General features: G+C 49.0%; 1 protein-coding gene and 1 non-coding gene across 2 annotated transcripts; one reads left to right on the forward strand and one right to left on the reverse strand.

The window, feature by feature from the left end:
• Positions 1–7559: 7559 nt before the first annotated feature.
• Positions 7560–7697, reverse strand: LOC114812543. The gene has a single exon (XR_003760194.1). It is a non-coding gene; the product is annotated as a small nucleolar RNA SNORA7 (small nucleolar RNA).
• A 27774-nt stretch (positions 7698–35471) lies between these two features.
• Positions 35472–119384, forward strand: SMAD6 (SMAD family member 6). Its single transcript, XM_029066762.2, has 4 exons — positions 35472–36131; positions 49814–49870; positions 53813–53890; positions 118434–119384. Exons 1-4 carry the CDS (start codon positions 35492–35494, stop codon positions 118973–118975), a joined length of 1317 nt encoding a protein of 438 aa, XP_028922595.1. The 5' UTR covers positions 35472–35491; the 3' UTR covers positions 118976–119384.
• Positions 119385–121896: the final 2512 nt, after the last annotated feature.

Genomic DNA, 121896 nt, shown 5'->3' on the forward strand with positions numbered 1-121896 from the left:
TTGGAAAAAAAACAACCCCAAAACGTGTTGGTTTGCCAGACGCTTCTTCCCCTGAATTTTAAAACCCGTGTGTATTTCAAAGGAAATGTAATCCATATGTTTCTGATTCATTTACGCTTAACTCATCTAAATGTTGTTTGGTCAGAGCCGTGCGCTCTCCCAGAAGCATCACGAACCACGCTCGTAATCCTCCACTCTTCTTAGAACCGTGAAGTCACATTGGCCCGCCGAGATGGAACGGGGAACGGGAGTCGGGCTTCTCCCCAGCCCCCCAGGCTCCTCATCCCCTCCATCCCGCCTGGATCCCGAGTTGCGGTAGAAGGGGGGTCCCAGAGAAGTAGCATGGCCTAGTGGATAGAGCACGGACCTGGAAGTCAGAGTGACCTGAGTTCTAATCCCACTTGTCCACTGTGTGTCCTTAGGCAAGTCACTTCACTTCTCTATGGCCCAGTTATCTCATCTGTAAAACGAGAATTAAGACTGTGAGCCCCATGTGGGACAGGGACTGTGTCCAACATGATGACCTCGTATCTACCCCAGCGCTTAGGACAGTGCCTGGCACGTAGCAAGTACTTAAATACTACTAAAAAAAAAAAAGCGCCATTTTCATGAATAGAGACGGTTCGATCATTTCCTTTCTTGCCTGCCAACTTTTCCTGTTGGTTTCTCAAATCCCCTGGTTCCCAAACCACAAGGGGGGCTGAGAGCCAGAGCCATACTAGAGCTGATAATCATAATGATAATTACTCTGGGATTTATTCAACTCTTGTTATGTGTCAAGGACTGCGCTAAGCACTGGGAGGTCCAGTGCAGTCCGTTCGGACAAAGTCCATGTCCCACATGGGATTGAAGTCAGGTATGGAATCCCCATTTTACCGATGAGGAAACTGAGACCCAGCGAAGTGAAGTGACCTGTGTCGCTTCACTGTTCTAGGGTCCTCTCCCGAGTGCTTAGTACAGTGCTCTGCACCCAGTAACCACTCAATAAATATGATTGCATGAATGAATGGACCTACCCAAGGTCACGCAGCAGGCAAGTGGTGGAGCCGGGATTAGAACCCAGGTCTCCCAGCTCCCGGGGCCGTGCTTTTTCTGCTAGGTTGTGCTGCTTCTCGCTGCTCTAGCTAAGCAGGCTTGTTCCTGTTGCTCAGTTCGTACCCCTCACAGGTGAATTTTGGGGGTCGCCTCCCCAGGGGGTTGCAGTCTTGACCTCCACACCCAGCAGGAAGCACTTAGGCTTTCAATGCTCCCCTTCCTTTCCCCAGAGCATTAGGAGGAGACAGAAATCCTGACAGATTCTGGATTTCTCTAGAACCCAAAGATTTCCCCCTTCGCTTTAGTCGTAAGGGTACTTAGTGAGCACCCACCCACTGGGCGCAACACACCACACTAAGCACTTGGGAAAAGCAGAACAGAACCCCGACAAGTGTTCCCTGCCCTTGTTGAGTTTACACTTTTGACTGTAAACTCGTTGTGGGAAGGGAATGTATCTGTTTATTGTCATATGGTATTTGCCCAAGTGCTTAGTGCAGTGCTCTGCACATAGTAAGCACTCAAAAATGCTATTGAATACACGCTAATGAAAAAGTATGTACAGATATTGTAAAGGGAAAGAGTTGCTTTGCGCTTCTCAGAGAGAGTCATCAATTTCCCTCAAGGTCATACGGCAAGTCTTTGATGGAGCCGGGAACGGAAAACAGGAACGGGAGAAGAGCAGCACGGCAGAGTGGAGAGAGCCCGGGTCTCGGAATCGGAAGGTCGTGGGTTCTAATCCCGGTTCCGCCTCTTGTCTGCTGCGTGACCTCGGGCAAGTCACTTCACTTCTCTGTGCCTCAGTTACTTCATCTGTAAAACGGGGACTGAGACGGGGAGCCCCACATGAGGCAGGGACTGTGTCCGACCCGATTTTGTTGTATCCACCCTGGATCTTAAAAAAGTGCCTTGCACATAGTAAGTGCTTAACAAATACCATTATTAACATTAATTATTATTTAGTATTAATAATGAATACAATTACTTATTAATAGAATAGTTTATTGTTCCGTCACCCTACACTGCCACTTTGTATGGGCTAGAAACTACACAGCGGTGCTCCCAAGGGGACCCGTGGGCATCTGACCCCCCTTCAGAAATAGAATTATCCAGACGAGAGCAGTGAGACTGATGAAAAGGTGGAAAACTAGGCCCCGCTGGGAAAGGAGACAATATAGCCTGAGGAGAAAGACCTCTGGTTCTGGGAATGAAGAGACCTAGGTTCTAATCCCAATTCTGTCCCTGGCCCTTGTGTGACCATGGGACCTTGGAAAGCCACTTAACCTCTCTGGGCCTCAGTTTTCCCATCTGCAAAATGGGGAGAAGATGCCTTCTCTCCCCTCCTCTTAGATTGCGGGCTCCTTGTGGGGCAGGCGTGAGATTTATTCGTGTTAATAGTCCATCTCCCCTTCTAGACTGTAAGCTTATTGTGGACAGGGAAGGTGTCTATTGGTTTTATTGTACTCTTCCAAGAGCTTAGTACAGTGCTTTGCACACAGTAAGTGCTCAATAATTAGGAATTAATGAATGGGGTCTGATCTAGTTCTCTTGAGCCCGTCAAACGGCAGGGACTATCTCTATCTGTTGCCGACTTGTTCATTCCAAGCGCTTAGTAGAGTGCTCTGCACATAGTAAGCGCTCAATAAATACTATTGAATGAATGAATGAATGAATGAATACCCTGGCACTTAGCACGGTGATTTGTCACCCAGTAAGCGCTGAATAAATACAAATCAAACTGGGATTGTTTCACCTAGAAAAGAAAAGGGACCGAGTGCCATTCTTTAAGCACGAGAAGACGGCTAGAGGCCAGTGACCCGTTATTCTCCACTTCTGCAGGATACCAAATGGGAAGAAATTAGCTTAGAACACAGCAAGAGGGATGAAAGTGAGCAGAAAAAAAAATTCCTAGTTTTCAGGCTTGGGAGACTACGGAATGGATGCGAGAGGAATATTTCCCTGGAGGATTTTAAAAATAGAAACTACTTTCTGTCTCGGATGGGTTACCCTTTATGCCTAGAGGCAGGGGGGTGAATCAATGGGCAATAATAATAATTAATAATAATGATAATGGTATTTGCTAAGTGCTTATTATGTGCCAAGCACTGTTCTAAGTGCTGGGGTAGATACAAGTTAATCAGGTTGGGCACAGTCCCTGTCCCACAGGGGGCTCACAGTCTTTATCCCCATTTTACAGATGAGGTAACTGAGGCCCAGAGAAGTAAAATGGCTTGCCCAAGGTCAAACAGCACATAGGTGCCGGAGACAGGATTAGAACCCAGGTCTTTATGACTCCCAGGCCTGGGCTCTGTCCATTAAACTACAAAACCAGGCTGGTTCTCTTGAGCCTACCAAGTAAACACCAATGGCAGGCTGACTGCAGGCCGAGTTTTCGGCCAAGCTGAATCATTTAAGTCATTTTTTTCTACTCTGTTTTGGTCGTGCCAACCCGGTCCACGGATTTACAATTGTCCAAAGAAAGGGAAGGAAATCAAGGAGCGTTTCCCTTTCTTGGGGATCTGAAATGCCTCCATAAATATACCTCCTGCCATGTCTCTGTCTCATGACAAAAGTGTCGACTTTCTGTCCTGTCCCGTCTCTCCCCAACCCCGCCTCCGTTGACTCCGGTAGCTGTCCGCTTGTTTTGAAAGTGAGTTATCAGCCCACAGTCACTCAAGGGTCATCGGTTCCCACCAGATTGTTGCATCTCAAGGTGGTATTCGGGCCTGGGCAGATTCCAATTTGGTTTGGCCCGCTGAACTGGGCACTCCAAGAGCCTGGCTTGGTGAGCCCGGATGCAGTGCTTGGTAAAGTATGGCACATAGTAAGCACTTAACAATTACCATAATTATCAATTATTACTAGCCCCTGCCCCCCGTACCATCTAACTGTCCCCCGACTCCAACTCACCGTGGCATTTTTCACGCATTCACTCTTTGCCAACCTCAGGCGTGGATTCAAGATAATCAGATTGGACTCAGTCCCTGGCCCTTGTGTGGCTCACAGTTTCCAAGGGAGGGAAAACAGTTATCCTACCCCCATTTTATGGATGAAGAAACTGAGACCCAAAGAGGTTCAGTGACGAGCCCAAGGTCACCCAGCGGGCCCAGGCCAGAGCTGGGGCTAGAACCCAGGTCTCCTGACTCCCAGTTCCTGGCTCTTTCCACTGGGCCCTGGTACCTACTTATCAGTCCCTTGTTTGAGGTACCGGATGCCACAGTGATAAAGGAATCAGGCCCACCCTCCCTCAACCACGACAGAAATAGCCTATTTCTGGACATGGCCACTGTTTTTCCAAATCATCCCAATTAATCAGTGAATCAGAGGTGTTTATTGAGCACTTACTACGTGCGGAGAGCGGTGTACTAAGCACCTGGGAGAGTACTGTATAAATGAGTTGGTAGACCCATTCCCTGCCCACAGTGAGTTTACACTCTAGAGGGACGGACCAAACTGAGGGCTTCTGCCAGAGGAGAATGGGGGTTTGTAGTTGGAGGTGAGGAGGCTGGGGGCTGGAGTGACCCTGGGACCACCCAGAGCTGTGATTGCCCACCCAGTTTCTTCAGGCCGATCTGCAAAATTCATACTGGGCGAAAGTCCGTCGGAGGCCGAGGAGAGGATTATGGGCCTTCCGTAGGCTGGAGCCAATGTTTATGACTAATCTTCAAGCCTTTTTTTATGGTATTTGTTAACAATACAAGAGGGGTTTTTTGCTGCTTTTTAAAAAAATGGTATTCGTTAAATGCTCGCTATGGGCCACACGTTCAACTAAGCACAGGTTAATCAGGTTGGACACAGTCCCTGTTCCACATGGGGCTCAAAGTCTTCATCCCCATTTTACGGAGGAGGTCACTGAGGCCCAGTGAAGTAAAGTGACTTGCCCAAAGTCACACAGGAGACGAGTGGTGAAGCCGGGATGAGAACCCAGGTCCTTCTGACCTCAGGCTCGGGCTCTACCCACCGGACCACACTGACTCCCATGAAAGCCTTGAAGGTCAAAGGCCCGAGCCCCGGGAACTCGAGACCGAGGTGGGGTTAGCGCTGTTGGCTGGAATCAGCGTACAAACCCACCAATCGCCGTCGAAGAAACGAACGTATCTTCAGCTTTGCCTCCCGGCCCCCTCAGCGCCCCCACCAACCCGCCTCCCTCCCAGCCTGCCCCCACCCCAGAGGAAGCCGTTTAATGTGCCTCCAGCAGGATTTTCTATAGTAACAAAAGCAACAGAATCCAGCCTTAGAAAAGTTCATTTCCTTGAACTCCGGAGCCCGCGTCCACGGAGGGCCTCTCGGAGAAGCTGGGAAGATAAAGTCATCCCAAGTAGTTGGATGACCATTTTTGGTTGGAAAACAGGCTTAAAATAGAAGGACAATCTCGAGCAAGGAAGAAACTGTGTTGACAGAACGTAGAGCACATTCTTCAAATGTACTTTTGTGGGGGACTATCTCCGTCTTTAATCTCGGCTCTGTTTCCTGCCGGGCTCCTGGGCCCGGTAGCCTCTCATTGTTCCTGGTGCCTTTGGAAGTGACCTCAGTACGTTCTCAGTGACTGGAGACCCGATGGTCAATGACTAACCCAGCCTGTCTCCATCCCTGGGATATGCGTATTGACTAAATAAATGGCAGGCCCTGACATGGGAATGGAAATAAAAACAGGCGGACAAGTGAAATGATTTAACTCTTCACAGCCAGCGGGCGGGGGCGGGGGAGTTCCCAGCTGGCCGGAGCCAGACCGGTGGGCTGGACGGTGCTTTAGGTCTGGGGGGTCGGTGGAATGTTGGGTTTGGGGAGGGGGTCTCCTCAGTGGGTCTCCTCCTCATCCATTCCCTCCCCTCCGCACACCCTCCCTCTTGTTTATAGGCAAGGAACTTATTAGGGTATTGCTGTATTGTCCTCCCCCAAGCAATTAGTACATTGTTCTGCACATAGTAAGCGCTCAATAAATACAACTGAATGACTATCTTCTCCCTTCCCTGGCACTTCCTCCCCCTGCGTATCCTACAGCTACCGCTCTCCCCATCTTCAAAGCTTTCCTGAAACCTCATCTCTCCCAGGAGACCTTCCCCCATTAATTTCTAATCTCCTCACCTCATGTGCCCCCAACTTCCACTTCACCACTTCTACCCCATCAGGGCATTTAATAAGTAATAATAACCGTGGTCCTTGTTAAGGGCTTACTAGGTGTCAAGTGGTATTTTAAGTGACGAGGTAGATATGAGTCAGGCTGGACCCAGTTCCTGTCCCACACGGGGCTCACAGTCTAAGTAGGAACGAGGAGGATTGAATCCCCATTTTACAGATGGCGTGACTGAGGTGCTGAGAATAATAATGATAATTGTCGAATATGTATTTACTCTGTGCCAGGCACTGTACTGAACGCTGGGATGGATTCAAGCAAATGGGGTTGTACACAGTCCCTGTCCCACATGAGGCTCACAGTGTCATCCCCCATTTTCCAGATGAGGTAACTGAGGTCTAGAGAAGTGAAGTGACTTGGCTCAAGGTTGCACAGCAGACAAGTGATGGAGCCCGCGTGTGAACTCAGGTCCTTCTGACTTCCAGGTCCGTGCACTATCTACTAGGCTAAGCTGCTTCTCACATCCCCCATAGCACTTCTATACAAACCCTTGTACCCTATTTCTTCCTCCTAGCTGTTTCTCCCCCCTCCCGGCCCCACGGCACTTAGGTTCATATCCGTCATTTATTTATTTGCATTGATGTCTATCTCCCAGCCTCTAGACAGTAAGCTCATTGTAGGCGGGGAATGTGTCTGTTTATTGTTGTATTGTACTCTCCCAAGCACTTAGTACAGTGTTCTGCACACAGTAAACTCCCAATAAATACAATTGAATGAATGAATAATTTATTGTAGTGCCTGTCTCCCTCAATAGGTCACCACCTCCTCGAAGGCAGGTATCTTGTCTACTAGGCTGTACTCACCCAAACGTGTAGCAGAGGGCATTCTGCTCAGAGTAGGTGCTCAGTGAATATGACCGATTGATTAATTAGATGCACTTTGGAAAGAGGAGCAGAGTCGAAGCAGTGGATATTCATTCATTCAATTGTATTTATTGAGCACTTACTGTGTGCAGAGCACTGTACTAAGTGCTTGGAAAGTAAAATTCAGCAGTAAAAAGAGACAATCCCTGCCCACAGTGGGCTCACGGTCTAGAAGGGGGGGGACACAGGCATCCAAACAAGTAAACAGGATATGGAACTGGCTCTACACCCTTCATTGGTCCATTTAATCATGTTTATTGAGTGCTTACTGTGTGCAAAGCATTGTACTGAGCTCTTGGGAGAGTCTTCTCTTATGCTGTCGAGTCGTTTCCAACCCGTAGCGACACCATGGACACGTCTCTCCCAGAACGCCTCGCTCTCCATCTGCAAGCGTTCTGGTAGTGTGTCCATAGAGTTTTCTTGGTAAAAATCCGGAAGTGGTTTATAGTTGCCGCCTTCCATGCAGTAAACTTGAGTCTCCACCCTCGAATCTCTCCCGTGCTGCTCCTGCCCAACATGGGTGAATTTGGATTTGTAGCAGATTGCCTTCCACTCGCTAGCCACTGCCCAAGCTAGGGATGGAATGGGTAGGCCTCTGCTTGACTCTCCCTCCCGTAGCCGAGACTGGTAGAGGCCTGGAAATTCTTCAGGTGTGACCCTGAGAGGGATCTTGGGAGAGTACACTACAACAATAAACAGACACATTCCCTGCCCACAACGTGTTGCCCGTCCAGTGGTAGGATAAGGTGGCCACGAATGGCCCTCAAGAATAGCATCATCATCATCATCAGTGGTATTTATTAAGCGCTCACTGCATGTAGAGCACTGGATTAAGTGCTGGGGAGAGTACGATACAACCGAGTTGGCAAGAAGCTTACAGTCTAGAGGGATAGATGTGGATATAATAATGATGGTATTTGTTATGTGCTTACTACGCGCCAGGGGTGAATACAGTCAAATCAGGTTGGACATAGTCCCTGTTCCACGTGGGGCTCACTGTCTAAATGAAGATCTTTCGAACTCATTGTGGATATCACATTGACCTCCCCCCACCCTGCCCCATACACACACACACACACACACACACACAATTGGCAAGACAGAAGAATTCTCAGTTGAATCAAAGTCACTGAATCAAAACCACCACATCAAATTATTTATATTAATGTCTGACTCCCCCTCTAGACAGTAAGCTCACTGTGGGCGGGGATTGTGTTTCTTTTTTGTTATACTGTCCTCTCCCAAGTGTTTAGTACAGCACTTTGCACACAGTAAGCATTCAATAAATATGATTGAAAATCCGCCCCCCTCCCCAATCAAAGAATCACTCAGCTCCAATACACAGCTACCGACAGCAAAATACCAAATTCAATTGGTGCACTCGTTCCAGGAGCCATTCATCATGACACAATTTCACCCGGGAACAAGCGGGAGACCATTCATTCATTCAATCATATCTATTGAGCACTTACTGTGTGCGGAGCACTGTATTAAGCACTTGAGAGCATACAAGACAGCGATAGACACATTCCCTGCCAGGTGTCACACATGTAGTGGAGGAAAGGTGCAGGAGCACTGAATCATAGGTGGTGTTACTCATTACTCTGGGCACACAATGGTACATCATGATGTCACATGTTCCATTTTGTGGAATTAATTCATTCAGTCATTCAGTTGTATTTCTTGAGCACTGTACTAAGGGCTCGGGAGAGGACAATATAACAATAAACAGATACATTTCCTGCCCACAGTGACCTTACATTCTAGAGGCAAAATCCTACTGGACAAGGGATTGACCAGCAGATAACTGGACTATCTGGTGTAAAATGAGATGACTCCAGGATCTGCTCCAGTCTCTGCTTTAGTCTCTGCTTTATGCTATTTGGGATGGTCCTACCTGGGGGAAGGGTTGCATAGTGAGGGTGGGGGTGAGGACAGTAAGAACAGACATTAAAATGGGGACTTCGAGAAGGCCCATTTTGAAATCTGGCCACCAACCTTCTTACAAGAAAAAAGGCCAAGCCAGAATTTTTTACCCAGGACACACCATTCCTCCCCACGGGAGAGGGCTTAGTACAGTGCTCTGCACATAGTAAGCTCTCAATAAATACTACTGAATGAATGCCTACTTGCAAGGCGACTCTATACCCTCTCTACTTAGACAGTGAGCAGTGATCTAGGCAGTAACTGGAAAAGCACCACAAAGCAAAAAACCCCAGAAACTCTCCAAAGCCCCATGCTTTATGAAAATAGTAGGCTGCTTCCTCTCTCCATGGAGAGGCAAGAGAGGAGGAGGACGGGGGTCCGGGGAGAGCATTCTCTCCAACCCCCCTCGCACCCTCGGCCCACACCCCCGACCTGGACCTCCGTGGTTTCCCCAGCCCGGGGATGAGAGGCAGAGTGAATCACTGGCCCGGGCGTCCGAATTCCAGGAGCTGCTTCCCAAAGGACTTGGTCGGAAGGGTCCCGGGGAGGAGAGGGGAGAATGGGAGGATGGAGTGAAGGAGGAGCCCCTGGCTGAGGGCCCGGCTGCCCGGCGGGACCTTGAACCCGCTGGGCCCTCCCGCCTGCCCGCCGCGCCGCAGACATTATATTAATGTCTGTCTCCCCCTCTAGGCTTTAAGCTCGCTGTGGGCAGGGAATGTGTCTGTTATATTGTTATCCCGTACTCTCCCGAGTGCTTAGTGCAATGCTCTGCACACGGTATGCGCTCAATAAATACGGCTGACTGACGGACTGACCTCTAGGGCTCCAGGACAATGAGGAACCTGGAGCACCTTTTCAGATTTCTGAGTGGGTGTTACCTGAGGGAAAAGGAACAACAAGACAGCATGGGGGAGGTGGGGGAAAGTTGGAAAAGGGAAGGATGGGGAAGGAGGGAAGTGTTGAGGGGGGACCCATCCCCTCAGAGCAGCTGAGGTAACAAAGCCTCGATCATTTCCTGGAGGGCCGTGGAAGCCAACAGGCAGTGAAGCTCGCCAAGCTGTTCCTCAGAGCGGTGATTCGTAACCCGCTCCGTCACTTCGGCTTTCTGGCCCCGATAATGTTTTCAAATCCTTCTCTCCCATCACGTGGCTGTGGCTGGGGTGGGACCCCCGCTGCCTGCAGTGCATAAGGTACTCTCCGTTGTGCTCAAAAATGTCTGCTGTGTGACCTTGGGCTAGACGCTTCACTTCTCTGAACCTCAATTACCTCATCTGTAAAATGGGGATTAAGACTGTGAGCCCCACATGGTAGAGGGACTGCCTTATATCTACCCCGGTGCTTAGAACACCGCTTGGGACATAGTAAGCGCTTAACAAATATCACAATTATTATTATTATTATTGTTATCATGTTTTCAATCAACTAGAGTGCTTACCCTGTGCAGAGCACTGTGCTAAGCACTTGGGAGAGTACAATAGAGTAAGTTGCCCCAGCCCTTGCCCTCAGGGAGCTTACAGTCTAGTTGGAAGATAATGATGGTATCTGTTAAGCGCTTACTATGTGCTAAGCACCGTTCTAAGCACTGGGGTAGATATAAGATAATCGGATTGTCCCATGTGGGGCTCACAGTCTTCATCCCCATTTTACAGATGAGATAAATAAACAATGCTTGACACATAGTAAGCGCTTAACAAATATCATCATTATTATTATGAGACACAGAGAAGTTAAGCGGCTTGCCCAAGGTGACACAGCAGACAAGTAGCGGAGGCGGGATTAGAACCCCAAATCCTATGACTCCCAAGCCTGTGCTCTTGCCACTAGACCATGCTGCTCCGTGATCTTTGGACATTTGACATTTGATATTCGCCCCACCCCCAACCCCACAGCACTTATGAATATATCTTTAAATTATATATTATAAAATCACTTATTCATTCCTATTAATGTCTCTCTCTCCCTCTAGACCGTAAGTCCATCCTGGGCAATCAATCAGTCGGTCGTATTTATTGAGCACTTACTATGTGCAGAGTGCTGTACTAAGTGTTTGGGAGAGTACAGTAGAACAATATAACAGACATATTCCCTGCCCACAATGAGTTTATAGCCTAGAGGGGGAGGCAGACATTGATATAAATAAATTACAGATAGGTATTAATAATAAGGTATTTCTTAAGCTCTTCCTATGTGCCAGGCACTGTTCTAAGTGCTGGGGTAGATAAAAAATAATCGGGCTCACAATCGGCCACAGAGGGCTCACAGTCTTCATCCCCATTTTACAGATGAGGGAACTGAGGCCCAGAGAAGTGAAGTGACTTGCATAGGGTCACACAGCAGGCAAGTGGCAGAGCCGGGGTTAGTCCTTCAGGCTCCCAGATCTTTGCTCTATCAACTAGGCTATGTGGCTTCTCAGGTACATAAATGCTGTGGGGCTGGGAAGGTGGGGCAAGCGCATACTAATTCTGTTGTATTGTCTTTTTTCCCAGTGCTTAGTACAGTGCTCTGCACATAAATTGATTGATAGGTGAAAGACTCAGTGGTCTCCGGCTCTGGTTCCTGGGGAGCCATTTCAGGGCATCAGGGAGCCTCACTCTCCGGACAACTGGGGAACACTGACCGTCATTGCCGTGTTGCGTAAAAAAAATCCTTATCACCTTTCTACCCTCTCCTCGTTCCTTGCCTTTTCTTCTGGGTGTGCTCAGAGCAGTGCCAGGAGGCAGGGATATGAAAATAATAATAATTATGGTATGTGTTAAGTGGTTACTAGGTGCCATGCACTGTACTAAGAGCTGGGGTAGAAACGGTCCCCGTCCCACATGGGGCTCCCAGTGTTAATCCCTTTTTCCAGATGAGGGAACTGAAGCCCACAGAAGTGAAGAGACCTGCCTAAGCTCACACGGCAGAAATGTGGCCGAGCCGGTATTAGAACTCCGTTCCTTCTGATTCCCGGGCCCAGGCTGTAGCCGCTAAGCCACGGGGACCTAGGCCGGGCCCGTTGCAGCTGCTAAGCGAGTGAAGCGGCTATCTCTGGTTCTGCCAGCAGAACGGGAGGCAACGGCTGGACATTTGAAAGGGACCAGTTGGAAGTGGCGCCAATGTTAGCAGGATCTGGGGGGGGCGGAGGGGAGGAAGGAGAGGGGCGCGTCACGGCTCGGGATGATGACGACGATGACTGTGGCATTCGTTGAAACCTTACCGTGTGTCAGGTACCGTCCTGAGCACTGGGGTAGATGGAAGATAATCGGGTGGGACACAGTTCCTGCCCCACATGGGGCTCACTGTCTTGCTTGCTGGAAGACACCATCATCAGCTCAGGCACTTTTTGAGGGCCAAGAGGTTGGCAGTCCCAGGTCTACCCTGGCCGGGGTGCCTAGGGGCGGTGGGGAGGGGCTACCCCACTTTGATCTTGATTATAAACTGCAAGGCCAGAGCCTCCTGAACACGGGACTCCCAGTGAGTCTCTGGGTGTATCAGAGCCGGGGGGGGAGTTCCAGCAGAACTTTGTCTCCCCTCCCTTTCTCCCTATTTCTATCGTGATTACGTTGTCCTGTTTTTGTCCGTCTGTCTCCCCCGATTAGACTGTGAGCCCGTCATTGGGCAGGGACTGTCTCTATCTGTTGCCGAATTGTACATTCCAAGAGCTTAGGCCAGTACTCTGCACATAGTAAGCACTCAATAAATACTATGGAATGAATGAATATTGGCTGGGAGTCCACCTCCCATCCAGCCTAACCCTAACCCTCCCCCAACCTTCGGGCCTGGACCTCCCTCAGATGAGCTGCATCTTCTCCAGGAAGTCACATGGGTAGGTGAAGCCCAGGGTAGAGGAAGGCAGGGCAGGGCAGAGTAATAATAATAATGTTGGTATTTGTTAAGTGCCTGTTCTAAGCGCTGGGGTAGATTCAGGGTCATCAGGTTGTCCCACGTGAGGCTCACAGTTAATCCTCATTTTACAGATGAGGTAACTGAGGCACAGAAAAGTGAAGTGACTTGCCCACAGTCACACAGCTGACAAGTGGCAGAGCAGGGATATGAACCCATGGCCTCTGACTTCCAAGCCCGGGCTCTTTCCACTGAGCCACACTGCTTCTCTAGGACAGGGCAGGGCAATTCAGCGAGTCCTTGAGGCTTCAGAGGTCCCGTCCCCGTGGGCGTGGCGTGGAGGGCACCGTTCCAGGGAGGACAGAACCCCAAAAGTTGGTCTGCCCCCATTGTGTTTCCCTGTTTCATATACTCTGAACACTGTGGCAGGCATTGTAACCAGTGGATAACCCAGTAAATACCATTCCTATCTAACATTCCCCCAGCTACCTGTCCTAATTTCTGACAGGCTTTACGATGTCTAACCCAAATCCCTCCGACTGCAGCTCTCTTCGCTGGTTCAAGTTTGGAGGATGAAAAAGACAGTGCGCGTGTTTAATAATAATAACAACAACAATAATAAGAATAATTGCGATATTCATTAAGTGCTAGGCACTGTATTAAGCATTGGGGTAGATACAAGGTAATTGGGTTGAACACGGTCCCTGTCCCACATAGAGCTCACAATCTTAATCCCCTTTTTCCAGATGAGGTAACTGAGGCTCAGAGAAGTGAAGTGACTTGTCTAGTCACACAGCAGACAAGTGGCCCCTTTCTGCCTCCACCTCTCTCCCACCATCCTTCCCGGGGACATTCATCCTCGTGGAGCATTCTTAAAGCTATAAACCAAGGTAGGTTCGCATTCTCCATCCCAACTCTTATTTCCTGCCAACCCCAACTTCCCTTTTTGTGAATTACGCAGGCTGCTTTTTCCCTTTCCTCCTCTCCCGGACCTTCAGGAGAGAAGAGAGCTAAGTCAAACCAGCCCCACTGAGCGATTACAAGTTTGGGGTGGGTTACCGTGGGAAGGAGCAAGAGAGGAAACTATTGACTCCAGTGGGGCTTTGGATTATCCGTGGGTTTCGTTCCACCGCACCCTCCCTGGCCCGGGGTAGTTGAAAATTGGCCCTTTTCCACTTGGCCTAGGGTCTTTCGCCTCTCCCCTAAGGCTCAAAGCTCCGTGGCGTTGTAAAGAGAGTGCCCGGCGGGAGAGAAGACCTGGGCAGTTAGAGTTTCTAGTCCCTCTAGACTGTAAACTCACTGTGGGCAGGGAATGTGTCTGTCTCTTCTTATATTGTACTGTCCCAAGCTCTTAGTACAGTCCTCTGCACACAAAAAGGGCTCAGTAAATACCACTGAATGAATGAATTAGGCCTTCGAGGGCCTCCTTGGATGGAGCCGGGGAACAGAGCGGGTGTGAAGCAATGTGGCCTTGAAAACAGCATGGCGTAGTGGATAGAGCAATGTGGCCTGGGAGTCAGAGAACCTGGTTTCTAATCCCAACTCTTCCGTTTGCCTACTGTGTGACCGTGGGCAAGTCACTCAACGTTTCTGTGCCTCAGCTTCCTCATCTATAAAACGGGAATCGGACAGGGACCGTATCCAACCCGATGATTTTTTTTATGGTATCTGTTAAGCGCTTACTAGGTGCCGAGCACTGTCCTAAGCCCTGGGGTAGTTACAAGCTAATCAGGTGGGGGACAGTCCACGTCCCCCCTGGGACTCCCTGTCTTCATCCCCATTTTCCAGATGAGGTCACTGAGGCCCAGAGAAGCGAAGCGAGTCACCCAAGGTCACACAGCAGACAAGTGGAGGACCCGCGATTAGAACCCAGGTCCTTCTGACTCCCGGGGCCGGTGCTCTCTCCGCTAAGCCATGCTTCTTGGGGTCGATCTCGACTCTACCCCACCCCTTCGTACAGCGCTCGGCATGTAGTAAGCACTTAAGAAACGCCAGAACGGATGAGCGAACGAATGAATGAAAGAACCAGGCTCCAGGCCTCGGGGGCAACGGGCCGCCTAGGGAACAGGGAGCAGCCGCGATGTCAAAACGCAGTCCGCGAGGCGAGCCAAAAACCGGGGCAGCGGAGAGTTGGAATCGGCGTTATCTGCTTCTAAGAGAGTCCAGGACCGGCAGACTGTCTCCACAGGCCGCTGAGTAAATGCTGATAAAGAGGACAAAATCCTGCATGTTTATGATGGGTGGTATCTTGGGGGAGAACACATCCTCACGTGGACTCCAAGTTGCAGTTTCTATCTTCCTCTTGGAATAGAACGTCTGCCTGCGACGATACCATCTAACCCTTAGAGCCAAAACAACGGGAGGGAGGACCGGGGTTGGGGGGTCGGAGAGGGGGCCGCCTCGGGAGAGGAGAGCTGGATCAGCAGCTCACCGTGTTTACTCTTGAACAAACATCCAAGGATCCGGCATCACGGGGAAGGTCGTCGGTAGGAGATGTCCCGGATGGGGGCGGGGTGAGACAAGCAGGAGCCTCAGCACAGTTGGCAGCGGGCGGTGCCCGGTAGCCCATTGTTGTCGGGGAACACTGGGTAGCGGGCGCCCGCCGGGTGCCTGGAGAGTAATAATGATAATGGTGGGATTTGGTAAGCGCTTACTAGGTGCCGGGCACTGTACTGAGAGCTGGGGTAGATACCAGATCATCAGGTCCCCCATGGAACTCACGGTCCAAGTAGGAGGGAAAGTGGGTAGTGAGTCCTCACTGTACAGGTGAGGTCACTGAGGCGCTGAGAAGTGGATAATAATAATAATTGCGGTTCTCGTTAAGCGCTTACTATATGCCAGGCACTATATTAAGCTCTGGGAGAGATGCAAGATAATCGGGACTGTCCCACGTGGGGCTCACGATCTTATTCCATGAAGTGACTTGCCCAAGGTCACGCAGCAGACGAGCGGCGGAACCGGGATTAGAAGCCAGGGCTTTTTGACTCCCGGGCCCGGGCTCTGTCCACTAAGCCGAGCTTCTTCTCTACCTGGATGGGATGGGCCGGGTGGGCAGCGAGGGGATCCAGTGACAGCATTTTGCCAAGTCCCAGCAGGGAGACCCCCTTGACGTCGCACGCATCACACTGGGCACCTAGTGTAGGCGCCGTGGACTTGGGGTGACCCTGGAGCGTTTTTCCTGGGAAGGGGGCTCCCCAAAACCGTCTTTGCTCCAGGGCCTATCCGTCCGTCCATCCATCCGTTTCCCTCCCGCCCCCCGGTCCGCGTAAACTCGGTGTCTGGGGCTGTTCGGTATATTAATAATAATAATTATAATAATAATAATAACATTTGTTAAGCACTCACTATGTGTAGGCACCGTACTAAGCGCTGGGGTAGATACAAGTTAATCAGGTTGGACACGGTTCCTGTCCCACATGGGGCTCACAGTCTTAATTCCCATTTTACAGATGAGGTAACTGAGGCCCAGAGAAGTAGCATGGCACAGTGGATAGGGCAAGTCACTTAACTTCTCTGGCCTCTGTTCCCTCATCCATAAAATGGGGATTAGGACTGTGAGCCCTTACATGGCACAGGTACTGGGTCCAACCTGATTATCTTGCAGCGACCCCACCGCTCCCTTGGTTCTTCCCCACTCTCAGTGCCACAGCGCTTACGTACATATCTGTAATTTATTTATTTCTATTAATGTCTGCCTCCCCGCACTCTAGACTGTAAATTCGTCGTGAGCAGGGAAGGTGTCTGTTTATTGTTGTATTGTCCGCTCCCAAATTCTCAATCCAGTGTTCTGCACACAGTATGCGCTCAGTAAATGTGATGGAATGAATACTGCCCGGTTCCAAAATGAGGAAACAAAATGTTTTCTTTTGACACTATTTAAAGTTCTGAAAAGGAAAAACAACCAAAAAGGAACTTAACCTAGTATCCAGGAACACAAGCTTGGAAGGTCACACTGGTCTCTCTGAAGCGTTTTTCCAACCTTTTCTTTATGAGATCAAGTGTCCAGGTCATAATAACACGAACATAAAGGAGTGTGTGGGGGCTAACACATTCTCCGGCGGCCCCCCGGGCTCAGATCTCAGAGCCACGGGAGTGTGGGAGTCTGAGCCCTGAGCCTTTTAAGTGGAAATTGGGGTGAGCCCCGCAGAGTCAAGGGTCAAGGTTGGGAAACTGAGGAAAGTTTCCCAAAGGGCAACAGGACTCCGGCCTGGACCTTCCCTCCGCCCTCCCCCTCTTTTTTTTAAAACCATTCGTTAAGCATTTTTTTAATGTGTCAGGCACTGTACTAAGCACCGCGGTCTTGTCTTGCCTTTTGCTCTGAAGTCGTTTCCGACCCATAGCGACTCCTTGGACACATCTCTCCCAGAACGCCCCAATTCCACCTGCAATTGTTCCGGTAGTGGATCCGTAGAGTTTTCTTGGTAAAAATCTGGAAGCGGTTTACCACTGCCTCCTTCCGCGCAGTCAACTCGAGCCTCCGCCCTCGACTCTCTCCCGTGTCGCTGCTGCCCGGCATGGGTGACTTTTGACTTGTAGCAGACGGCCTGCCACTCGCCAGTCACTGGCCAAGCTAGGGATGGAACGGGTAGGCCTTTGCTCGACTCTCCCTCCCGTAGCCGAGACTGGTAGAGGACTGGAAACTCTCCAGGTGCCACGCTGAGAGGGTAAGCACTGGGGTAGATACGAGCCTATCAGGTTGGTCACCCTTCACGTTTTACGTGGGGCTCACAATCTTAATCCCCGTTTGAATAATAACAATAATAATAATAACTGCGGTATTTATTAAGCGCCGGGGTGGGTACAAGCAAATCAGGTTAGACACAGTCCCTGTCCCACATGGGGCTCGCAGTCGTAATCCCCATTTTTTAATTTTTTTAATCTCCCTTGATTCTATTTATTCCCCCCGATTCTATTTATTGCTATCGTTCTTGTCTGTCCGTCTCCCCCGATTAGACCGTAAGCCCGTCAAAGGGCAGGGACTGTCTCTAACTGTTACCGATTTGTACATTCCAAGCACTTAGTACAGTGCTCTGCACATAGTAAGCGCTTAACAAATACCAACATTATTATTATAGTAAGCGCTCAATAAATACTATTGAATGAATGAATTTTCCAGGTGAGGTAACTGAGGCCCCGAGAAGAGAAGCGACTCACTCAAGGTCCCCCAGCAGAAAAATGGCAGAGCCAGGATTAGAACCCCGGTCCTCTGACTCCCGGCCCCGGGCTCTAACCATTAGGCCAAGCGGCTTCTCTCCGTATCCTCTAAATGTGGCAGGAAGAGGAGTCGGTGGAGCGGCTGAGGGTCAGACGTAACGCTCGGGGTCCAGGACAACTGTCGGCGTCCATGAGGGGTGGTGGGAAGGGGATGGAAAGGGGTGAGGAGGGGGAGAGGGCAGGGGGGAGGTTAAAGCTCCTTCTGGCTCTGGTACAGGGGGCGGAGTCGGAGATGTCACCGGGGGAACAGAAGAGGAGACACGGAGCCGGCTGCTCAGCTCCACGCTGTCTGCCGATTGCGGTCTCTCGCTTCCCTTCTGCCGTCCACAGATACGGACCGAAGGGGACTCAACCGTCTTGCCGTTACTGAGGAAACTTTCGGCCCAGTGCCAGAGAGAGGACTGGGAGGGGAGGGAGGGGATAATGTGGAGACAGTGGGACTTAGTGGGAAAGAGCAGGGGAGACCTGGAAGACGAGAAGCAGCGTGGCCTAGTGGGTAGAGCACGGGCCCGGGAGTCAGAAGGACCTGGGTTCTAATCCCGGCTCTGCCACCTGGCTGCTGGGTGACCCTGGTCAAGACACCTCATTTCTCTGGGTCTCAGTGACCTCATCTGTAAAATGGGGATTAAGAGTGGGAACCCCACCTGATTCAGGGACCGTGTCTAACCCAATTTGCTTGTCTCTACTCCAGCACTTAGTACAGTACCTGACATACAACGAGTGCTTAATAAATACCACAATTATTATTATAGTCGCAGCTCTGCCACTGGCCTGGCGAGTGACCTCGGACAAGTCACTTAACCTCTCCTGGCCTCGGTTCCCTCATCTGTAAAGAGGGGATAATAATGCCTGCCCCTTTCTACGTCACACAGATGAAGTGAGGAGAAAAAGAGATAATTAAGGTGAAAGCGGTTTGGAAAAATAGACAGAGAAACAAGCAAAAGTGGTATCATTGAGCCTCTCCAACTGATCTGCTCAATGTGCCTCATTCTCGTCTCGCTCGCCATCGACCTCCTGCACACCCTCCCCCATCTAACTGGAAGTCCCTTCCCCTTCAAAGCTGACAAACCACTGCTTGCTCACCCCATCTTAGGCCCTTCTGAAACTGCTTAGTAAGCTCTTGCACGTCATCTAACTTCCCCAGACCTCACTTTCCCCATCCATAAAATGGGAAGCAGCACGGCCCAGTGGGAAGCACACGGGCCTGGGAGTCACAGGACCTGAGTTCTAATCCCGGATCCACCACACATCTGTTGTGTGACCTTGGTCTAGTCACTTCACTTCACCTTGTCTGCTGTGTGGCTTTGGGCAAGTCACTTAACTTCTCTGTGTCTCGATTCCCTCGTCTGTAAAAATGGGGATTAAGATTGGGAGCCCTATGTGAGACAGGGACTGTGTCCAACCCGATTATCTTGTATCTACCCCAGTGCTTAGAACAGTGCCTGCCACATAGTAAGCGCTTAACAAATACCACAATCATTATTATAGCTTGTATCTACCCCAGTGCTGAGCACAGTGCCTGGCACATAGTAAGCACTTAAATAAAATAATAATTATTTTTATTATTATTCTCTTCTCTGGGCCTCAGTTGCCTCATCTGTAAAATGGGGATAAAGATTGTGAGCCCCATGTGGGGCAGGGACTGCGTCCAACCTGATTAGCTTGTGTCCACCCCAGCGCCTAATACAGTGCCTGACATAAGTGCTTAACAAATACCACATTTTAAAAAATGGAGATTAAATACCTGTTCCACCTCCTACTTTAACTGTAAATCCCTTGTGGGATGGGGACTGTGTCTGATCTGATTATCAGATTATCAGAAGCAGCGATGAGAAGCAGCGTGGCCTAGGGGAAAGAGCACGGGCTTGGGAGTCAGAGGTCGTGGATTCTAATCCCGGCCCCATCACTTGTCAACTGTGTGACTTTGGGCAAGTCACTTCACTTCTCTGTGCCTCAGTTCCCTCATCTGTAAACTGGGGATTAAGACTGTGAGACCCACTTGGGACAACCTGATAAATTTGTATCTCCCCCAGCGCTTTGAATGCTAACAAATGCCATCATTATTATTTTTATTATTATTGTTATATTATATCTTCCCCAGCTCTTAGTACAGTTCTTGACACATAGTAAGCGTTCACCAAATACCACAATTATCTCTGTAAGCACCTTGAGGGCAGAATAATATCTTTGACTTCAAGTGTGCTCTTCCAAGCACGTAGCCCAGTACTCTCTATATAGTAGGTGCTCATTCAGTTTCCTTGCTGCTGCTAATGATGATGAACTGGATCCAAGCCCCGACCATCATGGGGAGGGAAGGGGGCTTCTATAATCAGACCCTTCTTTTAATTCTGGGCCAGTTCTAGGCAGAAGCAGCACAGCCTGGTGGATAGAGCCCGGACCTGGGAGTCAGAAGCACCTGGGTTCTCCGTCATTTGTCTGCTGGGTGACTTTGGGCAAGTCATTTCACTTTTTTCTGTGTCTCAGTTGCTTCAACTGTAAAATGGAGATTAAGAACATAAACCCCCACGGGGAACAGGGACAGTGTCCGACCCCATTTGCTTGTATTCACCCCAGCGCTTAGTACAGTGCCTGGCACATAGTAAGTGCTTAACAAATTCCATTAGTAGTATTATTATTATTCTTAAGAGGGTCATGAAGAGGCAGGAGAGAGGTCAGAGGAGAAGCGGCGAGCTGACGAAAGCATTAGGAAGCCCGCTGGTGGTGAAACTTGTTTTTCTTTTCTTTTTTATATGGTATTTGTTAAGCCCTTACTAAGTGCCAGGCACTGTTCTAAGCGCTGGGATTGACATGAGATAGGTTGGACATCCATTCATTCAATAGTATTTATTGAGCGCTTACTATGTGCAGAGCACTGGACTAAGCGCTTGGAATGCACAATTCAGCAACAGACAGAGACCATCCCTGCCCATTGACGGGCTTGCAGTCTAAACGGGGGGACAGGCAGCAAAGCAGAACAGAACAAAAGAAAAACAAGACAACATCATAGAGATAAATAGAATCAAGGGGATGTACACCTCATTAACAAAATAAATAGGGTAATAAATAATATATACAAGTGAGCACAGTGCTGAGGGAAGGGGGAGGGGGGAGGAGCAGAGGGTGGAGGGGGGAGGCGGTCACAGTCCAAGTCCCACATGCGGTTCACAGTCTTATTTCCCATTTTCCAGATGAGGTAAGAGAGGCACTGGCAAGTGCAGTGACTGCCCACGTATCTGTAATGTATTTGTTTATATTAATGTCCGTCTCCCCCTCTAACCGTAAGCTCGTTATGGGCAAGGAATGTGTCTGTTTATTGTTATATTGTACTCTCCCAAGCGCTTAGAACAGCACTCTGCACACAGTAAGCACTCAATAAATATGATTGTATGACCGGCCGACACATCCGTCATTCGTTAATTTATATTCATCTCTGTCCACCCCTCCACACTGTCAGCTCAATGTGTGCAGGGAACATGTCCCCTGACTCTGTTACACTGGACTCTCCCAAGCACTTAGTACAGCACTCTGCAAATGTTAAGTGTGCAATAAATAGCGTTGATTGATTGATTGATTGGATCCGGATGGAGTTAACCTGGAGAAGAGAAAGCTGAGGGACAACTGCACGTAATTGTGGTATTTGTTAAGTGCTTACTATGTGCCAGACACAGTTCTAAGCGTTGGGGTAGATAGAAGGTTGGATTCAGTCCCTGTCCCACATTGGGATCACAGTCTTAATCCCCATTTTACAGATGAGGTAACTGAGGCCCAGAGAAGTGAAGTAATAACAACAATAATAATAATAATGATGGCATTTGTTAAGTGCTTACTATGTGCAAAGCACTGTTCTAAGTGAAATGACTTGCCCAAGGTCACACAGCAAAGTGGCAGACCCGGGATTAGAACCCACATCCTTCTGACTCCCAGGCTTGTGCTCTAACCATTAGGCCACGCTGCTTCAGAGAGGACTGTGTGCCCCTCGTGGAACCTTCCAGAGCAGGAGACTGGAAGGACTGGGGGAGATTGGACCAAGCTGAATTTCTTGCTTTTGCTTTTCTCTCCAAGTGCGCATACACCCTCTGAGACTTCCCTGGGGCCGAATGCCGCCTTAGCTCCAGGGTGAAAGAGGGAAAAAAACGGCTTTCTTCTGCACTGCCGACGTGAAAAACCCTCCGGAACTTCAGATGGATTAAGTTCTCCTTTGTAGTCAGAGGCCTCTGGGGCAAGTTCAGAAACATCTTATGGAGTTCAGAGCATCGTCAGAGGCCCGGAAAAAAAAAAACAGTGAAAGAGCACACCGCTGTCAGTTAATTGCTAAAAATCCTTTAATAACCAACATTATTATAAATTATATGTGCATTATGACCAATACAATTGAGCACTCTGTTTTTCTTGTTCTAAATTAGAGAGGAAAACAATGTCATCTTGTTGAAAAAAGTGAAATGGATGGCACTTTTGGTCAAATTGGCCTTTTTGGGGGGCCCTGCATACTTATCCTTACCATGATAACAGTCTGGAGTTACCATGAAGACTCCATTGTGCTCCATGCAGGGCTGAGAGCAGGGTGATTATCCAGGCTGAAAAAAAAATGTGCATGGCTTGCCAAAACAATGGCAGAAATCGATATCTTTTAATTAAATGAGGTAATAGTCTAGCTGGAGATATTGGTACTGCTGGGAGGGGAGGGAGAGAGAGAGAAGGCGGGAGCGAGAGAGACCCCATTTTGAAACTGAGCAGGAAAGAGACCATTTCCAGGTTCGCTGTCTCTCCCTTTAGAGGGGAAATTTCATGTGGACAGGGAATGGATTTTGCTCTTTAATGGTATTTGTTAAGCGCCGACCATGAGCTAGGCACCGTACTAGGCTCTGGGGTAGACACAAGGTTGGACGCAGTCCTCGTCCCCCGTGGGGCTCAGAGTCTTAATCCCCATTTTACGGATGAGGTGACTCAGAAACCCCCTCGCAGGGTCGCCCCTGGAGAGTTTCCAGTCCTCCGCCAGGCTCCGCGACGGGAGGGAGAGTCAAGCAGAGGCCTACCCGTTCCATTCCTAGCTTGGCCAGTGGCTAGCAAGTGGAAGGCCATCTGCTACCAGTCAAAACTCCCCCGTGCCGGGCAGCGGCGGCACGGGAGAGAGTCGAGGGTGCAGAGTGGAGTTTACAGCCCGGAAGACGGCAACGGTAAACCGCTACCGGATTTTTACCAAGAAAAGCTCTCTGGATCTACTACCAGAACGATTGCAGATGGAGGCGGGGCGTTCTGGGAGAGATGCGTCCGTGGTGTCGCTATGGGTCGGAAACGACTCGACGGTTTAAGACAAGAACTCAGGCACAGAGAAATGAAGTCACCCAGCAGACAAGCGGTGGAGCAGGAATTAGAACCAGGTCCTTCTGACTCCCAGGCCCGCTTCTAGTCACTAGACCGTGCCGCATCTCTAATTTGTACTACTGTTATATTTCCCAAGCATTTAGTGTCATGCCTTGCTTTGAAAAGACGCAGAGTAAATACTGCGACCTCTCTTCCCCTCTTCAAAGCCCTACTGAGAGCTCACCTCCTCCAGGAGGCTTGCCCACACTGAACTCCCCCTTTCCCTTTGCTCTCCCTCCCCTCCCTCCACCCCTCTGCTCTTCCCCCTTCCCCTCCCCTCAGCACTGTGCTCATTTCTATATATTATTTATTACCCTATTTATTTTGTTAATGAGGTGTACATCTCCTTGATTCTATTTATCTTGATGATGTTGTTTTGTTCTGTTTTGCTTTGCTGTCTCCCCCGTTTAGACTGCGAGCCCGTCATTGGGCAGGGATTGTCTCTATCTGTTGCCGAATTGTACATTCCAAGCGCTTAGTACAGTGTTCTGCGCATAAGCGCTCAATAAATACTATTGGATGAATGAATACTGCTACTAATAATAATGATAAAATTAGTAATCGTGATTTTCGTTAAGTGCTTACCAGGTGCCAAGCACTGGACTAAGTGCTGGGGTAGATACAAGATAATCAGGTCCCCCATGGGGCTCACAGTCTAAGTAGGAGAGAGAGCAGGTATTGAATCCCCATTTTACAGATGAGGGAACTGAGGCACAGAGAAGTTAAGTGACTTACCTGAGGCCGCACAGCAGGTGAGTGGAAGAGACGGAATTAGAGCCTAGTGGCTCTGACTCCTACTGCTGAAACACCTCCTCCAGGAGGCCTTCCCAGATCGATCCTCCCTTTTCCTCTGCTCCTCCTCCCTTCCCCATCGCCCCTACTTCCTCCCTCTACTCTATCCCCCTCTGCGCCCACAGCACTTCTGTGCATTTGTACATATTTATTATTCTATTTATTTTAGTAATGATAGACTAAGATAGACCGTGAGCTCGTTGTTGGGTAGAGATCATCACTATCTGTTGCCAAATTGTACTTTCCAAGCTTTTAGTACAGTGCTCTGCCCACAGGAAGCGCTGGGGGAGATACAAGGTAATCAAGTTGTCCCACGTGGGGCTCACAGTCCTAATCCCCATTTTACAGATGATGATGATGATGGTATTTGTTAAGCGCTTACTATGTGTCAAGTACTGTTCTAAGCACTGGGGGGGAAACAAGGTAATCAGGTTGTCCCATGTAGGACTCACAGTCTTAATCCATTTTACAGATGAGGGAACTGAAGCACAGAGAAGTGAAGTGACTTGCCTAAAGTCACACAGCAGTGGCAGAGCCGGGATTAGAACCCATGACCTCCGACTCCCATGCCCGTGCTCTTTCCACTAAGGCACACTGCTCCACCTGCGACTCACCCTGCTTTCAGGGGCGAGGGAGGCAGCGTGGCCCCGTGGATAGAGCACAGACATCGGAGTCAGACGGTTGTGAGTTCAAATACCAGCTGCACCATTTGTCTGCTGAGTGACCCTGGGCAAGTCACTTCACTTCTCTGAGCCTCAATTCCCTCATCTGTAAAATAGGGGTTGAGACCGTGAGCCCCACGTGGAGCAGGGACTGTGTCCAACTCGATATGCTTGTATCCACCCCAGTGCTTAGTACAACTTAACAAATACCGTAACTCACCCTGCCTCGCCTTCCCTCCCCACCCCCCCAAAAAAACCCCACAAAGTTTCAGCTTCGGAGGTTCAGGTTCCCGGAGAACCCTGGGTTCGTCTCTTCCCACACCAGAAAAAGGATGGGAGGATGGGAGGGGAGAGGGTCCCAGCCCGCCCGCAGTCGGTCCCTTGAGAGATCTCAGATCAGAACAGAAAAATGGGAAACGGTGTGTGTCTGTCGAGGATTTCATTAAGCGTGGAAGCAGTCGTCGTTCTTTGGGACTTGAGAGAGGCGGCCTTAAGCCGAGTGAAAGTCTGCCTTCTTGGCTCAGAACTCAACCTCTTCAGACTTACATCAGTATGGACATAAATGTAAACCGGGACCGTTCTCTTCCTGGCCACCTGGGAAATGCCCTAAGCGCGACTCAACCAAGTGTTTAGTACAGTGCCCTGGGCAGTGTAAGCGCTCGATAAATACGATTGATTGAGTGGCTGGGCAAATCATAGAAACCTCTGCTTTTCCTCTAGTCTGTAAGCTCCCCCTTCAAAGCCTTACTGAAGGCCCATCTCCTCCAAGAGGCCTTCCGTGACTAAGCCCTTCCCTTCCTCTTCTCCCACTCCCTTCTGTGTCACTCTGACTCGCTCCATTTTCTCTTCCCCCGCTCCCAGGCCCTCAGCACTCATGTCCATATCTAGAATTTGTTTATTTGTATTTATAATAATAATAATAATGTTGGTATTTGTTAAGCACTTACTATGTGCAGAGCACTCTTCTAAGCGCCGGGGTAGATACAAGGTAATCAGGTTGTCCCACATGAGGCTCACAGTCTTAATCCCCATTTTACAGATGAGGGAACTGAGGCACAGAGAAGTGAAGTGACTTGCCCACAGTCACACAGCTGACGAGTGGCAGAGCCGGGATTCAAACCCACGACCTCTGACTCCCAAGCCCATGCTCTTTCCCCTGAGCCACTCTGCTTTTCCAATTTTATGCCCGCCTCCCCTCTCTAGTCTGTAAGCTCATTGTGAGGACGGAATGTGTCTGCTATTGTTATACCGTACTCTCCCAAGCGCTTAGTACAGCGCTCTTTATAGAGTAAGCTCTCTGTAAATATGATTGAATGAATTAGTGGGCAGGCAACCTGTCTACCAGCTGTTATAGCGTACTCTCCCAACCGCTTAGTACAGTGCTCTGCGGCTAGTAAGTGCTCAATAAATACGATCGATAGATCGGTTGATTTTCCTCCTTTCTCGGTCAGTCCTCAGGCCCGTTCCCTGTGCTTTGGTTCGGGTCTGAGCCGGCAAAGCTTCACACGGTGCCGTAAGCCTCAACCCCTTTAACAGACAAGTGGAGCACTCTCGGTTGTCGCCCTTCCTTTCATTCATTCATTCATTCATTCATTCATTCATTCATTCATTCAATAGTATTTATTGAGCGCTTACTCTGTGCAGATCACTGTATTAAGCGCTTGGAATGTACAATTCGGCAACAGAGAGAGACAATCCCTGCCCAAGGACGGGCTCGCGGTCTAATCCGGGGAGGCAAACGGCAGAGCAAAACAGAACAAAACAAAAACAAGACAACATCATCAAGATGAATAGAATCAAGGGGACGTACACCTCATTAACAAAATTCCGACGGACCCACGTCCGCTGGGGAACCGAGGAAGAAAGGTCAGAGTCTGGAGATTAAGACTATGAGCCTCATGCGGGACAGGGACTGTGTCCAACCCGATTTGTCTGTATCCACTCCAGTGCTTAGTACAGTGCCCAGCACATAGCAAGAGCTCAACAAAGACCGTCATTATTATCTGTAAAAGGGGGATTAAGACTGTGAGCCTTATGTGGGGAAGGAGACTGCATCCAACTGAATTACCTTGTATCTTCCCCAGCACTTAGTACAGTGCTTGGCACATAGTAAGCACTTAACAAATACCACAGTTATTATAGTAAGTGCTTGCCACACACAATTATTATCGTTATTGTTATTCATCAAGCACTTATACTCTGTGCAGAACTCTGTACTAAGTGCTTGAGAAGGTACAAAACAACAATAAAGAGTTACTTTCCACGCCCACAAGGAGCTCACAGTCTCGAGCTCAATAAATACGACTGAATGAATGGAGGGACCAGGCATTATTACTCATATTGTTATTATCATTATTGTCCTCTCAGGGTCGTACCTGGAGAGTTTCCAGTCCTCTACCAGTCTCGGCTACGGAAGGGAGGGTCAAGAGGAGGCCTGTCCATTCCCTTCCTAGCTTGGCCAGCGGCTAGCGATTGGCAGGCCATCGGCTACCAGTCAAAACTCCCCTGTGCTGGGCAACAGAGGCATGGGAGACTCAAGTTGACTGCAAGGAAGGAGGCCATGGTCAAACCCTTCTGGATTTTTAGCAAGAAAACTCTCTGGATCCACAACCAGAACGATGCCAGGTGGAGGTGGGGCATTCTGGGAGAGATGTGTCAATCATCATCATCATCATCATATTTATTGAGCGCTTACCGTGTGCCAAGCACTGTACTAAACGCCTGGGCGAGTCCATGGCGTCGCAGCGTGGCTCAGTGGAAAGAGCCCGGGCTTAGGAGTCAGAGGTCATGGGTTCTAATCCCAGCTCCGCCACCTGTCAGCTGTGTGACTTTGGGCAAGTCACTTCACTTCTCTGCGCCTCAGTTCCCTCATCTGGAAAATGGGGATTAAGACTGTGAGCCCCATGTGGGACAACCTGATTGCCCTGCATCTCTCCCAGCACTTAGAACAGTGCTTAGGGACATAGTAAGCTCTTAACAAATACCAACATTATCATTATTATTATTATTACGGGTCGGAGACGACTCGACGGCATTAGACAATTACCATCGTTCTTATCATCGTTCTTATCAGTAATTGATGTTATGATGATGATGATGACTGTGTCTCTTTTTATTGCTGTGTTGTACTTTCCAAGCGCTTAGCACAGTGCTCTGCACACAGTACGCGTTCAATTAATACGGTTGATTGAATGAATGAATGAATGAATGAATGTTAATGTTGCTGTTCCCAGTCGGTGCCAGGAGGTGGCGCCCTGGGCGTCCGTGGTTGGCGGGCCTCTCCTGCGAGCTCCCTCTAGTGTCAGGAGGCGGCCTTGCAGCGCGGGCCGGGCCTCGGTTTCCCCCCCTCCTCGCGCGCTAGCTCTGAGGGCCCGTCATTCATTCATTCATTCATTCATTCATTCATTCATTCATTCATTCATTCATTCATTCATTCATTCATGTCTATTAAGTGCTTACGGTGTGCAGAGCACTGTCCTAAGCGCTTGGGAGAGTACAATACAACAATAAACAGACACACCAGGCTCCCCAAGGCCCCAGCAGCAGGTCTGAGAGACTCTCCCCAGCCAAGGCAGCGTGGCTCAGTGGCAAGAGCCCAGGCTGGGAAGTCAGAGGTCATAGGTGCGAATCCCGCTCTGCCACTTGTCAGCTGTGTGACGGTGGGCAAGTCACTTCACTTCTCTGGGCCTCAGTTCCCTCATCTGTAAATGGGGATTAAGACCCTGAGCCTCACTTGGGACAACCTGATGACCCTGTATCTCCCCCAGCGCTTAGAACAGTGCTCTGCACATAGTAAGCGCTTAACAAATACCAACATTATTATTATTATGCACATTCAGCCCTTCCTTCCAGCGGACTTAGCGCTTACTGTGTGCGGAGCAGTGGACGAAGCGCTTGGGAGAGGACGCTATAACAATAAGGAGACACATTCCCTACCCCTAAGGAGCTGACAGTCTAGAGGAGCTGACAGTCTAGAGTTATTTATTAATACAAATAAATAAATGACAGGTATGGACATAAATCCTGGGGGGCTTGGGGAGGGATGAATAAAGGGAGCAAGTCAGGGTGAAACAAACACACACACATATACACCCCTCCTCCTCCCCTCCACTGCTCCCAGAAAGAAAAAAATATATATAGTATTTGTTAAGTGCTTACTATGTGCAGAGCATTGTTCTAAGCACTGGGGTAGATACAGGGTAACCAGATTGTCCCATGTGAGGCTCATTTTTTTTTTAATTCCCATTTTTACAGATGAGATAACTGAGGTCCAGAGAAGCTAAGTGATTTGCCCAAGGTCACACAGCAGACAAGTGGCGGAGTGGGGATTAGAACCCATGACCTCTGACTCCCAAGCCCGTGCTCTTTCCACTAAGCCACGCTGCTTCCTTAAGAAAGAAGGGATGGGGTCATTCATTCATTCAGTTGTATTTATTGAGCACTTACTCTGTGCAGAGCACTGTACTAACCGCTTGGGAAAGGACACGTGCAACGATATAAAATATAAATAACATATAGTACAACAGTACAACGAGAAGCAGCATGGCCTAGTGGGAGGAGCACGGGCCTGGCCGTCAGCAGGTCATGGGTTCTAAACCTGCCTCCACCACGTGTCTGCTGTGTGACCTTGGGCAGGACACTTCACTTTTCTGGGCCCTCATCTGTAAAACGGGAATTGAGATGGTGAGCCCTATGTGCGATAGGGACTGCGCGCAACTCAACTGGCCTGCGTCCACCCCTGTCCTTAATAGAGTACAAGAAGCAGTGTGGCTCAGTGGAAAGAGCCCGGGCTTGGGAGTCAGAGGTCGTGGGTTCTAATCCCGACTCCGCCACTTGTCTGCTGTGTGACCTTGGGCAAATCACTTAGCTTCTCTGGGCCTCAGTTATCTCATCTGTCAAATGGGGATGAAAACTGTGAGCCCCATTTGGGACCACCTGATCACCTTGTATCCCCCAGCGCCTATGGTAAGCACTTAAGAAATACCGCCATTTAAAAAAAACTTTTTAGAGTGCCTGTCACCATGGCTCAGTGGAAAGAGCCCGGGCTTGGGAGTCAGAGGTCACGGGTTTGAAACCCAGCTCCGCCACTTAGCACCTGTCTGACTGTGGGCAAGTCACTTCACTGCTCTGTGCCTCAGTGACCTCATCTGGAAAATGGGGATGAAGACTGTGAGCCTCCCGTGGGACAACCTGATGACCCTGTATCTCCCCCAGCGCTTAGAACCGTGCTCTGCACAGAGTAAGCGCTTAACAAATACCATAATTATTATTATTAGAACAGTGCTCTGCACATAGTAAGCGCTTCACAAATGCCAACATTATTATTATAGTAGGCGTTTAACAAATAGCATTATTATGGTGGGACACATTCACTGCTCACAGGGAGCTGATGGATTGAGCGGGGCCACGGGTGGGGTGGCCGCGGGAGGCACACGCGGGCTCAGACCCCCCCCCCCCCTCAGTGTCTCTCTGCGTGTCTCTGTACGTCTCTGTCTGCGAGACACTGTCTCTCCCCCCTCCCCCCTCCCCGGAGGGGCCTGGGAATGGCGCCGAGGCCGGGACCAATGGGAGCGCCGGAATGCGGTTCATTCACCGGCAGGCCTGGGCTGGGGGGGGGGGGGGGGGGCGCGCGCATGTGTGTGGAGTGCGCGCGCCGGGGGGCGTGGCCACCCCGGCGGCGGAGCCAATGGGCTGCCGGGGGGCGGGGCTCGGGGACGGGGCGGGGCGCCGGGATTGGGTGGGCGGCTCCTCTTTCTCCGCCCCGGGGCCAATGGGGTTTTTAGAAGGTTGAACTTTGGCGCGCGCCCCCGGCCCGGGGAGGGGGAGGGGCCCCCGCCCCCCCTCCCCCCCAGCCAGGGCCCGCCTTAACCCTTCCCGCTCCGCACCGCCGCCCACATGTTGCCGAATTGTCCATTCCGAGCGCTGAGTCCAGTGCTCTGCACAGAGTAAGCGCTCAATAAATACTACTGGATGAGTGAATGAATGCTCTGCACCTAGTGAGCGCTCAATAAATACTATTGGACGAATGACTGCGCTGCACCTAGTAAGCGCTCAAGAAATACTATTGGATGAGTGAATGAATGCTTTGCACCTAGTAAGCGCTCAATAAATACTATTGGATGAATGAATGCTCTGCACCTAGTAAGCGCTCAATAAATACTATTGGATGAATGAATGAATGCTCTGCACCTAGTAAACGCTCAAGAAATACTATTGTATGAATGAATTAATGCTCTGCACCTAGTAAGCGCTCAATAAACACTATTGGATGAGTGAATGAATGTTCTGCACCTAGTAAGCGCTCAATAAATACTATTGGATGAATGAATGAATGCTCTGCACCTAGTAAGCGCTCAATAAATACTATTGGATGAATGAATGAATGCTCTGCACCTAGTAAACGCTCAATAAGTACTATTATATGAATGAACGAATGCTCTACACATAGTAATTGCTCAATAAATACGGCTGAATGAATCATCATCATCATGTTGGTATTTGTTAAGCGCTTACTCTGTGCAGAGCACTGTTCTAAGCGCTGGGGTAGATACAGGGTAATCACGTTGTCCCACGTGAGGCTCACAGGTAATCCCCATTTTACAGAGGAGGTCACTGAGGCACAGAGAAGTTAAGTGACTTGCCCACCATCACACAGCTGACAAGAGGTGATCCCCCCTCCCTCAAAGCCTCCTCCAGGAGGCCTTCCCTGACTAAGCCCCCTCTTCTCGTCTCCTCTGCATCACCCCGATTTGCTCCCTTTGCTCTCCCGCCCCCCTCCCCCAGCATTGCTTAGACAGTAGCCCGTCAGTGGGCAGGGATGGTCTCTATCTGTTGCCGAATTGTACATTCCAAACGCTTAGTACAGTGCTCTGCACATAGTAAGCGCTCAACAAATACTATTGAATGAATGAATGAATGCTGTCCAGCTCTGGAATTTCTTTCTGTTGACGTCTGTCCCTCCCCTCCCCATTCTGAACTGTAAGCTCACGGTGGGCAGGGAATGTGCCTGTTTATTGTTGTATTGTCCTCTCCGGAGCGCTTAGTCCAGGGCTGTGCACACAGTAAGCGCCCACTAGATCTGAATGAATGAATGGACGGGGGGACAGGGCCCGGCCTCCTGACCTGCGATGGAGCGCTCGGTCCCTGTGGGCAAAAAGGCAACGCCAAAGGACCGTTGGACAGGACGGATCTTCCCCTCTGCACTGGAAACAAACGAGGAAAGGGGCTGGGAAGAAGGGTTAAGCGCTTAGTACAGTGCTCTGCACACGGTAAGCACTCAATAGCGCTCGGAAGAAGCAGGGTGAGTGGATAGAACCCGGGCCTGGGAGTCAGAAGGTCGTGGGTTCTCATCCCGGCTCCGCCACTTGTCTGCTGGGTGACGTTGGGTAAGTCACTTCACTCCTCTGGGCCTCAGTTTCCTCATCTGGCGAATGGGGATTGAGATTGTGAGCCCCACGTGGGAGAGGGACTGTACCCAACACGGTTTGCTTGCATCTACTCCAGTGCTTAGTACAGTGCTTGGCAAATAGTAAGCACTTCCAATTAATATCACAGTCATTATCATTAATCAGTCGACGGCATTTACTGAGCGCGTACTATAGGCACAGCAGTCGGGTCAATCGTATTTATTGAACACTTACTGTGTGCAGATTACCCTAGTGAGGGCTCGGGAGTCTACAATATAAGAATACAACCGACACATTTCCTCCCAGAGTTGTATACTGAGGGTTTGGGAGAGGAGAGTACCGCTGAATTAGCAGACACGTTCCCTGCCCATTCCAGGCTTAGAGGGGGAGATGGAGAAGCAGTGTGGCCTAATGGACAGAGCCCGGCCTGGGAGTCAGAAGGGCCTGGGTTCTAATCCCGGCTCTCTCACTTGTCTGCTGCATGACCTTGGGCAAGCCACTCCGCTTCTCTGCGCCTCAGTTCCCTCCTCTGGAAAATGGGGATGAAGACCGTGAGCCCCCCGTGGGGCAGGGACTACTACGTCCAACCTGATTCCCTTGTGTCTACCCCAGTGTTTAGAACCCACCGTAAGCACTTAACCAATGCCATAATGAAAAAAGATCCGCCCAAACCTTCTGGGCTCCTTCTCAGCCGAACTCCGTCCCAGGCTCCAGGGTTTGAGGAAGAACACCCTGCTCCTCTTTTCCTCCTCCTCTCCAGGCCCTCCGTTTGCGATCCGGCAGTTTTGCCCAGAGATCCCTTGTAGTAGCCCCCCGCCTCGTCACCCCCAGGATCAGGGACAGCCCCCCTCCCCATGGGCCTTGTCAGCTTCTTGTGGGCAGGGAACGTGTTTGAAAATAGTAACGGTATTTGTTAAACCCTCGCTACATGCCAAGCACTGTTCTAGTGTACTCTCCCAAGTGCTTGGTACAGTGTTTTGCACACAGTAAGCGCTCAGCGTGGCTCAGTGTTAAGAGCACGGGCTTGGGAGTCAGAGGTCGTGGGTTCGAATCCCTGCTCCACCACTTGTCAGCTGTGTGACTTTGGGCAAATCGCTTAACTTTTCTGTGCCTCAATCACCTCATCTGGAAAAGGGGATGGAGACCGGGAGCCCCACGTGGGGCAACCTGATGACCTCGAATCTCCCTCAGCGCTGAGACCAGTGCTTGGCACGTGGTAAGCGCTTCCCCAATCCCATCATTTTTATTATGATTAAAAGTGCATACTTTTCTGTACCTCAGTCACCTCATCTGGAAAAGGGGGATGGAGACCGTGAGCCCCAAGTGGGACAACCTGATGACCTCGAATCTCCCTCAGCGCTGAGACCAGTGCTTGGCACGTGGTAAGCACTTCCCCAATCCCATCATCATTTTTATTATGATTAAAAGTGCATACTTTTCTGTACCTCAGTCACCTCATCTGGAAAAGGGGGATGGAGACCATGAGCCCCAAGTGGGGCAACCTGATGACCTCGAATCTCCCCCAGCGCTGGGAACACCGTAAGGGCTTCCCCAATCCCGTCATCATTATTATTATGATTAAAAGCGCGTACTTCTCCGGGCCTCGGTCACCTCATCTGGAAAACGGGGATGGAGAACGGGAGCCCCACGTGGGACGACTTGATGACCTCGAATCTCCCCCAGCGCTGGGCACACGGTAAGGGCTTCCCCAATCCCATCATTATTTTTATTATGATTAAAAGTGCATACTTTTCTGTACCTCAGTCACCTCATCTGGAAAAGGGGGGATGGAGACCGGGAGCCCCACGTGGGACGACTTGATGACCTCGAATCTCCCCCAGCGCTGGGAACACGGTAAGGGCTTCCCCAATCCCGTCATCATTATTATTATGATTAAAAGCGCGTACTTCTCCGGGCCTCGGTCACCTCATCTGGAAAACGGGGATGGAGACCGGGAGCCCCACGTGGGACGACTTGATGACCTCGAATCTCCCCCAGCGCTGGGCACACGGTAAGGGCTTCCCCAATCCCATCATCATTTTTATTATGATTAAAAGCGCGTACTTCTCCGGGCCTCGGTCACCTCGTCTGGAAAAGGGGGATGGAGACCGGGAGCCCAATCTCCCCCAGCGCTGAGACCAGTGTCCGGCACATGGTGAGCTCTTCCCCCATCCCATCACTATGATGATGATGATGATGAAAAGTGCATACCGGTGTGTGTGTGTGTGTGCATTGGTGGGACCCCCACCCCGCCCCCCGGGGCAGGTCCCCGCCAGCCCCCGCCTCGTGCACGGTTGGCCTAAGGAGGGGCCCGGGGGGGGGTCAGAGGTCGGAGGTCAGAGGTCCCCGCGGCGGGGAGCGGCTCCCTCGGCGGGGGCCGCGCGTTCTCCTTTAAGAGGGAAGAAACTTGAGACCTTGTTTGCGCAACAATCAGCGCAGCAGAGAGCCGCCAAACTGTCTAGACGGGGAGATGATGGGAGGCGGCCAAGCGCTCCGCCGACCCTCCTAGGGGGCCCTCGCTCGCTCTGTGTGTGTGTGTGTGTGCGTGTGTGTGTGTGTGTGCAGGAGAAGAACAAAAAAAGAGCGAGCGAGCGCCCGGCACAGAGAGAGGGAGCGGAGCGAGGGAGGAGAGACCCCGACCCCCCTCGACCCCCACCACCACCACCACCACCACCACCGCCAGAGCTCGGAGGACAGGCCCCGGGGACGAGCCGGACGCCCTCCTCCCTCGGGCTCATTTTTCTTTCTTTCGGGGGGGTGGGCCGGCTTTTCCATGGCGCGGCCCCCCCGCCCCCCCGGCCCGGCCTGAAGGGGTTGGGGGGGGTCGCCGACCCCCCGGGACCCCCGCCCCCTCTCATCCCTCCCTCTTGGGGGGCCTCGGCCCCCGTCGGTCGTCGAGGCCGGGAGGTGAAGGGGGCGGCCTCTCCCCCCTCCGGTCCCCCTCGCCTCCCTGCAGGGGCCTGCGTCCGTCCGGTCCTTCTGGCCGAGCGCTCGGGGCGCGCCGGACTCCACGGCCAAGGGTCGGCGGTGGAGGCGGAGAGGAGGGGGGGTGGCGGCCGAAGCGCCCCCCTCCCGGGTGTCCCGGCCGTCCTTCCCTCCCCCTGAGTCGCCCACCCCGATGTTGGCGCGCTGTTGCGATCTATCGGCGACAGGCTGTGCGGGGCCGGCCGGCGCGGGGCGGCGGAGGTCCATGCGGGAGCGGCGGGCGCGGGGCCGGGCCCCGGCCTGAGCGGCCCGCCCCCCGGCCCCCCGCACGCCCCCCGCACGCCCCTCTATCGCATGTTCAGGTCCAAACGGTCGGGGCTGCTGCGGCGACTGTGGCGGAGCCGCGTGGCGTGCGGGGATGCCCGCTCCGGGGCCGCCTGGGACCCCCAGCCCGGCGGGCCAGGACCGGCCGGGCCCCGGGACGACGACGACGACGACGACGACGAGGAGGAGGAGGAGAGGGACGACCCCGCGGAACCCCCTCCCCGCGCCGGCGGCCCGCTCGCCACCTGCTGCCTCTTCCCGGAGCGGGACCGGCCGGCGCCGCCGGATTCGCACCCGGCCCCCGCGGCCGAGCCGCCGCGGGAGGCGGACCTGAAGGCGCTGAGTTATTCGGTGCTGAAGCGGCTGAAGGAGCGGGGTCTGTGCAGCCTGCTGGAGGCCGTGGAGTCCCGCGGGGGCCTGGCCGGGGGCTGCGTCCTCGTCCCCCGGGCCCACCCGGCCGGGTGGGCCGCCGCCGCCGCCGCCTCCTCCTCCAGGCAGGCCTCCGCCGCGCCCCCGCACCTGGTCCTCGCCCGCCTCTTCCGCTGGCCCGACCTGCAGCACGCCGCCCAGCTCAAGCCCCTCTGCGGATGCCACAGCTTCGCCCACCCCGACGCCCGCAGCCCCCTGGTCTGCTGCAACCCCTATCACTTCGGACGCCTCTGCGGACCAGGTGGGTCACACCCCCCCCACGACGGGGCGAGGCGTCTAACACAGCGTCCAGCGCCCACCCTGTCCCCTCCCCTAGCCGGGTGCGACTCCCTCTGCCCGCTCTGCCCCTCCGGCCCTACCCGTGCCCCTCCGCTGCCACTCGGGAAGGGCCCGCTGGGTGCCAAGCGCTGTGCGGGGGGGGGGGGGGGGCGGAAAATAGGAGTTAGTTTCTCGGTGGGAGGCCAACTGCCTTGCGTCCGGGTGGACGGGTTTAGGAGGTGGGTATCCATCCCCGCGTCTACGTTGGGGTTTGGACAGGTGGCCAGGGTGTAGGGGTCTGCGGGATGCGTTGCGGGGTGGAGAGGTGTGCCTGGGTGTACGTGTGTGCAGAGGGCATTTGGAGGCGGAGAGGTGAGTGTGGTTATGTGTGTGCAGGACGCATTTGGGGGGTGGAGAGGTGTGCGGGGGTGGAGGTGTCTCCACAATCCATATGGAGGTGGATAGGTGGATGTGTCTGCAGAATGAATTTGGTTTTGGATAGGCGTGCGGGGGTGGAGGTGTGTGCCGAATCCATATGGAGGTGGATAGGTATAGGTGTGTGCAGAATGAATTTGGTTTTGGATAGGCCTGCGGGGGTGGAGGGGTGTGCCGAATCCATATGGAGGTGGATAGGTGGATGTGTGTGCAGAATGAATTTGGTTTTGGATAGGCCTGCGGGGCTGTAGGTGTGTGGAGAATGCATTTGGGTTTGGATAGGTGTATGTGTGTGCAGAATGCATTTGGGTGTGGAGAGGTGTGCGTGGGGGTATGAGTGTGCAGAATGAATTTGGGTGTGGATAGGTGTGTGTTGGTGTAAGTGTGTGGAGAATGCATTTGGGTTTGGATAGGTGTATGTGTGTGCAGAATGTATTTGGGTATGGAGAGGTGTGCCTGGGTGTCTGAGTGTGGTTGGATAGGTCCATGTGTGTGTGCAGAATGAATTTGGGTGTGCGTGGGTGTATGAGTGTGGTTGGATAGGTGCATGTGGGTGCAGAATGAATTTGGGTTGTGGATAGGTGTGCGTGTGTGTGTGGGGGGGTGTATGTGCGTCCAGAATGCATTGGGGTGTGGATAGGAGTGTTTGGGTGTGCAGAATGTATTGGGGTGTACATACTCTTGGAGTGTGTGTGTGTAGGTGTGCACAGAATGCTTTTGGGTGTGTATATATGTGGGTGCTCGTATGTACATGTGTGCAAATGTGTGTGTGTATATATAGTGGTGACTGTGTTTGGGTGTGTATATTTGTACGTGTGTGCCTGTGCGTGAAGACTGAAGACACACGTGCGCGCCCCCCGGGGTGAGTTCGGATCCACGTCCAGATGCTGGCCATGCTCGTCCCTTTGGGGTTGCTCCGGGGCTAGGGATCCCCCCCCCCCCCCGGGGGGAAGCCTGGAGTTCACCAGCCCCCATACCGATTCTCCCCATCACCATTTAGGCCGGGGTTTCAGCCTCCTCCCTGCCCTGTCGGGGTAAAGTTAGATGGGCGGATTTTATTTTACTCTCGCCTTCCCCGCCCCTTCTTCATCCTCTGTGGTAGAAAGATGGACAGGCGGAGGTAATCCGCGGACTGGCTAGGCAGCCCCCGAATAATTGAGCGGGAACATCCACCGAGCCGGCGGATGAAATGCCTACTTTATGCCCGTGGACGTGTGCACGCTGGGCTGTGTGTTTGTACGGGCGACCATCAGGGGTGAGTGTACCCATCCGCCACACGAGTGTGTAGGTGATGCCCGTGAACACACAGCCGATGGATGTGCATGGGAGTATGAGTGCACAAGTGCGTGTATGGAGATGTGATCTGGCATATGGGGTGGACAGAGGTGACCAGTGGGTGTGCGTGTGGATACTGGTGTATACCTGATGCATCGGAGTGCACAGGTTAGCAAAGATGTATATGTGACACGTGAATATGACAAGGGTGTGCTTGTACACAGCATCTATGAGTATGCCTGATGCACAGGGGTGCACAGGTAGGGATAGTGGGTACCCATCCACATACATAAATGTATACGTGATGCAAGGGTCCTGTATACAGATAGGGCGAGTGGATAAGCACGTCCACATTAGCATATATATATATATATATATATATATGTTCACGGTGTGAGGGGGTGCACAAATGTGGCTAGTAGGTGCACATTGTACACGTAAGCCGTAAATGCGTCTGGTCGACGTTCATGGGCCTCTCCTCTAGGAGACCGTGTCCACAGAGCACACACGCAGGTAGAGCAGGTCATTTGTAAACTTTCGCCTCCACTTTAACTTGCCAACCCCACCTGCCCTCTTGACACCCTTTCCCTCCCCTCTCAGTGCCCAGGCTCCCCAGTCCCTCCGGAGCCACACACTCACACCTGGTTCTCAAACCCTTCGGTTGGGAGTTGGGAAAGGGCACCTGTCCCAAATTGCCCACCGCGTATGGCAAGGGCTGCCAGATGAGGGGCGAAATCGCAGGGAGAACTCTCGTTCTGTCTTATTCTCGCTCAGCAAAATTGTCTCTTTGGGGGTCTGGCCCCCTGTGGAAGCCGGAACCCTTCTCCCTGTGATGGTTGAGACCGTCACACCCCCTGCTGTTTGTCAGATATGTTGATTCCTGCTGTTCTAGAGTCAGACCCTCCTTGGCCGCTGCCAAATTCAGATGCAGAGAGGCACCGAGCAGAGTCCCAGAGCCGTGTTTGCCAGCCACAAGACACCCTCTATCGCTCCCCTTTCAACAGCGTTTGAGTGGGAAGTCACAGAAAGGTCGCCGGCATAGGAAAAGAGGGCTTAAAGTTGAAGGAGAGAGTGACCTTGATAATAGTAATAATTATGTAACTTGATAAGCACTTACTATGTGTATATGCACTATGTGCTTACAGTCTTCTCAGCGCTGGGGTAGATACAAATTGATCAGATTGGACACAATCCCTGTCCCAAGTGGCGCTCAGTCTTAATCTCCATTTTTACAGATGAGGTAATTGAGGCCCAGAGAAGTGAAGTGACTTGGCCAAGGCCACCCAGCAGACGTGTGGCGGAGCCAGGATTAGAACCTACGTCCTTCTGTCTTTCTTTTGGGCCCGTGCTCTATCCACTAAGCCACGCTGCTCCTACCCACCCCCCGAGGAGTGGGTAGGAGAAGAGCGAGTGACAGAGGACGAGAAAGACATTTCTCATTGTGCGTAGGGAACGCGGGTACCAATTCTGCTCTCTTGTTCTCTCCCAAGTGCTTAGTACAGGGCTTGAGTACAGTAAATGCGCAATAAATATGATCGATTGATCGATTGATTTGGGCAGGTCTCGGAGGTCCCCGGAGCCCTTCCCTGACCACCTCCATTCACAGAAGCAGCGTGGCTTAGTGGAAAGAGCTCTGGCTTGGAAGTCAGAGGTGGTGAGTTCTAATCCCGGCTCCGCCACTTGTCAGCTGTGTGACCTTGGGCAAGTCACTTAACTTCTCTGTGTCTCGGTTACCTTATCTGTAAAATGGGGACGAAGACTGTGAACCCCACATGGGGCAACCTGATTACCTTATATCTACCCCAGTGCTTAGAACAGTGCTTGGCACATAGTAAGTGCTTAACAAATACCATCATTTGGTATGAGGGGAGAGGGAAGCTTGTACCCCATAGTTTGCCCAGATCTTGGTTTCATTTCCCTTCAGAAGAGATGTGTTTGTGTGTGTAGTGGGAGATTGGTAAGTGGAGGCAGGGTGTGTCAGATGGCGTGGCTATAGAACGTAAATTCCTGGTGGGCAGAAATCACAGCTACCAACTCTGTTGTGTTCTACGCTCCCAAGCACTTGGTACAGTTCCATGCACATAGTAAGCGCTCAAGAAATACCATGGATTAGTCGGTGGGTTCAGGAGATGCTATCTGGATCAGAGGCTGGAGGCCTGTCTATGAACTTGTTTGCGGGCAGGAGGGTAAGTTGGGGCAGGAAAGGGGATTTCAGGTCTTGCCAAAAGGCTTGCTTACTCTGCTCCGATTCGTGACCAAAGCAGCGTGGCCGAGTGGCTAGAGCAAGGGCCTGGGAGTCAGAAGGACCTGGGTTCTGCTCTACCGCTTGTCTGCAGTGTGACCTCAAGCCAGTTCCCTCAGTTGCAAAACGGGGATGGAGACTGTGAGCCGTGGGTGGGACGGGGACGGTGTCCACCCCGATTTGCCTCTACCCATCCCAACGCTTAGTACAGTGCTTGGCTCATAGTAAACTCTTAACTCTAGACTGCGAGCTCGTTGTGGGCTGGGAATCTGTCTGTTTTTTTGTTCTGATGTCTTCTCCCAAGTGCTTAGTACAATGCTTTGCACACAGTCCTCGTGCAATAAATACGATTGAATGAACCAACAGATACCACAGTTATTATGGTTATTATGACAGGCCTGGTATCTCTAGACTCCTGGGAAACTGGGAGACTCTTTGGGGTGATGTGTGTGGGGCGGTGACCTTTGCTCTCGCTAATCCCGTCTTTCCCCAGGGTTTCTCCCCGCGCTAGGGAATTGGCTGCTTTTCCCGTAGACTTGGGAAGGAGCCAGCCCTCCCGCTCGCCCCGTGTGCCCTCCCCCCGGCTGCTCCCAGCCTGGATTTGGAGCTCCTGAGCCGTGTTCTCCCTGCCCAGGCCCTTCGGGCAGGGACGCAGATTGCAGTCCAGTTTATCCCCGGGATCATCTGCCTCGGTTACCCTATCTCACCCAGGGATGGATTGAGGAAAAGGGGTGGGTCGTCTCTTCCCCCCCTCCACCCCCCTGCCCCGCCGCCTACCCCTGACCTGCCTCCAGACTGGTTTGCCCTTTGCCCCGTGCTGTCTTTTGACCCGCGCCCTCTTGTAAAAAGTGTGCCGGTCACCCCAATGGCCCCTGATCCAGTGCCAGTTTGGGAGGGGCACGGGTGGGGCTGCCATACATCTGTGGGTCGGTGAGAGAGGCTGTTGTCTCCCGGCTGGGGGCTGGGGGCTAGACCTTACGCGGGCTGTATTAGAGGGAGATGGAGCTGACTGGGCCCGATTGGCCTGGGGAGTAGACCACCTGGGGGTGGTCCCGGCCTGCATGAGGTGCAGGGCCAAGGGGCAGGGGGGAGGAGGGCCCGAGGTGGGCAGCGAGGGGTGGGAACGGGACACCACTGGGTCCGCTGCCGAGCCGGGGCCCCGCCACCCTGGCTCCCTTGGCCCTGGCGGGCACATAGCTGGTGCTCGCTGGTGCGTGACTTGATAAAGGCTCCTGCTTGTCCGTCCCGGTGCCTGGAAGAAGTCTAATTACTGGGGACTGTGGCCCAGCTTGATCTGGGTGGGAGGGGAGGGCAGGGCCGGGACCCAGAGGGTCAGAGAATTGTGCATCCAGGAAATGCCACACAGACATACACTCACACTCCAAGCCCCAAGCGGGTCGGACACCTACGTAGTGATCCAAACATTTCCACGGTCTTAATAATTACGGTACTTGTTAAGCGCTTATTGTGTGTCAAGCATTATTCTAAGCACTGAAAGATGCCCAGGCATAAATGCACACATCTATTGGACACACAAATAATTGTGGTTTTTGTTAGGTGCTTACCTATGTGCCAGGCTAAACGCTGGGTTGATGCAAACGAATCAGGTTGGACACAGTCCCCTCCCACGTGGGGCTCACACTCTTCATGCCCATTTTCCATTGAGGCCCAGAGAAGTGTAACGACTTGCCCAGGGTCACACAGCAGACTAGTGGCAGAGTCGGAATTAGAACCCAGGTCCTTTCTGACTCCCGGCCTGGGCTCTATCCACTGGACCATGCTGCTTCTCCTTGTCTGCTCTGTGACCTTCAGCAAGGCACTTCATTTCCTTGGACCTCAATTACCTCATCTGTAAAATGGGGATTAAGAAGGTGAGCCCCATGTGGGACAGGGACTGTGTCCAACCTGATTAACTTGTATGTACCCCAGTGCTTAGAACAGTGCTTGGCACACAGTAAGGACTTAACAAGTATCATTATTATTATCCTTATTAATAAATACACTAATCAATCAATCAGTAAACGCATCTTCACCTCTCCAGATGGCCCTGTGGGTTTAAGGATCCTCCCGCATCCTCTAGACCGTGAGGTCATTGTGGGCAGGGAACGTCACTGTTTATTGTTCTTTTGTACTTTCCCAAGCGCTTAATACAGTGCTCTGCACACAGTAAGCACTTTTAATAAATATGATTGAATGAATGAGAGAATGGATGACTCCTGCCTGCTGGGTGAGGAGGGTGGGTGGGGAGGGGGTATTTCCATGTCCCTCTGTCCCGTTTTGTGGAAATGAATTCCGTGGCCCATGACTATGTGGATGGAAATTTGAAGGAATACTTTAATCACAGATCTAACCCGTCTTTTAAAACTCCTTTCTACCAAAAGTATACATTAACTCTGGACTAAATCTCTGGCTCTTTGCTTCACCACTATTTTTTTGTCTGTAATTATTTTCACTAAATGACTGTTATCTAAATTCTCCTGGAGAGAGACAGAGAAAGAGAGAGAACTTTGAAATGACTCGAGAAGACGGCCTAGAAAAACATAGGCTTCTTGGCCAAAGAATATGGGAATTAAAACAGGCTAAAAAGTTTTTCTTATTTGCCCTGGCATTATCCCTTTGAAATGAGCTCAGTTTCGAGTTGTGCTTAAAAAGCAGCCCCCCCCCCTTTTTTTTCCTCTTTCTTCTTCTTCTTTCCCTCTTTCCCGAGGAGGTCTCCTCTGCTATTTAGGTGAAGAAATGGTGATAATATGCAGTTTGCATATTGCTGGCGCCAGGCGGACTAGCTGTTTATCTGACTGACTGGAGAATCTAGGCAATTAACTGGTGTCTTTCTTAAAGCTGCAGCGTCCCTTTTCAACTGCTCTTTTGGCCTGCTCTGGCTTCGTTGGGCTCACGGAGGCTTCTGGGAAACGTAGACCAAATCTCCCCCGAAGAGGGTGGGCTGACCGGTGGAAGGGACCACCCCCTCCCCGAGTCTCTAGTTTGCCAATGTGGACGTCCAAGAGAAGGGAAAAAGCATAAAACAGAAGATAAGGAGTTCAGGTCAAAGATGACTTCCCATCTCTTAATTGAGTTTTCACCATCAGCTCTTAATGGGCCACCCAGTGCCAGTGAGAGAGGGAGGTTACTTCTGCCCATCTAGACTGTAAGATTACCGTGCCCAGAGAAAATGTTTACCAACTCTACCAGAAGCAGCGTGGCCTAGTGGATAGAACATGGGCCTGGGAGGCAGGAGGACCTGGGTTCTAATCCCCGTTCTGCCACTTGCCTGCTGGGTGATTTTGGGCAAGTCGCTTCACTTTTCTGGGCCTCAGATACTTCGTCTATAAAGTGGGGATGAAAACGGTGAGCCCCAAGTGGGACACGGACTGTGTCCAACCTGATCAGCCTGTCTCTCCCCCAGCACTTAGTTCAGTGCCTGGCACATAGGAAGCACATAACAAATACCATTTTAAAATAAACAAACCCAAAAAAGCTCTTGTATTGTACTCTGTCAAGTGCTTAGTACAGTGGTCTGCACATAGTAAACACTCCATAGATACCATTGATCGATTGAAATTGTCATGAATGGTCAGCAGCAGATTTTGCTTATACTTTTATTCTATAATAATAATAATAATTGGGGTATTTAAGTGTTTATCTGTGCCGAGCACTGTACTAACCTCTGGGGTAGATAAAAGATTCAGGCCAGACACAGTCGCTGTCCCATGTGGGAGTTACAGTCTAAGGAGGTAGAGCAGGTATGTATCCCCATTTTATAGTTGAAGAAACTGATACCCAGAGAAGTTAAGTGACTTGTTCAAGGCCACCCAGTAGATAAGTGGCAGAGCCGGGATTAGAACCCAAACTGCTGAGTCCCGGACCCACGCTCTTTCCATTAGGCTGCACTCTGTGCCTCTTTTAACATGAAGAGGCCACGGGATTTGATTCCAGGGGAAGGGACTCTGCTGTGAAGGGTAATTGAAGTGCAATATTAAAAATGGGGATGAAGACAGTGAGCCCCATGCGGGGCATGGACTGCGATCAGCCCATTTAGTTTATATCTAACCCGGCGCTTAGTACGGTGCCTGGCACAGAGTAAGCGCTTAACCGGTACCATATAAAAAAATCGTTCTGACCACTGGAGTAATAATGGTGGTATTTGTTAAGCGCTTACTATGTGCAAAGCACTGTTAATAATAATAATAATGTTGGTATTTGTTAAGCGCTTACTATGTGCCGAGCACTGTTCTAAGCGCTGGGGTAGACATAGGGGAATCAGGTTGTCCCACGTGGGGCTCACAGTCTTCATCCCCATTTTACAGATGAGGGAACTGAGGCGCTGGGGGGGGGATACAGGGTGATCAGATTGTCCCACATGGGGCTCACAGTTTTAATCCCCATTTTACAGATGAGGTATCTGAGGCACAGAGAAGTTAAGTGACTTGCCCAAAGCCACACAGCTAGCAAGCAGCAGAGCCGGGATTCAAACCCATGACCTCCGACTCTGACTCCCAAGCCCAGGCTCTTTCCACTGAGCCACGCTGCTTCTCTGAGTAGATACAAGATCAGCAGGTCGGACACAGGCTCTGTCCCACATGCGGCTCGCAGTTTTAAGGGGGAAGGAGACTTTACAACACGAGTCTCCTTTATTGCGGGCGGGACTGCTGGGGTAACTTATGGTGAGTCCTGGGGCAGTTACTGGGTATGAGTGGAAGGCCAGGCGGGGCCATGACAGTCTGGTCGGGAGGTGGTGTTCCCAGGGAGTCCTACCGTGGAGGTAAAAATTGGCTTCCCAGTTTTTGTTTTTTTGTGTTTTTTTTAAATATTTATTAAGCGCTTACTATGTGCCAGGCACTGTACTAAGCTCTGGGGTACATACAAGGGAATCGGGTCGGACACAGTCCCTGTCCCTCGTGGGGCTCACGGTCTTCATCCCCATTTTTCCAATGAGGAACTGAGAGACAGAGAAGTGAAGTGACTTGCCCAAGGTCTTGCAGCAGACAAGTGGCAGAGCCGGGATTAGAACGCAGATCCTTAAGAACCAGTTGTGAAGCCAAAAATGTGAATGTAGGTGTATTTCTCCTCTCTACTTGATTACACAATTCTGGGCCATTTGGGGGCAAAGTGTGGTATCCAATCTGCGATCGGGAAACCAGCGCTTAGAACAGTGCTTGGCACATAGTAAGCGCTTAACAAATGCCATCATTATTATTGTTATTATTCCTTCATTTTTAACCTGGTTGAAATGAGAAAACTGGAGCCGACAGCGTTTTGACTGAAGACACGGCTTTCAGGAGCCAATTTTGTCTTAATCAAATCAGTGCTTATTTGTTGAATGCTTACTGTATGCAGAGTCGTGTACTAAGTACTTGGGAGAGTTCAGTACAGACCAAGCATTGTCGATGGTATTTATCGAGAGTTAATCGTATGCAGACCACCATACTTCAAGCCCTCCGCAGATTACATTAGAGTGCAATCCATCAATCGGTGGTCTTTATCAAACGCTTACTGCATGCAGAACACTGTATTAAGCGCTTCAAGCAGCGTGGCCTAGTGGAAGGAACTTGGGCCTGGAAGTCAGAGGACCTGGGTTCTAATCCCAGCTCTGCAAATTTATCACTGTGTGATCCAGGGTAAGGAACTTAATTTTTCTGTGCCTCAGTTTCCTCATCTCTAAAATGAGGATGAAATCTTACCCCCTCTACTTAGACTAAGTCCCATGTGGGACAGGAACTGTGTCCAATCTGAATATTTTGTATCTCCCCATGGACTTAGAACAGTGCTTGGCACCTAGTCAGCGCTTAACAAATATTATTATTATTAGAATACAGTGGAGGTGGTAGAAGTAAGTTCAAGGGATTCCTGTAAGTGTGTAGTTCATTTCTTCAGTCGTATTTATTAAGCACTTACTGTCTACAGAGCACTGTAGTAAGCGCTTGGGAGAGTACGATATAACAATAATTAGAAACATGCCCAGCCCATAGCGAGCTTACAGTCCAGACGCACAAACTGGAATGGAACTGGGAAGCCCTCCTTTCCTCTTCTCGCTCTCCCTTCTGCATCGCCCTGACTTGCTCCCTTTATTCATCCTCCCTTCCAGTCCCACAGTACTTATGTTCATATCTGTCATTTATTTCTTTCTCTTAATGTCCGTATCCCCCTCTAGGATGTCAGCTCATTGTGGGCAGGGAATGTGTCTGAATGTGTCCGTTTGTTATTTTAGTGTACTCTTCCAACTGCTTAGTACAGTGCCCTGCACACAGTAAGTGCTCAATAAATACAAATGATGGTGGGTGGGGGAATGGTCCATTTTTTTGTTGTTGTTGATTCTATTTGGCCTGCTCTCCGCTCTGGATTCTCTTTCTAGTGAAGTTAAGTGACTAAGTGACTTGCCCAAGGTCACCCAGCAGACAGATGGCAGAGCCGGGATAAGAACCCAGGTCCTTCTGACTCCCAGGCCTAGGATCTATCCACTAGGCCGTCCTGCTTCCAATCAAAGAAAAGAGTGGGCAGAGAACATGTCTACCGACTATGTTATATCGTGTACTCTCCCCAGCACTTAGTACAGTGCTCTGCACACAGTAAGTGCTCAATAAATATAGTGGATTGATTGATTATTTACTGAGGGCTTACTGTGTGCAGAGCACTGTAATAATAATTATTATGGTATTGTTAAGTGCTTGCTATGTGTGAGGCGCTCTACTAAGCCCTGGGGTGGATACAAGCAAATCGGGTTGGACACAATCCCTGTCCCACGTGGGGTTCACAGTCTTAATCCCCATTTTACAGATGAGGTAATGGAGGCACAAAGAAGTTAAATGACTTGCCCAGAGTCACACAGCAGACACGTGGTGGAGCCGGGATTAGAACCCATGACCTTCTGACTCCCAGACCCGTGCTCTATCTACTCTGCCATGCTGCTTTATTGCCTGGGAAAATACAATGCAACAGAATTGGTGGATGTGATCCCTGCCCCTGAGGAGCTTCCAGTTTACAGGGGGACTGCCCCATAAGGAGCTTGTGGTGTTAGAGGTGGGGAAAGAAGATGTCCTGTCCCCGTTTTATAGATGAAGGAACTGAGGCCCAGAGATGTCTTGCTCAAGGCCACACAGAACTCCGGGGGCAGAGCTGGGGCTAGGAGCCAGGTTCCTCAGCTCCCGAGCTCCTCAGGTGCTCATTTCTCTAAGCTTTGATGCCATCGCAGATGAAACGCTCAGTAAATACAGTTAATTGATCGATTGACAAAACATCTCACCACACTCGCTCTTCTCTCTAATCCGGCTGTACTCTCTGGACGTGTCAACCCCATCCCTAATCTATGTTAATGTCTGCCTCCCCCTCCAGTCTGTAAGCTCCTTGTAGGTAGCGAACTTGTCGACCAACTCTGTTGTATTGTACTCTCCCAAGCGCTTAGACCAGTGCTCTGCACACAGTATGCCCTAAGTAAATACCAATGATTGATTGAATGATAAAACACTGTGTGATTGGAAAGCGAGATGAGGCCAAAATGTTTTTAATTGCTGTGGAGTCCAGACTCTACCTTGTACAGTCAAGTTTCACGTTTTGAATCCTTAGGGTCTCATTAAAGGCAGAGTTGGGTGAGATTCTCATTGCCTCATCTCAGGGGTCAGTAACAGGACAGGCACGAGAAGTCGTGTCGCCTAGTGGGTAGAACCCGGGCCTGGGAGTCAGAAGAACCCGAGTTCTAATCCCCATTACGCCACTTGTCAGCTGAGTGACCTTGGGCATGTCACTGACCTTTTCTGCATCCCAGTTCCCTCATCTGAAAAATGGGGATTAAGAGTGTGAGCCCCATGTGGGACAGGGACTGTGTCCAACCTGATGAGCTCGTATCAATCCCAGTGCCTACTTCAGTGCCTGGGACTGTAAGCCCGTTGTGAACAGGGAATTTGACTGATTGTAATATTTGACTCTTCCCAAGCGCTTAGTACAGTGGTCTGCACGTGGTAAACCCTAAATAAATATGACTGAATGAATACAAAAGCCACTCTGTTGTCAGAATATTTTCCGGAAACTTTTCTCTTCCACAATACTTGTTTGGATTGTATGGGATTTGTGAAGCACTTACTCTGTGTCAAAAACAGTTCGAAGTGCTGGGGTAGATACAAGTTAATTAGGTTGGATGTGGTCCCTGTCCCTTGTGGGGCTCACAGTCTAAGTAGGAGGGAGAACAGAAGAACTGAGGCACAGAGAAGTTAAATGACTTATTTATATTAAGGTGTGTCTCTCCTTGGAGACCGGAAGCTCAGTGTGGGCAGGGAATGTGTCTGTTATATTGTTGTGTGGTACTCACCCAAGTGCATAGTGTAGTGCCCTACGTGCAGTAGCGCTTGTTAAATACGATTGATTGATTGACTTGCCCAAGGTCACATAGCAAGCAGTTGGCAGAGCCGAGCTTAGAACCCAGGTCCTCTGACTCTTAGGCCGGGCTCCTTCCACGAGGCCACACTGCTTCCACGTAACTTCCAGTCACAGCCCTTTACCCCTCTGAGTACTCCTCTATGATCTCCTTCTCTCCCAGTAAAAACCATTAAACTCCCATTCCTGTCCAGCCTTCCGGTCCTGGTTGTAAGGGACCCTCCTCCCAAATTTGGGAAATGGCACCAGACAGTGAAACACCCTGTGGAATCCCGACCACGTAACTTTTAGGGATTGTAAAAAGGAGAGCAATACAAAGGTCACTGCTGCTAATTGTGTCTATTAGCAATGGGGGAAAAGCAAGGATTATTACTCCTTGTGTCATTAGTGATACTCCTGGTAATGATAGGTATGGCTGTGTTATTACCAGCAAGGTTTTGTTTTCAGTCAGTAAGTTGATGGCATTTGGTTTTGTGTGCCCAAGATGGAGGGCCATTTCGTTCCAGCAAATTGTTACTTAGCGTAAACCGAGAGGCCAAGGAATTCTTCTGAACATTAAAGTATATGTTTTTCGAGGGGAGTATTTTAGGCAAATGAATGGAAACAGAAAGAAAAATGCCACACATGTGAATTAGTGAGGAGTCAGGCTGGTCTGTAATGCGAAGGAAATTCTGGACTCAAGCCAACTTTCTTGGAAGTGAGTTTCAACTCTTCCCTCCCCACGCAAGCATCTAAATTGGCTTCATAAGAGGCAGCGTTTCTCACTCCTAATGAATAACTCATTTTGGGATCTCGGCAACTGGGCTTAACGGGGAGACATTGAGCAAGCTGGTCCGTTGTTTATGGCTTTGCAGGATCTTGTGAGGGAGGTGCTGATGTGGATCAGCCTTATTAGCAAGTGTTAGAAACCTCCGAGGGCGAACCGATTAACCTCAGTCTACCCCAGCACTTAGCAAGCACCACAGTTACATGACCATATCGCAGCATCCCACTGCTATATTACTATACTTACTACATCCCGGCTCCACAACTTGTCTGCACTGTGACCTTAGGCACATTACTTAACTTCTCTATGTCTCAGTTACCTCATCTGGAAAATGGGACAAGACTGTAAGCCCCATGTGGGCAGGGACTTTGTCCAACCCAAGTAGCTTGTATCTACCCCAGGGCTTACTACGGTACCTGTCACATAGTAAGCACTTAAGAAGTGCCAAAATTATTATTATTATTATTATATGCGAATATCCTCATATAAGAAGTCATATATTTTTCCGGAGTTGCGAATGGGCTGGTTTGAGTGACGATCGTCCCCTAAAACCCGACAGTAACCCGCGATGTCTTGTCTCTTTCAGAATCTCCACCACCCCCTTATTCTCGGCTTTCTCCAGACGAGGAGCAAAAGCCGTTGGGTGAGTACAATGGACTTTTCTGGGGAGGGTTAATTCAGGGCTCACTCCCAAACTGGGATCCGGAGAGTTCAGACAACAAGAGGGTGGGATAGAAATGCCAGGTGGCTGGTTTTTGCATTTTTGAAGATGCTTTGGGGAAAAGAAAAAAGAAACACATCTGAAGTAGCATCCCAATTCCCAACCTCTGAAGGAGGATGAAGTTAGAGTTTGAACTGTGCCGTTGGACAGTGGAATGAGAGCAAGGTCTGGAGGGACGGTCGTGTGCTTGGGTTTGGCTTTGGACAAACAGAGCTATGTGAGAACACCACCCCTAAAGGTTTTGTTGGGGGGGGGGTTAAGGTTTTTTTTGTGTTAAACTCTTATTGTGAACCTGGCACTGGACTAAGCGCTGGGGTAGATACAAGCTGTTCTAGGACAATGGACTCTCTTTAAAATTTGGCATCTCTTCACCCACCGTTAAACTTTCTGTGACCTTTGAATGGCCGAGGTGGGTGTCTTTCAACTTAACCACCCCCTCTCGCCTCCCCTTGTTCTTCTGCCCCAAACATATGTCTGCATGTGTTTTTACGTGTGCGCTCATTAGTACATATTTATAATAAATATGTGGAGCATTAGATCTTTGCTGAGAGAGCGTTCGTTCCCTTTGTGTTCAGCCAAGAATTTCACCTGAGCGGAAACAAGTTTGGAACATTTTAAAAAAGATTTCGTATTAGTAAATAGAAACCCCTTGGCTCCGAAGAGGTGAACCCAGGCTGGCTATTTGTAATCTTTTTATTATTATTATCTTGTTAAACAAAATAAAATGTTTTTCTTAATTGGCGGTCGATGGGCATCAGCCAGGATTTCTAGGGGATCGTGAGGAGTCAACCTGTTAAGCCCGGGCGAATGATTTCTTTTTTTCCTTTTTTTTTTTTCACTTAAGTTTGTGCCAGGAGTCATCCAGTATCCGGCTCTCCATTAAGGATAGTGAGTTTGGCTCCCTGGTTCAGATCCTGGCCATGAGGGAGCTATTAATACACGAGAGCCGCGGTCCATTTGCTAAATGGCACCCTAGTGGCTTGGGAGACTTAACGTTCCTCCAGACAGCCAGCCTGCTCTCTATTTAGGGCTCAGTTTACTTCCCCAAGCAGCCTCGGCGGCGGAAGTGCTTATTAATCCAGGGAGTAAAGGAAGGCATTTTAGTGACATTTCCTAAATTCCAGCCAGGGATCGTGACAAGCCGTTTTCATTAAAGACCGCCCTCCCTTCCATGGAGATTAACAGCCCAGCTCAGTCCATGGGGCTCTGCAGAGATGGCAGATTGTGCGGGCCGGCTTCCCTGAATGTTACCGGGGTTGTCATTTGCTCGAACTTTTCTCCGAGGGCCGAAGGTCGGCCTTCCCGGTCGGGCACGGCCCCTCGGAGACGTTGGCACAGCACTGTGAATTGCACTCAGTACGGTGCTCTCCATAAAGTCAGCCCTCGATATATCTGCTGGACGACCTTGGGTAAGTCACTCCACTTCTCTGTGCCTCAGTTACCTCATCTGTAAAATGGGGATTAAGAGTGTGAGCCCCATGTGGGAATGGGACTGAGTCCAACCTGATTAACTTGTATCTACCCCAGTCAGTGATCAGAACAGTGCTTGGTACATAATAAGTGCTTAACAAGTACAATAATAATAACCATTAATAAATACGATTCATTATTGTTTAGTGTCAAGAGTATTGATGATGTTGAGGGAGATAAAAGGTTATGAGGCTGGACAGAGTCCCTGTCCCACACGGGACTCCCAATCTATCTTATCTCCATTTTCCAGATGGGGAAACTGAGGCCCAGAGAGAGGTGGAGAGACTTGCCCCAGGTCACCTAGTAGGCCAGTGATGGAGCTGGGATCCAAATCCAGGTTTCCAGACTCCCATTCCATCAGACAGTGCTACCTCTCTAGCAGTCAAATCAGAGTCTTGATTTCATCCAACAACTAGTAAGCGCTCGATAAATACAATTGAACGATTGAACACCTTACTGTGTACAGAGCATGGTGCTGAGCATCTGAGAGGGGACAGTAGAGGCAGAAGACCTGATCCCCGGCTTCAAGGATCCTTCACAATCAAACTTGCCTAAGTTCTTGCTCAAAATTAATCAGTCAATCAGTGGTCTTTATTGAACCCTTAACAGTGTGCTGAATGCTGGGAAAGTACAGTACAATACAATACAGAACAGTACAATCCTCTCATGGCAGATTCTCATTTTAAATCTCACCCGTGCCCTCCATTTTCCATTATTCCCATTCCCGGTCACTGGTCGCTTGCAAACCTACTTAAGTGAATCTCACCGCCTTGGTTTTTGTAAGTTAAAAAAACCATTTTGCTTTGGAGTCACTGTGATTTAAAAGAAAAATGATGTCTGCATCAGACAGTAAGAGAAGACCAGTGGGTGAACGTTGTGACTTCTCGCGCTCTGAGGAATTTTTTCAAAAGGAGAAAAAAAGAATTGTGGGATGTGGAATGGGGGAAGCCTGAGTCTCTCTATCAAGCTGTTCTGTAGGGAAAGACTTCCAACATCATAAAAAGCAGCACGGCCTAGCTGGTAGAACCCGGGCCTGGGAGTCAGAGGACCTGGGTTCTAATCCTGGCCCAGACACTTTTCTGCCATGTGCCCTTGGGCAAGTCATTTAACTTCTCTGTGACCTCAGTTACCTCATTTCTAAAATGGGGGATGAAGAGTGTACCAAGTAGAACATGGGCTGGGACCAACCTGATTAGCTTCTATCTACCCTAGCACTCAGTATAGCGCTGGGCACATAGTAAGCGCTTAGTATATGCCATAAGAAGAAAACTGAAAAAAATAAATCTTCCCCAGAGTTCCAGACAAATTCTGACATAGCATGGTAAAAAACCAGCAGCATTTTGCCTCATCTCTCAACCCCATGACTGTGAGACCCAATTGGGACATGGATTGGGTCTGATCTGATTAGCTTATATCTCCCCCAAAGTTTAGTACAGTCCCTGGCACATAATAAGCACTTAACAAATGCCATAATAAAAAAAGAATAAAAACAAGTCTAGGCTACTTGGGGGCAGAATTACCTTCGTAGGGTTTATCCCTTGACAGTAGCTAATGGAAGGACTCTAATGTTTTCTAAGGTCTTGGATTCCCTCTCCATTTCTGGTGTTTCTTCCCAGCCCCTAATTCTGTACACTGTAGACATGCAATAAGTACAGTTTCTTGCTACTGCTGATTCATTTGAAGGAACATTAGTGGTTTTGTTAGTTCAGAACCAAGCCAGAGAGATTTTCAACTTGAATCTGCTCTGCAAAGAGTTGACTTGTCTTGAAGTAGGTCTTATGTAAGAGAAAATGAGGCACAAGAAAATAAGTCCCTTCAGAGTTGTGCCACAGACAGGGAAAATAAGAAAGGACAGGTGAACTTGTTAAAACAACAGTTTGGGACCGAGATTTGCTTCAAGGACCTATTTGATTGAAACAAAATAATAATAGTTAATCTGGGAGCAAACACTTGAGTACTTAATTAAAGGGGTGTAAGTAGCAAAGAGTAAGGATGACTGTTAACTTGTTAAAACAAGGTTTCCTCAGCTTCAGCAAGGAGGAAGGAAGGAAGGAAGGAAGCAAGAATAAACAGCTTCAAGAATTTTAATGGTGGTAATTAAGTAGAGCAACTATGAATTGTTTAGGGGCTTAATTTAACCTTACCCAGTAAGCACCAAGTTTCTACTTGCTTGATCCACTGATCTTCAGTTATTTTTGTGGGCCAGAGCAATTGAAACTTTTCATTCTGCATGGGAGGGAAATGGAGAGTCAGCACTTTCAGGAAGAGTCATCCCAACCCTGGGGTCTGGAAGGAAGAGGGGTGGTGATCATGGTGATCCCCAGAAGCCACCCAAAGGGCCCTGCTCAAATTCATTAAGTCCTCTCTCCTTTTTTTTTTTTTTTTAATTTCCAGATCTATCAGAATCCACGTTGTCTTACACTGAAACAGAGGCTACAAACTCGCTGAACATCATGACTGGCGAATTCTCAGGTTGGAAATTTACTAACTAAACATTGTTGGGTGGAATTGATTGAAGAAAGGACACCGGGAGGGGTTTGATGGTTTTTACTTTTCTTTTTTTAATAAAAAGGAAGAATGGCAAAATGGGATTAAACACAGTCCTCTCACTACTCCCTGAGGGGATGGGGAGCAGAGTGCCTGCATAATCCAAAAACTCACTAGAGCTGAAAGCTTCGATCTCTTCCCTCCTTGGGCTGCTCACAAGAAGCCAAATAGATGCTTCTGACTTTTGTCTCACTTTCCTTCTCTGCTTCCTCCTCTCTCCCCACTGGGGAGAAGCTATTGATTGGCCCAGGAGACTGGCAGAAGGCAGAGAGTAAGAGGAAGAAAGAAAAGCAAACACGGTCCAGGATGCCCACCCCACAGATCAGTCATCACTATCAAGGGTGTTTATTGAGCGCTTACTCTGTGCAGAGCACTGATCTAAGCTCTTGGGAGAGTACAGTACAATAGAGTTGGTAGACACATTTGCTGTCTCCAAGAAGCTTGCTGTCAAGAGGGGGAGTCATCCAGATTGGCAGTTGAATGTCACAGGGATAATAACCCAAATCTGTCACAGCTGGGTACATCCAGAGTGTGGATATTCATTCATTCAATCATACTTATTGAGTGCTTACTGTGTGCAGAGCACTGTACTAAGCACTTGGGAGAGTAGAAGAGGTCCAGCCTTCATAAGCTTGTCATGGGCAGGGAATATATCTGCTAATTTTGTTTATAGTGTATTCTCCCAAGCGCTTATGTAGAGTGCTGTGTACATAGCACTCAGTAAAAACCATCGACAGATTGATCGATTGATCTTTTACGATCACTCTTCCGGAAGTCTGGCCTACACTTCCATTGGAATGGAAAGTGGCGGGGTACCGGCTTGGCTTGACTTCTCCGTCAGCGATCTCTTTGGTGGCAGACGCACTGGTGAGTTTAATCGGGAAATAGCGGAAGAGTGGTAGTGTTGTTCCCTGCGGAGCCTTTTGGCTGGGGGCCCATGGGCATGGCTGTAAGGCCCCAGAGGGCTCGGTGAAGGCCCGGCTGTCTGGGGAAAGGAAGACACAGGGAATGCCAGTTTAGGGGCAGACCGACTCCACGCCTAGCCAACCGCAGGCCCAGAGGGGCTTGTCAAGGGTTGGTGGGATCGTGGCAGATCCTCTTAGGGCTTAACATTCCGAGATGGCTTTTGTGGCTGATGTTGGACTGAGGATCCCCCTCCCCCCAACCATCCCTGGACCCCCCAGGCATGCCTGCTGGTGAAGCTTGATCCCCAGAGTTCGCCTCCTAGTGTGTCTACTCACAGATTCCCCAGATTTTGCCTCCTAATGTGTGTCTCCTCAGTGTTCCCAAAGTTCACCTCCTTGTGTGTCTCCCCACAGTTTCCCCAGATTTCGCCTCCTAATGGGTCTCTCCTCACCGTTTCCCCAGAGTTTTCCTCCTAATGTGGATCTCCTCACAGTTTCCCTGTTTCATAGTGGGTGCGCTTGTCACCCCTGCCCGATGGTTTTAGTATGGAAGAACACTTGGTGGTCGGGTTGGAGTTTTATAGTTAGTTGTGGGAAGGGAACAGGATGGCGAGAACAGAGGAAGGGTGAAAAGGGTTGATGGGGAGAGGAAGCTGCAACTTTCTTATAGATAGAATGATGATGACAATCATAGTGATGGAGTTTGTTAAGCACTTACTGTGTGCCAAGAACTGTACTAAACGTTGGGTTAGATCCAAGATAATCAGGTTGGACACACACGGGGATTCACAGTCTAAGGGAGAGGGAGAACTAGTATTGAAGCCCCGTTTTACAGAGGAGGAAACTGAGGCCAGAGAAGTTATGTGACACACCCAGGCGTCACAAAACAGGCAAGCAGCTGCTTGTAGGGTTGTGTTGTACTCTCCCAAGTGCTTAGTAAAGTGCACAGAATAGGCACTCAATGAATATGATTGATCCATCCCTTTGCATCACTCCCAACTCTCACAAGGAGCTCGTGAGGTGCTTACTTCCCCCCCACATGTCTGAAAGGCTCTGCCGGCTTTGTGATGATGATGATGATGAGCACTGTTCAGGTGGTTATCAAGTTGGACAGAGTGTCTGTCTTACATGGGGTTCACAGCCCAGCCAAACAAACCCCTTCTCCTGAAAGTGGGTGAAACTTTAAAAGTTTGGTTTGAAGGCGAGGTCGTTTTAACTCTGCTCAGCCTCCTCAGAAATGGAATCTAGGCTCTCTCGCTCCCTGAGACCTTTCACACAGTATTCCTCTCAGTGATAGAAAGTGGGGATTTATTTTTACTGAGGGTTCGTTAAGATAAAAACAAGAGCAAAGAAACCTGCCAAAATTTAACCCAAATGAGTTCCGGGCCCACAAGCTCCCCTAAGCAAAGGCAAGAATTCTCCTTCACCATGGCATTCGTGGGCTTTGATATTTCCCGTTTTGAGACACGGCCCAACCCTCTCCCTTCCCATCCCCACAGCACTGTACTCGTCCGCTCAACTGTATATATTTTCGTTACCCTATTTATTTTGTTAATGAATTGTACATCGCCTTGATTCTATTTAGTTGCCATCGGTTTTTACGAGATGTTCTTCCCCTTGACGCTGTTTAGTGCCATTGTTCTTGTCTGTGCGTCTCCCCCGATTAGACCGTAAGCCCGTCAAACGGCAGGGACTGTCTCTATCTGTTGCCGACCTGTTCATCCCAAGCGCTTAGTACAGTGCTCTGCACATAGTAAGCGCTCAATAAATACTATTGAATGAATGAATGAATGAATGAATGAGGTAAATGACAGAAAACTTCTTCTGCTTACTGTGTGTCAAGTGCTATTCTAAGCACTGGGGTAGATGTGAGATGATCAAGTAGGACACAGTCCCTGCCCCAAAAAAGAGGCTCACAATCTAAATACAAGGGAGAACAGGTATTTTACAATTCAGGAGACTGAGGCACAGAGAAGGTAAGTGAGTTGCCCAAGGTCACGCAGCAGGCAGATGGGGGAGCCGGGATTACTGTCTCCTTCCATCGTTGTGTATCTAAGAAACCAGCTCCTGCTCCAAAAATAAGAAAGATTGTGGACTTTGTACCAAGCCACGACTATTTATCCCTATACCTTTGATCACCGAGAATGTGTTCCCTTCTTACAAACCACAAAGTTGAGTTTCAGGATAACAGAGACCCATTCTTCCCTGCTGCCTGTTGGGGAAGTGAGTTGAGGTAGGAAGCTTAAAAGCTGGGAAGTGTGGGGCGGGGACAGAAGATAAGAGGGTATTTCAGTCCCAATTTGTAGAAACAGGCTCTTCCTGAAAGCACTGTAGCCTAGTGGAAAGGGCACAGGCCCAGGAGTCAGAGGACCTGGGTTCTAATTTCGATTCCCCCAACTGCCTGCCGCATGCTCTTGGGCAAGTCACTTCACTTCTCTGTCCCTCAGTCTCCTCTACTGTAAAATACCTGTTCTCCCTTGTTATTTAGATTGTGAGTCCCTTTATGGGTCAGGGACTGTGTTCTACTTGATTAATTTGCACCTACCCCAGTGCTTAGAGCAGTGCTTGACAAACAGTAAGCACTTAACAAATACCATAATTATTATTATTCATCTTGGTTTCTTCTGGGCAAGCAGTTGCTATTCAAATTGTGAGCAATGCCTGGTGAACAGAGAGAGAGAGAAAGAGAGGCAGAGACGGAATAGGAAATCTGACTTTAAATTCCTCCTTTGCCTAAGATTTGCAGAACTTTGTCACACCTTCCATTCTGCTGGGCTCACTCAGACTTTGTCAGCTAGACATTTAGGGGAGGAAAATCCATCCCTTGGGATTCATTGATTCTGGGCTCTCTTGGGGTAACTGGTGAGAGAGAGCCTGTGAGCGTTCGTCATGACTTGTCATTAGGACTCAATCGATAGACTGATTGATTGGAGAGGAATGAAAAGCTTACAGTGGCTTGTTCTCAATTCCTCTCTCTCCCACCCTCACTTCCTCTGTCCTTCTTTTTCTCTATCTATCTTGCTAGTATGGAACCCCTGCTTAGAACCGAAGGATCCAAATTTCCCCCTTCAGATGAACTGCAATCTTGGTCCTCCCTTCCTTCCCTTCCTTCCCTTCCTTCCCTTCCTTCCCTTCCTTCCCTTCCTTCCCTCCCTCCCTCCCTCCCTCTCTCTGAACTAGTGCAGGGTAATTTAACGTTTCTTCGATCCATTTAAAAACCTGATTGTCTTGTATCTACTCCAGTGCTTGGTACAGTGCTTGGCACACAGTAAGCAGAAGCAGTGCAGCATAATGGATAGAGCTCAGGCCTGGGAGTCAGAAGGACCTGGGTTCTAATTCCGGTTCTGCCAAGTGTGTGCTGTTTCACGTTGGACAAGTAGTCATTTCACTTCTCTGGGCCTCAGTTACCTCATCTGTAAAATGGAGGTTAAGACTGTGAGCCCCATGGGGGATAGGGACTGTGTTCAATCTGATTGTCTTTTATCTACCCTGGTGCTTAGAACAGTACCTAGCACATAGTAAGCCCTTAACAAATATCACAGTTATTATTATTATTTTTATTAGGAGGAGTTTTAAGCTCAAATTGGATTTTCCATGCTTGAGGAGAGGGGCCTCCACTGTGGTAGTGGGGGTTGAGTTCTGCCAGCCAGGAGCTTGCAACAGTTAATTAAGTATGGTGTTTGCTTAGCATTTACTTTATGCCAAGCACTGTACTAAGCACTGGGGTCGATGAAAGATAATCACATCAGACACAGCCTCTTTCTCACATGAGGGACGTAGTTTAAGGGGGAGGGAAAACAGGTATTTCACTCCCATTTTACAGATGAGGAACATGGAAGTTAGGTGACATGGTCAAGGCCAAACATCAGGCAAGTGGTGGAGTGGGGATCAGAACCCTGTCTTTCAGGCCCGTGGTCTTTCCACTAGGTCACGTTGTTTCCCCTAATCAGCCATTCAATCAATAATGTTTACTGAGCATGTACAATGTGTGGAGCACTGTACTAACTGGATGAGTACAATAGAGTATAGAGTTGGTAGATGGGATCCCTGCCCTCAAGTCGCTTACAGTCTAGTTGATGAGGCAATCTCTCTTCAAGGAACAAACACAGTTAAAACAGCCCACGTGAAAAACCTGCCCAGGGTCCCAGCCCCATGGGGAATCTAAGACTTTGCCAAACAACAGGGAGCAAATTAGCAGAACAGTGCTCCAATAAGGCTATTTTTAGCTGCTCTAGAACCCCACCCTGGGCTTTGTGCATCTTTTCCAGAGATGAGAGAAAGCTATTCTGGCTTTCTCCAGGGCCCCCAGTGAGGGAGCCCAAGGCAGAACTGGTGCCTTGTTCCAAAATGTTCCCATGCTGTTCAGTCAGTAGTATTTATTGAGCACTTACTGTGTGCAGAGCACTGAACTAAATGCTGTTGACTCGGCAGTAATAAAGACACTAGGCTGTAAGGTCATAGTGGGCAGGGAATGTATCCGCTAATTCTGTTGTATTGTGCTCTCCCAAGCACTTAGTACAGCACTCTGCATATAGTAAGTGCTCAATAAATACGTTGATTTTTTTAAATGGTATTTGTTAAGTGCTTACTATTTGCCAAGGCACTTGAATGACACATTTGTAGAGCATTTGACCTATCATTTCTGGGTGGTTTATTCAGATGGAGGCCTGGCCCCGGCCCAGCTCCAAAAAACTACTGGGTAGGGTTCTGGGGGCTGCTGTTCAACTTGGGGAGATTGGTTGGCTGTGGATGTGGGGTGGGGTGGGAAGCAATGACAGGCTGTCTTAAAGGAAATATAATTTATAACATAGACTGTAAGCTTGTTATGGGCAGGGAGCCTGTCTGTGAATTCTTTTGTATTAATGCTCTCCCAAGCACTTAGTACAGAGCTCTGCGGAAAGTAAGCACTCAGTAGCTACGATTGACTGACTGACTGACATTCCCTGCCCAGGAGGAGCTTGAGGAAGAATCGAAGAGGGAACGAATGCTGGGTTCATTCCCTGGGCTGAGAGAAATTTCTCTGGGCTGGTAATAATTCAGGTGGAGCACTCTCTGCCCCTTGCTATTAGTCAGTCAGTGAGCACTTACTGGGGGCCGAGCACTGTACAAAGTACTTGGGAGAGTACTACAGTTGGTAGGCATGTTGCCTGCCATCAGCGAGCTTACAACCTAGAGGATTGTGGCAACATAAGTAGCAGGGTGGAAACTAGCCGAAAATAGTAAACTTTGCTGTGTGACTTGCTTCTGTTCGATGTTCCTAAGCACTTTGTACCATTCTTGCACTCAGAAGGCTTTTAAGGGAAACAGCATGGTGGTGTGGATAGGGCTGAACCTGGGCGTCAAAAGGTCATGGGTTCTAATCCTGGCTGTGCCACTTGTCCGCTGTGTGCCTTTGGACAAGTCACTTTATTTCTCTGGGCCTCAGTTACCTCATCTGTAAAATGGAAATTGAGACTGTGAGCCCCATGTGGGACAGAGACTGTGTCCAACCCGATTTGTTGGTATCCACCCCAGTGCTTAGTATGGTGCATGGCACATAGTAAGCGCTTAACAAATACCGCAGTTATTATTATTATTATCTCAATCGATCCCATCCTCCCAGGGTTCCAAGTAGCTGAAGCCACCAGCCCCCCTCGCCATTTGTCTGTCCGTCCGTTCCCCGGCTGAAGCGCCAGGTCACCCTTGACCTGCCCAACAGGATGCCTCATGCCCGCTCATTAGAAATTTCCTAACTAAGAACACCCTAAACCTCCCCCGGATCAGCCCAAGCCTGGGCCGGGAGGAGACATCTGCTTCATCCCTGGGAACTGAGAAGCAACGTGGCTGAGTGGGTAGAGCCCGGGCCTGGGGGCCAGAAGGACCTGGGTATTATAATTCCAGCTCCCCCACTAGTCTGCTTTGTGACCTTGGGCAAGTCATTTTCCTTCTTTGGGTCTCAGTTCCTCCATCCGTAAAGCAGGGATTAAGATTGTGAGTCCTATGTGGGACAAGGACTGTGCCCAACCTCATTATCTTTTATCTACCCCGGGGTTTACAACAGTGCCTGGCAAATAGCAAGCACTTAACAAATACTGTTTTTTTTTTCATTTTTATTTATTTATTTTTTAAAAGTCCTTGTAAATCAGGACGGATTTTCCTTCAGGCACATTTCTTGGGCTGCTTTGTTCAGAGGTGCAGTCGACCTCCCAGCCCCGGAATGGGAGGCAGGCACATAGAAAGAGGCCCAGTTGGATTGGCCCTGGAGTAAAAATAATAATGATGGTGGTTCTTGTTGAGCGCTTACTATGCACCAGGCCCTGGGGTAGGTTCAGTGCAGTCTTATAACAGACCCAGTCCCTGTCCCAGCTGGAGCTCACAGTTCAAGAGGGAAGGAGAACAGAGATTGAATCTCCTAATTGTACCAATAGGAAACTGAGGCAGAGATAAGTTTTTTTTTCTTCTTTTATGATATATGTTAAGTGCTGACTTTGTGCCGGGCATTCTACTAAGCACTGGGGTAGATACAAGCTAATTAGGTTGGTCACAGTCCCTGTCTCACACAGGGCTCACAGTCTTAATCCCCACTTTACAGATGAGGTAGCTGAGGCTCTGAGAATTTAAGTGACTTGCTCAAGGTCACTCAGCAGGCAAGTGGAGGACCCAGGTTTAGAACCCAGGTCTCCTGGATCGCTGCTTCTCTGAGTGGGAAATAATTTCTTTAGCCACTTTTCAGAGGCCAAACTGTGAGGTCTGGCCCCTTCTTAGTCGAGCAATCCCTGAGCCCTCTGAATTCAGAGTATGCCTTTTCCCAGCCCCAAGAACTCAATACTTCCATGGTCCGAATTAAATAGAGGAATACCCCTCTGTGTAATTTATTTTAATGCCTGCCTCCCCCTATAGACTATCAGCTTCTGGTGGGCAGGGATCACACCAACCAACTTATTGTATGGTACTTTCCCAAGCGCTTAGTACGGTGCTCTGCGCACAGTAAGCACTCAATAAATACCATTGATTGGGTGACTGATTGATAGAAAGAGAGGTACCAGTAAGATAGGAGCCCCACAGAACTTAGGTACTAGATTGTGAGTGCGTTGTTGGGTAGGGATTGTTTCTATTTATTGCCAAATTGTACTCTCCAAGGGTTTAGTATACTGCTCTGCACACAGTAAGGGCTCAATAAATACAATTGGATGAGTGAATGAATTAATCAATAGCTATATAATATATCATAAATTATTTATGTTAATGTCTCTCTCACTCTCTTGACTGCAAGCTTCTGTGGGCAGGGGATGGGTCCACCAACTCTGTTGTATTGTACTCTCCCAAGTACTTAATACAGTGCTTGGCACACAGAAAATGCTCAGTAAATACCATTGATGATGATGATGATGGTGATGATTAGTGGGTTTGTCAGTCAGGGGGTCAGGTTTGCATGGGACAAGGAAGATGTTTTTCCACAGAACACTTCCATTTCTTACTAGAAACTGCAAAGACCTGTGGGCCTTTTTTCAGCCTGAAATAGGAAGGACCCAGGTTCTGATGCCGGCTCCACCACTTGCCTGCTGTGTGACCTTGGACAAGTCACTTCCACCCTTCTGGGCCTCAGTTCCCTCATCTGTAAAATGAGGGATTAAGAGTGTGAGCCCCAGATGGGACAGGGACTGTGTCCAAGCTTATTAACCTATCTACCCTAGCTCTTAAAACAGTGCTTGGCACATAGTAAGCGCTTAACAAGTACCATAATAAGGATAATTTGCTCCCGCCCGAGTTGTCGAGTTGAGAAAATGACAGGTTTGGGGGAAGATCTGGAATTCCAGAAAATGGCCTTGTGTGGCTCCAGCTTTAATCAGAACCATCTGTGTCTCTGGCAGAAGCTCTTCCCTCCCGTGGAAACTTCAGGTGAGCGGGCGTGTTTTGCTCCTAGGAGCCTCTCACAATCCGAGCCGGGACTCAAACGGTTTCTGGATGGGGGCCGAGGCCTCCGTTGCCAAGAGCGACTCCTTTGATGCAGAAAATACATCCTGGAGGCACTTTGTCAGATGTTTTTATATTAAACATTTTTCCTCCGTAGAATTCGCCTGCCAAAGGGAAGCAACAGGGCATCTATTTTGCAGTTGACTTTAGAAAAGAATCTCTGATATTTGTGGGGCTTTTTTTTCCCCCTTTCTTTCTTCCTTCTGGCAGGGACCCCGACTCAGTGCTCCCTAAATCTATAAACGGGAACTGTGGAGACTGAGAAGCCGAAGCAGGAAAGTCTGTCAGTTTCTCCCCCCTCCACCCCCCCCACCCCTCGCCCCCTTTTAAAAGTTGCTGTGTTAATAAAAACAAAGTAACCATGTCTGGAACAGACATCAAAGGCCTAGTTGCAGACTACAAGGTGAATCATTGCTTAAACAACTAATTAATCTTTAAAGGGGGGAGTTAGTGAAGCTCCGTGATAGGGTTCTTGGAGGCATTTTAATCTCATGGGACTGGCCGGAATTGCCTTCCATCAACATTGGAGAAGCAGCATGGCCTAGTGGAAGGAGCACAGGCCTGGGAGTCAGAGAACCTGGGTTCTAATAAAGCTCTGCCATTTGCTTGCTGTGTGACCTTGGACCAGTCATTTCACTTCTCCAGGTCTCAGTTCCCTTATCTATAAAATGGGGATTAAGATTGGGAAACCCCATGTGGGCCAGAGACAGTGTCCAACCTGATTAGCTTGTATCTATCCCTCGTGTTTCATACAGGGTGTGACACATAATAAACACTCAATAAATACACTTTTTTTTTTAAAAAAAAAAAGGTTAGAAAATACCAACATGGTGATTTTCTGGCCTGTGAGGGCTCTGAAGCCCCCTCTCGGATCTCTGCTCCAGATGAAAAGTTGGCATTGACACAGGATGCCATGTCAAGGCCTCATGGACACTCTGACTGAGAAAAAGTTGGGGAAGAAGCTGGAGTGTCATTCTATCTGAAGTGGACTACACTCGGTTCCTTGAGGGCAGCGATCATGCCTACCAACTCCACTGTTTGGTAGTCTCTTGAGCACTTAATACAGTGCTTGGCATATAATAAGTGCTCAGCAAATACCAGTGAGTGAGTGTAGAAATAAGCTCTTTGGGGGCAGGGATCATATCTACCAACTATCGTATTGCATTCTCCTGAGCGTATAGTACAGTGTCCTGCACTCAAAAAGCACTAAGTAATAATAATTGGTATTTGTTAAGTGCATATAAATGCCCAGCTATGTACTAAGCCCTGGGATAGATGCAAGATAATCAGATTGAACACAGTCCCTGATGTAAATGGGGCCCACAGTCTAAGTAGGAGGGAGGCCAGGTGTGTTATCCCCATTTTACAGATGAGAAAACTTAGGCACAGAGAAGCCAAGTGACTGCCCTTGGTCATTCACCAGGCAGATGGTGGAACTGGGATTAGTACTACATTCTCTGACTCCCAGGCCCAGGTTCGTTCCACTAGTCCATGCTCCTTCCCATTTTGTGGTGGTGTTTTTTTAATGGCATTTGTTTAGTGCTTACTATGTGCCAGGTAGTGAACTAAGCTCGGAGGTACAGATTAATCAGATTAGACACAGTCCATCTCCCACATAGGGCTCACAGTCTTAATCCCCATTTCACAGGCGAGGGAACTGAGGCCCAGAGAAATGAAGTTACTTGCTCAAGGTTATCCAGCAGACAAGTGGTGGAGCTGGAATTAGAATCCAGGTCCTTCTGACTCCCAGGCCCATGCTGTATCCACTACTAGGCTGGGCTGCTTCTCTAATACCATTGGTTGATTGATTGATTGATTGGTTGAAGAACACATGACCCGCAGAAATCACGGAGCGAAGAGGCCAGGAATGGTTTCAGGCCCAACTTGTTTGGCTCCAGGAGGAGAACTGGGTGGAAAGTAATAGTTTGTTGTTGCGTCTACCTTGGGTGTTGTCATGGGCAGGGTTGGGCTTCTCCTCAAGCCACTTGGTAGCCACTGAGTGCTGTCTCACTGAGGAGCCCCATCCCCGACCAGCCTTGATCGCTGTGCCTCGTGGGGAGGTCGGGGTGCGAGGGAGGCACCCGTCTGGGATTTTGGAGCAGAGTCACACATATGACAGCTGGTTGTGCTGTTTCCAATTCTTGCAAGGCCTTCTGTCAGCCGGTCCGCCCCTTTCCGGGACAGATTCGGCCCCGTATGCCTCGTGTCCGCCATTATCATATTGAACCTCCAGCCTCCATCTGCCATGGGCTGAGTTTTGCTGCCGAGACCCTCAGGTTTGAAACGGTGTCGGTGTTTGTAGGACAGGGAAACAGGGCAGACTTCCACGAGAAGGCACATAGGACGTCCTCGCTTTTTGCCGCCTGCCCGCTCCACTGCCCAGAATCCTCCAGGGCCATCCCATGCCACCCACCGAGCCGGCCTCTTCCGGCCAATCAATCAACGGTATTTATTGAGTGCTTACTGTGTGCAGAGCAGTCACTCAATCAGTTGTATTTATTAAGCGCTTACCGTGGGCGGAGCACTGTACTAAGCACTTGGGAGAGGACAACATAACAGACACACTCCCTGCCCACAATGGCTTACCCTATAGAGGAGGCATGGGTCCCTGCTGAATCTCTACCAGTCTGTCTGCGAGTCTATCTGTCTGTCTGCTGCCCCTGAGTTTTTCAGCAGAGCCCTCCCTCACAGTCACCGCTCCCCAAGACCACCAAGGCAAGGAGGACCCGCAGCCTGAGGTTGGCCCGTATGAACTCTTAGGCCTCGGGAACTCCGGGTTCCTTTCAGCGATCCACAAGCCCACCCCTCCTCTTGAAGCTGCTTTCCTCTCCTCCCATGCTCCTTTCCTCCCGAAGCCAATGGGCTTCTTGATGCCCAGATAATAATAATTATTATAATTATGGTATTCATGAACCACTTACAATGTGCCAAACACTGTTCTAAACACTGGGGTAGATACAAGTTAATCAAGTTGGACACAGTCCCTGTCCTACATGGGGCTTGCACTCTTAATCTCCATTTTACATTTTACTTTTCTGAGGCCCAGGCAAGTGGAGTGTCTTGCCCAAGGTCACACAACAGGAATGTGGTGAAGCCTGGATTAGAACCCAGGTCCTTCCAATGGGATTAGAACCCAGGTGGCTTTCAGTCAGAATATTTGGGTAGGTGCACGATTCTTGGAGGGGGCAGGGGGAAGAGTTTTTGCCTCCTGGTTTTGTTATGCAGCTCTGGCCTCTGGCTTCAAATCCCTGGCTCTTCCCTTCCCAGGGACCTGAACCAAGAAAAAAAAAGGAGGAGAGCAAGAGAAAAATAAACACAGGAAAATAAGCAGTGTGTTTCCAATCCACCAGGCTCATACCGGCAGCCAAAACATGACATTCTTGTACCCAGCTTGAGTTTGGTTGGAGTTTGGAGGTAGTAAAGTGTGGCAGGGTCAATGCTGGCAGACCCTCAGAGAGACAGAGACAGGCAGGGGGCTGCAACAATACTCTGAATCTCCAGTCTCCAGGAGGTCTCTCTCTGTGTGTCTCTCTGAATCTCCAGTCTTCAGGAGTTCTCTGTGTGTGTTTGTGTGTGCCTGGGTGACTGACTCTCTAGTTTCCAGTTGTGTGTGTGTGTGTGTGAGACTCTGAATCACCAATTTTGAATTCATTTGAATTCTGTTTGGGTGTGTGTGTGCGCGTGCATGTGAGACTCTAGATCTCCCATCTCCAGTTGCATAAGGATATGTGTGTGTGTGTGTTTGTTTGTGTGACTTTCTTCAAATCTCCAGTCTCCAAGAATTTTGTGTGTGAGCATGTGTTTCTGTGAGTGTGAAATTCTGAGTGTCTAGTATCCAGGAGGAGTGAGTGTGTGTGTGTGTGTTTACTTGCGAAGAACTCTGTGCTCAGTTTCCTCAACGTCTGAAAAAATCGTGGATTTTTGCGGGAGGAATCCAAGCCGCTCCTGGGAACCTGTTGAGAAATGTTAGTGTTCGGAGTTAGAGTAAAATCACATTTTTTTCCGGGGGTGCTTTGATGAATGAGAGGTGTTTACGAGCCTGATTTATGACCGAGCGGCTAAGGTTTTCCACAGAAATAATGTATTAAGGGTGGCGTGCCCGCCGACCCGATTGAAGTCTTATAGGGTTGATATTCTTCAAAGGCATCTGCTTTCTCGGACGCCGGCGGCCCCCTCAGCCCTCACCGCGGAAGAGTCCGGGAGGCTAAATGAGGGGTGGGGATGTGGAAGAGGGGCGGACGCCTGGGGGGCGGTGAGGGGAGGGTGGTGGTGGAGGGGTCGGACAGGGAGTGGGGGGGCGACAGGCCAGGCTGGGCCTGGAAAATAAGGTTTGACTGAGTAAACACTCTCCGCTCAGACTGAGCTGGAAAAGAAGTGTGTGGGGCAAGAAAAGGAAGGAGAGCAGTTCTCTTTGGTCTGGCCCCTCTCGTGGGTACGTGGCTGGATCGTGGGGATTCTTCTTCATATTTTTATTAGTAGTAGTAATGATAATTATTAGTCATAATAATGATAATAAATTGTATTTTTTGTGTGTACTATGGGCAATAAGAAGCAGCGTGGTTTAGTGGATAGAGCACCGGCCTGGGAGTCAGAAGATCATGGGTTCTAATTCTGGATCCGCCACATGTCCGCTCTGTGATCTTGAGCAAGTCACTTTACTTCCCTGGGCCTCACTTACCTCATCTGTAAAATGGGGGTTAAGAGTGTGAATGCTATGTGGGGCAGGGACTGTGTCCAACCTGACTAACTTGTATCTACCCCAGCGCTTAGAAGAGTGCTTGGCGTATACTAAGCACTTAACAAATACCATAATGATAATTGTTATTAATAACAGTGTATTATATTTGTTCAGCATATACTATGGGCAAGAATAACAGTAATAGTAATAATAATAAATTGTATTTGTTAAGCATGTGGTGTGGGCCAAAATAATAATATTAGTAATGATAATGAAAAATTGTATTTGTTCAGCATATACTATGGGCTAAGCACTATTAGAGCTCAGGTAGATACAGGATACACAGTCCCTGTACTACATGGGGCTCACAGTGTAGCCAGTCAATCAGCGGTCTTTATTGAGCACCTACTATGTGCAGAGCCCTGTACTGAGCGCTTCAGAAAGTACTATACAACAGAGTTGGTAGAAGCAATCTCCCCCACGCCTTTTTAAAAGAACAAATGGTATTTGTCAAACACTTACTGTGCTCCAGGCGCTCTGTCAGCCACTGGGGTAGATCGGACACAGTCCCTGTCCCACATGGGTCTCACAGTCTTAATCCCCATTTTACAGATGAGGGAGCTGAAGCACAGAGAAGTGAAGTGACTTGCCCAAGGTCATACAGCAGACAGTGACAGAGTCAGGATTAGAACCCAGGTCCTTCTGTCTTCCAGGCCCATGCTGCTGCTTCCCGGTGCCTACAAGTGCCTTACTGTCTACAGGAAAGGAGGAGGGAGAACGGTCCTTTAGTCCCCATTTTACAGATGAAGAAACTGAGGCCCAGAGAAGTTATGACTTGCCTAAGGACACACGTCAGGCAACTGGCAGAGCCGGGGTCAGACCTGACTCCCAGGTCTGCGCTCTTTCCGCTAGGCCCCGCTGCTTTGGAACTGGACTGCTCCATCCTCTCCGTAGGTTGGAACTCCTGATTAAATGAGTTGGGGTCCCACAGCCAGAAGGGGAAGTTACACCCCCTGTTCTCCACTAACCTGAGGATCGCATTCTTGGGAAAGTTCGGCCTGTAGTCAGTTTTAATAATAATACTAATCGTGATATTTGTTAAGTGCTTACTATGTGCCAAGCACTGTTCTAAACCTTGGCATAGATACAAGGTAATCAGATTGGACAGAGTCCCTGTCTCACATGGGGCTCACACTCTTAATCCAATTTTCTAGATGAGGGAGCTGAGGTACAGAGAAATGAAGTGACTTGCCCAGGGTCATGCAGCAGACAAGAGGCAGAGCCGGCATTAGAACCCACATTCTTCTGAGTCCCAGACCCTTGCTCTATCCACTAGATCATGCTGCTTTTCATCGGATTCTCTCTGTCTCTCTGTCCTAGAAACCCCAAGGGCTCAGTCTTCACTAACAAAGCACTGCAGATCTGGAGAAAATTATCCTAGATAATTCATTCAATCCATTTCTCCATCAATCAATCAGATCCCTGTTTTGAGCTCTCAGGAGAATTCACCAGAGGGGAAAAAATTATGACCTCGTCCCCAGGGGGCTTACCTAATTCAGCCAAAAGACCCCTCTTCTGTGGTCTGGCTAATTTTCCCCTTGGTCCACTTGACCTTTCCAGTGGAGATGTGGCCAAAGAGTGGGTGGGATGTGGGAGGGGGCACCCAGGTGAGCCCATGGTTATGTTTGTGGCCATATTAGGTGCTGGTGTTCGGATCCCTGGAAGATCCCGGGAGCAGTGTGATCTAGTGGATAGACGCCCCCCACCACCCCCGGGCCTGGGAGTCAGAGAGCTTGGGTTCTAATCCTGGCTCCCACTTATCTGCTGGGTGACCTTGGGCAAATCACTTCTGTGCCTCAGTTTCTTCATCTGTAAAATGGGGATTCCATCCTTTTCCCTCCTACTCTGACTGTGAGCCCCATGCAGGACAAGGGACTATGTCCAACCTGAATATCTTGTACCTTCCCTAATGTTTAGAACAGTGCTTGGCACCTAGTAAACCCTTAAGAAACTCCATAATAGTAACAACAGTTAGCTGGAAAGAGCAGACAAGATGGTTGGTGCAATGAGCCCTTGGCCCCTGGCGGAAGCGGCTGCGTTTCCCTTCGGCTTTTTTTGTAAGAATAAAAACATTTTGCCTGGAAATGCCGGTTTGGGCTGACCTCTTCCCAAGGTGCCGTCTGCTGGGTTTGAAAGGCCTCCCCGACTGCTTGGTTTGGAACAGGGATAAGCCATGTCCAGGGAAAAACATTGGAACGTGTTAGCAGGCTGGTTCTTGCTTCACCCCCTTCTCCTGATCCTTGTTTTCCATTTCCTTTCCTTGATGGGAGAGAGAGAGAGGGAGGGGGAGGGAGGGAGGAGAAAGAAAGATAGAAGGAAAAAGAAGCAGCATGGACTAGTGGGTAGAGCACGGGCCTGGGAGTCAAATAGACCTGGGTTGGTTCTAATCCTGGCTCCGCCACTTGTCTGCTGTGTGACCTTGGGCAAGTGACTTCACTTCTGGGCCTGTTATCTCATCTGTAAAATGAGGATTGAGACTAGGATACCCTTGTGGAACATGTACTGTGTCCAACCTGATCAGTTTGCATCTACCCCAGCGCTTGGAAAAGTGCTTGGAACATAGTAAGCGTTTAACAAATACCATTAAAAGGGGGCGGGGGGGGGGCGGGGAGAGAGAGAGAGAGAACACATCTCTTCAGGTTAGCCGTGGTGGGACTTGAGTTTGGGAAAATTTGAGCCAAGGTGAGGCCTGGAGTCAGAGCTGCATAACAGACAAGTGAAGGTGAGAAGAAAAGGAGGGATAAAGTCCTGGTGGCAGGCCTCTTATAGTGAATAAAAGGCCAAGTGTGGTTCCTGGGGCTGTCTGGGCCCAGGGAGGCCCATTGGCTTTTGGTGAGGGATGGCCGACCCTGCCGGCTGCCAGTTCAGAATGACTTGGGCCCAGTCCCCGCCCCACAGCCAGGTTGTCAACCCCGGGCTCTGGAGGGCTTTGTGGTCCCAGGCTCAGCCCCGCCCAGATATTAAGCTTCACCGTCTCTGGCGGGCTCTTTGGGAGGGTGCTCGACAAGATCCCAGGATTCCCGTTCCAGAAGAACACGGACAACCCCACCAAACTGATCACAAAACCCAGCCCCCGGTCCAGACCTGGATGGGGCCAGGGTGGTCAGCACAGTGCCTTCTAATGCCTCGCCACTGGCTCCTGGCTCCGAGACCAGGGACGGCAGTGTAGGTGGGGGCATCCAGAGCGTGTCTTTGCCCACCAGTGGCCAATTTGGGAGACCACACCTTTTGATAGGAGGGCGGGAAGGACTGAACACGGACCCTCAGGGTATCTGGTTTGGGGCTGGCTCAGGATCAATCAGTGGTTTTTATTGAGAACTTACTCTGCGCAGAGCACTGTACTAACTGCTTGAGAGGAAACAATGCAGTAGAGTTGGTAGACGCTATCCCTGCCTTCAAGGAGTTTACAATCTAGAAGGGAAAAAATGTTTCTTTTGCTTTGGCTTGAGTGAACAGGTGAAGTGCAGGTGTTTATGTGTGTGTGGGTGAGGGAGGGATCCATCTTCCTCATCCATGGGGACTTTCCCGCTTTGGAAAGAAGATTCGAGATCTGGGGAGTGAGTCTGGGTTAACCTATTCAGGGAAGTCCTGGCCTGATGTGGGGCTCTCACATTCATTCATTCATTCAGTCAGTCATATTTATTGAGCGCTTACAGCCTGCAGAGCACTGTAGTAAGCACTTGGAAGAGTACAATTTAATAAACAAATGCATTTCCTGCCCACAACAAGCTTACAGTCTAGAGGGGGGAGACAGTATAAATAAGTCCCTTACAACTTAAGCACTTGATACCCCAGCCCCACAGCATTTATGTCTAAATCCTTATACTCTGTTCTTTCCCCTATCTGTAATTTAATGTCTGTCTCTCCTCCTTGACTGAGCGCTCCTTGTGGGCAAGGATCCTTGATTGTGTTGCATTCTCCCAAGCACTTAGTACAGTGCCCCGCACAGTGAGGACTCAGTGAATGCCGTTGATTGTTAGATCCCTTGGGGACAGTACAGTGATCTGCACACAGTAAGTGCTCAATAAATATTATCATTATGGTGTTTAGTGTGTTAAGCAATGTTCTAAGCCCTGAGGTAGGTGCAGGTTAATCAGGTCAGGCATAGTTCCTGCCCTACATTGATTGATGGGTTGATTGATTCCCTTGGGGGCAACACAGTGTTTTGTAAACAGGAGGGGCTCAATAAATAACATTGGTTGATTGATTGATCCCTTGGGGGTGACGCAGTGTTGTTCCAAACACAGTAAGCAGTGTGCCCTAGTGAATAGAGCGTGGGCCTTGAAGTCAGAGACCTGAGTTCTAATTCCAGCTCTGTCGCTTACCTGCTGCTGACCTTGGGCAAGTCGCTTCACCCTTCTCTGCCTCAGTTCCCTCCTCTGTAAAATAGGGATTAAGACTGAGAGACCCATGTGGAGCAGGGACTGTATCAAAATTTATTAGCTTGTATCTATCCCAGCTCTTAGTACAGTGCTTGGCATATAATAAGCACTCAACAAATACCATAAGAAAGTAAGTGCTCAATTGATGATTGATCCCTTGGGGGTAGGAGGAGGGATATCCTCAGAGTTTTGGGCATTCATTCAATAGTATTTATTGAGCGCTTACTATGTGCAGAGCACTGTACTAAGCGCTGGGAATGTACAAATCAGTAACAGATAGAGACAGTCCCTACCCTTCGCAATACATGCAGTCATCACGTGAAGTCAGGGGAAGACAACTGGGTAGAGGGAAGTGATTAAATATTTTCCTCAGCTCGCTCCTGGCAGGCCCCAAGTTTATTAATCATATTTATTGAGCTCTTACTGTGTGCAAAGCAATAAATTAAGCACTTGGGAGAGCACAGTTAACATCAGACACATTCCCTGCCCGCAAGGAGCTGACAGCCTAGAGGTAATGGACAGGCAGGTGAGGTCAGCTTTCACAGAGAACTGCCTCAAGGATGACCAGGACCTTCTGAAAAGCGTAGAATGGGTCAGGGTGTCGGGTGTTCATCTGGCCGGCCCAGGGGGAAGACAGTAAAGGGACACAGGGCGGGGAAGACAAGACGGCCTGGTGAGCTCTGAGGGAGCGAGAGAAAGGAGCAGTGATGGAATGGATAGAAAAGAAGAGGAGCCTTCCAATTGAATGCTTTCTTAGTGCAGAATGAAGAAGCAGCATGATATAGTGGCTAGAGCATGGGCCTGGGAGTCAGAAGGTCATGGGTTTTAGTCATGACTCTGCCTCGTGTCTGCTGTGAGATCTTGGGCAAGTCACTTCACTTCTCAGGACCTCGGTTACCTCATCTGGAAAATGGGGATTAAGACTGTGAGTCACACGTGGGACAGGGACTGTGTCCATCCCTATTTGCTTGTATCCACCCCAGTGATTAGCACATAGTAAACACTAAATAAATATATTATTATTATTATTAGAGGATAAAGCCTGAATCTAGGAGTCAGAAGTCCTGGGTTCTGTTACTGGCTCCACCACTTGCCTGCTGGGAGACCTTGAGAAAGAGACCTAAACCATCTGTTTCCTTAGTTTCCTCATCTGTAAAATGGGAATTCAGTAGCTATTCTCCCTCCTACTTAGATTGTGAGCCCCGGGTGGGACAGGGACTGTGTCTGACATAATATCCTAGATCTCCTCCACTGCTTAGTGCAGTGCTTGGCAAATCAGTCAATCAAACAGTGGTATTTATTGAGCGCTTACTATATGCCACGCATTATTCTTAGCCCTGAGGTAGAGACAAGCAAATTGTGTTGGACACAGTCCCTGTCCCCTATGAGACTCATAGTCTTTATCCTCATTTTACAGTTGAGGAAACAGAGGCCTTGAGAAGTGAATTGACTTGCCCAAAGTTAGACGGCAGACAGGTGGTGGAGCTGAGATTCTGACTCCCAAGCCTGTGGTCTTATCCCCTAGGCCATGCTGACACTGGGCATTCAGTGAATTTACTTCAAAAGGGTTAAAATGTAGAAATGGAAAGGAAATGCTTTGGGTTTTCTCTTGAAAACCATTGTGATGTTTTATGGTTGGGTTTTTTGTTGCTGTTGGGTTTTTTGTTTGTTTTTTTTGTGTGTGAAAGAAAGAAACCTAAACCTCAAGCCTGAAACCTCATTTTGAGTAAGACAGAGGCCCAGTCCTGTCAGTTTGCCTCCTTTCTTGGTTTTCCCTGTAGACTGTAAACTCGCTGTGGGCTGGGAGTGTGTCCATTATATTGTTTTCTTGTACTCTCCCAAGCGCTTAGAACAGTGCTCTGCACGCAGTAAGTGCTGTATAAATATGATTGACTGGCTGACTTTCTGTTTTTTAAATTTACTTTGTCCCTGTCACAGGGAGCACCAAACAGACCTGAAGTTTGGTTCATATCGCCTCCACTGCGTATTGAGGATTCAGAGTTTATCCAGACTTCACTGAAAGGATTTATCTCCCAAACCATTCTCTTTCCCATCCTCTGATCTCATTTAAGCATTGCCCCCGACTCAAATCCTCTTTCCCCGTGGCCAGGTTACACTATGGCTCCCAAACCCCCAACCTGGCCCCATTCACCCCAATCTCCTTGACACACAATCTCCTCTCAGCAGTGGCCCTCAAAAACCCCCGACCCTGCTAAAACCCACAGGTCATCACAAGATTATAAGCTCATCTTCTAGACTGTAAGCTCCTTGTAGGCAGGGAATCTGTTTATTGTTCTACTGTACTCTCCCAAGCGCTTAATACAGTGCTGTGCATACAGTAAGCTTTGTGACAAGTCTTTGCTACTTGTCTTTTGTCTGTGACCTTGGGCACCCTACTTCACTTTTCTGGGCCTCAGTTGCCTCATCTGTAAAATGGGGTTTAAGAATGTGAGCCCAATGTGGGACAGGGACTGTGGCCAACCTGTTTAACTTCTATCTACCCCAGTGCTTAAAACAGCACCCAAGGTTGCACTAATGATGGAGTAGGAGTAAAGTGGAAAAAACTGCCCAACTTTAAAGTGGGTGAAAATTAGATTTTGAAATCTTTTCCAGCCTGGATGGAGAACACCCAATACAGAGGTTCTCTTTGACAAAATCAGTGATTGAACATGTACTCTGTGCAGAGCACTATGCCAAGCGCTTGGGAGAGTACCCTACGACAGAATTGTTAGACATGATGCCTGCCCTCAAGGAGCTTACTGCCTAGGTGGGGAGACAGACATTAATCAGGCAGGCAATCATATTTACTGAGCGCTTACTGTGTGTAGAAAAGTGTAATAAGCACTTAGGAGAGTACAGTATACCAGTATAACAGACACAGTCTCTGCCACAGCAAGTTTACATCCTAGAGCAGGAAACAGACATTAATAGAAGTAAGTAAATTACAGCTATGGACATAAGTGTGGTGGAGATAAGAATGGGGTGAATATTAAGTACTTAAAGGGTACAGTCAGTGATATTCTGGTGGTTGTTTTTTTTAATAGTATTTGTTACGGCTTAGTATGTGCCAGACATTGTACTAAGTGCTGTGGTATATACAAATTAATCAGGATGGACCCCACCCACGTACCACATGGGGCTCAAAGGCTTAATCCCCATTTTACAAATGAGGTATCTGAGGTGCAAAGAAGTTAAGTGACATACATACCCAAGTTCGCACAGCAAAGTGGGAGAGCCATTTGGTGTTTGGGAGGCTACAGTGTAACAGAGTTGGTAGACACATTCCCTGTCCACAGGGAGCTTACAGTCTAGAGATCTGTGTAGGTGGTGCATAAAAAAGAGCTAGTGGCATTAAATCCACTCCTAAATTTAAGTAGTTTTTGACCACAGATCAGAGGATTCCAGGTCTGGCTTATTGTTAGTTCTAAGGAATCACAGTGGACAAGGGAGCATCAAAGGGTTCATTTTGCGGGGACACTGAAGCGTGAACCGTCTCCCCAGCTTAGTGAGAGTTGCCATCACTGTTTCCACCTACACCCTCCCAATAGACAGGTGGACAAACTGAGGCTACCCTGAAGAGATTGTTGCCTGACAGACAACTACTCTTCGCCCCCTTCAAAGCCTTACTGGAGGCCCATCTCCTCCAAGAAGCCTTCCCTGAATAAGCCCTCCTTTCCTTTTCTCCCACCCCCTTCTGTGTCATCCTAACTTGCTCCCTTTAGCCATCCCACTCAGCCCCTGAGGACTTAGCAGCACTCCACTTTCAATCAATCAATCCATCAGTTCTGTGTATTGAACATCTGCTGTGTGCAGAGCACTATACTGAGCGCTTAGGAGAGGACAATAGAAGAGTTGGTAGGGAAGTTTCCTGCCCACAAGGAGCTTACAGTGTGTGGGGAGAAACCGAAGAACTGTCTTGCAACTTTGGGTTCAGAGCAAGATCACGGCCCCCTTGTGATTGTGAGTGGGACCTCCATTCATTCATTAAATCGTATTTATTGAGTTCTTACTGCATTAGGATCACTGTACTAAGCACTTGGTGGAATACAATACAACAATAAACAGACACATTTCCTGCCCACAGGGAGGTAGACTGAGCTTGCTTTGGGTAGGGAACGGGTCTGCCAACTCTTTTGTACTGAACCCAAGCGCTTATAGAACAGTACTCAGAACACAACAAGCGCTCAGTAAATACCAGTGATGATGATGATGCTAGACATCCCCTTCCCTCGACTTCCTCACCTGGGAAATGTACTTACTTCCCCACCCTCTGGGACATTTCCAGCAATAGTGAGTGGAGTGTGGGGAGTCCCAGTCCTCCCAATCCAGAGTGTAAGTCCGTTTTGGGCAGGGTACATATCTGCTAATTCTCTTGCATTTTACTCTCCCAAGTGCTTGCTAGACTGTGTCCAGTTTGAGTTGCCTTTCCCTCTAGACTATAAATTTATCATGGGCAGGGAATTTTTATGCTCATTCTGTTGTTTTGTCCTCTCCCAAGAACTCAGTACATGGAGAAACAGTGTGGCCTAGTGAATAGAGCATAGGCCTGGGAGTCAGAAGGACCTGGGTTCTTAGAGAAGCGGCATGGTGTAATGGATAGAGCACGGACTTGGGAGTCAGAAGATCATGGGGTCTAATACCAACTCTAACACTTGTCTGCCGAGTGACCTTCGGCAAGTCATTTCACTTTTCTGGGCCTCAGTTACCTTTCTTGAAAATGGGGATTGAGACTGCTAGCCCCATGTGGGACAAGGACCGTGTCAAAACCGATATGCCAGTATCCACCCCGGCGCTTAGTATGGTGCCTGGCACAGAGTAAGCGCATAACAAATACCAATTATTATTAAGTTATCTGCACATAGTAAGTGGTCAATACGTACTATTGATTGATTGATTCCCTTCCCCCACGGGGGGGGGGGGGGTGTGTCTCCCTACAGCAGGGGGCAGTAGAGGTTGCTGAGCTCGTGGCTTGTGCTGAGCCTCCGGCCCAGCCCCCGCCTCTCAGCCCCCAGTGTCCTGAATTACCACCACTGGTCACTCTCCCAAGCGGTTTGAACCAGTAAATGGCATTTCTCATGTTCTCATGATCATGTGCTGCCCCGGCCCAACTCAGGGGAAATGACCGGGACTCGGAAATCACTTTGCAAGTCCGAAGAAACGGAACAGTCCGGGCAAGGGGAGTCCCGTCCCACCCCCTCCAGTCTCGAGTCACTTTCGAGCAAGGGAAACGTCTACAGAAATAGGCACCGGCATCCAACAGGTTTTTAAAAATAGGAAACGCTTCCCAGCTTCTCTCCGGTGGAAGGGAAACACAGTCTTTGGGGATTTTTTTTTTTTTAATCTGTTTGTTTTTAAGAATTTCAGGATCCGGGCCTCCCCGCAGGTAATTACGACCTTAGGATTTCAACGTTCTCTCAGAATACCCTCCCGAGTTTTTCCGCCCTGTCTTGGCGATCGGAATCTCGAGCCGAGCCCCGGGAATTGAATTCAGCTGTGTTTGAAAGGGGTCAGTCATTTGAAACTTTTGAACGTTAAGAGATCTGTGCAAATTAGCCCTGCTCTTGCCATACTGAATTTGTTTGTGCAGGAATCTCCGTTTGCCTTTGGTATGCTCTGCCTTTGAAGGGGCTGGCTTCAAAGGCGGCCTGACACTCTGTATTTTCCTATGCTGCCCATGAGGGAGGTTCCGTTGCGTGGCAGGGTCTTTGGCCGGGGCAGAGCAGAACTGTGGCAGACTGGATCTTGACAAAGGAAGCAAAAGCGATATAAATAGAAATTGCCTCCACTCCTGCCCGAGTGGACTCTCTTGGCTGGCGCTGGATTTATTTTTAGGTTTGGGTGTTTTTATTTGGTTCTCGTCTGTGCCCTTCCCCCGCAGCCCCAACCCGCCTCTGCTGCCCCCTTTCCCACCCATCCTGAAAGTGGAATTTCAGTGCTCCATGCCAGAGCCCGAGGGGCACGCTCTGGGGCCCCTGCCTCTGGAGCGGCGATGCCCTCGATGGTACCCGAGAGACGGGAGGAAATAATTGCTCCTCGCTCCCAAAGAAAACTGGCTGGTTGGGATTTCTCCAGGAGTCTGGCGCCGCCTCCGAGGCCTATGGAGAACTTGCCCAAACGGGCCTCAGGCAACAGGGCAGGACTGCTTTGAAGAGAAGCAGCATGGCCTAATGGCTAGAGTATGGGCCTGGGAATCAGATGAACCTAAATTCTAATTCCAGTTCCTCCGCTTGTATGCTGGGTGACCTTGGGCAAGTCATTTACCTTCTCTGTGCCTCACTGACCTCATCTGTAAAATAGGGATGAAGACTGGGAGCCCCACCTGGGACATGGACCTTGACCAAACTGGTTAACTTATATATACACCAATGCTTAGGACAGTGCCTGGCACATAGTAAGTGCTTGACAAATGCTACTAAAAAAAAAAGGAAAGGAGTTTTCTCTCCATGTTCGAGAGGGATGACACTCTGCTTCCAGCCATGGAGCCTCAGACTCCAGTGCCTGAAGCTTTGCCTAGGAAAGGCGAGCAACAGAGGAGTTTCCCAGAGGGCCCGGTGTGGTGTGAAGAAGCGGACACATTCTAGATATCTTTCCATGTGTGAGAAGTGTCGGGGAGAAGGTGATGGGCCTGGGGCCACTTGTCTGACCCAGTTCTGTCTGGTTCATTAAGCCCCGACTGGGCCAGAGGAGATGAACCAAGGCCTTAAATTCCTCCCTGCCTTTCTGGTTTTCCAGTCCTGGGGCCCATATTTGAGGGCAAAAGCTGTCGGAGTAGGGCTGGTTCTGGAGCAAGAGGGCATCGGTTGTGATCTTTGCCAATCAACGGTTCTGCCCCGGGCCTGGAAGTCAGAAGGACTTGGGTCCTGATCCCGGCTCTGCCACTTGTCTGCTCTGTGACCTAGGGCAAGTCACTTCACTTCTCCGGGATAAAATGGGGATTAAAACTATGATCCTGATGGGAGACAGGGACTGTGTCCAACCCGATTTGCTTGTATCCACCCCGGCGCTTAGTACAGTGCCTGGATAGTAAGCACTTAAATACCACAGTCATCATCATCATCATTACAAGATAATCAGGTTGGGCACAGTCCCTATCCCACATGGGGCTCATGGTCTTAATCCCCATTTGACAGATGACGAAGGCAAGTAACTCCCCAGGTCACCCAGCAGACAAGTGGCGGAGCCGGGATTAGAACCCAGGGCTTCTTGACTCCCAGGCCCAGGCTCTATCCACACAAACTGGTTAATAAACAGTAATAATAATGATAATATTCACTCAGTCACATTTATTGAGCGCAAACTTTGTGCAAAGTATTTGAAAGAGGACAGTATAACAATAAACAGACACATTCTCTGCCCACAACATGCTTAGAATTTAGAGGGGGAGACTGACATTAATCTAAATAAATTAAATTAAAGATAATGATGAAGATGGTTTTTGTTAAGCACTTACTCTGTACCAAGCATTGTACTAAACGCTGGGTTGGTACAAGATAAGCAGGAGGGACACAGTCCTTGTGCCACATGGGGCTTATAGATAAGGTGGGGAACAAGTATTCCCATTTTTCCAGTGAGGAAACGGAGGTGCAGAGAAGTGCCTCAGCTGGATTTTCCCCCTTTCTCATACTGCACCAGTGGGCAGGGAATGAGTCTGTTGTTTTATTGTACTCTCCTAAGCCTTTGGTACAGTGTCCTGCACACAGTAAGCACTCAATAACTACGATTGACTGACTGCCTTCACCGGTTCTTAAACTCCAGTGTCTAATTTCCACCTCTCCGAGGCAAGGAGAAGCAAGAAATGTTTTACCCAGTAGCGGGGAGGAAGGAAAGTGTTTTCAGCTAAAAGTTGTCAGTGATTCTTCCCAGTCCTGTGTGTCTCACCAGAAGCAATGGAAAAAAGATCACGCTGCTTCAGAAATGCTACAGGATCCGTAGTACTAGAGGGCCTCATTTTCTGTCTGCCCCATCTCCCCCACCCTGAGAACATCTTCAGGGCTTGTGCACGATATTATAATACTAACACTCTCCACCACTGTCCCCCTCCCCCCCCATACCCCAAGTAGTTGAGGCGGCTGTGAAAAGTCCACAATTAGAAACAGCTGGCTATGAAGATGAATTTTTCCCTTGAAGGCAGACAGCAAGCTGTGTTGGCGAGGCCTGGCGAAGTTTGGAATTGGCATAGCCCCGTGCCAGGGCATGTTCATTGCTTGTATCTCCGTGCTCTTTGGCTCCCTTTCAGGTCTCCAAGTCTTTAAAATGCTTTGCTCCTGGGTCTGTTGATTTTGAAACGCACACTATTTTTGTGTTGGGTGTGTGGAGTTGGTTTTTGTTTTTGTTTTTTTCCCCTTGACTTTACATTGGGCAGATGAACATATGTTGCTTTAAGCCTAGTAGGTTCGGACATTTGGACAAGCTACACCTTAGGCGCTCAAAAAAGAAAAGCAGTGTGGCCTAATTGATAGAGCTTGGACCTGGGAGTTCGAAGGATCTGGGTTCTAATACTGGCTCTGCCGCTTGCTTGCTTTGTGACCTTGGACAAGTCTTTTCACTTCCCTGGGCCTCAATTTCCTCAACTGTAAAATGGGGAGACCTGTTCTCTCTATGAGCCCCATGCTTGACAGGGACTGTGTCCATATTAACTTGAACCTACCCCAGCACTTAGAACGGTCTGTGACGCATAGTAAGCTCTTAACAAATGCCAATAAAAAAAAGAAAAAGCTATTATGGGATTCTTTTTTTCCAGTGGATTCAATGCCCTACTTGTTGTAGAACAGAGGGATCGATCGATGGTATTTATTGGGCACTTACTAAATGCAGAGCACTGTACTAAGTGCTTGGGAAAGTAGAGCAGCGATTAGAACCCCCAGTATTTCTGACTCCCAGGTCCTTGATTGTTCATCCATTCATTCAGTCATATTTATTGAGTGTTTACTGTGTGGAGAGCATTGTACTGAGCGTTTTGAGGGGGGTAACAGTATATCAAAAAATAGAAACATTCCTTGCCCACAGTGAGCTCACAGTCTAGGAGTAGGGGAGACAGACGTAAATACAAATAAATAAATGACAGATATGGACATAAGTGCTGTGGGGCTGGGACAGGGGAAGAACAAAGGGAGCAAGTCAGGGCGACACAGAAGGGAGTGGGAGAAGAGGAAAGTGGGGGCTTAATCTGGGAAGGGATCTTGGTTGATGTGTGCCTTCAATAAGGCTTTGAAGGAGGGGAGAATAATCGTCTGGTGGATTTGAGGAGGGAAGATGATCCAGGCCAGAGGCAGGACATGGGCTAGGGGTCAGCGGTGAGTTTGAGGCCCAGGCAGAAGGTTGACATTAGAGGAGCCAAGTGTGCGGGCTGGACTGTAGTAGGAGAGTAGTGAAGTGAGTTAGGAGGGGGCAAAGTAATGGAGTGCTTTAAAGCCAATCTTGATGAGATTTTGTTTGCAGTGGTGGATGGGCGACTACTGGAGTTCTTTGAGGAGGGGGGTTTCATGTCCTGAACGTTTTTGAAGAAAAGTGATCCGGATAGCAGAGTGAAGTATGGACTGGAGTGGGGAGAGGCAAGAGGCTGGGAGGTCAGCAAAGAGGCTGATGCAATAATCCAGGCAGGATAGGATAAATGCTTGGATTAACATGGTAGCAGTTTGGCTGGAGAGGAAAGGGCAGATTTATCAATGTTATGAAGGTGGGACCCTCAGGATTTGGATTGTTGATTATCATCATTTTTATTAGCAAACCCAATTGTAAGTTGTCTCCAGATGGCAACAGGATTGTTGATTATGGGTTATTTTTATTAGCAAACCCAATTGCAAGCCGTCTCCAGATGGCAACATGATAAAAAGGATTTTACACCCTAAAAGTCAACTCTGGATTGTTTGTTTATTTTTCTTCTTTCACCACTCCCAGGATCAGCCATTTCCTCTCAGGGATAAAGCCAATAGCTCAGATCTGATGGGAATGTGATTGCTTACCTTGAGGCTCCAGGGTAGGAGAGGTGAATCTTGCTCACACCTTTGGCCTTTTGATGCCATCCTCCCCTCACCCCAGCAAGTGTGCCAGATTGGTAGAAGTGGTATAGTAATGTCAGTCAATCAATTGTTGGTATTTATTAAAAGTTTACTGCATACAGAGCTCTGTACTAAGCACTTGGGAGAGTACAGTACCACAGAGTTGGTAGAAATATTCCCTATCCACAACATGCTTAGTGTCTAGTAGTATTTTTTATGATATTTGTTAAGCACTTAATCTATGTCAAACACTGGTCTAAACACCAGGGTAGGTAAGTTAATTAGGTCAGACACAGTCCCTGTCCTGCATGGGACTCACAGTCTAAGTAGGAGGGAAAATGGGTATTTAATCCCCATTTCAAAGTTGAGGAAACTGAGGCACAGAGAATTGAAGCCATTGGCCCAAGGTCACACAGTTGGCAGAGGGAGATTAGAACTCAGGTCCTCTGACTCCCAGGCCCGTGCTCTTTCCACTAGGCCACGGTGCTTCTGAACACTTTTTGGGGGCAACGCCCAACACTCAGCCCTTAGGAAAGTATAGCAGAAGCCCTCTGTCCCCCTGCCCCTGAGGAGTTTGCACTTTACTGTGGGGGAGACACAGAATAATCCTGAGGTGACTGAAGAGATGATATATATGGCTTAGGGTATTGGGAAATCAGATGGGGAGAGTTCACTGGAGCAGGTGTGGTTTCAGGAGGGATTTGGATGTGGACTGAGGAAGCGCGAAGCCAGGGAGCAGGTTGGAGAATGGAGAGCGGGGCCTGGAAGGGCCTGGAGGAAAGAACCTACCTTGGGAGCCTGAAGAAACATGGGTTCTAATCCAGGCTCTTCCTCATGTCTGCTGTGTGACCTTGGGCAAGTCACTTGACTTCTCTGGGCCTCAAGTTACCCCATCTGTAAAATGGGGATTAAGAGTGTGACCCTATGTGGAACAGGGACTGTGTCCAACCTGCTTAACTTATAACTATGCCAGTTCTTAGAACAATACTTGGCACATAGTAAGTGCTTAACAAATGCTTCCCCCTTCCACCCAAGGTTTGCCCCATGGTCTTCAGCTGGGCCAAACCCCTGCCTCTGCAGGAGCCCTGCTGCAGGATGTCATCCCTCTCCTCAAAAAACTCCAGTGGTTGCCCATCCACCTCTGCATCAAATAAAAACTCCTAACCACTGGCATTAAAGCAGTCCACCACCTTGCCCCCTCCTACCTCACCTCACTATTCTCTTCCTACAACCCGGCCTGCACACTTCTAGAGCTAACCTTCTCACTGCACCTCTGTCTTGCCTGTCTCGCCACCGACCCCGGCCCACGACCTGTCTCTGGCCCGGAGCACCCTCCTTCCTCAAATCTGTCAGACAATTATTCTCATCCTCTTCAAAGTCTTATTGAAGGTACATCTCCTCCAAGAGGCCTTCCCAGACTGTCTCCACTTTCCTCATCTCCCACTCCTTTCTGCATCGCCCTGATTTTGCTCTTCCCTTTGCTGTTCTCCCCTCCCAGCCCCAGAGCACTTATGTGCATAACTGTAATTTTATTTATTTGTGTTGATATCTGTCTCCAGCCCCCCCCCCCACCTCCTCCCAACTCCCCAGAGTATAAACTGGCTCTGAGTGGATTATTGTGGTATTGTACTCTCCCAAGCACGTAGTACAGTGCTCTGCACACAGTAAGTGCTCAATAAATAGGATTGAATAAAAGAAGGAATTAATGAATGGGGGAAAGAGGAGGGGACAGCCTGTGACCTTCCACAGCCACCCCCCCATCCTCCATGAGCCTCTCTCCTTGCTTGCCTGACCCTTCAAATCCCCATTAAAGTACACATCTCCCCCAGGAGGCCTTCCCTGATTAAGCCTCCCCTTTCCTCTTCTCCCACTTCCTTCTGCCTCACCCTGACTTACTCCCTTTGTCCCCCACCCCCCGCCAGCCCCACAACACTTAATAACAATAATGGTATTTGTTAAGCGCTTACTATGTGCCAAACACAGTTCTAAGTGCTGGGGTAGATACAAAGTAATCAGGTTGTCCCATGTGGGGCTCACAGTCTTAATCCCCATTTTATAGATGAGGTAACTGAGGCACAGAGAAGTTAAACGGCTTGTCCAAGGTCACACAACAGAGTGGCAGAGCCGGGATTAGAATCCACATCCTCTGACTCCCAAGCCCGGGCTCTTTCCACTAAGCCATGCTGCCACTCCACATATGTCCATATCTGTAGTTTATTTTTTTAGTATCAATGTCTGTCTCCCCCCTCTAGATTGTAAGCTCATTATGGGCAGGGAATGTGTCAGTTTATTGTCTCCCAAGCGCTTAGTACAGTTGTCTGCACACAGTAAGCAATCACTAAATACGATTGAAGGAATGAATGAATGAGCCGCGGGTCCTCCTGTCGGCGGTCTCTAGGTTCAGCCTTTCCCTCGCTCGATTTTCGGCACCAAGGCCAGCTGGCCTCTACCTGGTGCCAGCTCGTTTCTCCTTGGCAATCAGGCTGCTCACAGGGAGCAAAAACCGGGAGGTGGGCAGATGAAGGAAGGGAGGCAACTCTCTCAGTGGCCTCCGTTCCTGACCCTGGTCAGTTATCCCTCCAGGAGGCCCCTAGAGCTGGCCCTCCACAGCTTCCCTCACACCCCCTGGAAGAAGGATGCCGCCCCGGGATGAACCTCATTGATCGGTGGTGGAAGGAGGGGGCTGCTTCCTCCCCAGGGCCCAGACAACGACGGGCACGAACCCCCCAGGCTGCAGTGGAGCCCCGGCCCCAATCGGCGTTTGGCCGGGCACCCAGAAACTCCCGTTGTTTGGATGCCTTGGCCGCCTTCAGTTTCCAAGGTATCCCAAAGCCCCGGCTGGGGGGCGGGTGGGCAGGTGGCCAAATCGGGCCCTGGGATGTGGAAATAAAGCGACTCGAGTCCTTCCCCAGCGGTGCCTCTCTGTTTTGAATAAGGTCGCGGATTGTTTATTTGAGAGAAGAGAGGCCCCAGCCAAACATCCTGCTTTTAAATCCGACCGCTTCGGGTGGGCGGCAGAGATGGCCTCCCCCAACTCTCCAACTTACCAGGCTCCACCCCGGCCTGGCTTTCCCTCCCCACAAGAGGCGAGTTGTGCTCCACAAGGAGGCCCTCTCCCTGCCCAGCTCTTAGTAGTCATTCATTCATTCAGTATTATTTGTTGAGTGCTTACTGTGTGCAGAGCACTGTAGGGAAGCAACGTGACTTAGTGGAAAGAACATGGGTTTGGAAATCAGAGGTCGAGGGTCCTAATCTCGGCATTGCCACTTATCAGTTGCATGACTATGGGCAAAATCACGTAACTTCTCTGGGCCTCAGTTACCTCAGCTACAAAATGGGGAGTAAGACTGTGAGCCCCATATGGGACAACCTGATTACCTCGTATCTACCCCAGCACTTAGAGCAGTGCTTGGCACGTTGTAAGCGCTTTACAAATACCATCATCATCATTATTATTACTATTACAAAAGGCTAGGGAAAGTACAGTATAACAATAAACAGTCACAATCCTTGACCACAATGAGCTTACAGTGGGGGTGGGGAGGTGACATCAATACAAATAAATCAGTCGCTCAGTCAAATATATTTATTGAGTGCTTACTGTGTGCAGAGCACTGTAAGGCCCTCGCCCTGCCCAGCACTTAGTAGTATATATGTACATATTTATAATTCTATTTATTTATATTAATGATGTATATATATCTGTACTATTTATTTAGATGTCTGTTTACTTGTTTTGATGCCTCTCTTCCCCCTTCTAGACTGTGAGCCCATTGTGGGCAGGGCTTGTGTCTGTTGTTGAATTGCACTTTCCAAGTGCTTAGTACAGTGCTCTGCAGACAATAAGAGCTTGATAAATAGGATTGAATGAATAAATGGCTAGGGCTCCCTTTTCCCCTCTCTTCTTCCTTCTTCCCCATCTCCACTGCCCTCCCCCCCCACCTCCTCTCCCCCTCTCCTCCTTCCTCCTCCCACTCTTCCCAACTTCCTCTTCCCAACTTCCTCCTCCTTCCGTCCTCCCGTATCCCCCCCCCCCCCCCATACTCCAGGAGCCAAAGACCATGAATCTGCAAGGAGCTCTTTGGGTGTGCAGTGTTTATAATAATAATAATAATAATAATAATTATAATAATAATAATAATAATGGTGGTATTTGTTAAGTGCATACTACACTGTACTAAGCTGTGGGGTGGCAACAAGCAAATCGGGTTGGACAGAGTTCCTGTCCCACACGGGGCTCACAGTCTTAAACCCCATTTTTCAGATGAGAGAACTGAGGCCCAGAGAAGCGAAGCGACTTGCCCAAGGTCACAGAGCAGACGGGTGGTGGAGCCAGGATTAGAATCCTGGTCCTTCTGATTCCCAGGCCCCTGCTCTAACTACTAGGTCATGTGGTTACCACCCACTTGCTCCAGATAAGCCTGGAAGAGGCAGTCAGAAGTTAACTGGAATGGGCCAGGGCAGGAAACAGAGGGCTGCCTTCCACAAAGAATAAGGAATAAAAAAGTTCCTCTGGGAGCACCCTGGTAGGCATGTAAGCGATGGAGAAGAGCTGTCCTGCTGTATTAGGGGCCCTGGGCATGATTGGTTTTGGTGGTCAGGTTTTAGGGGGCAAAATAAAACTAGGGTCCGCCCAGCTGCCAAATGACCTTATCCGGCCCAATTGTCTCCCCCAGCCCTCTTCTCCCCCAGCCTCCTCCCTCCTTTTTTTTCCTTAAAGTTTTCTGAGGTGGGACATATGTGATTCTTGAAAGTTAAAGGTCTCCCATGTGAACCCAGCTGCTTGTTCCACACCCTCAAGGCCACCTGACCTCAGCCCATTGTTTGCGCTGTTGACACAGTCTGCAGATGGAGGAGGGGAGAGGAACACCCATTTCTCTTTGGGGCAGGTCGGCAGGGGGCCAGGGAAGCAGCATGGAAGAGAGAGAGTGCGTGAGAGGTGTCTATGAATGTGAGATGTGTGTATGTCCGTCCATCCTGGCCCCTGAGTTTGCTCTAAAACTTGGAGTCTGTTTGAGATAAAAGTCATTTGGGGTCAACTGTCCATCCAACAGGTCTCTTTCTACTGTGTAGCTCCTGGCTCTGCTCCCAGGATTCTTACCTTGAGAGAGCTTGGAGAGAGAGCTAAGGTCTTCGGTCATTCTAGGCTGAGGCAGGGGTGGATAGAAGCCTGCTGTTTGGAGAAATTACTGGGATCAATCAGTGGTATTTATTGAGTGCTGACTGTGGACAGAGCACTGTACTAAGCGCTTGGGAGAGTACAGTACAACAGAGCTGGAAGATGGGTTCCCTGTCCACAAGGAACTTCATGATAATAATAATGATGGTATTTGTTAAGCGTTTACTACATGCCAAGCACTGTTCTAAGCGCTGGGGTAGATACAAAGTAATCAGGTTGTCCCACGTGGGGCTCACAGTCTTAATCCCCATTTTACAGATGAGGTAACTGAGGCAAGGAGAAGTTAAGTGACTTGCCCAAAGTCACACAACTGATAATTGGCAGAGCCGGATTAGAACACACGACCTCCCAAAGCCTGTGCTCTTTCCACTAAGTCATTCTGCTTCAATTTAGAGGGGCCAATCAATCAATCATATTTATCGATTGCTTACTGAGGGAAGAGCATTGTACTAAGAGCTTGGGAGAGGACAGTATGACAGAGTCCATAGATAGGTTCCCTGTCGACAAGCAGTTTTCAGTTTAGGATTACTACTAGGAGCCATTAAGGCCCTTACCTTCCTTTTGGAACCTGATGAGGTTGTGAATACACCTGGAATAACTGAAGCAGTGTTGCCTAGTGGATAGAGCATTGGTTTGGGAGTCAGAAGAGCCTGGGTTCTAATCCTGGCTCTGCCACTTGTCTTCTGAGTGACCTTGGGGAATTCACTTCACTTCTCTGCTCCTCAGTTACCTCATCTGTTGAGTAGGGATTAAGAATGTGAGTCTCATTTAGGACATGGACCATGTCCAACCTGATTACTTTATATCATCAATCATTCATTATTGATTGAGTGCTTACAGTATGCAGAGTGCTGTACTTAGCACTTGGTATATAAAAGACACATTCCCTGCCCACAAGAAGCTTGCAGTCTAGAGGGGAGTTTACAGTCATATCTTCCCTAAAGCTTAGTACAGTGCCTGGCACATAGTACTCAACAAATGCCCTTCTCTTAACAAAACCAACCAAATTGCCATACAGTTTGAAAAATATAAAAGAAATCCACCAGGATACCACCTGTTGCTGAATCAGTTGGTTTATTGAAAACATGGGAAAACACAATGTCCTTGCCCTCATAGAGCTTGCAGACTAGAGGAGGAGAAAGATGTTAAAATAAATGACAGGTAAAACCGATTGCATAAGACAAGAGAAATGGCAGAGTATAAAGATATGGACGTAAGTGCTGTGGAGTCGGGGATGGGGTGAATGTCCAAGTGCTTAAGGGGTACAAACCTAAAAGCATAGGTGACACAGAAGGGAGGGCAAATAAGGAGGGGAAGTGAGGGGTTAATTGGGGAAGGTCTCTTGGAGGAGGGGTGATTTTAATAGGACTTTGGAAACCAGGAGAATGGTAATCTGTCAGATGCAGAGCAAAAGGGAGTCTAGACTAGAGGGAGAATGTGGGCAAGAAGTCTGAGGTGAGAGAGACAAGATTGAGATATTGTGTTGGTTGACATTAGAGGAGCAGAATGTTTGGGCTGGATTGTAGTTAGAAATCAGGTAGGGAAGGAGGAGAGAGAAGACTGAGTGTTTCAAAGCTGATGGTAAGGAATTTCTGTTTGCAGAGAAAGATGGACAGCCCCTGGTGGGTTTTGAGAGACTTGGAGTTAAGGGCTTTTGTAGGAAAATGATCTGGGCAGTAGAGTGAAGTTTGGACTGGAATGAGGAAGGACAGGAGGCAGGGAGATCAGCGAGGAAGCTGATGCAGTTGTCAAGGTAGGATTCATTCATTCATTCATTCAGTCATATTTATTGAGCACGTGCCATGTTCAGAACACTGTACTAAGTGCTTGGGAGAGTACAATACAATAAACAGTCACATTCCCTGCCCACAATGAGCTTACAGTCTAGGGGGGTGGGGAGTGGGTGGACAGACATCAATACAAATAAATAAAATTACAGATATGGACATAAGTGCTGTAGGACTGAGAAGGGGGAAGAGCAAAAGGAGCAAATCAAAGCAGTGCAGAAGGGAGTGGGAGATGAGAAGGAGTGGGAGATGAGAAAAAGTGGGCCTCAGACTGGGAAGGCCTCTTGGAGGAGATGTGATTTCAATAAGACTTTGAAGGGGCTGGGATGGGGGGCAGTACTTGTCTCTTGGATTTGAGGAGAGAGTGTGTTCCAGGCCAGAGGCAGGACGTGGGCTTGGGGTTAGCGGTGAGAGAGGCGAGATCGAGGCACAGTAAAAAAGCACCAGGGGAGCCGAGTGTTGGGGCTGGGTTGTAGACAGAGAGCAGCCAGGTGAGGTAGAGGGGGCAAACTGGTGGACTACTTTATAGCTGATGGTGAAGAGTTTTTTGTTTACAGAGGTGGGTGGGCAGCCACTGGAATTTTGAGGAGTGGGGTGACGTGTCCTGAACCTTTTGTAGAAAAATGATCTGAAAAGCAGAATGAAGTATGGACTGGAATGGGGAGAGACACAAGGCTGGGAGGTCAGCAAGGAGGCTGATGCAGTAACCCAGATGGGATAGGATGAGTGACTGTATTAATGTGGTAGCAGTTAGGAAGGAGAGGAAAGGATGGATTTTAGCGATGTTTTGAAGGTGGGACCGACAGGATTTAGTGATGGATTGAACATGTGGGTTGAATGCCGGAGAGGAGTCAAGGATAATGCCAAGGTTACAGGGCTTGTGAGACAGGAAGGATGGTGGTGCCATCTACAGTGATGGGAAAGTCATGGGAAGGACAGGGTTTTGATGGGAAGATAAGGAGCTCTGTTTTGGAATTGTTAAGTTTGAGGTGATGGGAGGTCATCCAAGTAGAGATGTTGAAGGTAGGAGGAGATGCGAGACTGGAGAGAGGGAGAGAGATCAGGACTGGAGATGTAGATTTGGGTATCATCCGCACAGAGGTGGTAGTTGAAGCCATGAGAGCGAATAAGTTCTCCAAGTGAGTGGGTGTAGCTGGATAATAGAAGAGGACCCAGAACTGAACCTTGAGGGAGCCCCCACAGTTAGGGGTGGGAGGCAGAGGAGGAATCCTCAAAGGAGACTGAGAATGAATGCCAGAGAGATAAGAGGATATGAAAAGTGCTTGGATCGGCATGATTGTCATTTGTATGGAGAGGAAAGGGCATATTCCAGGGATGTTATGAAGGAAAAACTGACAGGATCTGGTGACAGACTGAATATGGGGGTCGAATGAAAAAGGTGAGCCAAGTGTAATGCCAAGGTTGTGGGCTTGTGAGAGAGAGAGTATGGTGGTGGTGTCTACTGTGAGGGGAAAAATGGAGAGGGCCGGGTTTGGGGAAAAAAATTGAGTTTTTTGTTGAACATGTTAAAGTTTGAGATGTCAATAGGAAACCCAAGTCCTGAAGACAAGAAGAAATGCTAGATTGAAGAGAAGCAGGGAGTCTAGGCAGGAGAGGTAGATTCAGGAATTATCTGCATAGAAATTAAGAAAACTGAGGCAATTATCTGGGGTAATTCAGCCTGCACTCACTTCTTTTTCAGGGTTATCAGGTTCAAGTGGAAAGTAGATTTTTAGGCCAGAGAGGTATGTAGGAATAGGCTGGCCAAAACCCATAGTTAAGTAAAAAAATTTTCATAGATGTTATGCTTTTTTATTTGCCATTGAGAGGCCAGAAAAAGAAAAGAACTCCCCCCTACCCCCCAATCTAAGTTGTTGGTTTTTCATTACGATGGTAGGGAAGGGGGTTTGTTGATTGTGGCGTTTCTTTGGTTCATGGTGTGGTGATGGGGGTAGGGGATTTGGTTGATGGGGATTGAGGCCTTCCGTCACTCCCTTGCCCGTCTATGCCACCTCCCTCTAGACTGTGAGCTCTCTGTGGGCAGGGAATGTGTCTATTGTTATGTTGTAATCTCCCAAGCGCTTAGTACAGTGCCCTGCACACAGCAAGCGCTTCATAAATACGATCAACTGAATGACTGACCTCCCCTCTGGAACCCATCCATCTGTGTCATCAGCCTCTCCTCCCCGCCCCCAAGTAACAAAAACGGAGCTCTTCTTCCCCCGCCCCCCCAGTTCAGTCAAACATCCATCGAAAGCACATTCCTTAGGGATTTGTAAAATAATCAAAATATTTAGGGAAAAGACCTTAAGATTACTTCTGGCTATTAGCAGGATCCATACATTTTGGCACTAAGCAGACCCTAATTGAAAAAATGTGTGTACTTGGAAGTTTTTTTAATTTTTTTTAGAGCTAGTCCCCTGGAGAAGAGTGGTCATGTAAGAGGGAGGAGTTGAATATCAAGAGGGTTTGTATGGACAGGCTGTTTACAGATTTTTAGAAAATAGAATGGTGAATGGAAAATCATCCCTGACTTATAAAGTACTGTATTCAATTGATGAATCAATCAGTGGAATTTGAGTGCTTACTGTGTGCTGAGCACTGTACTAAGCGCTTGGGTGAATACAGTATGATAGAGTTGGTAGCCATGTTTCCTGCCCACAACAAGCTTACAGTCTATAAAGTATGTAATAACGCCTTTTGCATTAATAGTAATAATAATTACTAATAACGATTGTGATATTTGTTAAGCACTTACTATATGCCAGGCAGTGTACTAAGTTCTGGAGTGGAGACAAATCGGGTTAGATACAGACCCCGTCCCATAGTCTCTCAGTCTCAGTCCCCATTTTATAGACAAAGTAACTGAAGCCCAGAGAAGTGAAGCAACTTACCCAAGGCCACACAGTAGACAAGTGGTGGAGCTTGGTTGTCAGGCTTATATGAATCTTTTAGGACACGTGACACAACTTTCCCCTTCCCAAACAAGTTTGCTTCAAATAGCCTCATTCATATCACTGAGGGAATTGGGTTACAACAATAAATAATAATGAACAGTCCCCCTAGAAATTTGAGGAATGTGAAAATGTTTAAATGATTTAGTATGAGAAAACATTATTTAAACGTTTAATTGAATAGCCTACTTACTTTCATCTTTAAAACATTAGCGTTTGAACTTCCATCCCAACTTTCCTTCGCCTTCATCATTCAGGATACAAAGCTGTACTTTTCGGCTGGATTCAGTTGGCGCTTTTCATATTTCTCCCTCCCCTCCACCCTACATCCCCCCGACCCCAGCTTTCTCCAAGGCACCTATGGTTTCAAGAAAGAGGCAATTCAGCAGGAACGCGGTGAATGTGGCGGGCGGAAACCCATCATATGGTCTGTTAGTTTAGTTTAAAGGGCTTTTGGGTTGGAGAATTAGAGCTGGGGGGATGAATACACTGCATCTCCCCTGTGCCGTCCAGATGCACTCACCGCTCTGGGCAGATATGCCAATGTCAACCCCTGGGGAGCCTCTGCCTTGAACCCCTTCTCCTTGGTCTTCCTCTCTCCCTTGAGGTTCACTCCAAGGAAGGGCTTGGGAGAACCCCCTTTTCTAAACTTGGAAATATCCCCCGCCTGGCTCAGAATCCGCTGCTCAGAAATTTTGAATGGAATGAAAATTCGTCATTCAGGGATTTGACCCAGATGGGGTGCCTGTTCTGATGAAATAGGAGTTAAGCCTGCCTAATTGCGTGTGTAAATGGGTGTGTGGGTTTATGTGCGTGTGTGTGTGTGTGTGTGTGTGTGTGTGTTTGTGTGTGCATGTGCACGCATGCTCTTTAAAGGTTGCAGGGATTACAGGCCAACACAAGGACCTGCCGACAGATTTGTTTTCCCTCACGAAGATTGAGTTGGAGTCATGGCTGCAGCCGCCGTTTCCCCACACCGGCTCCGTTTTCCCCTCAGAGGTGGGGCAGGCGAACAGAAGAAACTATCACGAAACCGGCCCGCTGGCCCGCTGACTTGACTGGCTGATGCTTGGGAAGTGTTTTACGGCCCATCTGGGCTCAGCTCGGGGGACGGGCCCTGATTATTTCCGGCTCGTTGTTTGCAAGAGGAGGACATCTTTGGGACACAGCAGCCGCAGCCCGAATCTGGGCTCTCATGGAATTCCCAACTCACCTGGGGCTAGGGCTTAGGGGTCACCGGGTCCACTGGACTTGGCAGCTTTAAAATGTGGCTAGAGTTAGAGTGATTTGGAGCCTTTGAGAAGACTGCAGATCTGAATGGTTAATGTGCTGTATGTCATTTCGAAGGAGGCCAAAACACCACCATCAAGATATCCAAGGTGCCATTATCACTTTTGACCTATCCAGTTTGACCATATGGGTGCATTCTCTTCAGGGTGAATTTTCACTCTCTCCCCTTAATAATTGTGGGCACTTAATATATGTTAGGCACTTCTTCATTGCCAAGGACTTTTCTTAGTGCTGGGGTAGATACAAGATAATCAGATCAGGCACGGTCCTACATGGAGCTCACGGTCTAAGGAGAGAGAGAAGGCAATGAATTCCCATTTTTCAGATGAGGAAACTGAGGCACAGAGAAGTGAAGTGACATGCCCATACAACAGACAAAGTGGCGGAATCAGGATTAAAACCCAGGTCCTTCCGACTCTTAGGCCCAGGCTCTATCCACTGGGCTAGGCTGCTTCTAACTTTCCTGCCAGTCAGTAGCCATCTTAATAATGATGGTATTTGTTAAGCGCTTAACTATGTGCCAAGCATTGTTCTAAGTGCTGAAGAGGCCCTCGCCCAGTTATGACTTGGTGTTTGAGATGGCAGGGGTCTTTGGCAGGCCGGGTCATAGTGTAGATGCAGAGAACACAGGCCCTCTGCCAAATCGGTCAGTCCCTCTTGCCAAGGGAGGTATATAGCCTCACTATCCACCGCACATGGATCCCATGGGGGCTAGGAAATACCAGAGCCGATTAGGACATGGGCAGAGCAGTTTTCACGCCTAAGAACCTCACACCTTCTCTGCTCTGAAGCCAATTATGGCTTCATTGAAACTAGATTCAGGCTGTGTCTACACTAGCAAATTATCTGCATATTTCAGGCCCCCAAATGTCTTGACTTCAACTATCGCTGTATTTCAAGGGAAAGTGATTGGCTGTTTTTGGCCTGAAATGTCTAACTAATGGAAAGCAAAGTGTATTTTGGGGGAAGAAGGGGAGCAGGGAAGCTGTTACCTTCCATTAGACCATAAGCTCCTTGAAGTCAGGGATCTCAAGGACCAACTCTTATTGTATCATTCTCTCCCGGAGAGCTTAATTCAGTGCTGTGCATACATGAAGCACTCAATAAATCCCTTTAATTGATTGATTACTGGGATAAATTTGCAAGCGTTGACCTGGCCATTGGAAAAACGACAGCCATCGCCTTCTTCCTGCTCACCTGTGGATTTGGTGATCAGATTTTTTTTTTAACCTTTCCTAACAGGACAGCCGGCACCTCATTCATCTCTCCAACAAAAAGAGGTTATTTTAAAAAATGCCCAAGTTTTAATTTTCCAGCCTTGGCCCAGTGAGAGTCCTTTCCTTTAGTTGGGACCAGGAATTTGTTGACTTTTAGCTTCCTAAAACCAGTCTGCCCCCTGCTGCTGACTTCTTGGGCGGGGTCATGGTAGTTGGAATTGTTTAGAAAATGTGTCATCCCATGAGCAAAAAGCAGAGAAAAAATCCTTATCTCACACTTGCCTTCTAATTCTCCTTCCCACCCTCTATTTTCTTTTTTGTTCCAGCTTTAATCCCCTTCCAATAGATTTTAATTTATAGTTTTCATCACCCTTTGGCTAGAACATCCCTTCCTAACCCAATCTCTACCTTTGTCCATCTAAATTAAAGAAGGAGCTCAAGTCAGAATTGAAGCCCATGTTCCAGTCAGGGGGTCAAGACTGAGTGTGAGTGCCGCAGATTCCCGGGAGGCCCTTAAAAGTGGGTTTCCCCCTGACCCCCCAATCCCCAGTGTGGGGATCCAACTCGGTGGTGCCGTGTCTCACCAGGGTGGCCTGCTGTTCCGGTTCCCTGAGGAAGTTGGTTTCCGGGTGTCCCTCAGGTGTTACTGAAGGCCTGGCCTGGAAGCTGCTCCCCCCAAACTTCAGGGTAATTGTTCTTTGGAATCAGTCACTCATATTTATTGAGTGCCTACTGCCTGTGCAGAGCACTGGACTAAGCATTTGGTTGAGAATAATGATAATTATGGTACTTATTAAGCACTTACTATGTGCCAGGCACTGTTCTAAGCCCTGGGGTAGATGCAACATAGTCGTATTGGACACGGTCTCTGTCCCGCTTAGGGCTCACAGTTTTAATCCCCATTTTACAGCTAGGGAAACTGAGGCCGAGAGAAGTGAAGTTACTTGCCCAAGGTCACATAGACAAGTGAGAGCAACAGAGTTAGAACGACAGAGACTGTTCACAGCTGGAGTTGATGTTCTCAGGGGACACACAAACACACACTAACTCAGCATGGGCTGACCAGCCATTAGGATCATCTGGAAATCTCAGCAGACAGAAAAGACACTCACCTTTTCCCTCAGGCACCCACTCTAGACTATAAACTCCTTGTGAGCAGGGATCACGTCTACCTACCAACTCTGTTATGTTGTACTCTCCCAAACACATGGGGCATAGGGCAGGAGGAGCCTCCAATGGCTGGCCATGTCCCTGGGAAAAAGGAAGCATTTCCAGTCCTCCGCATTCAGAGCAATTTGGGGACCAAGGGCAAAAAAATCCCTCTCCAAATGGAGGCAGCAGTGATGACTTGGAGCATTTTCTCTCTCTTTCCCCTTCCTGCCCCCAGCCCCCTTCCCCCATTCCCCCTTTCTCCATTTTTCTCTTGTAGTTGTCGTCATATCCATAGGAAACCTAGGTAACATTATAATTACCGAAAATATTGTGGGCCCAGAGAAGCCGGGAGAAAGGGGCAGTTTTCATCTGTTTTATTTTTTCAAAGTTTGGAAATGCAGCCCTGTGCAACCGTGCTGTCACAGTTAAAATAAGGTTTAAATTACAGGCCTGGCTGTGGCTTTTTCCCTTTCTTTCAGAATTTTTGCCAACTTGCAATTTACTTAATGAAATCCTGCTATTTCGTTTAACGGGGATATTTTTTGCAGATGTTGATTTAACCCAGCTTTGCAAAATATGTGAACTGTGCAGTTTCTTTCCTATTTTTAACAGTTTAGGGATGCTAGTTCAGTCACTGGGCTGGGTCTGTCATGCCCAACTGCATTGTTTACTCCATCACTGAAAATATTTGCTTTTCCCTTCCTCCTCCCCGCCCCCCCCCCCCCCCACTGTTAACTAACAAATGACTAAAAGATCTAAGAATGGGGAAGGGTTTAGCAACTTGGAGCGGGTGGAGCCTAATGTCCATTGTTGCCAGCGACTTCTATTTTTTGAGGTGGGGTGGGGGGCAGAGGGAGGAAAGTGTCTGTTATCCCCACACCTCCCAACCTTTCCCCTGCAGCCCTGGCTGATGGAAAAGTTGGGACATCCAGGCAACGGGGGGGCACTTTGCTGTTGGCAAAGTGTTCTGCCTCGAATCTAGAACCCTATATAGGATGAGGGGTGATATCTGAGGGAACCCCCTCACTCCTGCTGGAGAAGATTTCTGCCCTCCCAGACCGACCCCGCCCATTTCCTTCCCACCTCCCTCCCCCAGGCGCCTGGCCCGGAATTCACATGCTCTTTGCATGCGGCCTGCAGTAAACAGAAGTCCTTCCTTCCTCTTGGTCCTCCTCCCCTTTGCCCTAAGTGCTGCAGCAGTAGCAGCAGCAGCTTCTTCTCCTTGCTGCAAGGCAACCTTGCAGGGAGAGGAGAACCCCAGGGTCCCGGATGAGGGAGGACCGGGGTGGGGAGCAGGGAGATCATCCGGATTCCCAGGCAGATTTCTCGCCCCCAGTTTGGAGTGTGGACGAGGCCCAGCGCAGCCTTCCCTGGTGGTGTTGGAGCAGACTCTGTGAGGCGGGTGGCTCCCGGGACGGCAGGGGCATGGAGCAGACACGGGGCAGACTGGGCCTTAGGGAAGAGAGTTTTCCTGTTGAATCCTGGACTCAGTCATCCTTATTCCCAGCCTTCCCGGCCACATCACATTTTCAGAGAAGCAATATGGTCTAGTGGATAGGGCATGGGCCTGAGAGTCAGAAGGACCTGGGTTCTAATACCAGCCCTGCCACGTATCTGCTTTGTAACTTGGGGCAAGTCACTTCATTTCCCTGTGCCTCAGTTGTCTGTAAAATGGGGATGAAGACTGTCAGTTCCATGTGGGACATAGACTCTGTCCAACCTGATTTGTCTGTATCTACCCCAGCGCTTGGTAGAGTGCCCAGCAAATAGTAAGCACTTAACAAACACCATTTAAAAAAACTGTTAAACTCTCCCAAGTGCTTAGTGTAGTTCTTTGGGCAGTGTAGACTTTAAGCTCTTTGAGGACGGGGATTGACTGTAGAGTGGCTACTCACTCTACAGTACTCTCCCAAATGCTTAGTAAGTGCTGTCCACTCACAGTAGGCACTTATGGGAATCACGGCCAGTCTGGCCCTAGAGGTGACGCAGCCTACACTGTGCAGTGAGCCCGAGGGCACTCACCAAAGGACAGGATGCAGTTCACAACCTGACAGAAACATGAAACTCATGGGTCAAAAGTATAGACGATACCGTGTCATGCTATTCTGCTGTTCGGGTTCAGGAGTTACGGGTTGTTTGGAGAGGTTGGAGTGACTGGAACCAAGCAGGGTTATCCTGAGATGGCTTTCTGGAGGAAGTGGGGATTCTGCAGTTCTTCCAATCAATCAATGGCATATACTGAGCGCTTACTATATGCAGAGCACAGCACTAAGCACTTGGGACAGTACAATGCAACAAAATTAACAGACACGTTCCCTACCCATTACTTTGAGCTTCCAGTGAGGAGATGAGCATCTCAGGCCCTCCTTCCACTGCATAATTGGCAGCAGTTCACATCAAGCTTGGGTTGAGGTGGGTTTTTTTTTCGTTGCGGGGGACAGTGTGGAGATGAAGTTATGCCCATAGTGGGGTGGGATAATTATTTGAGGCCCAAGTTGTGTACTAGTGCATTTGCTTTCCTTTTCACACCACGGTTTCTATGTAGTTAGAAAAAGTGGATTCCTCCTCACAGGACTGGAACACCAACCTAACACAGCCTGCCCCCTCCTCTGCCCTCCCATAGGCTCCTCCTTCCCCCTTCCCTCCATTGTTTGGGGATCCTGACCTCAGAAAACATGCAAACTAAGCAGCATGGCCAAGTGGAAAGAGCTGGGCCTTTAAGTCAGAGTCACTAGGTTCCCTATCCAGCTCTGCCACTTGCCTGCTGGGTGGCCTTTGGCAAGTCACTTCACTTCTGAACCTCAGTTTCTTCCTCACTAAGTGGGGACTCAGTGCCGGTTCTCCCTCCTGCTTAGACTCTGAACCCCGTGTGAAGACAAGGACTGTGTCTGACCTGATTATCTTGCATCCACCCTGGTGCTTAGTACAGTGCTTGACCCATAGTAAGTACTTACCAAATACCACAGTTATTATTATTATCAAGTTCCAGGAGGCTGCTGGTGACCCAAACTGCCTCGTCTTGCCGACGTCCTGTGTCTCACAATGTTATCTCCCAGAGAGGAAGCTTTACCCCTTACTGAAACGCACATCCTCTGGCCGGAGAAGGCCAGAGAAATCGCAGTGGGCCGGAGGGGCCCCGGGGCCCAGAGCGCTCGCACAGGAAATGCTGGAAGCAGTTCGGAATGAGGGGCAGGAGCTGGCTCGCTGCTGTGCCTTCCTCTGCCTCCCGCCTCCGCCCACCCTCTGAGGCGAACCGTGAGGTCATGCATCTGACCATTCCCTGGGCTTCTGCCAAGTGGCATTGGTGGTCCAGGGTATTGGAGAGGGACTGGCAAAAAACAAAACAGCACAAATCAATGAGAAAGTTGCTGCATAGGGCCCAGAAACTAGCCACCTGCCCTGGGCCAGTGACTGGCCCAGTGGGCTTGGAGGAAAAGTGTCTTCTGTCGAAGTAGGTTTACCCCCCAGTTCAGGGCCTTGGTGAGCTTGCTGAAACGAACAAGTAAGATCCATGCTAGGGTAAGTTTGGGAGATGAATAGTTATGGGTTCAAAGGAACATTTGCCTTATGCAGAGGATTCCCTACTGAATGAAGAGGGAGAAGGATTCAAGGAAGTTTGTTGTAGGCAGGGAACATGTCTACCAACTCTTTCGTAACGTACTGTCCTAAGTGCTATGTACAGTGCTCTGAACACAGTAAGCACCCAGTAAATGCCATTGATTGATTGAAAAAGCAGGAAACAGCTTCAGTCCTTCCCAAACTGAATTGCCTTTTGAAGCTGCTGCCCCCAAATCCAGTATCTAATGCGTGCTGCTCAGGTCTGAGGAGAAACGCCTCCGACGTATGCTTGTTCCTGGGTCTGAGGAGAGGAGTCCCCAATGCCTGCTGTCCCTGGGTCTGAGGGGAGACTGTAGACTGTGAGGTCGTTGTGGGCAGAGAATGTCACTGTTTATTGTTGTATTGTACTATACCAAGCGCTTAGTACAGTGCTCTGCACACAATAAGCACTTAATAAATATGATTGAATGAACAAATGAATGAGATGTTTCCAACATGTGCTGTCCCCAGGTCTGAGAGGAGATGACTGACATGCTGCTCCCAGGTCTGAGGGGAGAAATCCCTGATGCACCCTGTCCCAGGGTCTGAGGGGAGACATACCCAATGTGTGCTTCCCTCAGGTCTGAGAGGAAGCATCCCTGATTCATTGTGCTCCCCAGGTCTGAGGGGAGGTTTTCCTGATGCTTGCTGCCCTGAGTGGAAATGTCCACGATATGTCTGCCCCCAGGTCTGAGGGAAAGCGTCCCCGACATGTGCTGTCCCTGGGTCTGAAGGGAGACAAAGTGAAAGGGGAGTCGAGGAACCAGACTGAACCAGCCGCATTCAGCAGAAAGAGTCAGCCCACAACTTAGCTGTTTTTTTGTTTTGTTTTTTTACGTCCTCTGAGGAAGGCCCAAAAAGGACTCTGCAGCAAGAGAGATCAAGGTTGGATATTAGGAAGAACTTGTTAGACACTAAGGAGCTAGCAGGATGCCATTGGTGTGCAGACCACTCTACAGAAGGGTTGCACCTGACCTAATTATTATCTTGCACTTACCCCAACAGTAGCAATAGCATTTATTAGTAATGATGTCCGAGCTCCCTGAGTGGGTCAGGGAGCTAAGCACTGGGAAACAGTACACAGATGGGGATTAGATGAGCCTGTCCCTCAAAAGACTCACATTTTGTGTGTTTCGCACATAGCACTTAAATACTACTATTATTATTACTACTACTAAGCACTTAGGAGAGTACATTAGAAGTATTTGAAATGATCCCTGCCATTAAGGAGCTTACAATCCAGCAAGGGAGACAGACAGTGAAATACATGTATAGATAGGAGGAAGTAATAGAGAACAAAGATATGGAAATAAGTGCTACAGGGAATGTGGGAGGATGGGCTGTGACCCAAGTCCTGGTGTGAAGTGGCGTTGAGGGGGAATTGGGAGGGGAAGATGAGAGATTAAGCAGGGAAAGTCTCCTGGTGGAGATGTGTTTCTAGAGGTTTTAAAGTGTCAGTCAGTCGTATTTATTGAGTGCTTACTGTGTTCAGAGCGCTGTACTAAGCTCTTGGGAGAGTGACGGTATTTGTTAAGCACTTACTCTGTGCCTGGCACTGTACTGATAGTCACATTCCCTGCCCACAAGGAGCTCTGTCTGATCTGACTGTCCTGAATATTCTCCAGGGCTTAGCCCAGTGCTTGGCAGAGAGTAAGCACTTTACAAATACTACCATTAGCAATGTTCTGACAGATGTGAAGGGGGAGGAGAAAATTTCTTCTCTTTTGAATGTTTGAGTTGTATGGCTGGAGGCAGGCTAGATTGTAAGTTTTTTGAGGGCAGGAGTGGTGTCTGCGTACTCTGGTGTGAGTAGTTATAGTACAGCTCTGAGCTAAGCTGTGGAGTGGATACAAGGTTATGTATTTTATCCCCATTTTACAGGTGAGGAAACTAAGGCCCAGAGATGTTAAGTGACTTGCTCCATGTCACACAACAGGCCAGTAGCAGATCTGGAACTCGAACCTTTGTCTCCTGTCTCCAGCATTTATTAAAGGCTTTTATTACCTCCACCACTTCCCTCCCTCTGCTAGGAATGGGGCTGGGGAAAGGTGGGAGCAGAAGGATTGCCAGGGAAGGAATTGGCATTTTGACCTGGAGGAACAGAGAGGAGCTCGATGAAGGAGGAGGACAGCGGCTGCTGGAAGAGTGGAGCCCTGGCTGAAACAGCCCTCCATGATATTAATAAAAATAATAAAATTATAATAATAATTGTACTTGTTAAGCTTTTACTACGTGCCAAGCTCTGTTCTAAGCACTGGGAAAGGTACAAGTTAATCAGGTTGGTCACAGTCCCTGTCCCACGTGAGGCTCACACTCTTAATCCCCTTTTTACAGATGAGGCAATTGAGGCCCAGAAAAGTTAAGTGACTTCCCCAAGGTCACAAGATTTCCCTCCGGATTTGTTTCACTCTCCCAGGTGGGCTGTCAGCATCTCTCTCATCCCCAGAATGCCAGGCATCCAGCGGGGAGAGCCAAGTGGAGCTAGATGAAGGCCAGAGCCGGACAGGGGCTACTTGTGGCACGCTGACCTCATGGGGCTGCAGCCAATGGTGTCTTGAACTCCGGTGGGGTGAAGGTGGAGAGGGAATGGCATTTCTTGGTGCTGGAAGCCGGGCACCATTCTAAACGCTGGGCCTCAGGGCCGTTTGCTGCTCTTTCCCCAAGGAGCGGGGAGGTGGGCTGAGGAGAGGGAATTGGACTGGTAGCCCGACATGGGCACCAGCACTGTGGGGTAGAAGCTGACTCCCCCACCCGCCCCTTGTGACCCACCTTGTCTCTCAACTCTGCCCTCATCCCCCTGCCCCTCACCCCACACCACCACACCTCCCTGACCTGACTTTCTTCCGCCCAAGCCGGATTCCCAGTTTGCCCGGATGGCGTTCTTTGCGGCTCTTGGAATTTCCAGCTCCCTTGGCTGGCAGCCCGCATTCAGGCCCGGTGCTCAGAGGCTCCGTTTCCCAGTCTGCCCCTCCCCGCTTCCCGGGGCCGGTGGGGGCTCTGGCGGGGGCTCGGCTGGGGTGTGCTTGAGGAAACCGGGATGTTCCACATTCTAGCTGGATTGGCCTCCTTCCTGCTCCACTTCCCCTTACCCTCCCAGTTCGTCTTTGGCTGCCTTGAAAATGGAGAGTCATTGGTAGTAGCCTAGACTAGTTTAGACTAGACTACATTATTCTCTACTATATTATATTGTATGTGTTGAAAGTCCCCTCCATGTAATGCACTGTACTGAGTGCTGTAAAATTAGGGGACACATTCCCTGCCCACATGTAGCTTGCATTCTAAACAGACATGAAAATATTTACAAATACAGTAACAAAATAAGAAGTTGAATGCAAAATCATACATATATACACAGATGTCTAGAGAAGCATCATGATCTAGTAGATAGAGTATGGGCCTGGGAGTCAGAAGGACCTGGGTTCCAATCCCGTCTCTGCCACCTGTCTGCTGTGTGATCTTGGGCAAGTCACTTCACTTCTCTGTGCTTCAGTTACCTCATCTGTAAAATGGGGATTGAGATGGAAGCCCTCTGTGGGACTAAGACTGTGTCCAACGTGATTACTATCCAACCTGATTATTTTGTTTCTACCCCAGTGCTTATACAGTGCCTGGCACATAGTAAGCGCTTAACAAATATTGTTATTATTATATTGAGGATGGGTATAAAGCATATATTAGGCCCTGGATGGATGCCACTGGTTCATAAGCTACTGGAAGGCAGGGATTGGTTCCACTTACTCTGGTGTACTCTCACAAGTACTTAGTATAATGCTGTACTGTGGTAGGCACTGCGTACATACTCTTGATTGGATGGGAGCGCCTTCCTCCAAAGAAATTGGGGAGGTGGGATATGATGTACAATCATCTTTAGGCCTGTGAGCCCCTCGTGAGCCTCTCCAGTAGCTCTGTGAGGAATATCTGTCCTTGGGAAGACAAACCTTCTGAGGCTAGGACCAGTTCTAAAGTCCAGAATCCACCTACAGTGTTGTGTCTCCGAGCAGGTATCAGGTGAGTGTAAGCCAGAAGGTTCAGAACTTTCTTTTCCTGACAGTTTCTCTGCTGTCTTTACCCGGTGCGGTTGAAGGACTGTGTGCTGGGAGGAGACCAACCCCAATCCAACCTCTTCAGAAATGGAAATCAATCAGTCAATCAATCAGTGGTATTTATTGAGCACTTACTGTGTGCAGAGCACTGTATAAATACTTGGAAGAATGTCATTCAGTCAGTGGTATTTATTGAGTACTTACTCTGTGCTCAGCCACTCTACTGAGGACTTGGGAAAGTACTGTAAAAGACTTGGCAGATAGAATCTCTGTCCAGAAGGTTACAGTCTACAGGGAGAGCACTGTACTAAGCAGTTGGGAGAGTATCAATCAGTCAGTTGTATTTATGGAGTGCTTACTGTGTGCACAGGACTGAACTAAGCGCTTAGTGAATGTGCATGATTAAGTGATATATCTAGAGAGAGAAAAGAAAAAGAGGTCATTTAATCAATCATTCAGTGATATTTATTGAGCGCTTACTGAATGCAGAGCACTGTACTCCCTCCCAACCCCACAGCACTTATGTACATTTATGTGATTTATTTATGTTAAAGACTGTCTTCCTGTGTGTCTACACTATAAGCTCATTGTGGGCAAGGAATGTGTTTATTGTTAATATTGTACTCTACCAAGCGCTTAGTACTCTGATCTGCACACAGAAAGTCTCAATAAATATGATTCACTGACTGACTGTACCAAACACCTGGGAGTGTACAATATAACAGAATTGGTAGACACATTCTCTGCCCACAAAGAGTTTACAATCTAAAGGGGGAGATGATAAAGGGTGCTATTCTAAATATATATGGAACTGTTGACTCAACATTTAGTTGGGTTCTTTTATGGAGGATGAGTTGACTGTTGCTTTGTTCTTTCATTAAAATGTCTGTGCTGTACTAATTGGGGATGTGGTCTTACAGTACTAGGAAGTCTGGTTTCAGGGCCACAGTTAAAATTCCAGGATGCTGCCCATCGGGGTACTAAGCATCCGGTTGGGGTGCCCAGTGCCATGCTGGCGATACCAAGCAACCGATCAGAAAACCCAGCACAGTGCTAGCGGGAACCAGCGTCCAATCAGGATGCCTAGTTCAGTGCTGGCAGATACGAGGAATAATAATAATGTTGGTATTTGTTAAGCGTTTACTATGTGCCGAGCACTGTTCTAAGCGCTGGGGTAGACACAGGGGAATCAGTTTGTCCGACGTGGGGCTCACAGTCTTAATCCCCATTTTGCAGATGAGGTAACTGGGGCACCGAGAAGTTAAGTGACTTGCCCAAAGTCACACAGCTGACAAGTGGCTGAGCCGGGATTTGAACCCATGACCTCTGACTCCAAAGCCCATGCTTTTTCCACTGAGCCACGCTGCTTCTCAGGAGCACAGCGTAGTGCATAGAGCATGGGCCTGGGAGTCAGAAGATACTGAGTACTAATCCCAGCTCCACCAATTGCCGGCTGTATGACCTTGGGCAAGTCACTTCAATGGTCCTCAGTTCCCTCATCTGTAAAATGGGGATTGAGACTGTGAGCCCCTCATGGGCCAAAGTACTGTTCCAACCTGATTTGCTTGTATCCACCCCAGTGCATAGTACAGTGCCTGACACATAGAAAGCGCTTAACAAATGCCATAATAATAATAATGAGCATTCATTCAGGATGCCCAGCACAATGCTTAGAACAGTGTTTGGTACATAGTAAGTGCTTAACAAATACCATTTAAAAAAAATATGCTTACGGAAACAAGCATCCAATCAAGATGTCCAGTACAGTGCTAGCTCTTCAAACTCCTTTCCCACCACTCTCTTCTCCAGTCAAATTTCTTTCTTACAGCAAGGTGCTGGGACTTGTAATTATAATAACTATGATGTCTGTGAAGTACTTTCTATGTGCCAAGCACTGTTCTTAGCACTGAGGTAGATACAAGTTAATCAGGTTGGACGTATTCCCTGTCCCACATGGGGCTCACAGTCCAAGTCAGAGGATATAATCCCCATTTCAGAGATGAGGTAACTGAGGCCCAGGGAAGTGAAGTGACCTGCTCACGGTCACAAAGCAGACTCAGGGCAGAGTCAGGATTAGAACCCAGGTCCTCTGACTCCCAGGCCCGGGCTCTATCCACTAGGCCACTCTGCTTCTCATGAGAGTGGGCCTGGGAATCAGAAGGGTCTGGATTCTAATTCCACATGTCTGCTGTGTGACTTTGGGCAAGACACTTAACTTCTCTAGGCCTCAGTTACCTCACCTGGAAAATGGGGATTAAGAGTGTGAGCCCCATATGGGACAGGGACTGTATCCAACCTGATTAACTTACATCTTCCCCACTGCTTAGAACAGTGTTTGGCACATAGTAAGTGCTTAACAAGTACCGTTATTATTATTATTACGAGAAGCAGCGTGGCTCAGTGGAAAGAGCATTGGCTTGGGAGCCAGAGGTCATGGGTTCGAATCCCGGCTCTGCCACTTGTCAGCTGTGTGACTGTGGGCAAGTCACTTCACTTCTCTGGGCCTCAGTTCCCTCATCTGTAAAATGGGGATTAAGACTGTGAGGCTCATGTGGGACAACCTGATTACCCTATATCTACCCCAGCACTTAGAACAGTGCTCTGCACATAATAAGCGCTTAACAAATGCCAACAATATTAGTAGTAGTAGTATGAGAACACCCATGTCTCCTTCCCCCGGCCAGTCACTGTCCCAGGCTCTCATTGGGTTTCCTTCTCCTGCGGCATCTGTTTTATCCAGACTGTGTCATGTCAGGTGTCGAGTTTTCAATTTGTCATAGTTGAGTGTCATGGGGTGGGGTGGGGCGGGCTCTATTTAAAGTTGTTTTTATTATTTGATTGGGAACGTTCCTTCTCTCAGCTTGTGATCGCAAGATACAGCCAAGATATTGTAAGGAGTTTGATGTAACTCAAAGGACTTGGCAGAGGCCGAAGTCCTCAGCCAAAGTAGGAAGTGGCGAGGGGGGCCCAGGGTACAACTTGCCCCTCTCAGATTAATTAATAATTGCGAGCCGGCCCCCAGCCAGCATGAAACTAGGGGTGGGGAGGGGTCTGGGAGATAAAAGCCAACAAAGAATGGTTAACAGTAGGGGGAAGGAAAAGTTTGACTCTGCCAGGGCTGAGAGGGAAATTTACAATTCAGTGATTTATGTGATGAATTGTCCTGGATCCTCTCCGTGTCCTATGGAAGGAATGCAGACCCTCCGACTCCTACCACTGGCCCGGGGCTCCGCCAACCTCCCAGCCTTAGCTGGGGAAAGGGACTGCTGGTGGTTCCTGCTCTGAGATGACTTTGCAGGCTGGTCTCTGCTACCAGGTTCGGGGCATCTGGGGAAGCCCCGCTGCTTCTCCCCACTTCCCTCCCTGCCATACCGGGACTGTGTCGCTCATTGCACCCCACCATTTTTTAATGATATTTGTTAAGCACTTACTATGTGCCTAGTACTGTTAATAATAAGAATCGTGGAATTTGTTTAGTGCTTACTGTGTGCCAGCCACTACTAAGCGCTGTGGTGGATACAAGCAAATTGGGTTGGACACAGTCCCTGTCCCCCATGGGGCTCGTAGTCTCAATCCCCATTTTCCATGAGAGAACTGAGGTACAGAGAAGTGAAGTGACTTGACCAAGGTCACACAGCAGACAAGTGGCAGAACCGGGATTAGAACCTTCTGACTCCCAGGTCTGTGCTCTGTCCACTACGCCGTGCTGCTTCTCAGCGCTGTTCTAAGCGCTGGGTTAAATTCTAGTTAATGGGGTTGAGCACCTGATCTATAGTTAGTTAGTGGTATTTATGGTGTGTTTACTCTTTTGGGAGTACTGAACAAAGCCCTTAGGAAAATAGGTACAACAGAGTTGGCAGACAAAATTCCTGCCCACAAGAAGCTTACAGTTTAGGGGGGAGAGCCTGGGATTGGGAGACAGACCTGGGTTCTAATTTCAGCTCTGCTAATGGGTCAAATGGGGGAATGTGGGCAAAGCACTTCCCCTTTCTGAGTCTTGTTTTGTTTTTATGGTATTTGTTAAGCACTTACTATGTGCTAGGCTCAGGGGGCTCACAGTCCAAGTAGAAGTAGTTGAGGAAACTGAGGCACAAAGAAGTGAATAATAATAATAATGGTATTTGTTAAGCGCTGAATATGTCAAGCACTGTACTTAGCACTGGGGCGGATACAGGCAAATTGGGTTGGACACAGTCCCTGTCCCTTAATCCCCATTTTACTGATGAGGTAACTGAGGCCCAGAGAAGTGAAGTGATTTGCCCAAGACCACACAGCAGACAAGTGGCGGTCCGGGATTAGAACCCATGACCTTCTGACTCCCAGGTCCTAACTCTACCCAAGATCACTTAGCAGGCAATTGGCAGAACCCAGGTCCTCCAATTCCAGGTCCATGCTCTTCTAGGCCATGCTGCTTCTCCAGCCCCCTCTCCCTTCCCATCCTGCATATGGCTGCTCTCCTTATCTGCAGAACTCTTTGGAAATGACATCTCCTCCAGGAAGCCTTCCCCAATTTATTTTTCTTCCTTCTGAATCATATACCTCCCATTACCAATGCTGCACATTTGCCCCAATTACACAGTCAAACCCACCCACAGCACTTCCAGCCAGGCCTTGTATTCATTCAGTCAATCTGTCAGTCAGTCATATTTATTGAGCACTTACTGTGTGCAAAACACTGAACTAAGCTCTTGGAAGAGTACAATATAACAATAACATTACAGCAATAAACATACACATTCCCTTCCCACAAGGGGCTTACAATCTAGAGGAGGGGAGACAGACATCAATACAAATAAATGAATGACACATATATACAAAGTGCTGTTTGTCTGGGGAGGTGGGGAGAACAAATGGAGCAAATCAGGGTGATGCAGAAAGGAGCCAGAAAAGAGGAAACGTGGCTAAGTCTGGGAAGGCCTCTTGGAGGAGATGGGCCTTCAGTAAGGCTTTGAAGGAGGGAAGAGTACTCATCTACCTAGCCAAAGTCATTTACTGTTCTCGCCCAAATGAAAAATAAAAACGCCAGCATCCAAGTGCTGTGAGTAATTTCAAAGTGATAAAGAACTAGTGGAGTCAAGGTAGGAAGGCATAGCCATTAAGTAATATATTTCTCCACTACAGCATTGTAGTAGAATTTGTTATATACCAGTATTGGGGGGATTTTTTAGTGGATAATTTGTGTTTTTTTTAAGTGCTTACTACGTGCGAAGCATTGTACTAAAGCACTGGGGTAAATAATAATAATAATAATGATAATAATGGTATTTGTTAAATGCTTACTAGACAGATGCAAGATAATCAGGTTGGGTACAGCCGCTGACCCCCATGGGCTATGTAGGAGGGAGAACTGATATTGAATGTCTGTTTAATTTAATTTAATTAATTTAAAGATTTATGTGTTAAGTGCTCTGGGGTTGGGGATGGGCAAAAATGAAATGTCCAAAGGTCACAGATCCAAGGGCATAGTTGTGTGCAGGCCGGGTACTGTGTTGGATTTGGAGCCAGAATCCATGAATTAAGTTAGAACTTGGTCTGTTAAATCAAAGGGGCCTATACTCCAGTGGAAAATTTCCAAGCTGGGGGAGGGTACCTGCGGCATATTTACATTGCACTCACACTGGCTTAACAGAAGGAATTTTTATAGCCCTGGGAGAGAGAGAGGAAAAAGAAGGAAAAAAAAAAACCAACCCCTTGGAATCACAACAATTTCTTCTGTAGGGAAGTTTTATCTCTGCCCCTAAAGCTTGTTGCCTGCCATCTCAGGATGAACCATGGCTTTGAAGTGACCTGCCCCAGGGTGGAACTGTCTCTCTGGGTAGAGTTCAGGAGGGTCAGTGTGTTTCCCGAGAATTTTCCGTCCCCCACCATAGGGGACAGGGTGTGTTCTTAGGGACTCTTGGGGTTGCTTGGAAGAAAGCCACCAATCAGTCAATCAGTCAGTGGTATTTATTGAGCTCTTACTGTGTGCAGAGCACTGTATTAAGCACTTGAGAGAGTACAGTATAACGATATAACAGACATATTCCTTGTCCACAGTGAGCACTGTACTAAATGCTTGCGGGAGTCCAACACAACAGAGTTGGTAGACACATTCCCTGCCCCCAGTGAGCTTACAGTCTAGATGGGGAGGCAGATGTTAATATAAATAAATTACAGATATGTACAAAAGTCCTTTGGGGCTGATGGGGCTAGTTGGGGGGTGAGTAAAGGGAAGTCAAGCTAAATTCAAGACATTACACCAGGTAAATTCAAGACATTACCATCCCTATTCCATATACCGCTAGAGTGTAAGACTCCCCCCCCCCCCCTTTTTGGATGATATTTGCCAAGCACTTATTATGTGCCAGGCACTGTTCTATATGCTAGGGTAAATACAGGCTAATCAGTTTGGACACAATCCCTTTTCCTCACGGGGCTCGCATTCTTTACCTTCATTTTACCAATGAGAGAACTGATGCCCAGAGAAGTGAAGTGACTTACCTAAGGTCACATAGAAGACAGGGATCATGACTACTAACTCTATGGTATTGTTCTCTCCCAAGTGCTTATTAGTACAATGCTCTGCACACAGTAAGCACTTAATAATGGTATTTGTTAAGCACTTACTGTGTACCAGGCACTGTACTAAGTGCTGGGTGGATACAAGCAAATCAGGTTGTAGACAGTCACTGTCCCACACAGTGTTCCCAGTCTCAATCCCCTTTTTACAGATGAGGTAACGGAGGCCCAGTGAAGTGAAGTGACTTGTTCAGGGTCACACAGCAGACAAGTGGCGGAACCAGGATTAGAGCCCACGACTTTCTGACTCTCAAGTCCGTGCTCTAACCACTACACTGTGCTGCAATAAATACCACTGATTGAATGCACCCCCAGAGACCCAGGGTAAAGATAGTGATCACCAGAATCTGGAATGGAGGCACTACTCTGTATTGAGCACCTACATTGTATGTTACACTGAATAGTGCTGGGAAGAGATGTATAAAGAGTTTGTGGTTTGAGCCAGATGAAATCCATTCATTCTTGAGTATTTCTCTCCTCAAAGTGTTGGGAAGACTGGTTATGTGGGGGTATGTCCGGGAGTGGGGGGGCTGGGGGAGCCCAGAGGGTTATCAGAAAAAGCTTCCCAAAGCTGCTGGGTTGTGAGTAGGGCCCTGAAGAGAAAAATGAAAAAAGTGGAGGGTTTCATAGCTGACCTAAGGGCCCTCATTATGCTTGTAAATGCTTTACTAAATAAGTTCATTCCCCCTCCATTCATGTCGTTAGAGAATAGAACTATTTTCATTTTTCCAGAACGGAACTATTTTCCTCTTTCAAAGCCTGCTTATCTCGATGGCTGAAATGTTGGGTGGGTTCAGCTAATTTTAGGCACAAATATTTTTATTTTGAAATCTCTTCAGGGTGATCAGGGTAAAATAAAAGCCTCTGCTTCCCAGGAGGTCTCTGAATTGTGTTTGTTTTCTTAAAGCAGGAGTTTTCAAGTGTTTTTTGCCTTCCCATTAGTAAATGGGAGGAAAGTCCAAACCCTTTTGTTATAAAAACATGGCCCCTTCTTTAAAATATGGGCTGAGCGCATGAGCTGTGGAACGTTCTTTTCTTTTTTCCTCATCCAAGCTGGATCCCCCCCGCCCTTCGCTCCTCTTTTTTCCTCCCTAGCCCACCTCCTAACCGTACCCAGCTCTCGTCTCACTCACATCCAACCCCATATGTCTCCAATTCCCTTCCTCCACAAATCTGCCAGGCTTCAGCCCACTCCCACCCCTTCACCACCAAGCTCCTTGAGGGTAGGAGTCATATCTGCTAACTATTGGGCTCTCCCAATCTCTTAGTACGGTGCTCTGCATGGTGTTAGTGCTCAGTAAGTACTATCGATTGATTGATTAAATCTCTCCTAAAATCCCACCTCCTCCATTTAGCTTTCCTTTATTAATTCCCAAGATCCCAGTTGGATGGACCCAGCCTCCAGCCCTAACACTTGTGTATTTATTTATACCCATCCTCAGCACTGTGTATGTGCATCTTCCTTCAAATATTCAGTGTATTTAGTCTGATACCACTGTTTGTAAATGTGTCTCTGTTTGTCTCCCCCAGAGAGTATAGGCTACTTCTGGGCAGGGAATGTCTCTTATCCCTCTGTTGTCTTTTCCCAAGTGTTTAGTGCAGTGCATAGCAACCGGGGGACTTGATAAATACCATTCCCACAACTAAGAAGCCAGTGTGGCCTAGTGGAAAGGGCACGGGCCTGGGAGTCAGAAGACTCGGCTTCTCATTCCGACTCTATCACTCGTCAGCTTAGTGACCTTAGGCAAGTCACTTCTCCATACCTCAGTTCCCTCATCTGCAGAATGGGGATTCAATAACTAACCATTCTCCCTCCTACTAAGACTGTGAGCCCCACGTGGGACCTGACTATCCTGTATCTACCCGGCACTTAGCACAGTGCTTGACACCTAGTAAGGGCTTAACGAATACCACAACTACGGTTATTATTACTCTTCTTATTATCATAGCTACTTTCTAGACGCATCTGCACACATCCGTATCCCGCGTCCTTCACTAGACCTGTGGTTTCCCATGGTCAAGAGCGGATTCCTTGGCTCACTTCACTTGGCGTTGTTTTTATCGCAGACTGTTCGGGTTTCCTCTCTATGTGCCCGAGGAGAGGCCGTTCCACCACACAGGAAACGGTGACTGAGGGCGCGGGGCAGGCCCACGTGTAAACAAGAGCCGGCGCTTCGGTGCCTACGTCTGATCGATCGAGCTGGCTCTGATGGAAGAGATAGCCCTGACGCCAGCCTAAATGCGGCTCATTCCAAGTTGGAGCTGCCTGCCCCGCTCCAAGTGAAAAACGTGGCGCGTTCCATTGAGTGAGGCGGGGGAGGAGCTGGGGGTCCGCTCTCCTGGCCACCGAGGGAATCCGAACAGCCTCCGGCTCTGGCGGGCCAGTGGGGGTGGGGGGTAGCCATGTCTTCTGGATAGAGGGGCCACCTCGGGGTCAGGCGGGGAGGAGGAGGAGAAACGTTTCCTGAAATGGCATGGGCACGAGTCGTTTCCCCGCTGGTTGCCCCCGCCGCCCGGCGAGTGGTAGGACCTAATAGCTCGCATGGGCAAAACTCAGAGTTGGCCAGGGATGAGACGCAGAGCAGGCCCCCTCCCCTCCCGCCAGTCTCCCGCGGAGAGCCCTTGCTCAGTGTCAGGCCAGCGGGATGAGTTCCTCTCTCAGGATTTGCCCGACTGCGAACCAGTGTGGCCTAACGGCTAGAGCACGGGCCTGGGAGTAAGAAGGACCTGGGTTCTGATCCTAGCTTCACTAGTTGTCTGCTGTGTGACCTTGGACATTTCAGTTCATTTCTGTGGGCCCGTTCCCTCATCTGGAAAATGGGTATTAAGCGTGTGAGCCCCATGTAGGACAGGGACTGCATCCAATCTGAATAACTTGTATCTACAGCAGAGCTTAGAACAGTGCTTGGCACATAGTAAGCAATTAAAAAGTACCATAATTATAATTATTATTATTCTTACAAAGGGCTGGGGGCAGAATGGCCGGAGGAGCCCCCAAGGCTTTGGATTCTATCCCAGCTGAATTTTATTTCAGATTTCATTGGCCTTCAGCCACAGGTTGACCGACACATGCCCTGCCCCCAGCCCCCTCCAGCTTTTGCAACAGGGGCCCCAACTTCCTCAAAATGTGATCTTGTCCTTTGGGGCTTGTATGGTCCTTGTCTTGGCAGGTGTAATTACCAAACCTACGCATCCTTCTTCATGCTACACGGACGCGTGCTTCTAAAGGTTTTTCTGCATGGGACGTCCAGTCCCTTGTCTTGTCCCCAGGCCCCACTCCCTACCCTCCCAGTTTCCCCAGGCGTTCCCCCTTTCCTCCGGCCACAATTGCCTGAAGTCAGGGAACAGGGATGGAAGCGTCCCAAATGGCAGGTTGGGCCCCCGCCGCCCCAGAGACCAGAGGGGCAACTTTCCCGGGAGTCACGGCGGCAGCGAAGAACTTGGTGGCTGCCTAGTAATGATTGATTAGGAACTGCATCCTGGAAGCCCGGGAGGAGATGGGGAGGGGAAAAGATGGATCAAAAGAGGAAACCTCCATTGGTGCCCTATGGGGTTTGGAAACGCCAGCGAAATAGGTGTTATACTAAGCGCTTAGCACAGTGCTCTGCACATGTAAGGGCTCAATACATACAATTGAAATACGATTGAGGGAGAGCTCTTGGGAGTTGACCGTGGACATTATTAGATGGTCTCTGTGCATCCCCCTCTTCCCCCCTCCCCCCCCACCTCATACTGTTCCGTGAGGCCAAGGAAGAGGGAAAGGAACTTTTCCCCCCACACTCCCTTTTTCAGACAACATCCCCCATTGAGGGGACTTGTTTCTACTTGCTGCAGAATCAAAAGCCATTTCTCAGGGCTGCAGAGAACAATGTAGGGTTAAGTAGGGCTGTCTGAAATGGTAGTGGCCCCGTCATCTGACAAGGGAAAAGAAAGAATGAAAACAAAATCTACTTATCTAAGAGGCAAACGGGGCTTTTAAAAGGATTTTAGGTTAAAGGGATGCAGGATCGCATAATAAGTACCAGGCCGCAGGACCCAACAGATGGAAAACCACGAAGACTGTCAGAGCAGAAAGGAATACATGGGGCATAAGAGGCGGAGAAGACTGGAGGGGTTGGGTGGGTAGAGAGGGCTTATTGGGGGCATGGCACTAGGTGAAAGCAACCTCTCAGAAAGGAGACTTACTTTCTGCCAGGAAATACCATAGTAGTATATTGAGGCCTTATTAGGTGCCGAAGACAAAATAATCGCAGGTCAGACATAATCCCACACAGTAGAAAAGGTAGAGAGAGCAGGCCATTATTGTTATACTTGCTAAGCGCTTACTATGTGCCAAGCACTCTTCTAAGTGCTGGTGTAGATACAAGTTTATCAGATTGGACATAGTCCCTGTTCCCCATGGGACTCACACTCTTAATCCCCATTTTCCAGATGAGGGAACTGAGGCCCAGTGAAGTGACTTGCCCAAGGTCACCCAGAAGACACATAGAGGAGCCAGGATTAGAACCCAGGTTCTTCTGACTCTCAGGCCCGTGCTCTATCCTGTATGCCACGGTCTCATCCCCATTTCCCAGGTGAAGGAACTGAAGCCCAGAGAGGGCAATTTACCCCAGATCGTGCAACAGGCCAGTGGCTGAGGTGAGATTAGAACCTAGGTCTCTTGACTCTTCCTGAGCCCATGGTGCCTCTAGGTTGTCAGAGGTACGACCCCCTGAAGAGTGGGCTTCTGTTCCTCCTTCTGGGATCTGGCTTTTTAAGGCGAAAACATAAGCAGCTGTATCCCTTGCTGGAACATCATTAGCCCGTGTGTTCTGCGAGACTCCTTGGATGAATAAAATCTTACCAGCTGCCTATTTGTGACAAAGCTGTGTCTTGAAGAAGAAAGGTACAAGGCCTGAAAGGAGGGTCTCCCCAAGGGCGGGAGGCAGGGATTGTTGGAGAAACTGAAAATAAGTCTTGTCCCTTAGAGAATTTACTGCACACTCAAACGGGGGCATCTTCATGAAGACATAAAGCAGATTAGTTCTCTCTCCTTTGACCAGAGGTTTCCCACAAACAAAAGGGAGAGTTGAAGTCAGTCTGCCCTCCACCCGGATAGAAAATCGCTGATTTGGAGAAACAGTCATGCCTTATTTGGATCTAAGTCTTTTTCCAAGAACTCCCCTCCTGCTCCCCAGCCCCACACAAAATTGCAGGCTTCTCGTAACCATTGCTTTATGGCCACAAGGACGCATTTCAGGCGGCGAAATGGGGCACAAGAAGATCAGTGCGATCGGATTGCCTGAGCGGTGAGGCTTTGGGCCTGGGAATAAGGTTCTTCCCTCTTCCCCCACCCCCCACAAGTTCCCAGTGGTTCACATCTCAGCCCTCTAGGGCACAGTGCTGGTCTGGCCCAGAAAAGTGAAGTGATTTGCCCAAGGTCACACAGAGCGGGGTTAGAAACCAGGTCCTCTGACTCCCAGACCCGGGCTCTTTCTACTAGCCCGCGCTGCTTCTCGACTTAGGATGTCCACCCTTCCGGTGACTGTCCGGTGTTCTGTTGGTCGGTCCCCTGTCCATTACAGACGTGATGCCGGATGCCCTTATGTAGTAAACACTCAATTAATTAAGAGATTGATTCGTAATATGGCATTTCAGCAAAAAGAAACAAGGGGAGGGCCAGGCCAGTTGGCATGGCAAGAGAGCACCTGTGGATTGACCTAGGACACTTGAGGCTGTAGTCAGTGAGGAGCACTGTAGAAGCCCTCTGAAAGAGCACTGTGGGAGCATTGTCTTGGAGAACAGGGTCCAGGCCCACGTTTAGGAAACGGGTGGAGCAAGTTTCCTGGAGGCTCTGAACAGGGTCGGGGGGGCCCCCCCACACAGTTGGGGGTGGCCGGGGGGATGGGAGACCCCAATTCCGTACCCCTGAGCTGTAACTGTGCCACTTCCTCAGACCCCAGAACAATGGCGGGCCGACTGCTAATAGGGAAGGAGAGGCGGCCTCCGACCCCCGGGGTAATTGGAGAATGAAAGGAGATGAGGGCCCCCGCTCCCTCTTGCTCCTGTGCTTGAAATCCGCAACGTCAATAGAGTCTCTGAAGCAAAATAATGCCTTCAGCCGGGGTATGAGTTAATCTGATCCGATGGCGTGAAGGTGGGGGGCGGGGGAGACGGGGTGGCAGCAGGCCGGGGTCTTGTGATACGTTGTCAGGGACCTTACTGCCGGGCTCAAGGCCAAGCCCGGCTCCTGGCCGACTTGGGGAGGCCGGACGAGCTTGTCATGTGCTCAGTACAGTGCTCTGTACGCTGTAAATACTCAGTAAAGAACTCAGTAAGTACGATCGATTGGTTGATTGTTGCCAACTGAGGGGCTGTGAGGTGAGGACAGGGAGTGGAGGGAGAGGGCAGCTCACACTAGAGCAGAGTCAATCGTATTCATTGAGCGCTTACTGTGTGCAGAGCACTGTACCAAGCGCTTGGGAGAAGTCGCTATAACAATCAACAGACTCGATCTTGGGTGGTAGGAAGCGGCGAGGGCTGGAGGTTTCAGCGAGAGGTTTCTAATGGAAACGGCCTGAGTTTTGGGGTGGCGAGTGAGGGCCGGGAGTTGGAGTGGGAAACGACTGTCATGGCCATCCGTGGGCATAGTGGTGGTCAGGTTGGCGGGCACACTGGAGAGCCACCAGCCACGTGAGCCACCGCTACAGTGGTTCAGGGAACCCTTTGGCGGGTTACGAGGGTCCTCAGTACAATGCTTTGCACATAGTAAGTGCTCAGTAAATACCATCAATTGATCGATTTATTGATTGATTGGAGTGCTGGAGAAGTTCTGGGGCGAGGTCTCAGGGAGGCTTCTGAGACGGCTGGAGTGTATTCTCAAGGGAGAAACTGTTTTGTTCGATGCGATGTTCACCCATACAAATGTACAAGTGTTTGTTCCAACACCACATTGAGAAGTAGTGTGGCCTAGGGGAAAGAACCCGGGCCTGGTAGTCAGAGGATCTGGGTTCTAATCCCAGCTCCATAAATCACCTGCTGTGTGACTCTGGGCAGGTAACTTCACTTCTCTGGGACTCAGTTGTCTCGTCTGTCAAATGGGAATGAAACACCTACCTTCCCACGTACTTGGACTGTGAGCCTCATGTGGGACTGTGCCTGTGTCCCATCTGATCTACCCCAGCACTTAGAACAGTGCTTGACACTTAGAAAGTGTTCAACAGACACCTAAAAGCCCAAATCACATTGTTGCCCCCGGGGGGGGCTCAGGTTTCAGGTAGACTGATTTTCAGTTAGAAAGCTCTCCCTAAACAGTCTTGATCCAAAATCCCCAGGGAAAACAGACATCATGGGAGAACGGACCTGGGTAAGTTACAGGAAACAGCTGGATGTGTCCTGGAGACCGAAGATATCCTCACCCTCTGATAGGCTCCTCATAAACCTCCCTCATGCATTTAGGGATGGAAGAACCAGTAGAAAGCTGGGAGCCAGGAGCCCTGGGTTTTTGTCCCAATTCTGTCTGTGGCTTTCTGTGTGACCTTGAGTGAATCACATAACCCCTCTGGGCCTCCTTTTCCTCTTTGCTGTAACATGGGTAAGATTGCCTGCTCTCCCTCCCTCTTAGATCCTTGACTCTGTTCTGATTATCCTGTGACTATCCCAGTGTTTAGCACAGTGCTTGGCACAGACTAGGTGTGCCATAAGTACCATTTTTAATATAAAGATGTGGTAGAGGAGTGAGCCAGTTTCAAGGCTAAGTGATGATGAAATATATGCTAATATTCAAGTCTGTTGTATTCTTTCAAGTCAGTCGTTTTTATTGAGTGCTGATTGTGTGCAGAGCACTCAAGCGCTTAGTACAGTGCTCTCTTCATACAGTAAGCGCTTCATAAATACCAGTAATGATGGGAACGATGATGATGGTGATGAAGCAAGACCCAGTGGAAAGAGCTCAGGCCTGGGAATCAGGAAACTCAGGTTCTAATCCCAACTTCTGCACTAGCCTGCTGTGTGACCCTGGGCAAGTCATTTCACTGCTCTGTGCCTCAGTTTCCTCAACTGTAAAGTGGAGATCCTTGTTCTCCCTCCTGCTTAGACTGTGAACTCCATGCGGTACAGGGACTGTCTGACTTAATTAACTTGTACCTTCCCCCGTGCTTAGAACAGTGTTTGACACATAGTAAGCATTTAACAAATACCATTTAAAAAACGAAAAAGACCATACCATGTATCAGGCACTGTACTAAGCGCTTGGGTAGATACAAGATTATCAGGTTAGAAGCAGTCCCTATCCCACATGGGGCTCACAGCCTCAATCCCCATTTTCCAGATGTGGGAACCAAGGCCCAGAGAAGTGAATAGACTTGCCCAAGGACACGCAGCAGACAGGTGGCGGAGCTGGGATTAGAACCCAGGACCTTCTGACTCCCAGTTGGAACTCGATGGGAGTTTGGCTCTCTGTCCTTCAGCCTCTGCTCCTACAGACCTCAGGGTAGCAGGCTGGCACATAGAGAGGATGCCAGTCTCCACGATCCAACTTCTCCCCCAGTGTTTAGAATAGTGGCTGGCACATCGTAAGTGCTTAACAAATACCACAATAATAATAATAATAATGTTTATTATTATTCCTCCGATCCGTCCTTTGTGTTTAGCCTGAGCCCGGTCCCGAGGGGGCCTCGGCCGACCGGTCTCCATTCCCCCCAGTAACCGGCGGGCCTCTTCCTTTGGTCTCCACAGACGCCAGCATGTCCCCCGACACCATGAAGCAGAGCCACTGGTGCAACGTCGCCTACTGGGAGCACCGGACTCGAGTGGGCCGCCTCTACACAGTGTACGAACAGTCCGTCAGTATCTTCTACGACCTACCTCAAGGGAACGGCTTCTGCCTCGGCCAGCTCAACCTGGACCACCGGAGCGAGACGGTGAAAAGGACGCGCAGCAAGATCGGCTACGGCATCTTCCTCAGCAAGGAGCCTGACGGGGTGTGGGCCTACAACCGGGGCGACCACCCCATCTTCGTCAACTCCCCGACGCTGGACATTCCCAACTGCAGGACCGTCATCGTGCGCAAAGTCATGCCAGGCTACTCCATCAAGGTGTTCGACTTCGACAAGTCTTGCCTCCTGCAGCACGCCGCCGACCTGGACTACGGCGACGGGCCCTACGACCCCAACAGCGTGAGGATCAGTTTCGCCAAGGGCTGGGGCCCTTGCTATTCCAGGCAGTTCATCACCTCCTGCCCCTGCTGGCTCGAGATCTTGCTCAGTAACCACAGATAACAATCGGCTGCCGCCGGGGGGAAGCAAAGGAGAAAACACACACACACACACACACGAACTCCCCCCTTCTCCCCCCACGGACGACCCCCAAAATATCACCTACCTAGATTTAATATAAAGTTTTATATATTATATGGAAATATATATATTATACTTGTAATTATGGAGTCATTTTTACAATGTAATTATTTATGTACGGTGCAATGTGTATATGGACAAAGAAAGGAAAATGCACTTTGGCTTATAGAATTCTTTCAATACAGATTTTTAAGAGGAAAAGAAAAAAACACAGCAGAATCCGGAGAGAACCCCGAAATCTGGTGTGTGGTTTTTTTTTAAATATTATTAATACCCAGAAAAAAAGCTAATACCAGTCACTCATTGATAATAAAGTATTCGCATTATAGCTTGGGGGGGGTGTCTTTTTTTTTTTTTTGGAAAGGGGAGGGGCATTCGGGCTATTCTGAACAATCCCTCTTTGGGTGTTCTACGAGGGGAAGTGGTGTGAAGAGGGGATCAGATTCATTCATTCAGTTGTATTAATTGAGCGCTTACTGTGTGCAGAGCACTGTACCAAGCGCTTGGGAGAGTACAGTAGAACAGTAAGACATATTCCTTGCCCACAACTAGTTTACAGTCTAGAGGGGGAGATGGACAGACATAAATAATAGGTGTGTATTTAAATGGGGTCGGGAGGATGAATGAAGGGAGCAAGGCAGGGTGACGCAGAGGGAGTGGGAGAAGAGGAAAGGAGGGTTAAGTCAGGGAAGGCCTCTTGGAGGAGGTGGGCCTTCACTAAGACTTTGAAGTGAGGGAGAGTCATTGTCAGATAGGAGGAGGGAGGATGTTCCAGGCCAGAGGCAGGATGTGGGTGAGGGGACGGTGGCGAGATAGATGGGATCAAGACACATTGAGAAGGTTTGCATTAGAGGAGCAAAGTGTGTGAGCTGGTTAGTGAACTGAGGTAGGAGAGAGCAAGGGGATTTCTTCGAAGCCAAAGTGAGGATTTTTTTGTTTGATGCAGCAGTGGAAGGGCAACAAATGGAGTTTCTTGAGGAGTGGCTTTTCTGAGTTTCACTAGTGGCGGAGGGCCGGGGGATGGTCAGAGCCAAGGACTTGGAATGTCAGTAGGGGATTCTGGGACTTTCCAGGTGACCTGCATTCCAGACATCCAAAAGACTGCTTCTCAAATCACAGCAACAGCTTGGATCGCAGCAGCTCCCCTTTCCGGAACTGTTTGGAGCCCTTAGTAAACGATCGCAATAAGGATAAAAATAATAGCGCACTTACTATGAGCCAACCACTGTGCTAAGCACGGGGTAAATGGAGTACAATTAGATCGAACAGATCTCGTCCCATGTAGTGCTCACAATCTTAATCCCCATTTTACAGATGAGGGAATTAAGGCACCGAGAAGTGAAGTGGCTTATCCAAGGTCACATGATGGGCAAGTGGCAGTGAGGGAATTAGAACCCAAGATGCCTGACTCAGTCATGGGTTCTTTCCACTCGGCTGTTGCTTCTCTGCTTCTCTTGATTGATTGCGTATAGTATTTATTGGGAGCGGACTGCGTGCTGAATGCTAGGAAAGATACAGATAAACAGTTCAATCTCATCCCGTAAGGGACACGTAATCCAAATCGGGGAGGACAGATCCATAAAAACAATGAGTGCATTGTGAACAGTGCACGAAAAGCTGCATGGCCTAGAGGATAGAACCAGGGACTGAAAGACCTGGGTTATAATCCCGGTCCACCACCTGTCTTCTGTGTGACCTTAGGTAAGTCACTTCATTTCTCCATGCCTCAATTACGCCACCTGTAAAATGGGGTTTAAGACTGTGAGCCCCATGTTGGATAGGAATTGTGCCCAACCCGATTTGCTTGTATTTCCCCTCCCACCCACCCAGTGCGTAGTACAGTGCCTGGCACATAGTAAGCACTTAAAAACTACCACAATAATTATTATTAGGGAATGGTCCTCAAGAACCCTCCAAATGCGTTCTTCTCACTTAAGTTAGGTGGAAGTGGGGAGTGGGTCATCCCTTTTATATTTAAGGAACCCGAGGCACAGCAATGAAGTGATTTATGCAGTGATGCAGGGTTGGGTGGAACTTGGATTAGAACCAAGAGCTTCCTACTCCCAGCACGGGTCCTTTCCACCGGACACTCTAGACTGTAAGCTCTTAGTGGACAGGGAACGGGTCTACCACGTCTTTGTATTGCCCTCTCCCAAGCGCTTAATACAGTGCTCTGCGTACAGTAAAGCACTCATTAAATACTATTGATTGATGCCCTGCCTCCCCTTGTGGGGAAACTACTAAGGATATATGTGCCTAAAAACCTAGTCGGGCTCTTTTCTGTCTTTTATGCTATCGAGTTGTCTCCGACCCACAGCGACTCCATGAACACATCTCTCCCAGAACGCCTCACCTCCATCCGCATCGTTCTGGTAGTGGATCCCTAGAATTTTCTTTGTCAAAATTCACAAGGTCTTGGGTTCTAATCTAATCTAAATTCTAACACTTGTCCATTGTGTGACCTTGGGCAAATCACTTTGCTTCTCTGTGTCTCAGTTTTCTCATCTGAAAATGGGGATTGAGACTGCAAGCCCCACATGGGACAGGGACTGTATCCAACCTGATTTGCTTGTATCCACCCCAGCGCTTAGTACAGTACGTGGCACATAGTAAGTGCTTAACAAATATCATAATTGTTGTTATTATTTGCCCAGTTCTATGCTGGGCAGTCCAGCTTCCAGGCTGGCCTGTCCCTTACCCTGTATGGATTCAACAACCAAAGTCCTGTCAAGTGTTTTTTTTCCGGTGTCCAGCCCCTCTCCACCCCGGCTCCTGCCTCTGCATCCTGTGGCTTGAAAGAGGCATCCCCATTCCCAGGGGTTAAGGAGGGAATGCAGCTTGCT

The sequence above is a fragment of the Ornithorhynchus anatinus genome, chromosome 5 (genome assembly GCF_004115215.2).
Source record: "Ornithorhynchus anatinus isolate Pmale09 chromosome 5, mOrnAna1.pri.v4, whole genome shotgun sequence".
In the NCBI taxonomy this organism is placed as follows: domain Eukaryota; kingdom Metazoa; phylum Chordata; class Mammalia; order Monotremata; family Ornithorhynchidae; genus Ornithorhynchus; species Ornithorhynchus anatinus.

Excerpts from the sequence above, each read along its gene's own strand:
- SMAD6 (XM_029066762.2), top strand. The coding sequence starts at position 35,492 with ATGTTCAGGTCCAAACGGTCGGGGCTGCTGCGGCGACTGTGGCGGAGC. Across the intron at positions 36,132-49,813 it reads CGGACGCCTCTGCGGACCAG|AATCTCCACCACCCCCTTAT; the intron begins GTGGGTCACACC and ends TGTCTCTTTCAG. Across the intron at positions 53,891-118,433 it reads CATGACTGGCGAATTCTCAG|ACGCCAGCATGTCCCCCGAC; the intron begins GTTGGAAATTTA and ends TGGTCTCCACAG.